The sequence below is a fragment of the Perissodus microlepis genome, chromosome 8 (assembly GCF_051167445.1).
Source record: "Perissodus microlepis isolate ML-2025 ecotype Zambia chromosome 8, ASM5116744v1, whole genome shotgun sequence".
NCBI classification, from domain to species: domain Eukaryota; kingdom Metazoa; phylum Chordata; class Actinopteri; order Cichliformes; family Cichlidae; genus Perissodus; species Perissodus microlepis.
In genome coordinates, this window is record NC_140468.1 from 23,255,678 (window position 1) to 23,368,610 (window position 112,933).

General features: G+C 40.6%; 4 protein-coding genes across 4 annotated transcripts; 2 read left to right on the forward strand and 2 right to left on the reverse strand.

Moving 5' to 3' along the window:
- The first annotated feature begins 2,731 nt into the window (after positions 1-2,731).
- On the forward strand, positions 2,732-6,566 carry tnfrsf13b (TNF receptor superfamily member 13B). The gene is made up of 5 exons (XM_084938304.1): positions 2,732-2,807; positions 3,770-3,900; positions 4,148-4,264; positions 4,459-4,710; positions 4,786-6,566. The coding sequence occupies exons 2-5, from the start codon at positions 3,789-3,791 to the stop codon at positions 5,046-5,048; spliced, it is 744 nt and encodes a 247-aa protein (XP_084794430.1). The 5' UTR covers positions 2,732-2,807; positions 3,770-3,788; the 3' UTR covers positions 5,049-6,566.
- A 1,840-nt stretch (positions 6,567-8,406) lies between these two features.
- On the reverse strand, positions 8,407-39,540 carry usp22 (ubiquitin specific peptidase 22). Its single transcript, XM_084938305.1, has 13 exons — positions 38,904-39,540; positions 23,511-23,643; positions 18,907-19,020; positions 18,124-18,225; positions 17,107-17,273; positions 16,864-17,011; positions 16,501-16,603; positions 13,749-13,907; positions 13,314-13,440; positions 13,139-13,230; positions 11,245-11,307; positions 10,229-10,378; positions 8,407-10,143 (listed from the first exon to the last, which is right to left on the reverse strand). Exons 1-13 carry the CDS (start codon positions 39,021-39,023, stop codon positions 10,101-10,103), a joined length of 1,521 nt encoding a protein of 506 aa, XP_084794431.1. The 5' UTR covers positions 39,024-39,540; the 3' UTR covers positions 8,407-10,100.
- Positions 39,541-39,725: 185 nt separating this feature from the next.
- On the reverse strand, positions 39,726-52,495 carry cops3 (COP9 signalosome subunit 3). The gene is made up of 12 exons (XM_084938306.1): positions 52,297-52,495; positions 51,185-51,314; positions 50,354-50,466; positions 50,027-50,076; positions 47,767-47,859; positions 47,490-47,669; positions 47,248-47,388; positions 46,112-46,285; positions 45,337-45,423; positions 44,983-45,096; positions 44,778-44,858; positions 39,726-40,609 (listed from the first exon to the last, which is right to left on the reverse strand). The coding sequence occupies exons 1-12, from the start codon at positions 52,349-52,351 to the stop codon at positions 40,556-40,558; spliced, it is 1,272 nt and encodes a 423-aa protein (XP_084794432.1). The 5' UTR covers positions 52,352-52,495; the 3' UTR covers positions 39,726-40,555.
- Positions 52,496-53,224: 729 nt separating this feature from the next.
- On the forward strand, positions 53,225-62,820 carry nt5m (5',3'-nucleotidase, mitochondrial). Its single transcript, XM_084938307.1, has 5 exons — positions 53,225-54,103; positions 55,248-55,348; positions 57,255-57,315; positions 57,428-57,542; positions 60,317-62,820. Exons 1-5 carry the CDS (start codon positions 53,831-53,833, stop codon positions 60,454-60,456), a joined length of 690 nt encoding a protein of 229 aa, XP_084794433.1. The 5' UTR covers positions 53,225-53,830; the 3' UTR covers positions 60,457-62,820.
- The last annotated feature ends 50,113 nt before the right edge of the window (positions 62,821-112,933 follow it).

Here is a 112,933-nt window from a genome sequence, read left to right on the forward strand (position 1 = left end):
CATACATATGGCAGGGGTGGGGAATGCTGGATGAATGAGACATGTTGTATAAAGTGCTTTATACACTCTTTTTCTGGTAGAACTGTGCAGGACTGGCTCTAGATTGGATTCTAGATTGTTGGATTTTTCTGCTACAGAACCTCAGGGTCAGAGACTGAGTCAGTTTCTCAGGCTTCGATGAGTGGGAAGCCAGTGTGGTACCGTGACCCTGTAAGTGCAATAAGCACTCCTACGGGCTGATGGCGTTCAAAGTTGTGGTTGTCATTTCTTGACTTTATTTATTTGATAGATGACCATGATATACAGCAGCGCCGCCCAAAGATGAAGGTCCTGGGTTTCACTGTGTGGCGTTTGAATGTTCTCCCTGTCCCTGTGTGGGGTTTCTCTGGGTGCTCTGACTTCCTCCCACAGATCAAACACATGCATGTTAGGCTGATCCGTGATTCTAAATCAGCAGTAGATCTGAATATGAGTGTGAAGGCTTGTTTGTCTCTCTGCGTGGTCTGACCAGGGGTGCACACTGGGATAAGCTCCTGCACCTGCAGTTGTTTTATCGGGGAGGGGGAGCAGTGGACTCTTTGTATTACTAACAGTGTCAGAAAGCAGAACTAAATGAGAGTGCTTTAAAACAAAACTAACACCTTTTAATGACATCTCGCCACATAATTTCCGTTATCTTCTTACAGCTGCTTAGCAGATCCTCCCTGAAAATCTCAGACTCATATCTGAAACCTTTTATTCCAGATCTCCCTCGGGGTTTGGGAGATTAATCATTGTCTTTCAAACTGACATTTTAGTTCCACACTCGTCCAAGTCGCCCTCTTTACTAATCTCAGTGTCAATCTAATGCCAGCAGTGACTTTTTAATAGTATATTGCAAGCAAACTTTTTTTGAGGGGATCTCAAATCACAAAAAGGACCTTTCAGTGACAAAGGAGCTGAGATAAAGTCGTGCAGGGCTTGAGAGATTTAAATCTCCATGTCAAAGGCACATTTTTACCAAGATCAGGTGTTCTCGCTTTGCTTAAAAATAGTTCATTGTATTCGGTCTCAGTTTTAGACAGACACAAATCTTTGTACGCAAATCCTTGTTCATATGAGAACTGAAGCAGAGATAAGACACTGCAGTCATGGTTTGTGCTCAGCGTAGTGTAAAACACATGGTGTGGAACTGCCCGGCAGTTTCACACTGATGTCGAGAAAGTTTACTCACATCTTCCCAACAAGTGTCAGGCACGCTCAGCAGTGCATTAATATCTGTCAACACTGAGTCACTGTAGGAGCTCCGTGTGCGAAGACTGGAACATGGAGCTGCACAAATCTTAATTCTTATTTAAAAAGTTTTTTTAGTATGATTAAATTGGCACATTTTTCTCTGATCTGTAGTAGCAGCATTTTAGCATTTTGCACAATGATCTAAAAACACACTAAAGGCCTAAAAGGCAAACTTTGCTGATATTCTAGTTCGAGGTGCCAGAATTGACCCTGTAAAGACTCCAATCTGGCACACTGGATGTTTTTATAAAATGTGAGTTAGGGCATAAGTTTTGTATTTTTAATTGTATTTTCTTTCTAAGTTTTACAGCTTGAAGACCTCTCCATGATCATGGTCACATCAGTTTGTTTTTATTACAATATGACAACATCAGCCTGTTATGGTGTCGTTGGTGGGTGCTAACAATGAGGTCACATGCGTAGCCAGCCTAGAAACTCATGTCTCCCAAGGCCCAGTATGTCGATGTCACTTCTGAAGACGATCCATAAAAAATTGTGGGTAACACAAAGTGTTGACTGATTTTCCCATTTAAACTCAACCTTGGTCCAATTTTCCCCCAAAATTAAATCAATTTTTTTCACTACAATAGAAATGTAAAAACACAGACATTTTCTGTGAATAAACAAGAAATTTCTGTTTATAATTTTACACATTTACCTCTTGCAGATTAAGCCCAGAGACTCGTGCTGACAGATTTCTTGCCTTTACTACAGCAGTGTTTCTTTATCATATAAAAAACATCCCCCTCCCCAAAAATTTATACATTTTGTCGAAATTGGACTTTTTTCAGGGATTAAACGTGGCCTGGCCCACTTAAGATCAAACTGGAATAAATGTGGCGTCTCAGCTCTAGGCCATATATCTTTTCTTTTTTAATGAATGTTTTATATTCTTTAAAAAAAGATGTAGAGCGTATTTCATATTCTGTGTAGTTCAAGTGTAATTAAGTGGAAAAGGACTAAAATAATAATGATGAGTTCTCCTAATAGCCTCTTGTAGCTCGCTCCAAAAGTGATTCAACTTCAGACACTTTATATACAGATTTAATTCTTCACGGCACAGATTCACCGAGGTGCTGGAAACATTCCTCAGATGTTTTAGTCCATATTGCCATGACAGCATCACACAGCTGCAGATTTGATCAGCTGCACATCCATGATGTGAATCTCCTGCTGCACCACATCCCAAGAGTGCTCCGGTCAGGTGACTGTGGAGGTCACTAGAGTGCAGTGAACTGTCTCACACTTCCATGTGCCAGACACTCAGTACCAGACATCGTGTTTACTATATGGACTACACTCAGTCTCAAAATACAGTCCAAGGGAAAGTGACTACAATATATAGGCACTTTTCTTGTCTGACCTCACTCTGTGTGTGTGTGTTTAAGTGGGAGGATCCTCCTCATGCATAGGGGGAAGTCCCCAGTCAGGCACTAAGTGTATATTTAAATTAGCCTCCACGCTGAAATACAGGACTGTGTCACTCTCATCTTCAAATCAAGGATTCTCCCTCCGCGTCTTCATCTCGCTTGGTAAGTGATCTCTGCCAACATCATTAACAGCCTATAGCAGCGACTCAAGTAAGATAAATGTGCTTCATTAGCATTTGAAACGCAGGTGGGAATCAAATCCATTTATCGAGTGCTGGTTAAGTTCCTATAGAGGACCTTCATAACAAACCAAGTGGCTCGTTGAGGCTTTTATAACGAGAAACAATGTTTTCTATCAGTTTGAACGCAGTTTACGTCCTTCTGTAGATTCCAAACATCAAAACAATAAGAAACGCCCTCCATAAATAAGCAAAGAAATGGCAAAGTGCATTTAAAAGGTACTCTGAATTCAGACGCTGGGGACTTTATATGTGTTTCTGAAAGTTAAAGAGAGAACATACTGTATATGAATCCTGAATTAGACACAGAGTGCTGCTCGCTGGGGTGTGACGGATATACCCGGGCATTAGTCTTAGCGCTCTATGTGAAAGCAGGGCGGAGGAGGTGTAGAGATCTGCATCTTTTTGCACTTGGATGACTCAGTGCTCACTGGACCAAAGAAAAATATGCTTAAGAAGAAAGTACATGATTTCTAAAAGGATGCTGGTTGTAGCTATGCTAAGTTTTGCTCCAAAAACGTGTGGAAAACACAAAAAGAGGACAAAAACTGAGATATTTCTCAGTAAAGCCTCGATTTCTAAAATAATACAGTTTCACTGGGTCAAGGATAGAGCTAGCAGTCTAATCCACTACACTGCATACATTACATATCACAGCTGCTTTGCTTTCATATATATATAAATACCAGAATAACACGCACATAAAATAACCAACATAACTTACACATGTGTAGTTAGCCAATGCCACAGCTGCTCGTTTACAGCCACCCATCTTTTTAAAGTTTCTTTATAAATAAACTTTTCATAGAGATCAAGTCACAAAGACAGAAAGAAAATAATAAAATCATTTGTTTTGGTCCCTTTGTGTGTGTGTGTGTGTTTCAGTGTGAGGGTTATCAGGCCGATGGGTGGAGGCTGTGCTGAAGGTCAGTATCGGGATGCTTTGGTGGGGTGTATGGACTGTCTGGGGACATGTCAGAAATCACTTGTAATCAGCAGATGCAGAAGTTTCTGTGGTGAGAGCACACACATGCATTCACAGACACATGCAGGGGCATTTTTTAATGCAACTTTTCCAAGATTGCAACTTCAAATCCAGCTAGAATTACACATAAACTTGAAGACATAGATGTAACATGTATTTTTGATATTTGACTTTCTTCCTGAAGGTAATAGCAACAGCAGAGATACTCTTAAACCCACACAGTTCAGTTTCTTACATGTCTTCTGCTTCTTCTCTCACGTTGTCTTCTTCTGCATCAGAGGCTGTAAATTGTAAGACTCAACCTGGCCACTACTACGATAAGCTGCTAAACAAATGTATAGAGTGTAAAGAGATCTGCGGCACACATCCTCCAGAATGCGCCCCACACTGCCAGAGTGAGTGCTGACCCCTCGGTGACCTTTGTCCTGATGGGGTTTTTCTGTGTTTTTAAACCTTAAAGAAGGAAGTATTGGAAAATATCAAAACTTTATCAAATTGTTCTGATTGACTAACATTGTTCAGAGCTTATATACCTGACATTTGAATCTAGAAGCATTCAGTCAAAAGATCTGTCCTCCTTCTTTCCTAGCTGAAGTTGTCGCAGGACCCTCCACACTGAAAGACTCTGATATCCTCATCTACTCCCTGCTGGCTGTGTGCCTGGCGCTGCTGTTTTCTAGCTTGTTTCTGGCCTTTGTAGCCTTTCTTAGAGGAGGCAAGGCCAAAACCTCTAACCCAGGATCCACACAGGGCAGTCAATCCAAGAAGAAGAAAGAGAGCGAGGCCAGGCCGGGACAGGAGACTGGTATTCCAGCTAGGCAACTCGGAAAAAGCTCCAAAGGTTAGTCTGGAATGAACCAAAAAACCACTGGAAACGCTGAGCAGTTTAACGAGGGTCTGCCTTCTTCACTTATAGATATTCTAATGTCTCCAAGCTGCCCCGTTAACCTCGAGCCATCAGACGACTCCCTACCAACAGAGACCTGCGTGTGTGTCCACTGCTTCCCCGACATGAACGTGCGAGGCCCGGCCCACAGCAGGACGCTCAGAGACCCTCCTGTGCTCTACCAGCAAGCTGTCCTCCAAAGAGCCCAGACCCAAAACGGAGGGGCTTGCTGGACAGAGCAGAGCTTCCGAACCTACGACATGAAGGTCCAGGAGGAGGCAGCAGTGGGATGAGTTTAGTGGTGCAAGTGAACTGGAATTAATTACTGTGTCTCCGATCCATCAGAGAAGGTTGTCGATATACTGGATATTTTTGGGGGGTAAACCCCCCCCAAAAAACAAAAAAACAAAACCAACAATAACAGCAAAAAAAACTAAAAACGAAATGCTACAAACACCATCACAATATGTGACAAAGTATGTGACAAATCAATCCGTCACTATAAATATAATATGGACATAGCGTCTAGGTTGAATTTACTGACCACCAGGGGGCGAAACCAAGCCCTCAGCCTTGACCTTAACTCTACTCTTTTAAGCACTTGTTTAACACTTTCCGGAAAATCCTATAGATCCATCACTCATTTCAGATCTTAAGAAATCAAATATTAACTCAATTTCATGTAAATTCGGTGATTCTGAGAGCCAGAAAAGAGACCCAGAGTGTTATGGCTGGTTAATGATCAGTCCCTCCCCCGATAACGTAGTCGCAAGACACAAAGATGGAGAGGGTGAAAATTCCTAGCTTTATAACGACAGTTCACAAACCGTTTTTTGACCTCTCAGTTCCTTCACTCATCATTTATACTGAAACCTTCACACTCACTTTTAATACAAAAACTGTAATTATATCTTTGCTGGAAAAATTGTCTGATTTTAAGGATTTTTATGAACTACATAAGTGTAAGTGTGTGTGTGTGTGTGTGTGTGTGTGTGTGTGTACAGGTATTAACATCTTTGTGGGGACCAAACATTGGATGTTTACTATACTTGTGGGGACCGACAGCCCTTGTGGGGACCGATCCCGGTCCCAATGAGTTTGAAGGCTTTTTTGAGACTCAAATTGTGGTTTTAGTGTCAGGGTTACAATTAGGTTATGGTTACGTTTAGGGTAAGGGTCAGGGTTAGGCATTCATTTTTGATGGTTAGGGTAAGGGGTTAGAGAAACCATTACGTCAATGAGATGTCCCCACAAGGATATAAATACACATGTGCGTGTGTGTTGAAATTTGTCGCCTTTAAATTTGTGTTTGTCTTTTTCCAGCATGTTTTAAACCCTCATAAAAAACCTTCATAAGTAAGCACATGAAACCAAATCAATTTTACCCAAAGTGCACTTTTTAAAGGGTCAAATGATATAACAAGTATGAAATTGATATGAAAGGTCTTATTATTATCTACATTTTGATAGTAGATAAGCCATCTTATCTACTAGTCATCTTTATGCTGTAAAAAACCAGCTGATTCTAAAGGGATCAGGTGGGAATGTTTTTTTTCTATATGTATCGACCCAATTGGGAAAACCGGGAATTAAAGGGAAGTAACAGCAGGATGTTCAGGTTTCCCTCGACTGCAGTGTGAAAATAACACACTTTAACATGAAATACAACATTATGCTTCACTTCATATTTCCGCATATGAAACATGCTTATAGGTTTTCTGTCATGTTGCTTTTGCTTAATGTCATTGTGAACGTGTAAATGTAAATCATCAGGCCGCATATTGCAATAGCTACAATGAATAAATATTGCCAGTAAAGCTTACAAGTGTGACTTTGTGACATCATGACTAGTTTTGAATATGACTGTGGATGTCAAGTGGCAACGTGAGTCAGCGTCCAAATTCAATTTTCTTTTTTTTTTGTTTTATTTATATGGTGCCAAATCGCAACAGTTGCCTCAAGGAACTTTCTATTGTAAGGTAAAGAACCTACAATAATACAAAGAAAACCCACCAATAATTTGACCCCCTGTGAGCAAGAGTTTTGGTGACAGTGGGAAGGAAAAACTCCCTTTTAGCAGGATGTAACCTCCAGCAGAACAAGGCTCAGGGAGGGGCGGCCATCTGCTGTAACCATTTATGGGTTACCGAAAAAAAAAACAAAAAACCCCACATGCTGTGCAAGAGAGCCAAAGATGAATAATAATGTGGTTATGGGTAGTGTCATAACGGCTATACAGACTATGCCTCAAACTTCCTAAGTGAAGCGAGTGACTATATGTCTGTAACGCTGTGTCTCAATGCAGTGTTGTTCTGTTGCACGGCAGAAAAGCACCCGCCTCGTCAGCATTTCAGAGGAGGATTTACTCTGCTCTGGGTCTTCTAATAAGAATCTGAAGCGCTTGCTGTACACCGCTCCTGCGTCTGACTTTCGGACACGGTGGTCCTGACTTGACTTTTGTGAAAAACGGATATGGAGCATATTTTTAGCAATGCAGAAAGAGACTTTGTGACTCTGCTTTCCCCCAGTGGGTTTGTTTGCAAAGTTTCATACTGTTTTGCTATGAATTGCTGTTACAGCCTTATACTAAAGGGTACAAATATAATCGACACTTTAAGATGTCAAGCAAGTGAAGGTCTTAGCTTGTAAACAGCAGATGCAAACGAGCTATACCAACACGTTACATACCAACGATATGTGACAATTCGTCTGTATGTTACGCATTCTGAGGCATGAGAGCAGGTTGGAATGAACCTATAGATGTAAGGTTATGGTTAAGGTTAGGTTAGGGCTGCAATAGAAAGCCACGAAGCGAATAAAAAGGGAAGTGCATTCGCTTCAATTAAGAATCTGGAGTGTTTCATAAGGATGCGGAAGGGTACCTTTCCCATTACTATGACACGCCTCGAGCCGTGACAAATCGATGGGATGTTACGCGCCGGGAATGAGAACGCTCTGATTTAATTTAGAAACATTAAAACAATGAGAGCTGGAAAAAGTATTTGTAATTTCATTGATTTAAAGATGTGTTTGTTTTGGTTTTTTTTTACTTGTCAGTTATATAATTTGTTTTCTCCAAAAGAAAATATTTTGTTGGTTTTCTATTAACATTTTTTAGACAATTTTATCGCCTTCTTGATACCATTGCAACACCTTGATTCTTCGCTTTTTCAGCCATTCTGTCACTTCCGTGTTGCATGACCCAATTTGGACATAGCTTTATCTGTTTTCACAGATGAGCTAACGTTTAAACTTACAGTTGACTCAGTGAATGCATAGTAGGGTCCTGTGGTTGCAAAGCTAGCCTAAATCATGACCACTCCAGCACCGTGCTTGCTTGGCAGTTGGCATGTTTGGGCTGATGTGGCCAAACATCTCCACTCTGGTCTCGTCTGTAAAAAACAGAGAATATTCAAGAAATTTCCTTTGTTCCGATGTAACTTTGTAATTCTAGTGTGTGCTTCTATGTTCGTTATCAAGAAAAGAAAAAACCTTTTTAATCTATTCCTAGTTGTCACCATGAATCTTTTACAGTAGTTTTCAAACCCTTCAATCAGCAATATAACATTACAATATATAGCAACACAAACACTAAAATAAACACATAAATATAATCTTACATAATTAGTGACAAAAAGCAACAAACAAGGATTTTACAGATATAGATTCTTCTTTATTTGAGTGTCTTTCCATCACTGTGTCCAGTTCTTGCAGCAGTTACATGTGTTTTTGTGGAATGACTGACTGGCTCAAGATATTTAATATTATTATTACCGTTCTTTTTTTTTTTCTGATTATGACCCCGTGGCTGGATCCAGCAATATAGAAGAACAAATCAACTTTGAGGTTTCACCATTTTGTTTCTACATACAAACTGTACATATATACTTTTACACACGTCATCAACATGTGGAACAAAAAAAAAAAAAATCCTATCAAACTGTGATACCCAGCTCAGACGGCATGCTAAATGCAAGTACTGATTCAGTACATGAACATACGCTACATACGCACGCGCACGACACACGTGCATACAAACAGGACACATACGCGCTCTTCTTTGTCTCTTTACACTCAATAACACATTTTATATAAACGCACCTAAGCTGAGGTTTTTTTTAATGGATTTCTTTTGCTTCTTTTTTTAATCCTCCTCTTTCTCGAGCATATTCACGTGCACACATTCACACACATATAAACACACTGAATTAGAGCAACATGCGGCCGACAGTTAACACTGCAGGACTGAGCCTGTGACCCACTGTACAGACTCTCCTCCTTTTTTCTTTACTTTCTTTCTTTTGCCATTTACCTGAAACAGCATCATTACAATGTTTCATTAATGTGGAGAACATGACTGAAATAATAATAAAAAAAAAAGAAGCAGCCTATAGCAGCAGTGTCATGAAAGTCATGGGTACAAAAAAAAAAAAAAAAAAGATATATATGAGATTGACAGCACAATGTAACGCAGATGAACAACGTGAGAGTTCAGGGAGAACGCAAAACCGCAAACAAATGTTTTTAAATTGCAGTATGTATAAAAATATATTTACTGTGTTGTCTATTTCCCCATTTTTGACGAGGAGACAGGCAGAAAATAACAGATCCTTCATGTCCTTCGCAGGGAAAATGGTTTCTGAGCGATAACTACAAGCTCAAAAGTAATAAAAATGGAATAAACTTCAGACACAATACTACGATTAACGTGTTTTTTCCCTTCCCCAGTAGCTGCACTCTGGAAAAAAAAGAAAAAGCATACGAAGACAACTTCCACCCTTGAAATATTTGGTCTTTTGGAGGAGCGTAGCTGTGTTAGACAAGTGCGCTTGTGTCCGGAAGGTTGCCTTGAAGAGAGGGGGGAAGAAAAATATCACAACAGAGCCTTGTAGCTCTGTGTAAAGCTGTTGCTCTGCTTCTTCCCCTACATATGCAGCTATGCAAGAAGCATGTAGCAAGACATTGGTGAAGGACAGCATTTGTGATCAAGTGAAGCTTCTCTTGCATTTGTGTCTGATAAGAGAACAAAAATGTAGAAGGACTCTGCACTCCTTTTCTTCTTTTTTTTTTAGCAGACTTGTACACGGACTTGCTGCTTTCTTCTTCATCCCCTGAATTCAAGTACATAAAGTTCCTTTAGGGCCCATCCAGTCAGATTTGTTGGATTTCTCCTGCACAGCAAACAGTGTCCTTCTTGCATGTCACACAGAGTAACTAGACTGGTGTGTAGTAAGGGTGGGACTTGCCAATGACAACGTGTTTCTTTGCCTTTCTCATCACTCTGTTACAAACAAATCCTTGCGTCGTCCCTCAGCTCATCCTGCAGGCCGTGCTGATGCAGGGACTTATTCGTACTCCAGGAACTGTTTGTGGTAAAACAGAAGGTACCTGAGGAGATGAAAGCACCACAAAGGTCAGTCAGCAGCAGAAACACAAAAGCAAAAATGTGTCTCAAGCTCTTTGACGTTCTCACCCTTCACTATCCAGGACATCCTTGATGCTAGCCTTGGTGATGATTGCATCGTCACATTTGAACCACTGGTCCTTGTGCTGTCGGATGAAAGTGGTGTAATGACCGCTCTCTAGTGTCCCCTGGTGGTTCACCACTGCAAACAAGCTGTACCTGCGACAGGAAGAGAGCAGAACAAGCTGCAGTTTGGCTTTTACTCAATTCATAATGACTTCCTTCCTACACACCATTTTCTTCAGCTGTTTTGTGAGTTTAGCCAGGACTACAACAGTGACTGCACAAACAAATTCATCTCGCTCTCACGTGATTAAAAATGTGCTCTCAATATTCATCAAGCTTCCTTTTCCTGTTGTTCAAAAAAAAAAATTCCGGTTTCACTTATAACTGGCTGGGAGAAAGCTGAAGCCTGCCTGTGGTGTTTTTTAGGACAGCAGCAGCATCAGCGTGTCGTTCTGTAGCTCCTGATTACCACATTACCAATTTTCCTCGACTATCCTAATACTTTGATCATTCACTGGAGGTAATGCTCTTCCTGTGTACTGGGACATTATACAATTATTGATTCAGTATGTTGTGCCTAGAAATCACTAAAGGTTATTGTTCCCAGTTCACCATGTTTTTGTACAAAGACTATTATTATACTGCAGCATTGTAAATGGCTTTTCCAGACACTGGAAGCTAACAGATAATCAGCTTAGCTGTTATGACAGGCAGTTTTGCAAATTCATAATTCCTATTTTGTTGGGCTAATTTCCATGCAAACAAATGAGGTAGTGGATTCTACCCAGTGAAATGAATGTAGCTGTGAGACCAGTGAAAAGAAGAAGCAGTCAAGCAGACAGGTTGTGATGATTAAAAACAGCACATTTCTATAAACATGCGCTTCATGAAGCCCTGCTGCACCTGTCAGGTGTGTTTCCACGAGGCTCACTGTGTCAGGTGACAGAAGGATGAGAATATACGTTTGGTCATTTTGGATTATTGTGGAATCGATGCTGCAAACGTGTCGCTTTGCTTACTTGTTGTCGTTGTTGAAGGGATCCACAGTCTGCTGGTACTGCCCATTCATCCGGCTTTCTTTACTGAAACACACGGCAGAGACTCAGTAACGACATACCAACTGTTGTTCTTTCAAGCAGAATAGTTTCCTCTGATGTATTACACAAATTAACATTCACTGCAAAGCGACTGTGACTGGTCAAAGAAATGAAAAGAACACTTTTCGATCAGATTATAGCATCAAGCCAGTGAAATATCTGGTCAGTTAAGTAGCAGAGGACATTGTTATTCAGTGTCAGCTGCTTTGTTGTTAATAAAATTAATGAAAGATGCACTTGAGTCCCCAAAACAAAAATAGTTCTACAGGCCTCTCACATTTCTGGCTTGTTTTTTTTCCCCCACTAGTTTTGGCTCGGATCAGTGTCACTATTGAGAGCATGAGGCGATACCTGGACCCTAAAGAGGTTGCACAGGTATTTAAACATCAATATGTGCTGTTGCCAGAAGGTTTGCGGTATCTTCCGGCACAGTCTCAGGAGCATGGAGGAGATTCCAGGAAGCAGGCAGTTACTGTAGGAGAGCCCAACAGTGCTGTAGAGCAGCGTTTCCCAACCTTTTGGAGCCACGGCACATATTTCACATTTTTGTCTAATGTCAAAAAAGTTTTCTCCAGGACAGAGGTCAGCATGACTATTATGTAACCACTTCTTCTATTTTACTGGCAGTTGGCAACCTATTTAATTAGAGTACGAAGTGGAAGAGAATGTAATTGTTCTGCTTGTTACTCAAGCCGGTCGCTGAGAGTACTAATCAGGTGGAACCAGATAATCTTCCACGGCACACCTGATCATTTCTCATGGCACACACAGTGGTTGGGAAACACTGCTGTAGAAGGTCCTTAACCCATTAGCAAGTCCGGTATCTGCTCCTTTTGTGGAAGGAGGAACAGGATGAGCACCTGCCAGAGCTCCAGCAGGACACTGGTGTGAATGTCTCTGACCAAACAGACTTCATGAAGGTGGCCTGAGTTCCCGACTGCCTGGCACTGTGGATCCTGACTGGAATTTGCCACAGAATACCAAAACTGGCAGGTCCACCACTGATGCTCTGTGCTTTTCACAGATGAGAGCAGGTTCCCTCTGAACACGTTACAGACGTGAAAGAGTTTGGAGAAGCCATGGAGAACATTATGCTGCCTGTAATGGTTTGGTGATGGATCTGTGGTGTCTGGGGAGGGACATCCATGAAAGGACTCACAGATCTCTAGAGACTAGGCAAAGACACCCTGATATTAGGTATCAGGATGAAATCCTTGGATCCACTCTCAGACTCTACCCTGGTACAGTGGGTCCTGGGTTCCTCCTGATTTTGGGGGTTTCTTTGAATTCACCCCATTGTAGGTTGATAATTTTCATTTCCATCAAGTGATGTGGTATCCTTTAGTTCCCAGCACACACACCAGTACAGATATCGAGCATGATTTTTTCCCCCCACAATGAGATCTGATGTGTTTTCAAAGTGTTCTTTTCATTTTTTTGAGTGTTATATATAGTACACATACACATTTGCACAGTAAGGATGTAAACATATTTAGATATGAGCACATAGTAATGTACTGTGAAATAAAACACGGCCACCATATTTTTCCAGCTGACTGATGAGTTAGGAAATGCAGGCGTCATCCAGACTCTGCTGCAATGATCAGTCTTTACGGTTGTGCTCATTAATGACAAAAATCAGTTTATGACCAAAAATCTATTTTTTTAAAAGAAAAGACACTGGACGCACACAAGTCCATATAAACACAGTTGTTACTGTGATTGAGGCCTAGCATGCACACAGCAGCTTCTAGTTTTTATGCACCTTACTGGGTTTTCTTTGACAGCTTCCAGCCTTCTTTTAGATTGTGCTCACCTAGAGGCCATGAACGGGGTCATGTCCAGCTCCAGAGGAAAGGAGACATAAGTAGTGATCTTCCGCCGCAGTTTGGCCGAATGCTCAAACCTCTGCGAGCACACGCACACATCCACGAGTTAGAACAGGTAATAAATATCCCCCTTCATTAGCCGTCAAATGTAACCTCTCTTACTTTGAGGTGAAAACACGCCACGATGGGCAGCTTCTTCATCGTCAGTTGCTTGGTAGACTCCTGGTAACTATGGCAGCCACTGCACTTGATCTTTGCGCTGCTCCCGAGGTGTTCTGGTCTGGTGAACCTGGGCAACAGAGGGTGAGATTTGGTACCAGGGACTAGTGCTGCTGCTTCCCCTGTCAGGAAGGGTAGGAACAGTTTTAGAGTATGTGACGCTCATGATGATTCTGGGATGAGGCTAAAGGGTGGGTCTCTGAGTTTGCAGAGCATGTAGGATTGTTATGATTAAAACGCTGAAATTATTCTTTTCATTTTACAACCACAAAACAGACAAAAACTCCCCACCTGTTTATCTTTTAATGCTGATGACTACAGCTCAATCCTGACGTTTCAGATCATGTCTCTCTGATCTATTCTTCATATGTCAGTTACCTGCGCAGACAGTCCGTCAGTGTTGTGGCTCCAGTGGTGTGACTCTCTCCGTTAAGTGCTGATCCATCTCCTCCGGGGCTGAGGGGCCAGAATGGTGTGGAAGAGCCTGGCAGGTCCAGGCTGATGTCCCAAAATGGGTCTATAGTTGTTGAAACACCACTGGGAACCGAACAGATGCCAGGATGTCACGTGACACGGTCAATTATAACTCCAAGTGTTACTCTTGAGAAGTCACAGCTCAAAATAATCATTATCATACCCAACGTACAATGATCCAGAAATGGTAAAACAGTACCATTTTACCTCAGAGTCATTTTATGACCAGCTATGAGAACTGGATGAACCCAGAATCTCACTTTCTTCCCCTTCTTTATTAGAAACATCAGCACAAGCTCATTATCACTTGATGTCAACTTCATTTTTTTCACAGTTTGCTTTAAAGGATAATTTCTTTTCTTGCAAAAATACAGGAGGTGCAAACAGCAGGTGGGCGGAGCCACTGTTACTGACAACCATATTAAGGTTATCTGTTCTTATTGACATCACACAGAGAAAAGGGTTATGAATTTTAAAAAAGTCTTTAACTCACATGAACACTATTTATGTGTAAATATGCAGTTTAAAAAAAAACAGTTGACTGGAAAAAGTACACCACTGTGTTGAAAGGAGGTGAATTTAAGATAAAAATTAAGCAACATTCAAACAAATGAAAGCCAAAGAATTCCACTGGTGGTCTATTTATCAGTTTTTTGCAGCTGAACATTAATTGGTAACACTGTGTGTTCATTCTTAAGGACATAAAGCAAATCGTACTGGTTCATGGTATATTTGTGACTGTGTTCGTATCTTCAGTCATTTGGAACAGCTGGATTACAACCCAGCAGTTTGTTGCTCAGAGCTGCAACACCAACACAAACACTGCTCAGTTAATATCTATTTTCCAAACTGCACCCCCCGTTATCTCTCTAACAGCTCCACTAAATCATCTATTGTTCTGCCTACTTTCTCTGTAATGCATAATGTTCTTGTTAAGCCAAGGGGCCATAGCACAATTACAAGATGTATCACTGCAGCGCCGGCTTTCTGTCAAATTTAGCTCCATCTCTTTGCTCTAATAATTCCACTTCCTGGTGCCATGAATCTCCACAAAGCCGCCCGTGTCATCAGAACAAGGGCTCTTTCAAAGCCATGTCACTGGTTCTGACATGAGCTTTAATCAAATTTGATGGCTGTTTAAGATGACTGCTACACCCAGGACCTCCACTGCACACTAGCCTAATCCAGCAGCCTTCCTCACCATGAAGATGAAAGCTCTGAATAGTGTCGCTGACTGGCAACAGTCTGGTTATGGTTGGTCAAAGCAGAAATTTCTGACTTTCTCCAGAGCTGCCACAAAAAGAAAAAGAGGGCCGCATTCCTCTACAGCATCTTTTAGTTAGTCAAATTTTATAGGGATGGATTTAAAATGGCAAAAGGCTTCCACTTTAGTGGATCTCATCTCTGATCTTTTCAGATGTGGTCCTGTTGACTTGGTCAGGTGATGGCCAGCTCACACTGGAGTGGGAAGCAGTGGGAATGAGAATCAGCAACTTCAAGTCTGAGGCCATAGTCCTAAGCTGGAAAAGGATCTCGCGGCCACTCCGGGTCAGGGATAAGTTGCTGCCCCATGCGGAGGCGATTAGGTATCTCAAGGTCTTGTTCATGAGTAATGGGGAGAGGGAAGCAGGAGACTGACAGACAGACTGGAGATGTCTGGAGTAGAACTGCCACTTACAACATCTAAAAGGAGCCAGTTAAGGTGGTTTAGACATCTTGCAAGGATGCCTCCTGGGTGAGGTGTCCTGGGCATGCACTACAGGGGACACAGGGCAGACCCAGGAGTGATTACAACTACACCAGCCCACCTGGAAAAACCCAGGTGTTCTCCTGGATGAGCTGCAGGGAGGTTAGGCATTCTCTGCTTAGGCAGCTGCCTCTGTGACCCGGCCCCAGATAAGTGGAAGAAAACGGATGGATGGAATCACAAAATTGTGGCTCACTGTATTTACTGCTGATTTCTTTTTTCCACTGGAGAGGCACCAGCTGTGTTCCTCAGCTAAGCATGACTTGACAATAAGCTTAAAACTTCTTCTGACAGTAACAAACAAACTGCTACACTTAGTGCAGTGACCCAGAAATGCCGCTGCCTGGGTTTAAAGTCTGACCCGTGGCCTCTGCAGCGTGTCCCCTGCTCTCTCCCGTCAACTCGTCACTTCAGCCACGCCAAATAAAGGCATTAATGCCCCAGTGTGTGAAAATATCTCTTATATGGAAATAGGAGCTAATCACATAACAGATCAGTTTAAAAAATAAATAAATAAAAAAGGCGGGCTAGTCCACTCAGAGCTTCAACTGCCTCCACAAACCACCAGGTGGAGCTAGAGATCAACTTTACATGCCATGAAAGCCTGTTCCTGTTGCTGCAGTGTAGCAGCTCACCAAGTGTGTGATTGATGGTGCAGTATGTGAATGATAGAGGAGAATGGAGGCATTAGGGAGGGAGGGGGAGGAGGGTCACCTCGAGGCAGGCCATTAGACATTCTTATGCAGACAAGTGAGGCCTGTTTTGTGGCTGTTTTGTGTCTTCATGATGGAACTGTACACTTTAATCTCTTTATACAGACTCTAGTGAGGCATCAGTGGGGTTTTAAGTTGCTTTTTCCCTGCACACACACTCACATTCTCACAGACACACACACACACACACACTTACTGGCAGGCTTGACAGGTGACGTCAGACTGCAGGCCCCCTGTGAAGATTTGGTCAATGATGCAGTTACAGTGGTTCGGGTTGTTTGCCTTCTTCCCGTTGTCATCTGTAGGGACACAAAGAAAACACACACACACACACACACCAAAAACATTAAAGCACACTGTCACTAAAAGCCTTACTGTGTAACTTCACAAATCCCCACTGTGCTTATAAACTGACAAGAGATCCAAAAGAATCAATACTGCGTCTCATGTGTTTTCAGCCTTTTAACTCTCCGTGTCAAACATGTCTGACTGAAAGTCACATGTCTCAGCTTTGATGGTCATTTCAGCTTGTTTATGATATCGTCTCTGTGCGTCTGACCTTTGCAGTGTCTGTGCAGGACGTCCAGCGCTGCGATGAGGAACTCGTGGGCATCCTGCTGCTCGTAGCCGGCCAGGTGACGGGCGTGGGTCCACACGAGGTGGAGGAGGCGGAACGGGATGTGAGGTGAGCGGTGGCCTGAGTAGAACTGCGGTAAGGGGGTGGGAGGAGTTTCAAATGACACTTTCTGAATCATCTCCTTGTCCTCTCTAAACTACTAAAATAAAATCAAAGACGCAGTACCTCCTGGAACAGTTGCGACATCTCGCACACCAAGCAGGAGTTGCTCTGCATCTCGCATTTGTGCCGGTCCGAGAGGAAGAAGTCTCGCAGCAGTGGGGTGTGCGTCAGCGCCTGGACGATGCAGTTCATAAAACACGTGTTGCCCAGATTTATCAGCCCGCGCAGGCCTGCGGGTGGAAGAGGGACAGCAAAGGAAAACAGACATAAACGCAGTTCAAGGAAACAAAAGTGTGTGGACAGGATAAACAGAAAAAGAGGCTTCGTGGCTGCTGCAGTGTGGCAGCTAGGCTGCAATGCTGTTATAGACACACACACACACACACACACACACACACACACACACACTGCAATGTGTGTGTAAGGCACTAGTGGACTGCATACAGGGAAACCATTGCCTGATTAAAGCAGAACCAACCACATATATTAAAAAAAAACAAAAGAGGTGGGAGAGAGAGAGAGAGAGAGAGAGAGAGAGAGAGAAGGAGGAAGAAGGAGAAAAGGTGGAAGGAAAGACAGGAAGCAGAAAAGAAAGAAGGCTGTAGTGTTTTTCATGGATGAGCAGCCAGCCCTGTAATTCCCCTCGTCTTAGACAGAGCCAGGGATGTTGCTGGCGCTGGAGCACGTCCCTGCAGGCTGCTGCAAGGTGTTAAACATATGCCAGCTCTCCTCACTCAGACATACTGAAGGTCCCACCACTGCCTCACTCCAATATTCATCATCACTACAACAACTAATATCTCCTCTCTGCATCACCCTGTGGCTGTGACTAGTAGCTTTTCATATTATTAAAGGAATGGGTCAAACAGAAAGTTAGCTCTGCAATTAGCACACGGGGCCAGCTGCCATCACACAGGGTTTGCAGTAAGAAGCTGGCAGGTTAAAGAGCGGCTGATGTCCGATCAAAGTGTGTCAGACATTCTCACAAGATCCGGGCTGCAGAGTACGTGTGAAAACATGATGGTGTTGCTTCATCTTTGATGTGATGTCAATGTGCGTGTGTGTGAGAGAGAGACTAACCAATTGTACAGTTGGAGGTGATCCTCCTTCTTTTGGGGTTGTGACGCAGCAGCTCCAGCTCCCTCTTCGTCGGCTCCCACGTCGAGTACTTTTCCCCGATACCTGGAACACATTTACACGGACACACAAACCTGTGTAGCCTGAACCATGAAATAATAATTTTGAAACTGGCGTGGTTACTGAAGCTTCTTACAAATGAGAAAAAAGACATTAAATATGCATTTGCATAGATCAGTTAAAATTTCTATCATTTTTGCTACTTTCTGCATTTTTGTGTTGTCTATTTGGGTTTTTCGGGGGGAAAAATAAATAAAAATCACACTGATTAATTCTCAAACACTCACAAAATACACTTGCCGTTAAAGGTTGAAGACTTGAATCTTTCTGTTCAAGCTTAGAGGGCTGCCATAAACACATTTGACCACTGCTACATATGCATGAACCCACTGCGGCTGCTCTATAAAAATCCACATTTACAGAGGATTAGAAACAATGTTGCAATACAGCATTATCATTCATATGAATATTAGCACATCAAAACTGAACTCTATAAAAACTTTAACTGCAAAATGCTAATTTATATCTAATCAGGTTAATAAGCTGGATAATGAAGACCAGGAGTTTAAAGAATTTGCAGCGCAGTGTGGATTTTAATATTGCATATGTGCTGCCATCTCAAAATGCAGTGATTGAGCACAGAAGGGTCATTGCTTGGTGAGCTCTGGTGTAGAAATGTCCCACTGAGGTCAAAGTCACTTGGTGCGTTGTTTAAAATTGCTGTACCTTGCATCTTCCAGGCCTTCCTTTGTTCCTCTTTGGCGATCTGTTCCATCTCTTTGTCGTAAATGTAGTCTTGGCACATAAAGCAGTAAATTCCCCCGTACAGCAGGTCAATAGCTGGACAGACACACAAAGAAAAGAAGAAGACGGCATTTTATTCAAATGCAGGGACACTCACGAGACTGTAAAGGGTTGCATGTTGCTGCAAACTGTGTAAAAGGCTAACTGCTTCACCTCTCAGTTTTATTCTATTTATGTCACGCTGCGACGGCAGGCAGCAGGGTTTATCTGCTGACAGATCAGCCATGTGTTCACAGCAGCCAGAAACGATAGAGAGAGCAATGGGAAGTCAAAAGGTGAGGACGCCGCCTTTCTGGGTAATTTCCCACCATCGCAGACTCACTTAAATGCTCATTCACGGCCCAAAACAGTGCTTCCACTCCGTCTTACCTCTCTCTCCTCACCTGCTCTGTACCCTGCGGCAACCTGTTTGCTGTTGCCATAACAACCTGCCTGACGGCCTCTCTCTTGGCTGTCATCTTCTGCAGGTATAGAGGAAAGAATGGAGGGAGGTGAGGAAAAGCAAAGGCAAATATGAAAGTGAAGGAAGAAAATTTGACAGACTGAAGGGGGGGGGGGGTGTTGTAACGGTGCCAAGTGAAATTAAATGAAATCCTCGAACAATTTGGAATATCGAAAGGGTCATCAGGTAACCATGGGAACAAGAAGAGGGCAGAAAGAGAAGAGGACAGTGGTGAGAGAGCGGGAGGAGTCCGACATGAGGAGGCAAAGAGAACGATGGACGTCTGTAAAATGAGCAGATGAAAGAGATGCAAAGGCAAAACAGGAGGTGGAACAGCAAGAAGGAGGGTGAGGAGGAGGGGCCGGGTTTAATGGAGGCTAATTCCACAGGGTGTATTAAAAACGACTTAATTACCTCCTCATCAGCCTGCTGAGAGCGTCTCTCTTTTTAAAAAAAAAAAAAACCCCAAAAAAACCTTACCCTCCCCTTCTATTGGACGATTTCTTACAATTTTTGCAGAATTTAATTCAGCAGCTAACAGTTTATGTGGGCCTCTCTCTCTCACACACACACACACACACACACACACACACACACACACCCCGCAGGGGGTCTTCCTGAGCCGAGTGATAAAGCAAAGCAGGCTTGATAAAAACCAAAGCACAGATTCTCCAACATCTGCCAAATCCAGCCTTTTGTCAGCGACACCCTCGGTGCCTCTGCTACGGCGGCGCTTTCCTGCACAACGCTGCAGTGTAACGCACTCCACTTGCAGCTCAAAACAGCCGTAATTCCATTATGTGGAGAATAAAAAATGAAAGATACTGGGTGTCGAGCTGGCGTCGCCGCTTTCACACTAACAGGATGATGCCTTTTGGTGCAGATAATACGCCGTTTACAGTGTAATTAAATGTTGCCCCTTTTTTAATGCTTTCGGTAATATCAAAGGCAATAAAAAGGTTGTACAAATGTCTGTGTGATCGACTCTAGCAACACAATAATCCCGAGTCTCAAAGCTTTGTGCTCCTCCATAGTTTTGTCATTTAGCACAGCCTATTTTTGCTGGAGTGAGACGATTAATTGATGTCAACTGTATAAGTGTCAGAGAGCAGCAGATGAAGCTGGATTTCCAGTCTAGAAAAAACATTATTTAACCAGTAAAACTAGCAGGAGGCATCTTGGATCCTACAGCTCGAGGCAGGTTATGTTTTAAGACTTTTCTTAGCCAAACTATTTGGTATTGGTTGAGCAATTTAAACAAATGCAGATTGTTAGCATCCAAATCTGCTAATCTACCACCTAGTAGGCAGCATGTCTGCTGTGAGCATCTAGCTACAAAACTAAATAGGAGCAGTTATTTTCTGTCGTTTTGAACTGATGTTAACAATTATGGGCAGCACAGTGAAGGTCTTGGGTTTGAATCCACTGCTTACTGAGGCCTCTCTCTGTGGAATTTGCACGAGTTGGATAAGCAGAATAAAAAGGATGGATGTCAGCAATTATCCTGATTCTAACATGAACAGTGACAGCAGACATTACGCTGCTTTCCAAGCTCATTTTAACACTCTTGATAAAATGATTAAAGACATTTTCATAACAATGAATAGCGTCTTTTTAGATGACAGCACCCAGTGCTTTTTAAGACAAGGATATTCAGGAACCCGATGATGTGGTTGCACTGCTGTCAAGTAACCGTTTGGGGGGGGGGGAACAAAACAAAAAACACCAACCTTCCTCGTGCAACACAACTGTTCAATACTCATGATGACACAACTTACAATAAAATCTGCACACCTGCGATGAAAGTTACACTCCCTCAGCTTTAATAGTACACTGCTAACACCAGGTCCAGAGTTAGCATGCTCAGTGTGAATGTGTAAATAATTGATTGTACATAATGCACTGTTTCAGTCTTTTGTGAGGTTTTTATGGAGCATGTACTTGTCACTAGCTGAGATCAGTACTTCCATAGAGTAAAGAATCACTTCTGATCACTCAAACTTCTCATTTGTCATTTGCTTTAGAAACAACTTCATTAAGCCCAAATTCAAATACATGACTCCTGAATAAGTTATATTACACCCCTGTGTAACCCTGTAAACAGCATCGCAATGCTATGAACCCTGTGTGCAGGGTTATGGTGCACAAAAAAACCTCAACATGACGTCTAGCCTTCATGCACTTGTTCTAACACAGGGGTGTCCAACTCCAGGCCTCGAGGTCCGGTGTCCCTGCAGGTTTTAGATGTGTCCTTGAACCAACACAGCTGATTTAAATGGCTAAATTAGCTCCTAAACATGTCCTGAAGTTCTCCAGAGGCCTGGTAACGAACTAATCATTTGATTCAGGTGTGTTGACCCAAGGTGAGATCTAAAACCTGCAGGACATCAGCCCTCGAGGCCTGGAATTGCCCACCCCTGTTCTAACAGATGACGGACCCTCGTGGGAGTCTGCGAGTTTGTGAGTGTCAGAGAGCTGGTGAAGAATCAACGTAGAAATAGACTGAATCAGTAACATGTGATGCAAATGTTTCTGGGTTTAATAACTTCGGGTTTGTTATTTAACTGGGGAAGGCACGTTTTCCCCCTTTCTTGTTATCATTTTTTGATAAATGTCACGGTCGGCGCTGACATGATATTCCTCAATCCACTGGGTTTAAATGAAGGCTCTGATCGTTAGTTACCCATTGCCATGGTGACTCTTGGTATCAGAGCTCCATCGACGATGGCGTTCTTTCATTACTCTGAGTGACTAAACTAACTCTGATCATCCTTTCTGGAACTTAGAGTTTGTTAAATCTGATTTCTGGAACAGGGCCCCAATCGCCACTTAACTCAAGCACCAATGGGAGTTTCAGAACATATCAAACTTTCACAGAAAGTCTCAGGCCTGCTGCGAGACACAGTTCAGGGAGGAAGGATAGTGCACTCAGTGGTGTTTCTTTTTATTTTTCACCCATTTAGATGTGAATAGCAGCGATTTCTGCACACAGCAGAATTCTTTAGCAGCTGTTTATACTATCTGAGTATATGAGTTCAGGTACTACCAGCAGCTTTCTCAATATATTGATATTGACCAGTTTGGTCAATATCACTGACCAAATAGCTACATTTTTGAGCAATGTTTTGATTATCACAGGCTGTGTTCCCAGTGGGAGTCGAAGCACTGGGCGAAAACAACCAACTGTTCACCAAACACCCACGTCTTTCTTCAGATCTGGAGCTGTCCAGATCGCGTCTGTTTCCTGTAAATATATAACTCATTGAACTGAAATACAACTTTCCCGTTTTCTTACTGTGTGTGCCCAGGCCAACTAAGCAGCCTCCGTGCGAGCTGTGGTGAGAAATACAGTGCGCTTGCTTTGGCTCCTCAAAATAAAAGCCTGCTCAGTCATTTTAAAAGGAGAAAAATATACAGATTATCACTGAAAACAATGGCTCGTGATATTTTGTGTTACCTTCACTGACCTGCAATATTAATCCTGTCTACAACAAGGCTGAGAGAGATCTCATTGTTCTTGCTTATAAATACCCACACTGCTGAATGATTGCAGGGATTTTGAGAGAAGCTTTGGAGAGCAGGGAGGTGTACCCAATAAAATGGAAATGTGCTTAATATTAAATCAGCCACCAAGACAGACCTCAGTGCTCATTCATTAGCAAGTTCAATACTGCATGCTTTCCCTCTAATAGGCTGCGTGAGGCCAAAATACACAGGTGACTTTCCAAAGCCCCTTGAGATGAAGCCTTTTAGGCAGTATTGCATTTATGTTGCACTCGCTTGCGTAACAGCTCACACCCCTGTGGCTCTGAATGCCTCACAAAAACCACAGATGCGTCACAGCTGAAATAGAAGCATTAATATAAGTAATATAAGAAAGCCAAAGCTGCTTATAAATATAGTCTCAAACACACAAATGCATGGTGTTTACAATGCAGTGGCACTAGCCTATACCTCCATTAGCCGCTGGCTGTATAATTAGCCCCGATGGTGTTGTGCTGGGGTGTGCATTTGTGTGGATATTGTCCATGTTTGTTACAATGAGGAAGCTTAGTATGGGACCGTGAGTTTGTGTGTGTCATACCTAGGTTATGCCTTTTGCTCTTGGCATGTTCGTGGATGTGTTTTTTGGCAAAGCAGGCGAAGAAGACGCAGTAGAGGCAGGAGTGGAGTCTGTTGAGGTGGGCGCCGCACATGTGGCAGATACATGACTTGGCCTGAAAGAGACGGGGGAGGGGTGGTGGGCGGGAGGAGGAACAGCAGGGAGAGAGGGAGACAGAAATAGAGAGAAGATGAAACGATTGTATGAATCTTCTCAAACTTGTACTCCACACTTAAAAAAAAATCATAAAAATTGAAACAGCTTCAAGGATGAATCTTTGTAGAACCCGTGACATAACCTACGTAAGTGGCCGATCTCATTCATGTGTGTTCTGGTGTGTTACATGTTAATCATCTTGTGGATGAGTCCCTGTGTTTTACATGCCGATAGAAAAAAATGAATTGCTGGGACTTTTCCCCCACCTGGGTCTCCACTCTTTGTGGTGGTCAGTTGTTTACAGGTGTAAACATATTACTCCTTTGTGCCTTCCCTCACATCCAGTCTGACAGTTTCTGCAATCTCCCTCCAGGAATTTGTTACATTTGTGACTCCTTATTTTGCTGCTCTGATGATTATTCATTGTCCTGAGATGATGATTGTTACTTTCTAAAACTTCAAAAATTCAAAAACTTGATGGAGCTGAACTGGCCAATCACGATACTTGTGGGCTGCGCCAACCCGTGTAGCTACATTTTTCGTGATGTGCATCCCATGTTACGGCGTAGGGTTCAGAGGGGTTTGTAGTTATGCCGTAGGTTACAATGCAGATTTCCCGTACTATGGCAATTTTGCTTTTATCGCATCTTATGTTGAAAATTTCAGTGACAAAATAAAAGCATGTGTTTATATATTTATTTGTTACAGATGTGCTCAGATCAAAACCTGAAATCTCTTATTTACAAAAGCATTCACATTTTTTGCTTTACGCTGCACTATGAGACAGACCTTGAATTTCCTGGAGTCCACACGTTGCCACTTGAACACATCAGAAACAACATAGAAACATGAATATGCTTCAGCCTCTGTAGCTCACTGCTCTCTTTACTTCCACCTGAAGTCAGCAAAACCGAAAAAAGAGTCATGTTTAGTGGACAAGAGTAGACGTGAGGTAAGTGACGGAAGTGACGGACAAGGTAAGCGACTCATGTTGTAACTGACGTCAGACGCCGGAGATTTTGGCGGAAAATTAAAGCAAATGGTAGTTTAGATTTGAACAAATTCATTTAAGCTTCAGTATTACCAAATATACTTATCAATTGTCTTATAACTAACAATATTTATCTAAATAATCTCCAACACCCTGGAGAACAACGGGGAGAGTTTAGAGACTCTCCAAGATTATATTGATCAGTGCTTTCAGGATCTCGTGATGAAGAAGGCCCAGTGTGCAGCTTCCCCGGCCAAACCTGAGACGCCGTCGTCGAAAAGACAACGCCCGGCAGATTCCCCCGGCTCAACATCGCCAGCCGGCAAAGATATTGCCGACATACTGGAGTCAATCGACAAGCGATTGTCCAGTTTCGACGCAAGGCTGTCCTTGACCGAGAATTTAAATGCTTGCGAGAATCCCTGGAGTTCAGCCAGCAGCAGGTGGAAACGCTTGCTGCTGAAAATGCCACGCTAAGGGAGTTGGTGAAATGTCTCACAGAAAATGTTACCCAGCTCAATAGAGAAAATAAAAAAATAAAAGAAACAGTTATTGATCTACAAGCTCGTAGCATGCGTGATAATCTGGTATTTTCTGGTATTCCAGAAGCCGCTGGAGAGGACGCGGAGACCATGGTAAAAAGCTTCATCAAAACCCACCTGAAGCTGCTGGAGGACACGGTGAAGAACATCGTCTTCGATCGGGTGCATCGCCTCGGCCCCATTCGGGCTACGGCCGGGAGACCACGTCCTATCGTGGCCAAATTCGGCCACTTCAAACAAAAGCAACATGTGAAAAGCCGCGGCAGGGAATTAAAAGGAACGGACTTCAGCGTGAACGACCAGTTCCCCAAAGAGATCTTGGAACGACGCAGGGTCCTCTTCCCAATCCGACGCGGCTTCATCCAGAAGGGCTCCCGCGCTGTCATCGCTGTGGACCGGCTGTACGTGGACGGACAGCTCCACCGCGACCCCAACATCACTCCGTGGCTGTATTAACCTCACACCAGATAAGAATCAGCTACACCCTTTCCCTATCCACTCACACTAACTTGCATTAACATCTGTTTAACTTACCGGTATCGAATCGCATCTTAAAGTGTGATTTCATAGCAGAATTAACACCGTCACTCTCCGTCAGTGATTTAATTGGAATGTTTACGTTTTGTTTTTTGTTTTTTTCTTCTCGTTTTTTTTTCTCTCTCTTTTCCCCCTCTTGGTTTTATGCTGCTCACCCCTGTCCTTGGTTTCTTTCTTTATTCCTTTCACTGCCTCGATCACCTGCTTCGACACTCATCCACAAACAACATCCTTTATTTCGACACATACGCACCATGCGCTCAACGGCAGCACATTTACTTCAGTCAGACAGCGCACACAGTCGTATAGGATACACACACTTAAGCCAAGCCTACTCATATTAGTAAATATGCAAACACATAGTCAGACTCAGGGAGCATCTCGCCACACATTTTTTCTCTCTCTCCCTCTCTTTAATTATGAACAAGTGACGTATTCTCTCCACCTGTCTAAGCGACGCACACAGCATACATCCCTAGTTATACACAAACATCTATGGGTACACTGAGGTTCATTACATGGAATATAAATGGAGCTGGCTCCAGAGAAAAGAGGTTAAAAATATTTAACCAACTCAAAAAACTACAGGCAGATGTTGTCCTTTTACAAGAGACCCACAGACCTCTTAGAGGTTCGAATGAACTTAAAACACCTGAGTTTCCTAATGTGTTCTCAGCTTGTTATAATTCTAGACAAAGGGGAGTAGCAATTTTAATACATAAAAATATTAATTTCACAGTACTCGATACAGTTATAGATCCAGAGGTCAGATTCTTAATCATTAAACTATCTATACTTGATAAAAAAGCTATGTATTGCAAGTGTATATGGTCCAAATGTTGATGATCCCTCATTCTTTCACGGTTTTTTCAGTGCACTCTCTGAACACTTAGATGGACACTTGTTCTTGGAGGCGACCTCAACCTTGGACTAAATGAAGACATGGATAGGCTCAATACAGCAGGAACTCAGCGTAATTGGCAGTCCACAAATATAATCAAACAGTATATGAGTGACTTTGGTCTTTGCGATGCATGGCGCTCCCTTCACCCCACCAGTAAGGAATATACTTTTTTCTCACATGTCCATCACTCTTACTCTCGTCTGGATTATTTTTTGGTCAGCAGCTCACTGCTGAGCGACACTTCAGACACTGAGATTCACCCTATAGCTGTCAGCGATCATGGTCCTGTATCTTTAACACTAATGCACAAGAATAATACTACGCCAAGAAAAAACTGGAGATTTAATATATCACTACTTAAAGATGAAGACTTTATTAAATATTTAAAAAAAAGAGTGGACTTCATATTTAGACTATAATGACACTCCCGAAACATCAGCTTCTGTTCTATGGGAAGCAGGGAAAGCTGTGATGAGAGGTAAAATAATTTCTTTCTCATCACATAAAAAGAAAAAAGAAAACAAAAATATTCAGGAATTAGAAAAAAACATCAAATCACTAGAAGAAGCCTACGCGTCCCACCAAGATCAGGAAACATTGAACAAAATACGCAAAACAAAACTAGAATTAAATGAGATAATTGATAAAAAAAACAAAATTCTTAGTACAAAGACTACGCTTACAAAATTATGAACATGGTAATAAATCCGGTCAATTTCTAGCAAACCAGCTAAAAATAAATAAAGAAAAAACAACTATATGTGCTGTTCAAGATTCATCTGGGAACACAATATATGAACCGATACAAATAAACAACATTTTCAGGGATTTCTATAAAACGTTGTATTCACCACAAATAAACCCATCTAAAAAAGAAATTGATCAGTTTTTGGACAACATAACTCTTCCAAAATTATTAGACACTCAAGCAATGGCGCTGGATTCACCACTGACACCAGGTGAACTCCAGGAAGCCCTGATAAGTATGCCCAATAATAAGGCTCCAGGTCCAGACGGCTTTCCTGCAGAATTCTACAAAGAATTCTGGTCGATTCTAGCACCAGTTTTCTACAGAACGTTGTTGGAAATCAAAGAAAAGGGCAGACTTCCATCAAATATGAATTCTGCAAACATTAATCTCCTGCTAAAACCAGGCAAAGACCCTGTATATCCCTCAAGCTATCGTCCAATATCCCTTATAAATGTAGACCTTAAAATAATCTGCAAAGCTCTCTCAAAGAGACTGGAGAAAATAACCCCCCTCTTAATTAATCCTGACCAAACTGGTTTCATAAAAGGTAGGCACTCATCAACAAATACACGTAGATTACTTAATTTGATAGACTACTCATACAGTAAAAACCTAGAAACTACAATATTCTCTTTAGACGCAGAAAAAGCATTTGACAGAGTTAACTGGAAATTTCTATTTGCAACTTTACACAAATTTTGTTTTGGATCCTCTTTCATAAACTGGTTAAAAATATTATATAATTCCCCAACAGCTTGTGTCAGAACAAATGACCAGACATCCTCCAGCTTCTGTCTCTTGAGGGGCACCAGGCAGGGATGCTCTCCCCTTCACTGTTTGCAATTTTTATTGAACCACTAGCAGCAGCAATTAGACAGAATTCAGTAATTAAGGGCATAAAATGCAAGAACGTGGAACATAAAATCAGCCTTTATGCGGATGATGTGTTACTCTTTCTCCAAAATTCACAAACCAATATCTCTGGGGTGATTGAATTGATAAACTCTTTTGCAAGAATATCAGATTACTCAATTAACTGGTCAAAATCTACAGTCCTACCGATTAATTGCTCCCTCCATAATTCCTCTTCTACACCACTGCAATCGGGAAATATAAAATATTTAGGTATTAATGTTTCTCCCAAGCTTGCAGATCTAACTAAATTAAACCATATCCCACTTTTAAAGGAGGTAGAAGGTGATCTGGGTAGGTGGAAATGTCTACCCATATCACTCATGGGAAGGGTTGCCGCTATAAAAATGATGGTCTTACCAAAAATAAATTATTTATTCTCAATGATCCCAACTAAACCGCCACAAGATTGGTTCAGATCTCTAGATTCATGTATGTCCAAATTCCTTTGGAAAAATAAACCCCCACGTATAAGCTTAAAAACACTACAAAAGACCAAGGATAAAGGAGGATTAGAACTACCTAACTTTCAGCACTACTTCTTAGCCAACAGGCTTCAGTTTATCTCAGGATGGCTAAAACATACCCTCTTAGATGAACCTTGGCTAGATGTAGAACAGGCACTTTGCAATAATCTAGAGATTTCAGATCTACCATTTATCAGCTCAAACATCCAACGACATGAATGCTTTAAAAGCATCAACATCAGCTCTTCTCTGACAGCATGGTGGGAGTTTCTAAAATTGACGGAGTCTTCATTAATCCCATGCAAACGTACACCTATCTGGAACAACCCTGACATATTACAAAACAATAATATGATAAACTTTTCAGATTGGAGTGGTAAAGGAATCAAATATTTAGAACATATACTAGAAGGAACAGAATTTATTTCATTTGACGGACTAGTTACACAATATGGGATCAACAAGAAAAGATTTTTAGAATATCAACAAATTAAATCCATAGTAAAAAAGAAATTTAAACCGGGTCAAGTTGAACTACAAACACCACCAAGTGTGGTTCAATTTCTTACTCTTAAAACCCCCAAATTACTATCCAAAATATACAGAATGTTTTCTAAAACAGATGAATCAATATCACTTCCTATTGCAAAATGGGAAGCGGATTTATCAGTTAACTTAGACCTAAACTTCTGGTCTCAGACTTGCTTAAAAACCTTTCATCTAATCAGAAATCCCAGTCTTCAATTAATTCAATACAAAATATTACATAGAATGCACTATACAGGTCATCGGATGTTCAAGATGGGCTTTACGTCTACCAACAACTGCTCACACTGCCAAACCAATTCACCGGACAATTATATCCACGCTCTTTGGTTCTGTCCACCAGTTCAGAAGTTTTGGCGCGAGATATGTGAAGACTTATCAAAGTGTCTGAAATGTAACATTCCAACTTCCCCCTTAGTGTGTTTGTTGGGCAGCTTAGATAATGTCACTTCAGAAAAGAATATAGCCCATATGGTTTTCACTGCCCTATGCATAGCCAAGAAAACAGTCCTCATGAACTGGAAAAATAAAAATAATCTTAATTCTAACCAATATAGAAATTATCTATTAGATTACATTAGTCTTGATACAGCCTCTGCCACCACATCAGATCAATTGCTCTGGGCTCCTTTGATCAGCTCCATCACCTAGTGGGGGTGGGGGGGTCATAGTTTGGTCCCGCCTTCACTGTTGTGATTGGTGTGGGGGTAGGGACAGGCTTAGGGCGTCGGGGGGTTCCCCGGAGGCATCTTTCTTGGGGGGCTCAACCCGGGGTAGCGGTCATGTCCAATTAGGGGCTCTGTTGGCTCTCAGGTGACGGTTTCCTCGTGGCTGCGTGCAGCGGGGCTAGGGGAGGGTCTGTGCTGACGGACGTGGGTTACTGACCTGGTAGCCTGGCTGCCCCTGGGTCGGTCCGGGATGGCCGTGAGGTTCTGGGGGCGCTCCGTTTCTGGGCTGGGGCCCTGGCCGGGCCTCGGGGGCTTGGGTCCTGGTTGGTGTGTTGCTGGGGTTGTGGGCGGGTGGGTGCATGGGGGCCCGGCCCTGGCGCAGGGTGCCGCCGGTGCGTTGAGCCACCTGGGGGGCTCTTCAACTGGTGAGGGAGGTTGTCACATCTTGCAGGAGCTTTCCTCTCTTCAGGAACTCTCTCTGCAGGAGGGGGAGATACAGGAGAGGTGGAGGAAGATCTCAGCCTGGGCGTCTATTGTCTTATGTAGTCTGGAAGATGAGTGGATGGTGGGGTGGGTGCAGTTTTCTCTGTGGTGGGGTTGGGTGGACTGTCCCGGGCTCTGTGGGGCCGGGCGGCGCTGCTGCACTGGGCCCCGGTCTGGATGGGCCTGGGTCCCCTTTCCCTGGCGGGTCGCGGAGTATGGGGGTGCCTACTGGGGTCAGCGGGGGAGCTGGCCCCAGGGAGGGGTCACTTGCCCCTCCCTTCCTTCCCTCCCCATCTCCAGCTGCCTCCCTCTTCCCGCTCCACCACAACCACCCACACATGCAGGGCCTTGGAGTAGGGGTGTGTCACCAGGGTGCAGAGGAGGCTACCCCCCCCGTCCCCTTCTGGCTGCCTCTGCCTCAATTTTATCCCACAACTTAGACATTCACATTACTCACACTCTCATTACACATACATATAGGATCTTGGGGGTGGGCACGCTACACGGATTCCAAAAGACCATCAGGGTGTACACCTCACCCCTGGCGTCGTTGCCCACCTCTCAATTTTAAATACACGTAGACATTGAGGGCTAGCAGGAGGGACTATGCGCTTACCTGCTGCTCTCTGGCAGGTAGCTCCATGCCCTCCTGGGTTTTAAATGCACCTTAGAACACACATGCATCAACACTACAATGAGCGGGTGGAGGGAGGTTTGGAGTCTTCTCTCACCCCCGTTCTCTGCGGCCTGCTGGAGCGGGGGGGCTAGAAGGAGGAGTTGGCCGTCCGACTGCGGTCTGGAGTGTGGGGCCTCCCTGCTGCTGTGGAGTCGGGGTGGTCTGCCTCTCCCCACCGCAGGGAAAAGGGTTACACCACCTGGGTCTGGGTGCAGTTCCCCCCTCCAGGGGCAAGGGTACCTAGACCCGGTTCGTAGAGTACGCTTGGGGAGTGTGATCGTGTGTACAGCGTCTCTTTATGTTTGTCTCCACGTTGGTTGAGTGTGGAGTAAGTGCATATGAGAGCATGAGGGTGGGAATGGATGTTTGTATCTGTGTGTGATTGTATGTCTGTGTCTATATGTCAGGTCGGGTATCAGACGCCACCTCTCTGGGGACATCTCAGGCCCTCCAAGGTTTGGAGGCCTATCTCCCCCCACCACCACTTCCCCTGCCAGTGGCGGACTCCCTCAGACATCGGTGCGTTGGTGGTTCTTTGTGTCTGGGGATGGGCGTCCAGGTACACACCGGCTCACTCCTTGGCGGCCACTTATCGGGGCCTGGAGCCTGGGGCTCGCTCGGGCCACTTCGGAGGTGGGGTGCATGTGTGTTCTCGGTCACTCAGGCACAGCTGGCTGCCGGCGGAGCTCACGGGCGCGTCACTGCAACCCCCCCCCGGCTTCTGCTCCGCGGCTGCTGAGTGAGCCCTCATCTGGGACTCTCCTCAGCTCTTTCTGGGACAGTGGCGCGGCTGCCCCTCTGTTGGTCTTCCTTGGTCTCTTGTGTTCTGGGGGCCTCTGGATGTCTGGAGTTTTGATCTCCTCCATACCTGCTTCATGCCCTGGAGGACGGGGCAGTGGCTCCCCACACCCTCTAGCAGATCATTACATGAAGGAACCTTTTAAAAAACACAAGCGCGTCCATGCTCACAGGTGTACACACGGGTGATCACACCCACAAACTACACCCTTTTTGGCTCCTACCTCAAAGCACACTGTGTTCTGTTGATCTTATGTGCTGCACAATAATGTTTAATATTTAGTATTTACTGTCATATTCCCATATATCATTGTGATGTTGTTTATTCTATTACTCTTGTTCTCTTCTGCTTGTTTTCTTTTTTCTTTCTCAACAGGTGATCCAGGTGATCGATAGATGCATTTTTTTTTTTTTTCTGCCCATTCTGTTGGTTTTTGTTTTTTGCCCTTGTCCCTCTTCTCAGCTGTTTCTCTTTCCCTCTTTCTTTCTCCCCTTCTTTCCCCCAGTCAAGTCTGTCCCGTATTCAGCAAGTGAAAATAAAATAAACAATAAAAGGTGAATCAAATGGACCATTACGGCAAGGCTGGGATGGTCAATTTGGTAAAGTAAATCCGTTGGGCATCTTTCTTTGCCTTTAGACAATAATTCTGATGGCAAAAGAGCCAAACGGGACAGGCAAAAAAAAAAAAAAAGAAAAAAAAAAAAAAGAGGAAAAAAAAAAAAAAGAAAAACCTAATACACTCTGCAAAGACGCGCTAGTATTAGATTGTGAATACAGTGTAGCATTAGCATCTAAGGAACTTCTGTAGACAACAGATACAAACAAACAAGCTTAAAACATACGACAAACTGAAAGAACTGCATAGATAGGCAATGTTTTGTGTTGCTAACACAGAAAAACAGCTATGATAATATAAACCATCTACTCCAAAATGCATGATTGGTGTCTTGTTTGTACAAACCAGCAGCTGGACAACTTAACTTTGCAAAACAATGGATCTTGTATTCATCACGTGATGTCCTGTAGTGTTTATCAACATTAATTAAAACAATAGAAATGAAAAGAAATCTGTTGCAAAGAGGGTGCTACAAACCAACAACCTGCTGGGGATGGTTTTGGCCACAAGCAGATTTGCATAGTATCCATGAGAGAGGTCTAATTGTAAACTGCAAAATCCTGCTAACTAACCACAGAGAGAGTGAAACTTGAAAGAGGGTGATGCAATACCGAAACAGAGGCATCTTAATGGCTGACTTTTCTCCATTTTTACACTTTTCATAGTTTCATTACGACTCAGCAAGCACTTGGTGAGTGTTTGTAAACAAGTCAGCATTTTCCATGCAAGCTATGGACAACTGTGGGAATCTGCGAGTGGCAAAAAGGCAATCACAAAGAATTTTTTGGTGCAGCACTGTACAATGCTTTGCAGCCAATTTACCTTGCAACCTCCAGCAACCACTTTTCCCTAGTGGGGTCATCAACTAGTCTCTCAGCTTCTGACTGGGGCCTAAGACTGCCTGGTCATTGCAAACAGAAAAACTGAACACCAAGTAGTGTGAGCAGCATCACTGTAAGACTTTATCTAAGACAAAACAACGAAAAGTCTTTAAGAGCTCATTTAAATGCACCACGTCATCGTGCCAAGGTCATCTACTGTACATGACGTCAAGCCTGGCATGTCTAAGCAGCTGCAGTGAACACATCATTTTACACTTCTGGATGTCAAAAGCTATTTTTCCCATCTACTGTGTGTTTTCTATGAAGTAAACGGAACATTTCTTTAATGCAGGTCTATGTAAGACTTCAACATTAAGTGCATGAACACTGCTCAAAAACCTACAAGGCATTAATGTAGCTACAAAGCATGATGCATTCTGCTTTTTAATGTGATATGGCTTAAAGTACAGAATCAGGATAAAATTCACCTAAGCCTAAAATGCACCTCTTAAATATGAGTTGTGTTTCTTATTCGTTATTTTCGGCAGTCATGGAAAGAAAAAAAGAAGGGCGGCGTGACTGTGGATGGAGGGTAGATAGCAACAGTTCAAAAGCATGCAGATGACAAGCTGGCATGCCAATGAGCTAGCATGAATATAAGGAGGCGAGAAGAAATGAGCAATGCCTAAGAAGAGCAGTGCAGGGAAAATAAGAAAAGACAGGAGAGAAAGGAAAGCGGGTAGAGGATGATATATGGGAGAGCATCAGACACAAAGACAAGAGGAGGAAATGTAGAAGACAATTAGAGCTGGAATCATGAGACAGGTTGATATCAGTGGCATTTTATGGAAACTCTACCTTAGAGATCTTGACTGGTAAGCTAATATACATAAAATGGAAAGGCAGAGTGACAGTACAGTTTGGTGCCCAATTTAGAAGATGTAAGGATTGTGGCAAATGATGCCGTCTTTACCTGACGTGTATGACCAAGAAGTCTAAAACCCTAAATTACCAATGTCAACAGAAGTAAAAAATAAATAAATAAAACAATACAACCAATATGAAGAGAAGTTAAAACTGCATGTAGATTTTATTTAAAGGAAATTTTCACATTATAGGAAATAAACCTTTTCCTTCACAAAACTCATAACTATTGTGTTCCTCCTCTATAATCAGGTTAGCTTAGCTTTGCATAAAGATCAGAAGAAACAACTAGACTGGCTTTGCAAAAAGGAAAAAAAGGAGTAAACACTAACATCTCTAAAGGCAGAGATTCTCATGGCATCTGGCATCATATTGTTCATAGTGCTGTAGGTAAGCTAGCTGCCCAATTCTAGTTTATTTTACCATCACTATCTCCTGTCACCTCCAACCAGACAGCTACTCCTCCCTGAGCCTGGTTCTGCTGGAGGTTTCATGCTGTTTAAAAGCCAGTTTTTCCTTCCCACTGTTGCCAAGCGCTTGCTGATATGGGGTCGTCTCATTGTTGGGAGTTTTCCCTCCATTATTGTGGGGGCTTTACCTTACAATACAGGTAACTGTAATTTGGCACTGTATGAATAAAACGGAATTGAATCAAAAAGTTGAACAATTTAAGAAAAATTACAATATGTGTGAAACACAGTCACAAGCCTCTTTATTAGACACAACTAAAATACTTGTTATCGTTACCTAATTAGCCATTTGCTTGATAGCAACTCAGTGCTCTGAACATTTCTACATGCCTAAAGATGTCTCTCTGAAGTTGCTGAACAAAGCTTCAGAATGGGGAAGAAAGTAAGAAGTAGTAAGTAGTAGCCTTGGAGTTTTGTGCCGTTTCTATCCACATCAATATACAGTTGTGTAGACTGACGACAGTCCCAGTGTGCAACTAAATTTAAAATACTGGCAGCGTTTGTACAGAACTTTACATCATTTGAAGTTGACTTATTAGACATTGTAGACAGTGTATGAAATCTAAGTGTTTGAAATCTATTTAAACCACAGAGTACACACTGTGATTTAAATAGATTTCATAAATATAAATCGTCCTTTAGTTTAAGTCAATATATGTGCCATGTAAAACAAGCTTCTTGCCAGGTTTTCCGGAACTACTGTGATCACACGGATGAGAGAGAGGTCACACAGTTACCTCCCACCCATTTCAGTTTACACTGTACAGCTAAGCAGTAGCTTCATAGTTGTTACCATAGGTTACTAACCTTGTCTTACTAAACAGATGAGGGTTCTGACAAATGTCACACATTTGCTTGATTCATGCAGTGTTTTTTTGAGATCCATATTACCAAAATAAAAGCCTAAAACCCTCTAGATTAAAAACTTTTCATCTGGGCTTATTCCTCATTGAGTACCACCTCTGCTGTTCATGATTTAAAAACATGCTTCTCTTGTGAGTCTAAATGTGGGACACAGATACAAAAAAAAAGACATTCTTATTCCAGTCATACACACACACACACACACACACCCCTCCTTGCAAAACTGCTCGGACAGCACATGAATTATGAAAATACCCATCAATATGCAACAATCTTTCGTCACTCATTCTTTTGGCTGTCATTGTTACAGTGTGCATGTCTGTTTAGCTAGTCCCCCAAGGACGCTGTATTCATGTAGGATTTGTGTCATCTTCTCTGCTCTACATCTCCACATCCCAAACTGTCAGTAAGACCCTGAGCACATATACACTGCGCAGTAGTTATGGTTTAGAACACTGTGTACTGTGTATTAAGAGGCCTTGTGGTTCTTCTAACACCCGAAGAACAGCCAAGCTCCAACTGTGTCATATTCCTCCAAATGCTGCGATGTCAGAGACGAGCTACCAGTAGGCGGGGAGAACTGGAGAGGGTAATGGGATGTAAAGTTGCTGGTTAGAAAAGTGTAAAGTGAGAAGATTATTACACTGTGCGCCCATGCAGCGACACCTGTCTCATTCATTTAGGGAAAAGTTGTGGTAGCCTGCCATCCCAAACAACAGACTGATATTTCTTTATGAAGATTAATCAATTATTTCCTCCTTTGTCCCAGGCAAACGAAGAAATAACGGACCCGTTTTACAGTCATCACTCTATTTTGCAACATTTAGTCTTGCGGCAGAAATATCAGCTGTGCCACTGAAAACACCCAGGTAAATCTGATTTGTTGATATGTCTGATACTAAGATTTGGTTGTTGTTGGAGTGTGTGCCCTTGAAACTAGTGGAAAGTGTAAATGTTCAACACAGAAAAAACAAAACAAAACAGAGGGCTAAAAAATGAAGCTGAACTTAAATTTAAAGCAACAGCTGTCACTGTCGTAATGGCAAATACTTTGTTGACCTTGTTTATTTTTGCCACCAGCTCCGGGTTTCATACTCAGAGGGCCTCTTTCACTTTAAATCTACTTTGTGTTGCAGTGGCACAAGCTAGTAGAAGACAGCCTTAGGAGGACAGAAAATACTGCTAAATCTGCTAAGCTCTGACGTTTAGTAGTGACTCACCAATTTTAAAACATGGTCTTATTTTATGGTCCCTTGAGCAGCCTATGCTGGCTGTTAAAAAGGACTATGTCCAGGTCCTTATTGTCAATCCTGTGCTCTACTAATGGGTCTGCATTTTTCACAGTTCAAAAATAATCCTTTTTTAAAAAATCTTACTGGGCCTAAGTGCAGCTGTTGAGTTCTTCCACTGTTTGAAATTATCCGTTTTAGTTCCCTATCCTCCCGCTCCCAAGCACTGTTATTTGACTGGCTGCGCCTCATAAACAGATGAGCTGAAGAGTAGGTGGGTGGAGCTTCTGTGCTAACAACCAGAGCCGTGTGCCTGACCATATTAGGAATATCTGCTCTTACTGACATCATACAGACAAGTGTAGGGGAAAAAAAAACCTGCCTGAAGCCTCTGACACACAAGATCTACCAGAGGATATGCTGACCTCATTGTTTGAAACTTTGGCTATGTTTAATATACAGAAAATAAAATGTTTTATTACAATGTAAAAAGATCACATTAGGATTGCGGTAAGAAAATGCACTTTTACTCTGCAGTAGACTGATAAAATTCAATGTTGGCGCAATTCAGATGAGATAAAACACTTGTGTGATTGTCAGTGAAGTGAGTGGAAGAACTGAGCCTTTGAATTCTAAAGGTGAACCAATACTTGGCATTCAATCTACATCTGAAGGTCAGCGGACTGTCTGATGTACACAGTGCTGAGGCTGACGCCAGAGGTAATGGACGACACAGAGTGGCAAGCGGGTGATTAAGGAGTTGTCAGACCTGTATTTTTCACAGGTAACACTTTCAAGTGTTGCTGCTTGACTGTCAAAATGTATGCAATTTGTTTGCCATTGTTGTTTTGAATGGCCCTGGAATCACAATACTTGTCCTTTCCCTTTGTTGCATCCCTGCAGCAACCCAGTGTAGGTGCAGAGTGTGAGTAGCAAGCCAAAATACCTGGATACACCAATGCTCGCTGAAGAACAATAATGTATGGATAAACTTTGTGGTTGAAATATTGTTCAGGGTCAAATTAAAGACTGTCTTGGACCTGAAACTAGACTGGAAAATCTAATCTATGACTGTCAACAGACTTCTCCAGCTGGATAAAAAGAAAACAAGTGCATGACAGGTGGAGCAGAACTGCCTGGTGTAACAGTTTCCCCATAAGAAGCATGTGTCTGATTGGAGAGGTGTCCCACATATTTCATGATAAGAAGGGATTTTGGCCCTCCAGGGGCACAGGAAGAGACCATACAGTACATATACCATCTGCATACGCACCATTTATTTCTGTATACATGTCTCCTGGACTTAAGCCAGTGCAGTATACACACAGATAATGCAAACACAACATGCTATATGTCTAAGTAATGGCATGATTATTAAAAAAAATAAAAATAAACAAAGAAGAAGAAAAATAATATTCCCTCTTGCAGCGTAACTGAAGACACATTCTGTTGCTTTACCTGTTAAACCTCGTTGATCCTGTAATGCTGAACAAACATGGCCATGCTGCATATCTGTTATCATAGGTTTATGAGGACAAGAGATATGAAGTACTTGGCTGATTTCAGAGCCATCAGTGCCCCAATAAGCGAGGAAACACCACTGTGTAACACTGGCCTGCGGTCTGCTGGTGGGAGGAAGTGGAGCCACAGCAGGCGCAGTGCCAGTGCAAACACATGCACATCATCAGCTTGCTGATCCATCATGCGGACTCTAGCTTTGATCTAAGCTAACGTTCAGCGGCGAGGGGGTTAACTGGGTGACATGCTAGTAGTTTGCATCAGTTTGAGGACACTGCAGCTGTGGTGAGGTGCTCAGAGTGGCATTTAAGCGCCACACTGAGACTAAAACAAGTCTCTGAGCTTGGATAGTATTTGGCTGAGTGGGAAAGCGGTACTTTGGCATTCACCGTCTGTTGTTGTGGAAGGGCGGAGAACTATCTACGCACACGACGGCAGCTCAGCACACAAACACACGCATACACTGTCGTACATTAAGGGTCCCTACTAAACACTCGTTACCTTGCGTTTTCTGGTCTCAGCTGAACCACTCCACACGAAACACTGATAAATGACCCTCAGGTTCTGCTTCCAGTTGTCCACTTTGAAGCCGTTGACATGGGGGCAGCCCGCGGGACTCATGGTAGTCACAGCATCCGGCTTCACTGTCCACTGAGCGACGAAACCTGTTCAAATCCCTCAAAGCAGACCCAGTCCAAGCGGGCTGACTGGCTAGCTCTGCCAGGGTTCGTTATCCACCGAGTGCTGCGTTCTGGCTAACTGGACATGTCCTGGTTGCAGTAGCAGAGACACGCGCAGTAGCAAGCATGAAGACGAATTTTACAATATACCTCTTTTGGAGATATGTATCATTTATGTATTTAAATCCAGCTATACCGCTTTACATGTAGTTCTTCACAGTCGCTCAGTTACACGTTAGCAAGCTGGCTAAAGTTGGTTAGCATTGGAATTTCAAGTAGCTTACACGGCGAGTGTCGTTAAGACCCACCTCATTCATAGCGACGGACCAATCACGACCGAGTGCTGCATGTGATTGACATGTGCCAAATTTCGTTCAGAGGGTAAAGTCCTGCCTCTAAAAAGAAGGGCGCTTCGTCTTGATTGGTGGAATTCTCCAGCTAACCACATCCGCTTGCATACGTACGTTCATTGGCTGAAGCGAAAATTAGCTTCAGCGTAACAATTACAAAAAAAAAGAAAGAAAAAAAAAAAAAAAAAAAAAAAAAAAGTGACAGTCCATGAATGGATGAGAATTGAAACAGACCGTAAAGACGAGGGCCCGTGTCGAAGAGAATCTTTCCATAAAGGCATGAAACCCAGAACTATATTCTTAAACAATTTATTATTAACAGATCCACAATCGCCAAGCTCAAGCTCCCAAAATTACATGACAGTTTGGTTTCATCTGTTGACTTCACCTCTTGTAATAACAAGCTGTCAAATCGGTTTTCTGTACAGTGCTCTAGCGACCTCTAGTGGATCCGACCTAAAAAAAACAAAACAACAACAAAAACAAAAAAACCCTAAACAAAAGAAAAACAAAACAAAAGAAAAACAAAACAGTGCACCAGATTGTGAACGACTCCTCCATTGTGCCGAGTTTTGGTCAAGGGCATGTCCATGTGTACAGATTCACTATTGATGATATCTACATTCTAACCGGCAGGAGTGAGAGGGAAACGATCGCTTGCAGTCTTTACAAATGCAGAATTTTATCAGATTAATTCTTCATCAATTTTAGATGTTTGACCTTGTACGTAATGCCCTCAAAGTCACGGCCATCATGCAGCAGAACCAAAACAAACAGTGAGATTTTTCACATACGTTTGGAACAAATAAGTCCAGTTTTTATTATTGTGATTTCTGTTAATGTAGCAGTGGCGCTTCAACCTGAACATTGATAAATAAAACACTGACGAAATTGTAATTTTTTTTCTTTTTTTCCTCCTTTTTCTGTAAGGATCTCATGTTATCCTTAAGACACTGTGAAGTAAGAATAACCAAATTTATCATCATTCCACACAATTAGATTTTCCTTGACCAATGTCCTTATGTGAGATAGAATGTTTGTTTTTCCTCTTTTAAAAAAATCCAACTCATCCTGGGAAGAACGTGTTGGGTGGCTGCAGCGTTCTCTCCCCATCCAAGGCCCCTCAGGAATAACTAGACGTTTTGCTACCGACATCATCCTCCTGCGATCCCATACTCTGAAGGGGAAACAAAAAACAAAAAAAACAACACAAAACATCAAAGCTGTTATCTGAACACATCAGGCCGAGCCACTGCTGCAAACCAGTTTCTGCTGCACTTCCACCAACAATGACTGATTGTTTTGTTCAGGTCTCAATGCCCAATATTACTTGATGGTAGGGCGTATTGCCATTCTGGGAACTAACTCCTTAGACTTTTTCCCCAGTTTGTGTTGATATATACCAGTGGTTCCCAAACTTTTTTTGCTGGGCCCCCTTTGTTTTACAAGAAAAATGTTTGCGCGCCCCCCCCCCTCCGGCGCATGCACGCACAAACACATCCTCCAACCACACACACCCTTATTTTGCTCCGGTTTATTTCACACCTCAAACATTTAGTAAACAATTAAGCAAATACAAGTAATCTGCAATAAATTACAGGTAGTAATAAAATAAACTACTAACTCTTTTATGCTACATCCACACCTACACGAGTATTTTTGACAACGCAGCTGTTTCGTCCACACGTAAACGGCGTTTCGAATCACCGAAAACTGAGATTTTTTAAAACTCCTTTTTTGCATTTACCTGTGGACGAGGAATACAGAGTTCGCACAACGTCAAAGGTATGTGCCTTCCACGTCACGCTGTGCGCCACGTTATTGTTTACATGAGATGAATTGCAGAATGGCAGATAGATTAACAGTATTTTGTCTCTGACTATCTGCAGGTTTTTACAGGCTTACATACACACACTCAGTTACTGTCCCTCTATTTAGAAAGGCAGAGGCGTCACGGTGTGATTATTTTACGTGTAGTTGTTTTTTTCCCCCCCTTGTAATAATATTCAACATTGCTATCAATACATTATCAAAAAATGCCTCTCTGTGCAAAATGGGTTGAAAAACATAAACAACTGTGAGATACTGTTAGTCCATGATTTAGACAGGGGGAACAAATCGTGGCAGGATCAGCCTGATGTTATTTGTATCCCGCTGTAACTTTACTGTATAAAGAGCTAACATCGCCAAAATGTCAGGAGTAGTTAGTCATTACAGCAAGTGTTTGAACTAAAAATCAAGAATGTGGGATACTGTTTGTCCGTGATTTGAAGAGCCCAGCGAAAACCAATTATGCAGGGGAGACCTAGCTTGGCACTTGTGCAGGTGAAACCAAAGGGCAGATATGCTTCACCATATTTTCTAGTCTTTGGCTTAGAATGAAGTTGGTTTGGAAACATATTCAGCTATGCTTCATCTCCTGCTTTGTGTTTCTGTGGGCGCCCCGTGCTAGCAGTGTCCAAGCGTTTTGTTTTTTTCTCCCCCTTTTCATACCGCGCCCCCCCTGCAATGGCTCTGCGCCCCCCCTAGGGGGCGGGCCCCACACTTTGGGAAGGTCTGATATATACAATAAGGAAGTGTGCAGCTAGTTGACTGGACGTTTAAAAGTTGCTGTCCTTGTTTTTTGGCACTGAAAATCCAAGTCAGTTAACTTTGTTTTTTATCATCGAGCTGCCAGCGGGCCCATTTTACAAGCACTCTTTAAATGTCCGTAGCTCCATCACCGTTTGTTCTTGAGACAAAATTTAAAACTGTTTTGGAAGGAAGGGAAGACGAGCTTTACAGCAGTATCTGGTGTATTGTGGTACCACAAAGTATTCACAAGGTACTACTGTCTGAACAGACCGATGTTACCATGTGCACTTCACATTATTGTTGGTCCTCAACCATTGTGGACCAGAGAGAAAATTCAAATAGTTCTTGAAAGCTGAGAATTATTTAATAAATTTACAGCCAAAATGAGTCACAATGTACGACTAGCCCAGGCAGCGCCTCTCAATGATGGAAAGGTGTAAACAAACGAGGTGAACTATAAGCAAGACGACAGCTGTGCAAACCATTTAGCTTCTGTAGAAAATAAGCGTTTGTATGTCATATGTAAGATTAAACTGATATAAAACCACGCAGGCCTGCAAGGAAGGCAGGTTGCTGCTAACTTTAGCCAGATTCGACAAATTAATTTGTGTTTTATGAGCACAATGGTTCACAATTTGATAGAAAGTGAGCCTGACTGCTGCTATTAAAGTGGTTAATGACATCGTTGATTCAATGGACTGCAAAAAATACTGTGCTGCTCTTTTTCTTGACTTGTCAAAGGCTTTTGATACAGTTGACCATGCTATTTTATTAACTAGACTAAACAATATTGGTCTATCAGCAAGAAAACAGTGTGTCCATGCTGCTGGGTCTTCTTCCTCTTTTCTCCCAGTATCCAAAGGAGTTCCGCAGGGCTCCATATTAGGGCCATTGCTATTTTCTCTTTACATAAACAACCTTTGTGATAATTTGTCAAATGCAGCATTTCATCTTTATGCAGATGATACAATTATTTATTGTTCATCCCCTTCAGTAGCACAAACCCTGCAATTTCTGCAGTCTGCCTTTGATGTAGTTCAGTCCCATTTAACTCAACTTAAGTTGGTGTTAAATCCAGAGAAATCCAAGTTCATGTTATTCTCAAATGGCAGAGTTGTTAGCTACGTCTCCTAAGATTAAAACAATTCAAGGAACTGAAATTTAAATGGTCACATCTTACAAGTATCTAGGGATCATCATAGATCAGAATTTGTCATTTAAAACTCACATTCAAAGGCTTGTGTCGAAGTTAAAACTAAAACTAGGTTACTTTTTTAGAAATCAATCCTGTTTCTCCCTCCAAGTGAGAAAACACTTGATTCATGCAACTTTTTTACCTTTATTGGATTATGGTGACCTGCTTTTTATGAATGCACCTGCCCACTACCTAAAGAGGTTGGATACTGTGTACCATTGTGCTTTACGTTTTATTACTGGCTATGGAAATCGTGTACATCATTGTTCTTTGTATGCTGCTGCTAAATGTCCATCTTTGCATATTCGCAGACTCTCCCATTGGTTGATCTTTATCTATAAATCTCTTATGTGTTTATATGTGTAAAAACCACAACCAATACAGCCTTTGTTCTCACAATATCATACAATTGATTGTCCCAAATATCAGAACAGAATTGATCAGAATCAATCAGAATTGGTTACCTTGGGAGAGTTTAAGTCTGTCTTAAAGGAGCGAGAGAATAACTCTTTTACTCAGTGTGATTGTTTTTAATGTACTCTTAATTTGATCTGTTATTGTATATTTTACACATGTTGGTATGGGATATTGTATTTGTTTTAAATGTTATATACTTATGTGGTATGTGTATTTTGACTTTTGTTGCCATGATGCCAGGTCTCTCTTGAAAATGAGATTTTTAATCTCAATGAGATTTTTTACCTGGATAAATAAAGGACTAATAAATATTTGGTTAAGAAAAATAATTCTCATGCTGTGATAGCTGGGAAAGCCTCCTACACCTGAGTTTAGGGTGAACGACCCCACAAACGGCCCAAAAAACTAAAAGTGAAAGCATTCTTGTGGTCACATTCCCGACCTGATAAGCTTGGATCAGATTCTTCATCCAAAACAGCGTCTTGGTTTTTGTCTACAGCCAAAGGCTCGCCACCCTCCATAAGGAAGGTTGGGTTAGTTTGAAACGGAAGCCAATGTGCAAATTTGTGCAAGTTTTAGCACCATAGTGTAAATGTAGACACACAAGGGCAAGCGGTCAAAACAGGACGTCCAGGGGGCAATCTTTAAAAAGGGAAAAAGAAGCACCAGGCTAGGACCGTTTTCTGACTTGCACAGTTGGAAATGTTCTTGAAGGGGGAGATCTATAATTTGAATCAGGTGTAGTTTTTGGTTTTTATGGATGGAAATACAAAACAGTGATCACACTGTTTCTAAACCTCTAAGCATCTTATCCTCTGCTTCAATAAAAAGTTTAAAATTTGAACTTTTTGGACAACATACACGCCGACAGGAGAACATCTTTAGTCTGGCTCATTCTACCAAAAATACACACATAAGCCAAAACATTAAAACAACCACCGATTGTTTTTATTAAATAAACATTTTACTGGGAAAACTTGCTTCCTGATATTCTTGTGGATTTTACTTTGCCAGCTGTGTCCAAGCTCTCTTGGCAGCATGGACTTTCACAATATTGGACAGGTGGTTTTAATGTTGTGGCTTACTGGTGTAGGTGCCATTAAACTTAACACTCCTAATAAGAAAAAGCAACTCCAGTGCTGCTGGAGCCCCCCCTCACCTTCTGCACAAATTGTGGGTTTACTGTGATTTCCTGATCCATAGACTTTAGTTTCTCATCCAGCTGTATACATTTCAACATCTGAAAAGAGAGGAAAAAAAGACACGTGCTCATTTTCAAAAATTCATGCAGGATATGTGTATTGCAACTGCAAACAATCCATGCAAAGCACAAGAACAGTGAACACAGATCTGAGCCTCCACACCTCTTGGTCAATTTTGTGGAGCATTGCTGGGTTGTTGTATTTTTCAGGGTTGTCATGGAAGCAGACCATACCATCTTTTTGGTTAATGCTAGCATAGATCTCACCATCTTCAATCTGCAAAGAAGAAAACAAGAGGGAATGCAGAAAATCCAGCGTAAAGACTATTGTTATATGGTCGTTAAGGCCTTCAAGTCCAAAACGGTCCAACACAACAGATAAAAGACTTGTGTAATACATCTACAGCTAAAAAAAAATATCAAACCATTTCACAAACACGTAAAGTTGGATATCGTGATTTCTATCAGCATCAACTGGATTGTATTTTTTGTGCTTTGGTCTCTCTGGAGAACTCACCATGTGTAAGACGTATTTCTCTGCTTCCTGCGGGCCTGAAAGCTGCACTCGACTCGCCATGTCTTGCAAAGACAGTGTCAGGAAGGTCTGTGGGGTTCGCACAGAGGAAAAACCGATATCAGATCTAGTGAATAGGCAAAAACCCGCCATCTAAACTCCAGTTTGTTTCAAATAAATCCCTTGACAACTCAACGAACGTCTCTTTAACCTCAGTAAAGAAGCTCTCAGTACTCTGGATTGTCTGGCTAGCTGGTGCTTTGGATTTGTGCCTGTCTGTTTGAGCTGGCATGTGCAACATGAACCTAAAAGATAACCTAAAGTGATATCCAGACAGCACTGGGCCTGGATTTAACCTATAGGCTGTATGGAGTGTGAAACTCAAGTTTTATGTGTCCCACAGCCCCTCTAACTTCAGTCTTCTTGGTAATGTGAACAAGATGACCCAACAGGTGGAAACTGAAAGCTCAAGAGTCATTGTTGTTAGTCGTTTTAGCAAAGATGAGCCAACAGCCAGTTATCAGATGTCAGCATCTGTCTTGGCACACCCATGTTTTGGCTGCGTTTCCTTTCATTTTGATTATCGTGACCTCTAATGAACTGCGCCACAGATGATTCGAGACGACAGAGACATTTCTACGTTCTTGACATCTCTCTTCCTACAACTGAATATTTCCTAAAGTAAAGTCGCACAAGCTACCCAGTGAAGCTTATCTCTTGAAGGCATCGGGAGTGTGTTAATATCACACATCACATAGAAAACACACACACAGCTCACCTTTGTTAGCCTCTGGATATTCTTCTTGTAGAGAGAGGAGAGGCACTGTTTGACCAGGCCCGTGTTGTTGTCTCGTGTGAAGGTCTCGCTGTGTTTGTTGACCAGGCTGCGCAGCTCGGCCGGGTTGTTGGTGGTGTAAACCTGAGCCAACTCGTGGTATGCGTTGCTCAGGGGCTGAGGCACAAAAAAAGCAAATGCAATTATAGACGGATAGCTCAGTAGCAGCAAAATAAATAAGTGGCTTTTCCTGATGGGCTCACACTACGACTGCACATAAATATTCAACTGTTCCCAATATTAGTTGTTGTTGAAACTTAGAAACTTTGTGAGCAGATTTTGCTGCTTTTCACAGCCCACAGTGAATTTCTGATTTACAAAAAAATAAATAAAAAAAAAAAAAATTGCTACTGCGTGACACTGACATCTTGATCTGCTTGCTTTTACTGACTCTCTGTTCTGCTGCGTTCAGTTAAGTGAGTGAGCTCTTCAGTTATCGAGTGAGCCGTGAGGCTACAAAGCAGCGCTGCACAGCGTGGGAGAAGAAAAAAACAACAAACAACTTTCTGTGTGAGCAGCTGTCTGATACATAAAAGGCAAAATGACAGGTGAGCCTTTGTGTTCACCTCGTGTGTGATGGTATTTTTATCAAATCTGATTGAAATCAGTGCTTTTGACTCTGTCCAAGTAACGATTCATCTTTGAGTCTTTTAGGTGCTCAGAGGCATTTACTTTCCAATTAGTGTAAACCAATAATTGAAGTGCATTCACATCCTACCCCTGACGCCTACACCAATGCTGATGCTCTTATCATAACTTTAAAGAAAAATGTTGGTGAGTTCTTCCTTTGCCCGAGCTCCACTTTTCTATAACGTTTCATCAAATTCAGCTTAATAACTTTTCCACATTCTAGCTAACAGAATGAATGGCTCACCCTCCCACTGAGACTCAGCCTAGCAGGCAAAAAAACGACATCTGTATCACTGATTCTTCATGCATGAATCTAAATGTTAATCTATACATTACTGAGCATCAATACACTATTATTATTACTACTTTTTGGTGATTTTAGAAAATAACACTTCTTGGCTACACCTCTAAAAAGAAAAAAATATCACCCACACGTCATGCATCCTTACCTTGATGAACCTCCCTACTATTTGTGAAGTGTATTTGGGCAACTGCTGCACTTTGCCGTGGAGAATGAGTGACACCAGGATGTATTTTTTATAGGCTTCCAACATGATGTGGCTCACTGCCATGGCTGGAGTGGTTATTGCCTGTCACAGAAAATTAAAAACAAAATCATGTGCAGTGATGCCGCAAAGAACATTCAAATTCAGGAGAATTACTGGCAACAAAAAGACTGTAAAGACAGTACCTGTTCATAAAAATACAGTGCTCTTTCAAAATTTTTGAGGCCCGTGTAGATCATGCCACCATAGTAGTAGTAACATAAAAAGTGCTTTGCGTCGTAGGCTCCGTTCTCCTTGCAGATGTCCATCATGTCCACCTCCAAAAAGGGCAGGGCTGGCTTGAAGCACTTTGCTAACAAACACAGCTGCAGAAGAACATATAAGAGGTGAACAAGTGGCTTAGACTGCATACGGAAAAGGAGATGTGCTGGGATTACAACTGGGGTGATGCTAAGAACTTACCTGACACAGGTCTGCGTGAACTGAGGTAAGTTGGTTTGTGTTCATCTGCATTTTGTCTATTGCCTGTTTTAGGACCACGACACCCCTCAATGGCTGTCAGAAGAGGAGAAATTGTGAGTTACTAAGCTGAAAGTCGTCCTGAGACACCCAAATGTGCTGGAAACAGTCAGGGCCTGAAGAACACGCTAAAATATTTAGATCAAGAAGGCGAAGGAAAACATGCTCCACTGTGGTGCTGAAACTCAGCGCTGTCTTAGTGATGAAATGACTCATGTGAGCCCTGTGATGAAAAATGATTGTGACTGACTCATTTCATTCTGACCAAAGGGGGGAAATTGGTTTTAGCTGCAAGGTAAATGCAACACACACACACTATGTAGGCCACGTTTAGGAGATAAACACTAATATGATCATTCAGGTGGAAGGAAGTTTAGGGGTTGGGGGGTTGGGTGCTGTATTAGACAGCAGGGTCATGTGACTCTCCTGCTGCTTGTGAGAGCGCGGATAAATACACTTGCAGTGTTTCCCCACGCACAGACTTGATTTGGCCATCCAGATATATCAACACCCAAGTATACATTTGTCTGCTGGCAGTCTCCTCGCCATTATTTTGAGTGTGCAGTGGCTGCAACCTGGCTTACTGTTGTGGCACTCCTTAATATTACTCTCCAGAGTCTCTCATCCACCCTCATGAACTGTAGCTGGTGGTGGTAATTCTTGTAGGTTATAGTTAGCACCAGCAACAGGTTGCTTGTTCATTGAAGCTAAGAACCAAAACAAGGACTACTGTTATTGCATTCGCTTCACGCCCATCCGAGCAATGATAAACAACTAGAAAGGATTACTCTTATACCAACTCCTTAAGAAAGCACCCGATCCCACAAACACAATCTAATTCAGTAGGAAATGCTGACGAGGGTATGGCAATGGTGGCGCGTCGGGTGAGTGATATCAAATGAACTGCTGACAGGAAAGGCCCTAACCCCTTTAGCTTCAAGAGCTACAATTGTGTGGATGTCACTACATCAGCAGCCTGCAGATAAATACACACTGTTTAAAAACATGTGGCCTCTGACAGAAGACAAAAGTTCTGAAGCCACAAACTAGTCAGACTCATGAAGTGTAAAACCAAGAATTACAGAAGCACCAGGAAATATAGAAAGCCTGCCTGCCTTCTGTTCTTTCCGCTGATATTAAAGCTTCTTGATCTTCATTAGCAGCCACAACGGTGCAGCCGCCTGCACAGGCTGAATGAAAACAAACTGCTTGGCACAAGTGCAACAGGATTACATACTACATAATCTACAGAGGGACAGAGAATGCAGAAGGCATTTTCTTCTAGGGAGATGTATCATGAACAAATCTTAACAGTTCTCTTACAAAAAATAAAATTTAAAAATGCAATTGTGTTCTTTTTTTTTTTGTTAAGCATTCACTTTTACAACAAAGCGCTGCTTTTGTCAAGCCTAAACTACATCACTATTTAGGCTATGTTCACACTGCAGGCAAAAGCGCATCAAATCCAACCTTTTTTTACCCTATGCGACCCATTTCCGATCATGGTATGACAGTGTGAACAGCACAAATCCGATATTTTCAAACCCGACCTGGGTCACTTTCGTATGTGGTACTGAATCCGATACATATCTGATGTTTTAGAAAGTGACTGCTGTTTAAATGGTCAAGTCGCATTAAATCCGTCTTTTACGTCACTGACACAAGACAGACGCCTATTATCAGCGCCCGAGAAGACATCGTGAGCACTTCCTGGCCATCCAGTGTAGATGTTAGTGAAACTGTTGGGAAGACAACGTTGGAGAAACGGGAATATTTTATTTGTACTGTATAATCTGCACATTCTGACAGAAATCTGCAACTATCCTTTGAAGCACCGCTCCTCTCTAAAACAGCAATAAGGATAATTATTAGGCCATATGTAAATAACTTTATAACTTAAAAAAAAATTGAGAAACATAAAGTCCGAATAAAGTCTTTATATTAAGGGCCATCAGTCAAACAATATTGTTTGGTCTGGGTCTAAACAGAGCGCGTTGTGTGTGATGTCTTCTTTTGCGCATGCGGGCCGCTTTGAGGGTTCACACTAGAGCGCGTTGGCTGTCACATTTTTTTTGTAGTGTGAACAAGCAGACAAAAAAAAAATTGGATTTGATCAAAAAATCGGAATTGAGCATTAAGACCTGCAGTGTGAACGTAGCCTTAGTTGGATTAGGCTCAGAATGATAGAAAGAGACATTCTTACCTGTTTCCGCTCTACAAGTGCGTTTGTCAACTGGTGGCAGAGACCAGCAACTGTGGCAGGAAAACAGAGGAGTTATGATTAACCATGTGGATTCTGCCAGATCCCACAAATCCACATAACAGATTTCAAACCACTGATACAAAGCTGTGACTGATACCAACAACATTTATATAACCTTGTGTAAAATATATGAACACAAGTAGCGATTCATGACAGCTCAGCTAGAAACACACACACAAAATGCTTCTGTCTTAACAATCACAAAAACAAATTAAAAAAAAAAAAAAAACTTGACACAAAACAAGTTCACTGAACAATGAGACTCACAAGTGTCTGTTGCATATCTAATGTGCTCTCCATTGCAGGTACTGATGAAGAGCTGGACTTGGGAGAAGAGCGTCTCAAAGTCAGGGATGTTTGGCATGGAGAACTTCACAAATCTGGAGCAAAAGCAGAAGGAAGGAAGGAAGGGGGGTTAGCCAAAACTTTGCATTAGTTTGCCGATTTTTAAAAATCATTTAGAGCTAAAGGGCTGAGTTTTGAGTAAGGAGGGAAATGTATCAATCAGACGCAATGTTGGGTAAGCAGAAGCGAGATTAATTTTGTAAACAGGAAATAATAGCTTTCATTTCTGTGTTATTTATTATCAGTTGTAAATGCAACAGAAAACCTTTAGCAGTGTCATGTCTGTGCAGGATTTGCTATAGTGCAGAGAATGTGTGGAAATTTTAAACAAAGGAAACAATTTGAAGAAGTGAGAGAGATTATTCCCTTTCAATAGAACATCATATGCAGGAACTTATTATCTGTCAACTTTTCCTCTCATTTTCCTCTAAATCCTGAGCTGGCTCCAACCTTCTGTCATTTTTCCAAGAGACTTCCCCTAAAGAACTACCGCCTCTTCCTCAACCAACACAAAAAGTACAACATGACCTTCAATAGACACAACATTAGGAGAATATCTTGGCCAAGAACAGCAGAATGAAAGCAGAGTGCAGTGAAACACCAAAATGTAAACTAATAAATTTATTTTTAAATATTAATATTAATAATAATGATAATAATAATAGACCAGTTAGAGGGGAAAAAAAAACTTTATGAGAAAAATTTCTTGTCATGTGGTAACTGAGACAGAAGAAAGTTATAGTGGAAACTTACAGCACAGCCAGCACACCTAGGGAGTGCTCCTGGATGTCCAGGGCCCCCAGCACCGTGTCCAGGTGGGACAGATTTTTGGCCAGCAGCTCCCCACTTTTGTTGATCAACTCACATAGCTGAGTCATCTGGCCTGGAGGGATGAAGGGAAATTGAGGTCAACATTGAGAAATTTAACCACACTTAACTTTTTGTACCGACCTTTTAAATCTATGGGAAGTCCAAACTAGGGTGTCTTTCTAAAGGCTTAAGGTAGCTTGTTTTGCAGGTCTAGGTGCAGATTAAATTTTTGACACCAGCCCACCAGATGTAGAATAAAATCAGGTTGTTATGCTGAGATTTAATGTCATCAGGTTTCTATTTCACAAGGTTGTTATTACATTGCAAAGCACACAAGGAGGGCACATGGACAAAAACTTAGCTGGAAACGCTACAAAGACTAGACACAATCAGTATGACCACAACCCCACTACAACTATTATCAGTAAAGTTGTTGTATCAACATAGGAGAAATAATGCACAGTGATACATTTTCTTTGTTGTTTAATTGGTCAAATTATGGATAAAATAGGAATTTTCTTGTTTACGAATCCAAAGAGGCTATTCTTTATAAACCTAGAGGACACACGGACTCATAAAACTGTGTATAACCGCCGCGCTGCGGATGGGCATTTCAATTGAAATCGGCTGGCCAAGTGTCCTGTCAAGGCCTTGCAACAGAGGTAATGCGAGCAGGATTGACAGATGACTTCGAGCCAATAATATTTGCCAATTCAGTCCGCTAGCCAATCATATGAGGCTAGGGCGGGACTACCGGTAGGCAGTCCCCAGAAATTATTTTCTAGATCAAAAACAAAAAGTATAATTTTCACATCTAGTTTGATGACATGCACGTTATGCAGTTATCCTTCAGGTCCTTGTGTAATACCGCATCTTCTCGTGGTAGTTTACATAGGAACTACAGCGACATAAGGTCGTTTTAGCGATGTGTTTACATGATAAAGCAAAAAGAAGCCTCTGACCAGTTTGACTGCCTAGCTATCGGCAAGGCATTGGATAGCATATGCTAGCTAACTAGCTAATACTTCAGAGTCTAATGAGTTTATCAACCATACCTTGAGCGGAGAGCTGCCGCACATTGTTCACAAACTGCTCCAAGGCTGAAGCCATTATTTCCTGGGTCCAACGTGGAGGTAATTTGCACTGTATTTCATTCAAACGTCAGAAACAACTCCGTCCGGACTAAGACAGGGGGCCACACAGCCGCCACTGAGGTGAGGCTATCGCGAGATCGTAAGAACAGAACAGACCGCAAGGAGGTTTAGAGAACCGACCGTTGAATTCTTAAAGGGCCAGCTACCAGAGTTGCTGGTAGTATTGAAGCACACTTGCTTTTATATCTATCTATCTATATATCTCTATAGATATATATATCTATAGATATTTATATATCTATAGATATATATTGCGCGAGTGTGTGTTTATTTAAAAATGGACTTCTACTTCTCTCTTTGAGGACTAGGAAATAAAGGAAGTGACGTGCATACCGGGGTTAACGTAGATGTTTTATGGTGAGACCTCTTGTCTAACTACTTTTACAGGACCACTATAGTGCTGCTCCTTTGGGAAAACGAAAATATGATGACATTGATACATTGATAAATATGATTACATTTATATATGATTTGAATCAAGTTTTTGTTTAAAATTGAATAAATTTGATATCTTTAAAATACCAGTTACTCTAAGTTTTGGTCTTAGACTTAGATGGTCTGCCTTAGATGGAAGCATCTTCTTCTGTCTGTCTGTCTGTCTGTCTGTCTCTCTCTCTCTCTCTCTCTCTCTCTCACACACACAAACGTATTTCATGTACAAGTGATGGATCTCTGGAAGCTCCCCTGTCTGATGCTAAATGTTTTGCCCCTCTACCGATCCATCATTCAGAATAAGCTGTCACATTTGGGCATAAAGAGATGACTGTGCATAAATTGCAATGAACCTAACTAACGACGGTTCTTTAGCCAATAAATAATCACACACGTTGCGTGTTTGATTATTGTTGTGGTAAAACCTTCGTATTGTTGTAAAATTTTATATTTTTCACTGTACATGGCTCCTGAAAACAGCTGAGGAGTGAACCATCTTGGTGATGTGAGATCTTTGTTGCGCACGGGCTCGTAGTACAGTTTGTTCTTACAGCTGAGCGCTTCTCCCTTTGGTGCAGCAGCTCCAGTTGTTTACTTCTCGTTTCACCTCAGACAGCTCTAACAGCATATGTTGTTTATCTCTTATGCTGTGGAATTTTAGAAAGGCATGCCTTGGATGCCGGCCGGCTAATACACACTGACAAACGATACAAAGAGCTCCCGGCAACTGTGACCGCCACAGGCAGGTCACAGTTGAACTGCCCGCTGCGGCTGCTGTGGTGCTAGCCTGTCAGCTAGCCAGCGTCTGTTAGCTCAACTGCCGCTCAGAATGTGAAAAGTTGGACAAAAATTCACAAGGGGCAAATAACAGTGTCGAAAACGAGTACTGAAAGGGGTTTAGCTCCAGTTCTTGGAATTATTTTTGTTTGTGTAAGTCCCATGCCGACTTTACAAGCTGTTTCTGCTGACTGTTTGGAGAGGGCAGAGACCGAGGGCGTGAAAAATGTTGCTGCTTAGTGCAACACGCCTACTAGGAAGAGGGAAAACTTTGCTCCGAGATCCCATTAAGAGGATTTGCGCAAACATGTCGTTCATCTCTCGTTCCGGGAAGAGACTGCGGGTCCTGGTGGACATGGACGGAGTCCTGGCGGACTTCGAGGGGGGGTTCCTGAAGAAGTATCGGGCCAGGTACCCGACGGAGCCCTACATCACCCTGGAGGACAGGAGAGGGTTTTGGGTGTCAACGCAGTACGGGCAGCTGAGGAGTGACCTTTGTGTGAGTGACAGCAGCACTAAATATAGTGGCTGAAATTCAACTTAGGCTTTCTCGATTTGGGTTTTTTATTTTTATTTTTTACAAGTTTTAATTCAAAAGATTGTCTGTCTCATTTACATATGGTTAACAGTCAAGTTTCTGACTGCTCTGGACTGGGACCTTTTCAATAGGGTGGTACAGGAGTATTTATGGAAGAGGATTTTGGCCACTGGGAAAAAATTTATTTTTTTTGTCAGAATTCTGAAAAACAAAAAACAAAAGATGGCCCCACTTTTTCAGTACCTTCTAATCTTCTTAGTAAGTATTGGACTATTGCATGGTCGAACAATATTTTCATCCAGAATACAGTGAAAATTAGAAGAAAGTAGCATAATATGAATGGACATTAAATGCTGGAATTTTTACAGTGGAAGCAGAATAATCACATGTACTACATTACAGTCTACTACTGGTCTCATGCATGATTTAGACTTCTGCGGCAAATCTACATCATAGTATAACTGAAACTGGAAATACCTTTAAATGTTTCTGGTTAAAAAAAAACAATAAATAGTTTAATCGTACTCCACAACCTTCCACGTAACCCGAGAAATGTAACTACATGTCGGGTCAGACTATATGGCGTGGAAGGTTACGGCATAGGAGTTTACAGTTACAGTGTAGATTTCCCGCAGAAGTCTAAATCAGGCATTATCCTTGCTCTCATCCCATGGCTCTGGGGATTGTGAGATTAACAGCGCTCTAGCTCAGTAGCATTAATCAGGATTGGGGGACTTTTAAGGGGCTGGTGTCACCCCCGCTTCATGTGTAGACACAGCCATGGATGCACATTCTTGAATTGGTTTGTGTGGATGAATGACTCAACCTCGATTTCCTTGTGGTTCACTGTAATGTGAAGTGTTGAGCAGTTCACTCACTACTCCATTTGATTATGTGTTTCCTTCAGTGTCTTAATTCACCTACTCCAAGCAAGAAGCAAAGTGCTACCTTGTAATCATGTCCACAGAAGTTGGCCTTTTGGACTTACTTCTTCAGGGCTCATGAACACTCACGTGGATACACATACTGTACATGCACCTGATTAATTTACACGGTTGCAGATAAGCTGTATGCATGTGTTTTGTTTCCTTTTTTTATACTCCAGGAAAAAGCTATCAGCATCTGGGAGTCCAAAGGTTTCTTCATAGACTTGGACCCGCTGCCAGGAGGAGTGGAGGCGGTCAAGGAGATGGCCGAGATGAATGAGTAGGTCTTGGAAGTTGCAGTGCATTTATCTCACATAAACAAAAGAGACTGAGAGGAGTTCTTGTTGTATCACAAGTGGCTTAAATCACCATAATGGGAGAAAAATGTGCATGATTAGATATTTGCATGTAGCATTTTGATCAGAAGGGAGGTGGGGGAAATGGTGTTCTGAGTTAATATGTATTTAACTTTGCAAAATAATGCCAGGCTCTGTGGTTTGTTTATCATTTTCCACACAGTTTCACCCTGTTTAGTTCACTTTATCTGACTTCCTCCAAAGTCTCTTCATTTAGCTGGCTGCATTTTAAGGCTCTGTTTTCATACAAAAGCCCCGCAAACCAGCAATGGCCTGCTCAGCCCAGTTTACAAGAAAAGCTGGGAGGTGGGAAGCCTGAAATGAGTGACTATGCTCCTAAACACATCAGCAAAGTGTTTACCGGGGACAGGTCAGAGGGCTGTTTTCCCATAGACTTTTATAAGACCAGGTTTTCTTTACACAATGACACAATTTCTGACAAGGCTTTATCGAACAGTAGATCAACTCAAGATACGTCTCTCTGATCTGTTTTCAGCTCTTTGCTTGATTCTTTTTTTCCCTAGTTCTTAAAGATATGATTTTCAGATACTGTTCATCTCCTGTTCTTCTTTTGTCATTCACCTGTTCAATTTCCTCAAATTCTTAAGGACACACTCCATACCATGCTGAAATACGGCAAGTTTTTGGCTAATAGCTCTTTGTCAATCACCTTTTGGTGACAAAAAATTATGTTTTATGCTTGTTAAGCTGAGCAATCTTTGACATTTTTCTAAGATTCAACTGACTTTACTGCACTTTTTTTTAGCTTCCACAGAAGCAAAATACTAATTAGGATTGGCTCAAGACTTTTGCACAATACTGTACATCCATCTTTTATTCTGTCTGGGATTTTTGAGACAGATTGTGAACGCCTCCTTTTGATGGAGGTTTTTTCTGTTTTGTCTGAACCTGACCAAATGAATCAAGTCTGAAAGCCCCTGTTGCTCATTCCAGTCACTCACAAAAGCCAGCAAGACTAGATTCTATAACATACACGTAAATTTGATATTTATGTTTGGAGCACATTTTATATATTTTTTACACACATTAAAACAGTGATTGCGTATTGGGTCCTCAACGCTGCCAAAACAGAGACAATTTGCCACTTAGGGCTGTGCCTGAAGGCATCAAGTGTCGAGGCTGCCGTAAAGCCTCCTAGGCCTGGCATCAGTAGTGAATGTGATGGTCTGTTTGTCTGTCTTCTCTGTATGAGCTATTTGTGCTCTGCAGTCAGTGACAGCAGCAGGCCATAGGGACAATTACAGACACCTGGCCTCCATGTTGTGTCAACACACAGCCTGTCTTTGTGCACGCCAGCACCACGCTGTTCTCCCATTCACTCAGCCTCACGACTCAGATGGCCCCATGCTGTGATATTTTCAGTATTTTTTTTCCCCCTCTTTCTAATAAATGATTTAAAACACATCACCCCGAGTCTTACTCAGGGACGGTCGCGTGTAGTTTTGATGATATTTTAATAAGTGTGATCTGAATCAGCGTGACACAGACTGTGACTTTTTTATTTTTTCTGGGATTATTCTCAGAGGAGAATGCACATGAATAACATCTAAAAATATCAAAAGTTATGAACTTCGCTTACATTTCTTCTGCTGCTAAAAATGAATGGCTTTCTTTAGCCACCAGTGCCTGAATGTGCACGTTCTCCCATCAGGGTAATGCACCATACACATGATTTCATGTTTACTGGGAACCTTCCTCACATGAATTCCTGTCATAAAAGTTCAGGCCTAAGCAGCTGGAAGGTAAACATAATACTGTGTGATTGTAACTTTTCCAGTCTGGTCTGTTTGTTTCCCTTTGTTTCTGCAGCACAGATGTCTTTATTTGCACCAGCCCTATAAAACATTACAAACACTGTCCACATGAGAAGGTAGGCCTGCTGCAAATCAATAACAAATATCCATTTCTCTGTGGAAATGATTAATGTGTTCCACTCTTTGCTGATGAGATCTCATCTGCTGTGTGTGTGTGTTTTTGTCTAGTATGCCTGGGTGGAGAAGCATCTGGGCCGTGACTTCCTGGAACAAGTCATTCTGACCCGAGACAAGACGTTAATCACCGGCGACCTCCTGATAGACGACAAACCCGACATTCTAGGTGAGGCCTCCGTGGAACTTTGTGTGGGTGCACTTTTGTGTGTATCATGATTCTTTTATTTTAATATTAATGCTCTAACAATCTTTTTAGGTTATTTTTGGTCTGTGAAGTGATCTGCTCCTGTTCAGCCTCTATGGCTTTCATGAAATAAAACCAACATTTTTGAACAATAAGTTTAGCTAAACAAAAACAAAAAGCATTCAAACTACTTATTTTTAGCTTGCTTCATTTCATTTTGCAAATTTCAGTAGAGCGCTGCAATCGCAGTGCATTCTGGGTAGTCAAGGCCATGTTGTCGTTCATAAAAATAAAGATAGATGCTAACAAATAATGAGGGGAAAACGCACTAATGCCCACTGAAAAAGCACCTAAATGACCTATGAGAAGATCAGCAGCACAATAGGTTACAACAAGATGCTAAACAACAAGGTAAAGGAGTGTCATTTGATCCATCCATCCATCTTCCTCCACTTGTCCAGTTCAAGGTCTCAGGGAAGTCTATCCCTGCTGCCATAGGATAAGAAACACAGTACGCACTGGACAGGTCGCCAGTCCGATTCAGGGCTAACATAGAGAGACAACATTTGTACTCACATTCATACCTATGGGCAACTAAGAATCCCCAATTAGTCTGAAGCTGAAGTACCTGGAGAGAATCCACGCAAGCATGAGTGATGGTGGATTTGGATCCAGGATAATCTTCCTGGACTTGAATATGGGAACACAAAGAATGGTAGTCCTGAGAGCTGAAAAGAAGCCAACTAGACTTCTTTAGGTTTTGAAGACATTTCACGTCTCATCCAAGCAGCGTCTTCAGTTCTAGAATAATTGGTAGTGAACTCTTCCAGTAAAGGTGGTCTTGATGATTGCTAACCCACTCTTAGTTATGTGAGATATTATATGAGCCAACAGATGACAGAGGAAACCTCTGTGAGACGTTATCCCACCGTCATGTGAGCGATTGAGGTCACCTAAGGCAAGGTGTGAGTGGTTGAAACACTTGGGAAAAGAACTCGGGACCGTATGTGGCTGATAGCTGGTGCCATAAGCCACCGCCTCTGTTCAATGACAGCTGTTTACAGCGGGTCTAGATGGCCTCCTTTATTCCTCTCTTAAACCCTTTCTTCGTCCAAAATGTGAACATTGATGTCCTCAAAAGACAGTCCTTCCTTGTTTTCCTAGTCCTAAAATCCTTTCCCAGGTGTTTTCATGCGCTGACTTTTACAGGTGAGCCGAGACTATACCACTGAAGGTCACTGATAATGCTAGCTGGGTTTCCACACAAAGCGCAGATCATAACTGATCTCCGAGCCGTGAAAGCAGTGCCTGCAGCTTACCTCACATACTGGTCTCTCATCAGTTTACCGTGAAAAAATTTGTACTTACCCATCTAGATTTTGTTGGGACTTAAAATCCGGGGCTAAGCCAAGTTGGTTGGCCAACATAGGCAGTTGTCTGTAGCCTTTTGGAAGATATTTCATAAAGGTGACAGATAATGATGGTTGCGTGCAACAGATCATCCAAGAAGTTTGTATTCCAGGTCCAGTAAAATTCAAGCATTTTATTAGTCTGTGTTGTAGTGTTTAAATTAGCAGGTGTCGGAGGATGCAGCTTGGTAAAGAAACCAGTGTTAGCTGAGTCTAAATCTAAGCCAAAAACATGCCAACACTGGTGCTATAAAATGCAGACTCCAAAACGAAGTCATGAATGAACATTATGTTGCCATTGTTCATTTTCTATGCACAGTTTATACTTTGCCCCCTGTCATGCTAAAGGTAGCAGCAGTAATATTGCATTAGATTGCTAGAATGAAATGTTTTCACACCTGATTACATTTGTATTCAAATTGTAACCATCATGCTAAAACAGCTGCAGCTTTTCAAATGTGCACATGCTTTGGTGTGACGGTCAGCTTTTCATTACTGTTTTTTATAATCAAAAGAACACATTTGTACATTAGTAATTTTTTCAAACAGAGTTCCAGAGTGCAAAGATTTTTTTTACGTAATAATGTGCAGATACACACTAATGTCTGATGCTGGCTGTGAGTGCGGATTTGCCTAAATAAATAAAAAAACCCTCTTGAAATGCTGAGTATTTAACTTATGAGTAGATCTCAAAGTTAGTCGGCTTGAGTTGTGTAAATTATTGCTGCTGCAGTTAATTCAGTAGGAAAGTACAGTAGTTCTCTGATCTGAGCAGATCAGGGATGATAACTATTTTTTTTAAATCACTGAAAGAACAAGAACCAATGAAGAACAAAGCAAAATCTTTAAAGAGGACTGTTACACAGTGAGGGGCGGTGAGGGAAACATCAGACTTCACTCTATCTTAATTAAAGTAATTGTTTTATTGTCTCTTGCCAACATCATGCACATGCAGACAGCAACTTCTCAAAATGGCTCCCAATCCATTTCCTGCTCCCTTTAAATACTCTAAAGACACGCCTTCTTAATACAGACTGGCCTATAAAAGAGCTGCAATTGAGGCAGGCTTCCTCTTTACTGGGAAAACAAGATGGCCACCACAGAGGCAACCTGCAAAACACTTTGTTACATAAATGCTTCCCAACAAGGACTTTTGCATAATAATGTTTGTGAAACTCGGTGTGGGTGTTATAATTATTTGCATCCATTTTCAATACTTTGATTGCCACCTCATGAGGCAGCTGCTGCAGCGTTCCTACGGTCTGTCAGGACAATTTATATCCTTCACACACTTAAATACAGGGAGCTGCTACTTAAATAATGTTTATATTTCTGTGACTTGGACAGGTGTGGAGCCAAATCCAGCGTGGGAGCACATCCTGTTCACTGCCTGCCACAACAAGCACCTGCCCCTCAGCCTCCCCCAGAGACGACTCCTGTCATGGTCAGATGATTGGAGGGCCATCCTGGACAGCAAAAGGCAGTGAGGAGCTCCTGCACAGCTCAGCCCCTAAGCAGCCTGGCATGAGGGTTAGTGGAAGTTCTGGGGTTCGCTGCTATGGCCTTGGCATCCTTGTTCTCCACTAAGTGGGGTGTGGAGGCTTAAGAGGGATGAGCAGTTTACGTTTCAGGTTGAATGGAAGTGAAGTACAAGCAGACTGTTGATCCAGTCTGTTGGAAGAGGATGTTCACTTGCTCGACCACAAGGGGGCACTCTGACACTGTGTATGAATTTGTGTTGGCAACCAGATTTTGAACAATCTCACTGAATGAGAACAACAAAAGGAGTTCATAAAAAGATACATGGTAAGTGGAAAGGACAGATTGTGTTGAGTGACCTTGACGGTTATGGACTCAGTTTGCATTCTGGATGTTTCTCAGATTCAGACAAAATGGATTTCTGAGCCACTGCGTGGTCTATCTGTGGCCTTCATCGCAAAAGGCTTATCAATATTTAACTGCACCGTGTTGCACTCGTGAGTCAGTGTGATGTGATTCACAACAGGGCACTCCACTGCACCCAAAAAAGCTCAAAAATACACCCTGAGTCGTGGGCACTGGTGAACACAGAAACACAGGACAGTGACTTGGAGTCAAAATTACTGTTTTATTAGGTTGTCATTATTTTGCATGTATTGTGTAGGTATGTGCCATGCCACTGTTATGTAAATGCAAAAGTACTGTGAAATCCACTCTGGTTTTTAAAAAGGTTAAAAGCCTACATGGGTGCTCTTTTTTTACAATATGTAATTGTTCAATATTTCACTGATACACAAATGAGAAAAGTAGCTGCACACGTGCATCTTGCCAAACATTGCTAGTGTAGATTGTTGTAGGCACTGAAGACGGAGTAACATTGGTTCAGTGTTGGTTAATAATGAACCAATATTCAATATTAATATATCACTGACAAGTCCATATGTTATTCAAAATTGTGGTAGGGTAGCTTTGCATGATTCAGTTCATAATAATCATTATTTCGTTTACATTGGACCCTTCTGCCACCTCGCAAGTTCATCGTTGGTCATAGACAAGCCATACCCCCCCCCCTCCCAAAGCTAACTTTGGTCTGATTGGCTATCCCTCACAAACAGGAGTTTGCATCAGGTGTATGGAGAATTCTGTAGGGGCTACTTGTGCACACATTGGCCTCATTATTTGAAACTTTGCCCATGTTTAATATAAACATCCACAATTGCAACAGCATGGATATGACAGAATGCAGAATAAGGAAAAGTGGAAATCTATAGGAGCGGCAACAGTAATCACGATGTTTTATAAGTGGTATGTCACCATTCTGTTCATATTTTTAGAGCTGGGGTGTCCAACTCCAGTCCTTCAGAGCTACTGTCCTGCAGCTTTTACATGCAACCCTACTCAAACACAGCTGAATCAAATGACTGGATTACCTCTTCAGCACACTATCAAGTTTGGCAAATGCCTGATAACAAGCCATTTATTTGATTCAGGTGTGTCAGAACAAGGATGCATCTAAAAGCTGCAGGACAGTACCTTTTGAGGACTGGCGTTGGACACCCCTGTTTTAGAGCTTGTTTTCAGAAGCATGTCATGCAAGATTTAAGTTGTAGAAAATGTTTTAATAATCCAAAAATAAACTGTTTTTATTTCAGCTTGTCATTAATTACTTGAAAACTTGTATTAATTTTTAGAAATTATATTTTTATTATATTTTTTAGCATTTATAAAATGTATAAAATCACCACTTTCTCAGTGTCACTGTCCTGCTTCACTCATTTAAAGGGGACCTTTGTATACTCGTTTACAGTTTTATTCACCAACTCTACTAGAATATGTCTGAATATGATTCACAGTTAAAAATACCTAACCTTGGTGCGGCACCTAATTTCATACGTTCTCTGAGGGAAACGAGCCAACTTCCTGTGTGCCTGCAATATTTGTACTCTCTGACATCATACAGAGCAAAGAGTTGGGAAAAAAGTACTTGAAATGGAGTGTTTAGTGCATTCTCGCTTTTCCTTACTTGCACCGATGCTAACCTCATTGGAAACTTGATGCTTTTAACATGAACACCCACCAGAGTAACAGCACCTGTAGCTAGCAAAGCAGTAATAGGTCCCCTTTAGGATACACAGATGATATGTAGATGCTGGGATAAAATGCTTTTTAATTTCTTCTGGTATATTTTTCAGAGAACTACGCAGTAGATGCTAATTATGTGTAATGAAAGATGTATGTAGTGCTGAGTGCTTGTCTTTTTGTGACTAGCTTATACATATTCAAATGTCAGTTCAATCCAAATGCAAATGTTTGTTTCTGCCAGTGAAATGTTTAGATCCACCTCTATTAAAACCCATGCAAAAAAACAATAACTTGATGACCTGGGCATCTTCTTTCATTTAACAGTGCCATTAAAAGTTTCATTGGCTTTGGTTGTTTTTATATTTTTTTTCATTAAAATGCATGCTGCTTAGTCACATGAAATCATAGATAACTTCCTGCCAAAGTCTGGAAACATGCCCACACTCGTGGTTTGACATTCTGGCACTTTTGGGGGGAGGTTTAACTAAACATGAAGAACACTCCTCTTTGTGCTCTTTGTTGTAGTTGCTCTCTGCACTGATCATATCAGTTGAGGAAAAAACCTCAAGAAGCTGATGAAATGATTTGCACAGATGGAAGCGTTTAATTTTCTTGAGCTCAAAAAGAAGGCAGCTGGACTTCTTTAGATTTTTGAAGATGTTACGCCTCTCATCTAAGAGGTTTCTGCAGTTCTTGCCCAGACTGTCATGACCTGGATGACAAAGAACCTACACAGACAGCTGTTAATTTGATTAAACTCACTGCTACGAAGCCCAACAATTCATTTAACTTTTGTTCACATAGCACCAATTCAGTCGCCTCACTTTATATTGAAAGATAAAGACTCTTCAAAATTAGGGAGAAAACACCCACAATAAGATGATTTCACATGAGTGAGCACTTGGTGACAGTGGAAAGGAAGAACTCCCTTTTAACAGGCAGAACTTTGGACATCTCTGTTGGCATCTCAGATGTTGGGATCACATTTCACTAAAGAAAGCATATGTAATGACATTCTGTTCACAGATTTAGATGTGAACAGGTTATGTAAATTTACTTAGACTCTGCTCACCAGAAAATCTATTGCCCTGAAGCCAGTGTGCAGACTAGAAGGGAGCTTGGGCGAGCGTTGCTGCTCAAGAGCATAATTTGCAATGGTTTTTGTTTTCATGCATCATGCTCAAATCATCAGTAAAGCATTCTGCTGTAAAGACAAAAAGTGGCTGCCTCACCGTCTCTGTTCAGTGCATACTTTATATCAGATTTGTCATTATGATTTTTCATGTTCTTTCAATAAATCCACAGCGAATGGAGCACATTAGGGTCAGCAGATGACATGAGCGTCATGAGCAGTTGGCTTTTCCACAAAACGTCACGGTTGGAGGAAGATTATCAACAAAAGCAGCTTTTATGTCAGGATTGTACTCATTGTGGTCCTCAATAAACACTGCCTGCTTTCAGAACGTATCTTCTCTGATTGATGTGAGATCAAGGGAAACGAAAAAGACACTTGAGTAAGAAAATCAAGCTAAGAAAGAAGTGTTTTGGTCAGAAAATGGTACAAAGAAACGGTGTAAAAGCCTGAAGAGAAGAAAGACTTCTTTAAAAAAAAACTGGGCTTAATGGCATGAGTCCTCTGTTCTTGTATAATATTATTGATATAGGTTGTTTCTATTCCTGCATCAACTTATTTTATTCAACTTAACTTTTAATTTTGCTCTGTCATTCATGGGTTAAGAGGAAACTGACTTATTATTTATATTGGGCCTAAAAATGAGGGCTGGGATTGATTTAAAGGTTATTTTTCCAAGACTATATTTTTTGGGGGAAATAGCAGTGTCAGCATAAAATCATTGACCCCAGCCTGTTTGTGTTTCCTGTCAATACTTCCGTCTACAGTCAAGTAGGTCAGCTGTCTCCCAGCTCCTGGAGGAACCTTTCTGTGCTTTTCGTTCCATGCGATTGCCTTCATGGCCAAGTTGCTGTTAAAACAAACGTGTGTGACAGCAAAAAGCCTTTGCATACATGCTTTGTGTGTGTTGGATCCGTGCCAGCTTCTTTTTTCTTAATTGTGAATGAATATTTCATGTTTGTGGAGCTAAACATTTTTCCCCATTGGCAGGCTCATAATTTCATGGGAGTAGGAAAAAAATCCCTGTGACTCCATTGACATTTCTATAATTTTGTTGTTCTATAGTATTATTTTGTTTTTATTTCTGGTTTTATTTTCAAGCACTTTTTTATCTGTCAAAAGTGTACTAGAAATAAATCTTATATTTTACTTCTTCTGTTTCAGTTTTATCGTAGTTGGTCTCAAAGGTGATGTTTAACCACTTGTGTTGATGTTTCAATCAGACAGTGACTGATGCTGTATTTTTCAGTTTTTTCAGTATAATATTTGATCATTTTTGTCACAATTCAATTTAATTTTCCACATTGCCTCTAAACAAATGTTTTCTTGTATTTCAGATATGGACTGGATGAATATATCCCTTTGCAAAGAACTGTTTTCGCTGCATTTTCCTACATAAGGGGACTGTTTTTATTGCCAGTATTTGATGAACATTTTGAGCTTTCCAAAACTAGAGCTTATGTAATATAATCGGATAATGATGGCAGTTCATTTTAAAATCTGGCTGGTGATTAACCATAATTTTGTTTTTGGCAGAGCTTGCAAACGTAGTTGTCTTTCTGGCCGAGGTATAAAATTTTTTTTAAAAATCACACACATTTCGGTGACTTTTCCCCCCCTCAATTATCCAGTCTGCCTCACTGTGGTGTGTAAGGACACAAGGTCATAGATGACTCACAGAAACCAGAAATCCGAATGACATATTGCTATAAAGCTTCTGTCATTTCCTAACTTCATTTAATGCTTGTTGCATTAGCGCTGGTTCCACAGGAAACTCATCCTGTTGTGTGGATTTATGCTGCATAAAACCAAATTTCATTCCACTAAGGTTCTCAGGCTTTTCATGTAAATCTCATTTTATAGCCACTCATCACTTTTTACTGTTATTATTATTTTTTTTAGCTTTTCATTCAGTCAGATTGATGCTGTTTGTCCTTTGCTGAGTGAGGCTGTAAATGTGAGTGCACTGTAAGTGTAGGAACAGTGGAGGTGTTTAGAGTGTTTGTGGAGGGGGTGGAAGTGAATTGGAAGTCTTTTGGGAACATTTCTGGTTTATTTCATGTCAGCAAGATGCTATAAAACAACAGAAAAACCAGCAAAATACAAAATACAAGGTGAACACAGACTGGTGAAGTTTAGCGTTTTAGCATACTGTGTGTAAAATCATTGGCAATCTAAAATGTTATTGAGTGACATATCTGTGTGATTACAAAACAAGCGTGCGTCCGTTGGCGTCATCACACCAAAAATATATCAGGCCTCACATGTAACTTCTCACTCAGTAATGATATGGTAGGCCTTCAAATGCAATGAAACGTCAGTGAAAAAAAGACAAACAACAGTGGAAATCAGTCACGATTAGATTCTCTGGATTTGGGTCTACATGGAAACTGAAAGGTTGTCAGTCAGCACACAGTGACTAACTTTCATCCATAATATCAGCTCACGGGACAACAGTGTTTGCTCTCTGGCTTAACAACAAGGTCCACTGACAGCCATATTTCTTCTGAATGTGTCATTTTACCTGGAGGCAAAACAGTGTGTTGATCTAGGTTTCACGACGATTGGCTTTGGCCCACATTTCCTTTGCAGTTACCACAATATTGTCTGTCTTTTTTTTTTATATCATAAAAAGTTTACGTACCTTGCACTCCAAGTATGACAGGGCATTTTTTAAAACATAGATGAGTTATTAAGGAGGGCAAAATTTGCCAGTGATGTCCAATGTGCTCTTTATCTTGGTAAATAAAAAAAAAAAACCTTGCTGACATTGCTCTACCTGATACTAAGTAGATGCATAAAGATACTCTGCAGGAGGCTGGCTCGCGCTGTCATATAATCTACTGGCTGCTGCTTTTTACAGCTGATTTCCCCACACTGCTTTATAATCACATTGCTTATGTTCTACACAAACAGTGTAATATGATCTACACTGGAATTGGTAGTTTGTGATAATTTATGCAGGTGTTTTCACAACCTCTGCCATGTTGTAGTCACTGAGTTAGTGGGTTTAACAATGTTTTTAATGTATGATTATTAAATAATGGTAATGCAATGTAAAATAAATGACATAGATTAGGCCCTTAGAGCTACAGTGAAAAGGAGGATAATTTGGGGAGGACTCAGACTACAGCTTGCTATTCCTCCACATTGAAATTGGAGCATCTGACTAGGATGCATCGGGCATGTCCCTGGGGCAGATCCAGGATACAATGAAGAGATTATGCCTCCTGGCTGGCTGTCTTCTCAGAATAGCTGGAAGAGGTGGCCAAAGTGTGGGAGGGAATCTCTGATGTCAATGCTGCTTCTGCAACCTGGACCTGAATGCTCAGAGGATGGATGGATAGACGGATGGGATGTGGTATCTTTGAAGTTTAATGAACAGGAGCTGGAATAATGTTATTAGAGTGAAGTTGTGTTACATTTATTTTCCTAAGGAGGATTAAAAAAAGAATAATTTTGAAAAGGGATAACTTAAAACAATGCTGGTGTGGTTTACCTCCTAACTGGTTTGACGACTCTTCATCCTTATGACATATTTTTGTTTAAAATCCAATTAATTAATGTAGAATTCAGTCATTCACAATAATTAGAAATTAAAGAGAAATTAAAGTTACAAATGGGAGCGAAATGCTGCCAAAAGTATTCGCTCCTCTGCCTTCCCACTTATGAACTTGAGTGACATCCCATTCTTAATCCATAGGGTTTAATATGATGTCGGCCCACCCTTTCCAGCTTCAACTCTTCTGAGAAGTCTTTCCACAAGGTTTGGGATTGTGTTAATGGGAATTTTTTATCCTTCTTCCAGCAGCAAATTTGTGAGGTTAGACACTGATGTTGGACAAGAAGGCCTGGCTCACAGTTTCTGTTCTAATTCATCCACAGGGTTTCTGTCAGGTTGAGGTCAGGAGTCTGTGCAGGCCAGTCAAGTTCTTCCAGACCAAACTCACTCATCCATGTTTTAATGGAGCTTGCTTTGTGCACTGCTGTCAAGTTGGAACAGGAAGGAGCCCTCCCCAAACTGTTCCTACAAAGTTGGGAACATGAAACTGTCCAAAATGTCTTGGTATGCTGAAGCTTTAAGGGTTCCTTTCACTGGAACTAAGGGGCCAAGTCCAACTCTTGAAAAACAACCCCACACCATAATCCCCTCTCCACCAAACTTTACACATGGCACAATGCAGTCAGACAAGTACTGTTCTTTTGGCAACAACCAAACATAGACTGATCCATCAGACTGCCAGATAGAGAAGCTATCTTTATTGCTGCACCTGATGCTTTGCATTGCACTCAATGATGTAAGACTTGCAGCTGCATGCAGCTGCCCAGGAATGGAACCCATGTCATGAAAATCTCTACACACTGTTCTTGTTCTAATCTGAAGGCCACATGAAGTTTTGAGGTCTGTAGGGATTGACTCTGCAGAAAGTTTGCGACCTCTGCGCACTATGCGGCTCAGCATAACCCCGCTTTGTGGGCTACCACTTTGTGGCTGTGTTGCTGTCATTCCCAGTTGCTTATAGTTTGTTATAATGCCACTAACAGCTGACTATAGAATATTTAGTAGCAAGGAAATTTCACAAGGGTACTGGTTGCACAGGTGACATCCTATCTTATCACCATGCTGGAATTCACTGAGCTGCTGAGAGCAACAGATTTTATAAATCTGTTGCCATGGAAGTGATTGAAACAATGAGTTAAATTATTTGGATGGGAGCTTGAATACTTTTGGCGATGTATTTGTATCATGGTTCTCAAAGTCAGGATCACTTGATGATGTGGACAGATTCAAATATTTCTCCATAGCTTGGCAGGAATGGTTTGCCGCACCTTGACTTAAGTGAATGATTTTATGATATATAAGAAAATAAGAATCTACAGGATGTAGGTAATGACTGGTGAATTTCTGATGGTAGCCTCTTCCATAGCTTTAGACTTCAGCTTTCAGTTCCTACTCTTGTCACAGCATTAAAAGCAGGTGTACTTTCTTTGTCACATGACTGTACATCAACTTATATGATAAAAAAAATAACTGAGTCTGAAAGACTGAAAATCATTCTGCTGTTACCACTACATTGTTCATCCTAATCAAGAACACAATAAAAGGTTGTTTTTTTTTAAACCCCATCTGATCACTTATCAGAAGCAGCAATAAAAAGAAAATCCAATGAATCTCTATGTCTGGGCTGCCCTACACTGTGCAGACGTTTGTCCTTACTGGGAAAATGTGTCACAGTTCGAAAGAAATCCCAACAGAGTCATAACGCTGGGGCATATCAAGAATTTCTCTTTAACATTAAGACAGGAAGTTTATGGGAGTACACTCATATTGGACATCCCAAGGAAATGCCCTTTATAGTGCTGTTTGTGCAGAGGAGATATATTACAAAACATGTTTTTGCCACAACTCTACTCAGTGTAGAGTTATGGTCAACCACGTGATGCTGTATGTGAAAGTTATTATTGTTGCGGTGACATATCATCCGTGGAAGCATCCATGGTGGCTAAAAGGAACATGTATCTGAACTGTGTTTGTTTAGGGATGTGCCAGTGATTTATACAATGTACACTCTGAGAGGAACGGCAAGAATGCGAGACCGGGAAAAACTGTGAGAACGAGTGATAAAGCTCATAGATCACAATAGGTGAGGTGGAGCTTTCATTTGCTGATGTGTTTCTTTTTCCGTTTCTTTCATCACAGCTCCAGGACCACTTCCCCCTCAAGTCCTCAAACATTTACTGCCTGCTACTTCCCCTTTTTTTAACAGTACAGTACAGCGCTCTCATAATAATCTTCCCCTTTGTTTACTAAAATGAACATTAAAGTGATGCATTAGTAGTTGTGCAAGAACCCTTCATGTTACCTTTTCAGCCCATCAGGAAATTGTGGAAATTATTAACATGATGACATAACTTACTTCAAGAAATATGACAATATTCTAAGAGGTTAATCTAAAGGTACAAACAGTTGTTTTTGAGATTGTATAATAGAAATGAAGAATATTGTGCTCACAAATACACTCTAATTAGTGTGTACTTACATCTTCCAATAAATCGATGTATTCTGATACATTTATAATTAATCCATTGAAAATACATAGATGCATGCCCCAATTTCTGGAAGTCACCATGTTACCCCACCACCTTGAATACATTGGCTGCCCAGTTGGCTTTTAAGTAGGTGGTGAGATACCTTTAGCCTTATCTCCTAAAGTCATGGCTCTAACACACAGAAACAGCAGCGCTTATCAACAGAAAAGTTCAGGATACCGTCAACAACTCACATCAAGCTCACGACTGTCATTCGACAGTAGTGAGCTTCACTGACTCATCGGCTTGTATCTGAGTCCTTTTAAGAAGTTATACAGCCTGACTATGTGACAGGGTTGCCGCAATACTAAAATGTCCAAATCCATACCAATAACCAGGAAAATACTCAATATTTGATACCATTTTTCATACCACAGAGAAGATTTTAACTTCATCCTGCAACAAGAGAAGTAAGGGTTCAATACTTGCAGTCTGCTAGCTACTATGCTAATGATAACAGGTGGCTAATGCTAGTGATTGGTAATTGCTACTAGCAAAACAGCTAATGTCAGCTAATGTTAACATGTGTGCATGTTAACATTAGCTGCATTTAGGATAGCTGTTGTTGAAACAGGAGCTTTAGATGACCTCTTTGACTTCCTCCTAAAGTTTTCAGTGTTATGAACGTTAACCATACTTTAGTTGTTAGTGAGGAGATGAGGTGTGCCTTTCTGTCTGCAGTGAATTTATGTGAAATTCGATCCAGCTGGAGGAGGCAAAGACAGTAATGTTTGTTTTGATGTTGTTGCAAATGATGATTGTAATTAAATATTAAATTTAGTACTGATTAAAATCTAAGGATTGTTTTTTTATTTAATTTTTTTGGAAACCCTAGTTGTGAAAGAAGTCGAATATGTAACAGTTGGTCCCCTGTTTCTACTAAGTTCCTTTATAGTACGTTGAGGCCAAAATCAAAGATAAAAGTGTGGATTGTATGGTTTGTAAACATGATTGTATATGCAGCATTTACTGGTTCTGTAAAGTGAAATCAGTGCTCTTGGTCGTCCTATTTAGAGTAAAATATATAGTAAAGCAGGGTATGCATGTTTGCATATTTAAATTGTACATCTGTGTGTTCTCTGGTTATGTACTGGTATGTGTGTTTCACGTGCTAAAGAACCTCGTGCATGTGAAATGTCTCAGATGTAATTTTTGAGTCAGAAGTTGGCACGGTTTTGCTAGAGTCAAACTAAGTGATTCATCCACAGGCAGCATTTGGTCAGTTTGTTGTTGTTGGCCTATTGTCATCTGTTTTTCTGTTTGTCTGTCTATCTGTGTGGCTGAGGGAACGGTACACTGTGTTTTGCTGAGCTGGTGTTATGGGTGGAAGTCAAACACAGCAGTAATTACTGAAACACACACACCACTCACTCACAATACAGTAACAGTGATAAGCTCACTTGATGATTATGTCTCAGTTTTTGCTGTGGTGAAACACAAAGATTTGGGAACAATAGTTTAATGTATTCAAATTCATAAACCCATATTTAGCCTAAAACCTATTTTTCCATGTGTGATGAAGTCAACCCTGAGGGTAAAAGCCTGCCCCTGGGTTTATGTAAGCCCACTCCTGTTTGAAGAGGACGAGGGTGAGACCTGAGGCACAGATGTTTCATCTGTCATCAGATAAACAAAGTGTAGGTGTTTGAGTTGCAGCTTTCATGCAGCCTGCAGAGACACACAGCTGAATAGACGGTGATTTATGACCAGTGCTAAAACAGCATTATGAGGTTGTATATAATACTTTCAATGCATAAAATATTTAGGAGATTGAATCATATTTTACAAGCAATACAAACAAGAAATGTGACAACTTTGTTCTTCATTCACTGATGCTTTTGGGTCAGTGCAACCAAACTATGAATACAAATCATCAAATGTGTTGCCCAACCTTAACAATATAAAAATACCAGTTTCTGCTAGAGCCTGACTGATACATGGTATTTTATAACTGAAAAATCTGATACCCCCATATATCGCCTGATATTTCATATTATATTATAACAATATAATCAGTGCTGTTCACTTGTTGGTTATTTTAACAATGTGGCTAATTAGTTTATGTTTAATACTTCTAAACAGAGACACAAATCTCCTTTGGGGCTTGTGTGAGGAAGGACATCTGGCATAAAAACCTGCCAAATGGAGTAACCCGGTGTGGCGATCCCAGTTTTTTTTAGCTTTTCAAGGATACAAGGCTCCTTAGCTGCACATGTCTGACTGCATTTACCAGCTAACTGCTAACTATGTTTGTCTCAGAGTAATACTGATGAGAGCGGAGAGTGTGAAACCAATCAGCACAAAATTTCACTTTAAATAAAAACAGGGTTTAAAAATATTCATATTAAAAATACATTATTTTACCTGAAATAGGCTCCACTACACTCAACAACACGCTAAGAAAATTAAGAAAATGAAAAAATTCTAGGATAGCACATTAAATTCTGTGGATAATGAACAGCATATCATTCTAACTTGTTTCCAGATTGCACTAATTGAAAGCAAATTTACAGGTGCTCACTAAGGTTAATGGGATCTTCAAGCCAAATCAGTGACAGCATGCTTCTCCTCCTGCAAGTGTCTCTCTCGCTCAGCCCTGGTTCATAAGATTTTCTGTGAAAAGCTGCTGGTAAGGAACTGTTAATGTATGTCAGGCTTTAGAAAAAGTGAGACTTCACGTTATTTGAGAGGAAGACAATGAAACTGCCATTAATCTCTAAGTGGAACATGCTGTTAAATAAGTACAAAACTGGATTCGAAGCACTTCGTTCCATACTCCTCGCATGTCACTAATTGCGAATAAGATGTGTTCCAGGGTGCATCACTTGAAATGTAATTCACTTCCAAGGAAGCCTTGACAAGTTCTGCAGAAAGAAGAAAAATCATTTAAGGGAAATAGATTGGTATGTGGGTGAGAAGCAAGTTCAGTAAAGTACAGTTGGAATTTTTCTTTCGTGCACGCTGCCAATTAAAAGAGAAAGCTGAATTTCTTCTGGAGTGGATCAGGTTTGTGTGGTGTTCTGATTGTCATTTGTTCCCCACATGCCTCTGGGTAGAACATTGGCATGCTTGCTGTTTACGCCTTCGTGTACTATGAATGAATTATGGGAAAAGGAAATAAAAAACAGGTAAATTTCCACAGCAGTGCTGGACCACGCCACCACTTTGCTCTGCCACCTGTCTTCGCCAAGGAGCACAGATTGCGTTTGCTGACTGTGGGGGCAGCCTTTCTTTATAGAGTGTCTTCATTTCCAGGCACAGGACTGAGTTGGAAACATTTCACATTAGTCTGCTGACGTCACATGTGGACACAAGCTCGTGTTCATTTCATTTCCCATTCCCATTGTTAATTAAGTTTTGGCACTAAATGGCCTCTCTGTGGTAACATGTTAATCTTATTAAAGCTGACACTTACAACCAGTACGCACGTATTTGCATAACCACAAAGCAAATCAAAAACACCAGCGTTTATGTACTACTGTGTTTCCCATGAAAGCCCCAGCTTCCTGTCATAACAACAGAGTCTACATGAGTATTTCTCTCAAATAAGAGAGGAGCTTTTAAAAATAGCACACACGCTGCTGACTGGGAAAAACGATTGGCCAGACTCGTACTTGTATATATTGAATAAACAGCTGTAATGTCTTACTGTGTAACAGCAACTTGAGAAGCTTAATTGGAAAGCTGTAATACAGAAGCAGAGGACAATAGCTCTTTAGCAGAGAAATGCCTAAACTTACAATGAATAAATGTTTATAAATGCCTAAACGTACAACTGCTTTCAAGATCTTAATCTCATGATATCACATGGGCATGCAAGGTGCTATAAGGTGTTCTCCATCATATTAAGACTATCTCTCCACTTCATTACATACTACATGTGCACGCAGTGGCGCAGTGTCTGAGCCTTTGGGCGGGATCCATTCCCCCATCTGCTGAAAGGCCCATGCTTCAGGAGCCCCTCCGATGCCCCTGCCCACAGGCAGGATGTTATAGTCCAGGTGAGTGGCTGTGTTTTTCCATTGAACTGGAGTTTCCACCTCTGGGCGGAGCTACCGCTTTCTACCCACAATCTGCACCTGCTGGTAATTTGGGCTGCCAGTATTTAAGACTGTCAACGAGTTTTTGCCAGCTCTTCTGCTAACCTGCGTTAGTGTGAAGCCACCAAGTCTTTAGCGTTTATTCATGGTTTCTGCTTATGCTTACCTAGTATTTTCTCCCTGTGGTTCCCAGGAATCCTCTGGCACGGCAATACTCACCCACTTCAGGACGCTGGTCTTCAGGATCTACTCTATCATTTGCTGCAAGGCCAGGCACATCCTTCAGCAGCCCCTCCCTCAGCTATCAGCTATGTTTTTTTATTTAATAAATTATTCTTTTATCTTTTATGGCAATGCCTATGATGTAGAAGTTATCCTTACCTTACCTATCTTTACAATTTTACAGCTTTTCTTTGTCCCCCCCATTCTGTTGTGATCTGGGGATGTGTTTCAGTAAATGCCTATTGGGATTGTGTCAGATGGAATTATAAACACAGAAAAGTACAATTAGGTCTTAATCCACCATGCAATACCATCTGCAATCATATGATTGGCAGTGGCTTAATTTGTCAACATGACAATGGTGCCAAATACATTTCCAGTGCTATAATCTATCCAGGCAAAGCATACCTGGACAGCAAAACACACTGTCAACCTCAATATTATTTAAGCAGCAGATAGCAGCTCTCTTGACAGAACAAAAGACAGCCAGTATCCTAAGAAAGAGCTTTGAATGTCCTTCACGAAGCCTGAGGAAGTATTCCTGAAGACTACTTAAAAGGATCTACAAGAAAGCTTGCTCAGGAGAGTTCAGGCTGCAACTGTTTTTTTTCTTCATATATTATATTTTTATGTATGTTTGCACATGTTTCACAAAGTCAATTTTCCTTTTTCGCATTTTCCTACATATATTAAAAAGTAAATATATAATGAGTGCTTTAAGACTTTTGCACAGTATATTGTTTATTGTGCATCGATTCTGTTAAAATAACAGTAGGGAGTAGAGATTTAAATTTCAAAGGCCAAGTAAAAAGCCAGCATCGCCTTGTCCAGTTTAAACTGCAGTATGGTGTGGAATAGAAATATGAATGGATACTGCTTTTCAATTATTAAAGCATATTCTGAAATAATAAAAAAGCAGATTTTGGTTGTACAATATACAATGCAGATTTGTTTCATTGATGGAGTTTTTTACCATATGGCATTCTGAAAGCTAGTCATGTGGATGCATACACATTTAACTTTGTGATCCTCCTATGGGGAGGCCAGGTTCCATTTACAAAGTAATTTGTATGTATATTTTAAATTTTGGAAGCAAGGCTTGATGATTGTGCTGTCGAGCGCTTGATTCATCTCATACATTACTGACTTACTGACTTGTGCATTTTTAATATTAGTTTGTTTCCCTCATCTGGTCATTTCCCCAAAGCCGGGTTCAAGGCAGTGAACTTCTGCACTGAATACAAGCGAACAAATAATTCAGTGCGCTCAGAGGCAAAAGGAGACTCAGCGTACATCAGAGCGGCAGCAGTGGAAAATAGAAGATGACGCAAACAACACAGCGCGCATCTATAGCTCAGTGTGTATGTGTGTGTGTCCTGAGAGCTGCAAGGATAAAGAAGGAACACTCGATGCTCGCACAGATTGACTCACAACGTCTCTCTCCAGTGTGATGTGTGTGTGTTTGTGTGAGGGAGGAAAAGCTGCCACCACTTATCCTGACTCACTCAGCCCTGAAGTGAGGAAAAAAGTGCTAAAATTAGAGTGAGAGAGGAAAAAAAAACAAAGGCTTGATTACAAAAATAGCTTATTCTTTTCCTTTTGAGGAAGATGATTCAACTTTGGTGTGAAAATATGAAAGGATGCGGAAGAAGCTGGTAATGAGGGGGTTGATTTTCACAGGGGTGTCCTGTGGATTTTGAATCCCAGGACAGGAGGTGTGAGACCGAAATAGCAGCTTTTGCTAATTGCTGGTTAGCAGTGTTTGTGTTGGTTTAGTTTGTAAGTTGTCTACTGCTGTTGTGGTTTGACAGCGTCTGTGGGACCATTTCACCAGGTCAATATTACACTACACTGCTACGAGTTCACATTGTATTTTCATGTTTATGTCATATGATGGCTTTTTCAGTCTATGATGTACCTTTATTTGTTTTTATATTACGCAGTAGTTTCTTATTATAATGAGGAAATGTTAGTTTAAATAAATACTTTGACATATATGTAAATGTATTTATTATCATTAAAATGATGAAATCTCATAATAAAAATAGAAATAAAGGGTATATAACACCCCTTCCATTCCATTATCTGTCTGCATTTTCCATATTAGTGTACTGTGATGTCGTGTGTGTGTGAGAGAGTGATGAGCATCCTCAGTGCTGGCACGATCTTTAGTGCCAGGAAACTTCACACATTGACGTCTTTGCTTAACAGATTGAGGCTGCTACGCTGAGGAGAGCTCACAGTATGATGCTGGCAGACGATGCCAAGTTGTCACTCACAAATGCACGTGTATGTGTGTGTGTGTGTTTGTGTGTATGAGCGTCTCATCGGAGCCATTATGTTAATCCTTACATAGCCATCCTAGGTGCTTTGTTGTTTTTAGATACAGACTGACGCTGTGTGTCGTCATCAGGCTGTGGGAAATGGGTGAAGCCACAACAAAAGTGTGTGGATGTGGATGAATTACATACGTACCAGAAAGGGAGCCTTTACTTACTAACTAGCTGGCATTAGTTTTATAAAGACATTTGTAGCATTTGTTGATGTGCCGGAGTTAATTTCAAGCATAAACTAACAGACATTTGAAAAGTACATATCTGACTTGACTTCACTACATTCACAATTTCTCTGGAGACTCCGCACTGACCTTTCTGTCTGCTGGACATGGCCTTATCTCTCTTGAGGTTTAAATATTGCCTGGAAATATCTTTAAGTATCGTTATTCAACATTTCCAGTTATTTATCAGCTTTGTACTGATTGGCATGGAAACAAATTATCTGTTTTCTTCAGCTTATCCAAATCAGGGTTTGGGGAGGGCTGGAGCCCATCCCAGCTCCCATAGGGTGAGAGGGTACACCCTGGACAGGTCACCAGCTAGGCTGACACAGAGAAGCAGATAGCCATTCACATCTGTGGACAATTTAGAATCGCCAACTAACCGAAGTCCACTAACTGCATGTCTTTGATCTGTGAGAGCAAGCTGGAGTACCCATGGAGGACATGCAGACTCCACACAGAAAGGCCCCAGCCAGATGGTGGATTCAAACCCCAGGACCTTCTGGCTGTGAGGCAGCAGTGCTTCCCACTGTTCCACCATGCGGTCCAAGAAACAAACAAACAGAAACAAATCCATTGTGTTTTATTGTGTTTGTCTTACAGTTGCAGGAAAAAGTTTGACAGATTTTCTAGTATATTTTTTAAAGCTTTCTCAGGCAATTCTTTTCCAGCTTTTGTGGCAGTTTTTCCAATATTTTTCATTGGCTGATTTTTCACTCATTTTCAGTCCATTCCTGGTCCCTGACAATTTTCAGTTTGTTTGTTAAGCCACATAATTCACTGATCTATGAATCAGTGATTTATAATCAATCATAGGCACCTAACTCAAAGGATGAACCAATGTCTACACATAATGGACAGCGTGGCGAGGACATGGTGGAGAGAGTATATTTTTTGGGCAGAACTGGGGACACCATTGGTGTCCTCCTGGATGAGCTGGTGGAAGTGGATATCAGGTCTATGTTTTATTTATTATCAAAATAAGAACATGATTCACTGCACAAACACAGGTAAGGTTCAACGTGGACTTTGCAAACTAGGACAAATTGGGTTTCTGGTATGGATCAGGCAGTGACCGAACTGGTAGCATGACTGTAGATGCTTAATGCAGCTATTACATGCACTACTTTGAAAGTTACTTTAATCAGCTTTCTGATTTTAGCATTTGTCTTGTAAGCTTTAAACATTTGTGTTTAATAGTTTTTCTTTCTCCTACAATCCCTTGTCTATGTGTCCCCTGACCTGGATTGTTAGCTGGATAAAAAGGCATTTAAAGCTGTATTGAATTAAATTGCCATTTAGATGAACACTTGGGACATCAAATTCATGTTAGCACTGCCAAGCCTCCCACTCAACTGCTGTCTTTAGATAAGAAACACAACATGCAGAGGAAATAGCAGTAATACATGGACATCATACTGTTAAGCATCAGGGCTTCATCATATTATTCCTTTATGTTATTTCTTGGGTTAAATGTTTGTGGAGAATTTATACCAAACCCTTCTTTGCATGATTTCTTCCATTTATTAAGGTTTACGGGAATTTGTTTATGCATAGGTCTCTTATTACCTCATTGCAGCATTTCAGTCAGGTTGAGATCAGGACTTTAAATGAGCCAGTGCACCATCTATAAGGGAATCAGAGAATTGTCTTATAGTGATCATTTTCCTCTTGCATGATTCAATATAGGTCAGGCTTAAGAGTTTAGACAGATATATCCTCAAACTTAACTGTAGCACACTTCTATTGATGACTCAGTGATTGCAAGGCGCCCAGGTTCTGTGGCTGAAGCAGTGCATCAACTGAGAATATCAGTGAACTTGACCTCAAGACCTCAAGTTTTCTGAAGTTTAAAGCAATAATCTAAGAAGGAGCACACCTTGGATTTTCAGATTTAGTCTGCTCTGATTAAATATGTTTCTTGCACTCGTGTCTCTAAGAAATAAACTACATTCTACCTAGCTCTTACACGTTCTTGCAAATCCTCCCAAGTAGCCCCCCCCCCCCCCCCCCCCCCAAAAAAAATTCCCAAATAATTCCAAGTAACTGTAACTCCATTAAATTGGCTCCATTTACAAGACAGAGGACACAACAAAGAGTTAAGAGACACAGGAAATGCGTAATGAATATCTGTTTAGTTTTTTTTGCTTGGTTATAATGTCGTGTAGGCCGTTGTGAATGTTGTGAAGACACAATTATCTTACCTCATCTTATCTGTCTGCTGGGTGAACCTTAGGACAGCATAAAAAGACACAAATTTAGGATCTAGGAAAGCAAGAGCAAACAACAATCACATACTTTGATTTATATACTTATGAGAATTGCGTTAGCCTTTGACAAACTAAAGCCAAACATCTTGTGAAAGATCTTTATCCAACCAGTAACATCAAATCAAATGTTCTTTGACTGAAATTTAATTAAGTTCAAAGAGCAATAATCAGATGCATGAGGTTTTCCATTTCATTGACTTTATGTTTAAACAACATTTGGATGACATTCAAAAGCAAGCCTCACAAACAAGGCCTTTATTGTTTGGTGCTTAATCTCCAGATGCATTATAAAACCAGTGTTTGTTTCCTTTTGAGTAAGGTATGAAAACCGCCTTGATGCCAGTGTGATGTGTGTGTGACTGCATTGCTTCGTACTGTGCTGATGTAAGGCCTGTCTTCTCAAACAACGCAGTGGCAGTAGGTGCTCTAGTCAAATGGATGGCTGAATCTAGGTTACCACTGCGTCTGGCATCTCAATCACTCGCCTCCGTGCTCGACTAACAAGGGAAATTTCCTCAAGTGTTAATGCTACTTCAAACACTAGCCTGATTTTTCATCTCTTGTAAACAATGTGTTTGGCTTACTCTGTGGCAGATGTATGACTAGTTTCATACTTTTATTCTTTTTAACTCCTAAACACACAAACAGAAAAAATAACTACTGTTAGTCATCTAGGAATGAACACTAATAGCTGAAAGTCAGTTAACAGCTGTTATATAAAATCATGCATGAGCTGCAGGACCACTGCTAAATAAATTCAGCACTGTTAAAGGAAGCACTAGGCACCTTTAAGTCCAAGTCCATGTTGGATATCTATATTAACCAAGTTACCCAAGCTCCAGTCAAACAAAATCACCAATAAACAACGACTCATGTTTAGATTCTGTTTAGGACATTTGCACTGAAAGTCTGGATCTAAGTTCGATACCTGTTTGACAACTAATATAAGTGGACTTTTCTAGTTTGACCATCCACACACACACACACACACACACGCACACACACATTCATGCAGCCCATATTTTATGCATAGAGCACCTCTATCTATCACATCAGTGAAAATTTGGGTTTCAGTGTTTTGTCCAACAACACTTTGACATGTGAACTTCGAGGGCTCGAGATCGAATCATCATCGAAGTCCTATTGAGAATCCCTGAGTCAAGGATGCTACCTTGAAATATAACACTGACCTATTGCATATCAGTGACATTTCCATAGCAATGGCATTGTCAGATGGAAATAGCCTGGATGTATTATTTGAAATAGACAGATTTCCTAAAATCACCTACAGATTTTTTTCTCCCTATAGTCTCAGTTTCAGTGCTGTACCCACCTATGAGATTCAGCACACACTTAAAATAGCAAAATCCTTATAACACTTCCTGCTATCTGATCATTAAAATATGCAACTGCCACTGAAGCTTTTTGTTTTTATATAGTTTAAACACCTAACAATAGTGTATGTACAGTTAACTTTTTCCCAGCTTTATGCTAAGCTAAGCTAAGCTAATTGCTTGTTGACACTAACTGCAGACATGACACATGAAAATCTATTCTCATTTAATACTATGGAAATAAACAAACAAATTAAATCTAGAACTACCTTAAAGATATCAACCTGAATATTTTATACCCATTCTGAGGCTTTTGGTGCATAAAATCACATCGGCAATCATGAAAAATAACTCATAATGCTACACAGTCACTGTCCATGTTTACTTCCTGCCACCTGCCTCTGTTGTGAACTAACACTTGGTTTTACAAGAAAAGGGAAATGCATAGACATTATTTCTTATTGCATATTGACTGCTACAGTTAACTGATCCTGTGAGAAATCATGAGGATTTCTCCTACACTATAGTAAGCTGTCTAAATCCCAATTCCCTGAGGCACATTTCATTGCTCTGACCGGTTTAATGTCACATTTATGGCTGTAACCAGCTTAGTAATTTTATATATACAAGTTGCTTCTGCAAAAGAGGAAGGTGCAACAAAATACAGTCCTTTACAGTTTTCAAAATTTCTGTTTTTGATTGTATTTCAACTCTCGTGTTTTTTTTAAAGGTCACTGGGGCACAAGCACATCTTTATTATCAAACATTAAGAGGAAAAAATTCTGGACCTCACTGATTTCTAAACCCCGGTCATGTCCCTGGCCAGCCTACTTTGTAATCAAAGACAGGACAAATACATGCTGGTGAAAAGACGTTGAGATTAATAATAACAAATAACTAAATGCAAAGAGGTGTATAAGCACTTAGTGAGTGAAAAGGGTGACTGAAGAAGCACTCAGTGCATCATGGGAATCCCCCAGCAGTCTAAACTTTTTGTTGCATGACTAAGGGAAGAAAAGGATTGTTTTAAGCCTAATCTTAAAAGTAGAGATAGTGTCTGTCTCCTGGATCCAAACTGGAAGCTGGTTCCATAGAAGAGGGGCCTGAAAACTGAAGGCTCCTCTTCACTGCAAGTAAGCCTGCAGTGCAAGAGCGAAGCGCTCTAATGAGGTGATATGGTACTATAATGGTCATTAAGATAAGATGGAGTCTGATTACTCAAGATCTTGTATGTGAGGAGAAGGATTTTGAATTTAATTCTGGATTTAACAGGGAGCCAATGAAGAGAAGCCAATATAGGAGAGATATGCTCTCTCTTTCTAGTCCCTGTCAGGACTCTTGCTGCAGAAATTTGGATTAACTGAAGGCTTTTCAGGGAGGACAGCCTCATAATAACAAACTATAGTAGTCCAGCCTAGAAGTAATAAATGCATTAACTAGTTTTTCAGCGTCATTCTCAGACAGGATGTTTCTAATTTTGGACATATTAGTTTAATATGTGTATTGAAGAACAAATTCTAGTCAAAAACAACTCCAAGTTTCCCCACAGTGTTACTGGAGGCCAAGATAATGCCATCCAGAGTAAGCATCTAGATACCATATTTCTAAGATTTTCAGGGCCGAGTACAACAACCACAGTTTCATCAGAATTTAGTAGCAGAAAATTAGAGGCCATCCAGGTCTTTATGTCTTTAAGACATTCCTGCAGTTAAGCTAATTGGTGTGTGTTATCTGGCTTGATGGATAGATAAAGTTGGGTGTCATCTGCATAGCAGTAAAATGTATGCAAGGCCTTCTAATGATAGGGAAGCATGTATAATGTAAACAGAATTGGTCCCAGCACGGAACCCTGTGGAACTCCATAATTAACCTCAGTGTGTGAATTTACATGAACAAATTGGAGTTTTTAAGATAGATATGATTCAAACTATTGCAGCGTAGGACCTGTAATACATTTATTACAGCAATGTTCTAATTGCTGTAATAAAATGTTATGGTCAACAGAATTGAAGACTGCACTGAGGCAGCAAGACAAACACAGAAATGAGTCCACTGTCAGAGGCCATAAGAAGATCCTTTGTAACCTTACCTAAAGCTGTTTCTGTACCATAATAAGCTCTGAAACCTACTGAAACAAATAAGCCATTCGTCTGCGGCTGATCAGTTAGCTAGTTTACAACTACTCTTTCAAGAATTTTTGAGATAAGGAATCAAAAAGGATCATATTTAATTTTGACATATTAATTAAAGGTAGGACTTATTTGAGCAGTCTTGTAGGAATGGGGTCTAAAAGACAGACTGATGATTTGCAGGAGGTAAGAACTGAAGCTAACTGAGAAGGTGCAACTGGAGACAAAAGAGTCTAAATAAATATCAACAGTACTGAAAGTAGCTGTACATAATAATTTTAAAGTAAACTTCTGTGGCTCCATTTTAGGTCATGGAGTGAGCAGGCGACCACATGCCGCATGTCTAGAAAGCTGTGGACTGGGTTCAAGTCTGACCCGTGGCCCATCTCCCCTCTCTCGCCACTTTGGCAAAATGCCCCAAAAAATAATGTTAAAAAAAAAAAGAAATACTAAACTGATCAGTTAACTGGCACCAAACCAGTCTTTGCTATATCATCCTTGCAGTGTTAAAATTCTCCTTCTGATATCTGTTGTTTTCAGATGAAATGCCAGCTATTTACAATGCAAAATAGGAAAGAACATCCAAATTCCAGTAGTTATTGCACTTGCATCATTGGTTTATTCACTGTGTGCATTGAGACTGCCATTTTCAATGAAAGTAGGAATAAATGACAACACAAAACCCAGTGTCTATGTCCCTACCCATGAAAAGGGTCATAAGCTAGGCGTGTAAAAGGACAATCATTACCTCTTGTCTCTGTTCATGAGTTTACACAGTGGCTGTGAATACAAATACTGTGTGTTTAGGATGTTGTGAGCTGTAATATAATTGATCTTGCCATATGGGATGCAGCAAAAAAACAAAACAAAACAAAGATTTGTCATGTTAGAATTAGGTTATAGTAAAGATTGAGGTGCAGATAGGAAATCCATTTTGCCCATTACTGTCCTCACAAGCATACAATTGCAAATGTGTGTGAGAAGCACAGCTGTGAGAAGCTGAGACGCTGAACACTGTGGGAAGGTCACAGTGATGAGAGAGAATGTTGGGAGGGATCATCCTGTGCTTGGATGAGCAAGGTTACACAGATAAAGACTGTGACCTTTAATCACTAATGTACCGTCATTCACATGCACGCACTCATGAGCGTGCATGCACATGCATAAACGATTAATTACTTAAGCACACACACAGCTCTAAGTTACTTCAGCACAATGATAATTCTTCTGTGTTGCTAAGCAAAGATTGTTTATTTTGTTGAATGCAATGACCTGCAAATCTCATAGACCCACATTTTATACACAATAGAGCATAGAAAACATATCAAATGTTTAAACTCAGGCATGTTAATATCACATGAAAAATATTAGTTAATGTTGAATTTGAGGGCAGCACATCCCAAAAATAAGTTGGAAAAGTAACTGGTACTAAAAAGAAACAGCTGGAGAAACGTTGTGCAACTAATAAAGTTGACTGACAATAGGTCAGTAATATGATTGGGTATAAAAAAACTTCTCAGAAGATGAGCAGAGGTACGCCAATCTGCAAAAAAACTGCAATAATAATTTCAGAATAATATTCCCAAGACTTTGAAAATCTCAAATGATTCTGAGAATTTGGAGAAATCCAATCAGGGACAAAGCTAAAAATAAATATTGGTTGCTTGTCATCTTCAGCCCTTGAGATAACACTGCATTAAAAACAGGAATGCTAGGCATCAGTTTAGCACCAGTGGGTGAGTAGGTGGCCCATGGCCAGAAGGCAGCAGCCGGGTTTGAATCTGACCTGTGGCCCAATGCTGCCTGTCTTCCCCATTCTCTCTTTCTCCGCCTTCCTGTCTGTCTCTACTATCACTATTAAATAAAGGCAAATGCCAAAAAATAATATTGAAAAAAACAAAACAAACAGGAATGGGTTTTTTTTTCAGGCTGGCTGCAGCTCAGGAGGTAGAGCAGGTCATCTACTGATCAGAAGGTCGGTGGTTCGATCCCTGGCTCCCGCTATTCTGCATGCCAAACATCCTTGGGCTAGATATTAACCCTAAGTTGCTCTCCGATGCATCCATCGGAGTATGAATGTTAGTTAGTAAGCACTTAAAATCATAGAAGAAAGTGAATGTGGCATGTTGTAGAGCTTGGAGTACTCTGGGAGAGTAGAAAAGCGCTATATAAGAACTTACTTTTTACGAGTAAAGTAAGGCATTACTATTGCAAAAAAGGTAATTAGATTACTGTTACTTTCCCGTAAGCACGCTGCGTTACTGCGTTACTAAAACCGTGATTTTTTTGCGAGAGTGTCTCATGACAGTGACGTAAGCGAGTGCGACGTTCGTGGCAACAGCTGTGTGCAGATCAACAATGTATAATATATCGAGTGCGGGAGAGAGTATAAGCGTGCAGCGTTTAAAGCGTGGAAGTACTGACCTTACTTTGAGTTAGATTCCGTAAAAAGTGACAAAAACATTAGTGTCCACTGTTCACTGTGTGGGAAGAAAACTTCTTTTTACAGCGAAAAAAACCCCTAAACTTCCGAGCAAGCACCGAGTACACTCTGCTGGAATGTGAAATTCACAGCGAAACTCACGGCTTCTTCCACGACCGCTGCTGCACACCTGCACCAGGGCAAACATCCGCCTGCCCCACTCCTGCTAAACAGGTGAAAATGGAGCAACAGGACCGCTAGTCTTTGACTTTATTTATTTTCTGCTGTGTTTTACTTGCATCTATTTGAAAAAGTCAGTGTAAACACAAAAACCTATTTTATTTCATGTGCTGGAATGTGCAGAAAATAGGTTTAAATGTTAAACAAATTTGAGAAATTTGGGAATGTTGCTTATAATTTAATGTTTGCTTGATGCATGAAGTTAAAAGATTAAAACTAATAAAACAAGTTTTAAAAAGAGACTTTTTCATTTGATTACATTTTATATGATGGAAAAAGTAGAATTGGGCTGAAAGATCTATTGCTTTATTACCTATTCAGGGTGTAAATCATGCTATAAAAAGTAACTAAGTAACTAATTACTTTTGAAAATAAGTAATCAGTAAAGTAACAGGATTACTTCCTTCGGGAAGTAATCAGTAATTAGTTACTGATTACTTTTTCAGGTAACTTGACTAACACTGGAAATGACTGCATGGCCTCAGGAACACTTTCAGAAATCACTGTATGTGAACACAGTTCAATCTGCCATCCACAAATGCAGGTATATACGGGTGTTAGGGCAACATATAATGTCATCCAGATGATGTCATTTTCAGGGAAGGTTTTGCATATTTCAGCAAGACAATGCAAAACCACATACTGCAATTATGCACGCCTCCATGATGGACCATCAGAGCACATGCAGCAAAAGACTAATCGTCCCGAAATGCAGAACTGACCGCCACAGGAAATCCTTTGTGCCGGTGGCAATAAGACTGTACAACTCTTCCTCGCTCTGTAGGTGATTTTCCTGAGGATTAATAACAAAGCTATTCTGTTGCCATTCAGACCGTGCAATATCACCAAACAGTTTTTCATCGAATGTTTGCTTCATCTCCACATCATAATGCTGCTACTCTCTTTTATTCATTTTCACAATACTATGCCACTTTTAGAATCACCTGCACTGATAGCTAAGCTATTTATTTTTCAGGATATAGTTATATTGTTACTTGTTAGAGTTATTGATATTATATTTTGCACTATCCTACTGGATATTACTGTATTACTAGTATTGTATTGTAAATCTTATTCCTCTGTTCCTCTGTCTCTCTTGCTGCATTGAGCATGTGTATGACAAAAGAATTTCCCTCGGGATAAATAAAGTTCTTCTCTTATCTTATCTTATTAGATAAGCTAAGATAATCGATCGTGGCTCAAGAGTTGGGAGTTCGCCTTGTAATCGGAAGGTTGCTGGTTTGTGCCCCGGCTTGGACAGACTCGTTGTGTCTTTGGGCAAGACACTTCACCCGTTGCCTACTGGTGGTGGTCAGAGGGCCCGGTGGCCATTTATTACAACAGCACAGTTTTGTAGCAGAAGAGTCCAGGTGCTAAAATGTCCTGCCGTAGTCCAGACCTTTCACTAACTGAAAACATTTTAAGGATCATGAAATCAAAATAAAATGACAAGGAAGAACCAAGACTGTTAGTCTTCTTTGTCTTCCTTTTCAGGATCATATGACTATAGAATTTTCTATCAGACAATAAAGGAACATGTAACATTCCTTTGGCTAAAGTTCAGTAACTGTAACTCTTCAGTTATCTTATGTTTGAAGACTAGACTGAAAGTAGAGGGGTGGCTACCTGTCCCAACTTTTCTGACACGTGTTGCTGCCATGAGATTGATTACAGATTGCATTTTTTCTATAAACTACACAGAATCACAACATTTTTAGATTTGGAGTTGATGTATATAAATATATTGTGGCAAGCTGCGAAATTTTTGCAACAAAGGACTCACACAAAGATTGAGAATGCTGTTATACCCCAAGCAGACAGGGCGCACTCTTTGTTAAACAGTTCAATGTACTACACTGTGCTTCAGAGGGTCAATAACCCCGCACATAAACTCACTCATGGTATAACATCTCTTTCCATCAAACAACAATTGTTAGAGAACTTAACAGTATCTTTCAAAACACCATGAAATACAGTTTCTGAACCACAGAATTCTGCTGTTAGCATTGTTATAGCTACTTTTTTTTTAACCCATTCAATGTTTTCTATATCACGGATGCTTAATTTGATATGGTAAAATGATCGTGGGACAGACATACTTAGAATTGGAACAAATTTAGTAACTGTTGAGTAAAAGACTCTCATGGAAATAAATAAATAAATTGAGCTCTTATTTCTCTTCCGTCTGCTTTCATTTCCCTTGTTGCTGACCCTCTGACTGGGATGGCTGGTTTACTGTGACAAAAGTTACTTAGATCTGCTGATGAAGTCGTCCTTAGATCCTCGCTTCTTAGAAATTTGGAATTTTTGAAGAAGTAATACAATCAAAGTCATTATTGAAACAGTCTTGCTACTTGGGGGCCATCATATTACATAAACCTGCATATGTAGAATCACCAGAAACACATGTTTTTGACATTGTCCCAAAGGTTTAAAATTGTTTTAAATGTCACAGATTTCCTTCTACTATGTAACATTACACCACCTATAGCTTTAATCCAGACATGATCAAGGGTTTTGGCTCATTCCACCAGAACACTGGACAAATTCGTGTTATAGATATAAAAAAAAAACCCTACCTGCAGGAACTACACTACAATTCTTAGAGGAGCAATAGTATACTGTGGCAGTTAAATAACTAAACAGATAAAAATGAGACAGTTCTGTGGGATATGTGTTAGAAAAGGAAAATATCATTTCCTTCCAGGCAAATGGCAAATAAACTTCCTTTCTTACAATACATACAGAGAAGAGCTCCACGAAGCTCCAACTGAGCATTAAAATAACAGTTGGCAGTTTATTTTGTAACAGACCGATGAAATGACACATGATGTTCAGGCAATCTTTCGATAATAACACACTTGTTGGAAAATCTTGTGTTTTTCTCCTATAAACACATGACACCAACGGCTTCAGAAGCTGTTGTGAAAATTTGCTTTAAAGCCAGTTTTGTTTTCTGTTTTTCTTACATTTTTTCCCAAAATCTTTCTTAAATTTCTTTATATTGTAATCAGTTCCTACCCTGTAAAAGAATACTTAAAACAACAAAACTAAGAAATAAACTAAACTGAATTATTATCTTTGTGGCACATTTCGACTGAAAGCATTCTTCAAAGACTTTGTTTCATATTGGTGCAGTTGCTCCACATCCATGATATGAATCTCCCACTCCATCACATCCCCAAGGTACTTTTATTGAATTAGGATCTGGAGACTGTGGAGACCATTTGAACAGCCCACACAGCAGCATAGTGTCACCAATATCTGATCTAGCTTTTTGTGTCAGGATTGGTATGATAGCTGATCAAGTATTAGAGTGGTCCATCCCTAGTTCCCAACATGCAACAACCAATAACCAGTGTTGATGAAGAGACTGTCGATGTAACATTCTGCCTTTCTTGGTCAGGCAGCCTCTGAGGAGCCCAGTGGTGTGTTCGTTGGCTCATCGTCCTGTTGTTGTTGCTCTACGCACAAACAAGATAAGATGGGATGTTGGGATAGACGTGATGACCCCTTTTCCTCTCCTTTACAAAAAACAAACCTCACACACACACATATACACAGTCACAGGAAATCACACATGCCTTCACCTTTTCTGAGTCTCCCAAACACAAAGCGAGCAGATGAAGAATGTGGTTATGAAACCAGAGTTCAGGTTTCTATTTGTCTGATTTCTTCTGATTCACAGCCTGAGCCACTCTCTTCTTATTGATCTTCCAGCAGTTGTGATTATGAAGCCGTGATTCCTACACTTTCTTCACAATAGCTGATGTTGATATATATAAAATGAAAAAAACAAACAAACCCAAAACATTACATTGGCTTTAATCTGAGGTGGTGTTACTTTATGATTTCAGAAGCTGGTAAAGCTAATGAACATAAACTGGTGCCATCTTAATTCAGCCCAGTCTCAGATGCTTGATAGGCTTATAGAAACATATGACATGGTAAACATGCTCTTCCATTACCCTCCAGCCTGTCACAGCAGATGGCTTCACCTCCCGCATTCATGCTGCCTCTTCCTGTTAAAAGTGAGTTCTTCTTCCCCACTGTTGCCAAGTGCTTGCTCACAGAAGTCCTCTCAAATATTTTAGGGCCTCTGACTTGCGATGATTATTGCTGTCAGCTGACACTGTATAAATAAAAAAAGGTAAATAGAGAAAACAACAAAAAGAAACAAGTGTTCATAACTATGGCAACTGTGGTAACAAAAATTTTGAATAAGCTTGTTGGTAGTTGAAGACATTAGTCATCTAACTTCAAGTTAACAGGACTTTGCTTCTTTACCTAGACTGTGACTGTGCACTAAACCCAAACAAATAGTTTCAGTCTCTAATCGTAAGCAAACAAATGACAGTAAAACAAATAGAGAAGATCCCAGATAGCACTCAGACTTCTGTCTTTTCAGTGGAAGCAGTATAATTCTGCCACCTCCCAAAACACTCCCTCCTTCTCATGAAGAATTCACAACTCCCAGGCTATGTTTTGTAGTCTGTCACAGTGGTACAGACTCTAAAGTAGGAAAGCTTTTTCCCCTCATCATATCCTTTTATTTCTGTTGTGTTAAGTGTTCAGTTCATATACAGAAAGAAAATAGTAACAGTAACAAGGTAGATATGTCCACAACACTAGTAAACTGGTGCTGTAGTGTGTTATTTGACCAGTTACTATAGAACTTGCCAGAGTCATCGTGACGTATAGTGTAAAGCATCTCGGCTTATGCTGTCAATTTCTAAACTGAAAGCTGAGAACACAATGTGAAACATGTCACGTCAAGCCTGATGACTGTTGATGTGAGAGACTGTCGACAGTAAACAGTAACCAAGAAGAGAAACAAGACAGCTCGGTGGCAAACTGTGGAAATATTTCTAGCACTTTTGGCAACCAGCTTTTAATATCTGACCGTTTGATCAGTCAGATATCAGTTCACGACAGAAAAAAACACATTATGCAGTATCCTATATACTCAAAACTGTAGGTAATTTATAGGTTTGATTAAGACTTCACAAACTGTTCTGTTGTTACTTATTCCCTGCCTGGTGACATTTACAAAGACATTTAAACAGACTTATAAATCAAAGGGCCACTTTAAGCATTCCAGGCCCAGAAAGGGTATGTTTTTCATGCTGTGAATAAAAAAGACTCTTATAGGAGATATGTACCACAATTACAGGAAGCCATGACATGAATAGATTAGAGAAAAGCTATTAAAACAGTCTCAAGTTCTTAAAGCCAAATTATAGAGAATAACATTATGACGTTATACTGTTCCTGTGTATTTACTCTGTTTGTACAGTACACAATGACCTCAGTTTGGATTATAAACCACACAAATATCTGTTTGTGACACATCAACACAACAGTCCTTACTACAACACAACAACAAGGAAGGATATTGGAGTTAATGAAAGTTAACTTTGCTTTCAAAAATGCGTTTTTATTGTAATACCTGCACTGATTTACTGAACTCTGTCCACTTAGATATATGCCCTCCATACAATCGTAAGTAAAAAGGCTGAAGCTAACACTGAAACAATATTTGATGCTTTTTAAGGCATACATATTTTTGACTTTATAATAAAAATGTATGTTGTGTATACTATTTCCAGTTGAGTAATGGATAATTTGCTTGTTTGTTTGGTGACGTCACTCTGTTTTCATAATAACAAGACAGTATGCTGGACGTGCTAACATGCAGGTCTGCACCGATGAGCAGCAACATCAACCGAGGTAAGCCAGCGTTTTAAATGTCGTGCTGACTAAAACTGAAACTGTTATGGAAATTAGGTGATTTCAACTATAATTTTAATCCAAAAGTAGAAAAATCAGAGCCAAAAAGGAACCTGTATTTCAGTGTTTTTTTTCCATTGCTTGTTATGTAGCTATGTAGACAAATACTGCATTAATAATTTAAGAAATCTCTGTATGTTGGTCCATGTGTTGCCTACAGCCTTCCTGTTCTGCACAGCTATGTTTTAAAGAGGCTCATACAAAGAAACAGATAGTGTGTCTTTACAGCTGTCCTCTTTTCCACATATCCTCTTGAAAGCCTGCATGTGATGCATTTAAGGCACATTGTTGGGTAAGTTTGAGTAAGTTTTTAGTAACAAAAAAAGATATTTCAAATTATTTTAACTATTCCAAAATAACTAAAATTAAAATTTGCATGGATTTAACAGCATTACGTATGTTTACATAATAGATGAAAAAAAATGTAGTGATCATCTTCTGTTTTGACCTCTTGGAGTTTCACAAAATGTACCAAACCAGACCAAACCAGGTCTGACCAGCGAGGTTCAACACTGGTCTGATTGTACAGCACTTCTAAGAAACCTGCCATAAACACTGCCCTTTCAGCAGAGCTGCAATCCTCCGTTGTCCAGTCTCAAAGCTGATTTCTTTGAAAGTACAAGGCTCTCATAAGAGATTGTTTCAATCTTAACTCTACTTGCATACATTTCTCAATCTGTTTTGCAGCGTGTAAGTCACGATAATGACTGCAAGATAACTTGTACGTGATGATAACGATGGATGCTGGCGTCACAGCTCCAGATGCACACGATAAAATCATTCAACACATGGTACATGTTTGTCATGCTTAAGGACAAAGCAATAGATAATGAACACTCCTATGCAATTAGGCAAAGACCAAACATGAACACACCCACATGCTGGACTGGCCTCGTGCTTGCTGCATCACATTCTCAGGCAGCTCCCTTAATTGCTGTAAAAGTGACAACGATGTGCAGCTGTTTTACAATAGCTTATTGCAGCAATGATGGCTGTAAGGCTGAAATGCACGTTCACACAAATGAACAAAAATATAGCCTCTTACATTCTCCATGCAAGCAGTTCTTTTTTGTAGTTTTCTAATTTTTGTTATATTTTGTTATTTGCCACAGTGTAACATAACCCTGCCTGTGTTCAGCACATAAATGCTCAGATTTTTACCCAGTAATTGCATCACTTGCACAATTTATGACAATTTAAAATGAATCTGTGATACACTGTGCTCTATCAAAAGGCTTTCATAACCTTAAATTGAAATAAACAAAATGAGTGCAATCCAAGTCTAAAAAGAACAATAACCACAACAACAGACCTTTAGGGAAAAAAAGAAAAAGAGCATTAATATTAATAAAGCAGTTTTATCGCACTGTAGTCACCAATGATTTGTTCAATTTTGTTTTCGATTTGATGTCATAACTTTTGCTTCTATTCTATGACAATGGCTCCTTTGGAACTATTTCCCCTTTTTCACATCTCTCTTTCATTCTCTTTCATTTCTGTGTTGCTCTCCTCATCTCGTGCTCTCTTTTCCTGATTGCATCTTCTGTCTCTTGATCTGCTCATGAAAAGTTGAATTTCAATTGTTTTTCAGCTGATCAGTAACCATATTCACATTATTTATTGATTTTTTTTTTTTATTTCCGCAGACTAAAAATGACCATATTATTCCCATGCTGCTGTAATGTTCAGGGAGCAAAAGGCCACAGTTACAATGCTATTTAACTGTCTGAAAGGTCTTCTTGGTCAAAGCTTTGTTTCCATCTATATTAAAGGTTGATGGACCAATCCAAATATTGATACTGGTAGTGGTATTTGATCAATACTAGAGCAATATGTTTGATCCCATGTAGCCCACAGAATTGTGTTAAATTAATATTTATTAATTTTTTTAGAAATGAAAAAATACACCCCAAACATGCACTATAAAAAATGTCTGAACCTTTTTATGTTGACTGTCATGTCTGTTGTAATTATAGTAAATAAAAGCTGAACAAAAGCCCTTTAGAGACAGGCATATTTCTCCAAAATAAATAAAATAGTTAAAAAACAGTTTCAAAATGCATGAGCTGTAAAATGTGTTTGTTGTGTTAACTAATTGTATTGGAAAGTAAAAAATCACAGTCATTTAGTGGTCATCAAAATCTGTTCAGAATTCAGAATTTACAAAGTGATGATGATTAATCTCATAAGTCATATAATCAAACATATCGGTATCGTGAACTTGTGATCTCCTTGCCTTTGAAATCATTGCTTCAAAGATGTGAACCAGGTCTGCGACCACTCAGGGTCAGTAGGTCTCATAGTGACTTTGGTAAATCAAGACAGCAATAAAACGGCAATAAGAAGGCATCAGCCAATTATCGGAGTCAAGTTGGCTATGACAAGCAATCTCTTTGTGATAATACAGTGATTAGCTGAGATAAACTGGCAAAAATCCCAAACCTGTTACCATCTAAAAGCCCAGAAATGTACAAAAAACAAAACAAAATTACAAATATCTGCATTCAGAATCCAACTAGAACCTCATGGATCTGAAACAAAAACACTTCCACAAATGAGGACTTATAAGTCATCATTCATCATTCTGCAGCAACTATAGTTGCTGCAGAATGATGACTTTACTTTTATATAAACATTTAACTACAGTACAACAACATGACAACCCAGTCAGCAACCAGTTTGCAACTAAGTGACTTGAGTTCCCTACTGCAAATATCTTTTAACTAGTTTTAAGTAACAAATTAATAAAATAACAGAATTTCACTCGCTGAAACTAAACCACAAAATTATTGGATAGTGTTGATCTCACAACAAGCCCTAAAAGGAATCACATGATCTATTAACAATGCTCCAAAAGGCACCAATCCGGTCGTTAAGTCTGACGTCACTAGCCGTGTCTGGGCCTAAACTCCGCTGCAGGTCCATATATCAAATGATCACTATGGCATTACTGAGAGTTGAAAAACTGTCTAACGTCTTTCATCTTTAATAAAATGATCAGCGTTCTGCTCTACCAGGTGTAACAATTGAGTTTAACATCCAGGCATCCATTAAAACGGAATTTATGACATTTAACGGAGTTAGACGTTAGCAGGAAGTTAGCTCGCTAGCTTCTATCTAAATACAATATAGCATGTCCTGACTGCGGGGTTTTGGAAACAAATTAAAACGTACAGCTCTGTTATCACTTCCAACATAAATGAAGACAGAAAACTAAACAGCAGTGACGTTTGTAGGGTTACTGAAGTTGGGCTAGCTGGTATATAATAATGTGTTATGTCAGCGGTCCCCAACCTTTTTTGCGCCACGGACCGGTTTGTGCCCGACAATATTTTCACGGACCGGCCTTTAAGGTGTCGCGGATAAATACAACAAAATAAAACTAGTACCGGTACCGAAAAAAAGAAGATTTATTCATAACACACGTGAAAAGACCCAGGAAAACCGAGTTAACGGAAAAAAAACGATAACAAAATAACGCTAAAAACCGATAAAAACCCTGAAAACCATACATTTCACACCCGAGTCTCAACTCTCGTGGCCCGGTACCATATGACTCACGGACCGGTACCGGTCCGTGGCCCGGGGGTTGGGGACCGCTGTGTTACGTGACCGCTAGCGACACAGCTATGTTAGCATAATATAAACAAGCTAACTATTTTTCCACTCGATAAAAGTTAACGTGAGTGTTCTCGGTGGTCAGGAACAAATGTAATCGCATGGCAGGATGCTGTAAAAGGACCAAACTTCAGCCAGGAGAACAACTGAGATAATCCATCCACAATACGAGGTTAATCATTCATATACTGCTGCATGGGCTGGGCTGTAGTTACATCCTAAGGTTTTAAAAACTGAGCTTAAATAAATGATTAGTGGTAATAAAAGCCGAGGGAGGTCAACAGTGATCACTGACTGTTTTAGGAGCTTTTTGAGATTAAATAGAAGAAAATACATAACATTAAACATGTTAACAACACAAAAGCCATATTAAACGCAGACTACTTTAGGCCCGAAAGTAGGATTCGTCACGTCATCACTTAACGACCGGATAACTAAAATCTAGTAATGACGTTCAGTTTAATAACTTGAAGTAGCAAAGTTGAGGCCCAGCAGGTGCCACGTGGCTCCAGCTTCCTGTATCTGGACACCTGTCAGTCAACATTACAACAAGTCATTGATTCAATTACTGTATATGAGATGGGTTGCAAAGTGACTTGTAGACATGCAGCAACTACAGGCAGGTTATAGTAACTCAGATTGACAGTTACATGCTAGCTTGTATTTTGTGGCACTCCCCAAAGTCAGGTTTGTTGCCACAACTACTGATTAATTAATGGTTAAAAAGTTGTCAAAAACTGATCTTTTGGCAGCTCTAAGTGTTATAAAATGGATATTAATATAGACGCAAGAGGACCCATTAAAACTTGTTTAAGGACACTGGGGAAAGCTATATTTCTTCCACTCAGTTCACACTGTTATTTCATTCTCATTAACAGTTGGAAAGTCCAAAGTAACAAACATGAATGTCAGAAATGTATCATTTAAATCCATAAAAAACAAAATAACTAAAACCAAGCTTTTTAGCTTTTCAGATATTTTCTGAGGAAAATGCTTTTAACATGTTTGTTTTGAAAGTAGCTGCAGAGTAAGCTTGGAGGCTTTTCTGTGGCGTCATTTACATCTTCATAAATTATTTCATAATTATTTCAGGGAAATCAAAGTAATTTTGACTTTTTATTATTTTCCTTTGTAGTATAAATCTTTTATATATGTTGTATAAATAATTGCTGTACCCCAGATGTTCTCCAGATGTCAAATAAAAGCCACAAGGATTCTTATTCTCTTTTTGTGTCATATCCTGGTCAGTGCATCCTGTCTCCAGGTTTTCCATCTACAAGGGAGGAGATTTGTTTGCCAGTTGGCTGTTTTTATTGATGATTCACAGGTTAAACCTGAACTCTGTCAACAAAGAAATCATAGCACCTCAGCGATTCCATTGTAAGTAGTTAAGCTGGATATTTTATTAGCCTCTAAATCAGGGATGTCAGACTCATTTTATATTGTGGGCCACATACAGCCCACTTTGATCTTAAGTGGGCCTGACAAGTGAAACTGCCCTCATTGAACTAAACGTGTATATTTTAATATGAAACAAACAAGTTCAGTTTCATGAGTTTGTCTCAGTTTCTTTACATAATTAATGTGTAAAAAGACAGAAAAATGTCTGGTAGTACAAACTGTCCTCCATTTATGAAAGACAAGTTTTTTTTTAACAAAGAAACTGTACACCCACTATCATAAAAACACGATTTTCTAGTGTAAAACAGGAACTTTTCTGTCATTTAATTGTTTATCTATTGCTTAACTACTTTGGTGTAGTGTGAATGGCAATGCAGATGGACTCTTTATCAACAGAAAAAGCTGCAAAACACATGAAACAGGAGTTAAAAGTTCAGAAAGTACAAAATCTAGGTACATTTTCCAAAGCCTTCCAGCAGGTTGGTCTTTGTCCGGCCAGATCTGGTCTTAACTGCATTCAGGATATTATTTTCCAAGAACTTTTCTCCCTATTTTACTTCACAGAATTCAGCGTGCTTCCATTTCTCTGCAGCCTGTTTCAGTGCACCATTAAAGTGGACTGCTGACGAGGTCGCTGATGCATGCAGTGACAGGAGCAGGTAGAACCGAAGCATTAGCACGAACACGTTAATGTGAAATGCTGAACATTTGATTAATTTCACACATTTCTCCGCACTCACACTCTCAGAACTGCTGTGAAACATCATTAAACTTGCACCTGAAAGACACACTTCTGTACAGCTGTAATGGTTTTCCACTGAGAATGATAAAGATTAGCTTAGAGAAAACTTTGCAGAAAAAAAAACAAACTTGCTTTCAGTTTATAGTGGCTACAGAGCTGATGCTTGTTATTGGTCTATTCAGTGTTATCTCTGCATTGTGGGTGAAAACATTGCATTCAGATACAGATTTCAATATCACAAGAGATCCTTATAAGATATATCTCCTTATATATATCTAATCTGTACTTGATGCATATTTAAATGTGAGTATCTGCACTAAATCTCTAAGTTAGTTTCATTGCAGAAGAAGCCGGTGCAGAATTAGTCAAACCTCAAAGCATTGTAAAATTATGTGGACCATCCTTAAAATTCAGACACTTAAAAATCCCCCTTTTCACAGACCACTTATTCATGTTAAGCAGGCAACATTATTTCATTGGTATCTTGTGACTTGCATAAGTGAACAGAGCATATGACGGAAAGTAGATGCATAGAGATTAGAGAAACAGGCTTGAGGTCTGATTTGAAGGGTCAATCAAAGGCCCGGCTGAAGTACTGTTTCTAATAAGAAAAGGAACAGTTTGTTAACTTGTTAGCTGTATTTTATCAGATGATATGGACATGTAACATAAACTCACAACACAATACAACTCACCTGATAGGGATTCAAAATGCACAATACAAAATAAGCAAAAGAATAATGCAAAAAAAAAAAAAAAAAAACCCTAACAGAAGAAGTACACTAATTACCAATACTCAACTTTAAAAGACCCTCAGAAAACTTGAAGACATAATCCACAAGATCAAGAAAGTCTGGCTCAAGAAGTGAGGGGTGGCTCAAGATGAGGTAGCAAACTGGATTAAAGCAATGATAGATTATGGGGAAGGAAAATAATTAAACGTTTAATGATCTGCATGGTGTAAAACTGCCGTCGGCAAAAGGACGCCATTTTCAAAATAGCAATCTTGTTACAGTTTCAATTTCAGGATTAAAAACCAGAGACAAGCTAAAGTAAAGAGCACTTTAGAGAGTCTATATTATAATACCCCAGTGTAACAGGGAGCACTCGAGCTATTATAATACAGTACTTCAAATAATACCTATGCAACACAAAGCCTGCCTTGCAAAGTATAATCACTGAACTGAAGCTTATGTAAGTTCTGTAGTGTCTCTTTTCTGGTTGCCTCTGGCAGCAGCAAGCAGAGGAGTGTGTCTATTCAAGGACAGCAGCTTTTATAGTTAATAACTGTCAAGTCACTAACAACAGCCGAGAGTGGATACTGAAGAGACGCTCAGTCATCGTGAAAGCCAGCGCGCTGAAAGAAGACAAGGCTGGAGCTGTCAGGAGGAGAGGTGACACTTCAAGACCACGTGTCGGTGTCAGCCTGACCTGTTGTAAACTTCAATGATTGTGTATTTTTATTACCAGTGATGCACAGCATGGCAATATGCTGATTTACACAAGAATGTGCTACAACAGTCACGGTCCACCTTTCTCTGCACATGTAAACATGCAGCATGTGGGTTGTAGGATATCCTGGCCCCGCCTGCGAAACACTCCGTCTGCAGGTATTTACTGAAGGCTGAGTGCCAAACTAAAAGTTACTGATTAATCACAAACAATCGTTTAGTTACGATGGAATATTCCAGAATTACCAAAACATGCAGAGAGAACCAGAAAAACAAACAGGTGGAGACTTGACCTAGTGAACTGAATACTTGTTGTTTTTTAAGCTGTTACACGTGCTGCCAGCTAATCCCATAACATTGCAGATATTGCATTTAAGAAGAATGCATTTATGTGTATCATTCAGTTTTTTATTATTATTTAGAAACAGGTAATATGAAAATGTGAGCATTCTCCATTATAAGTAAAACTACTTTTCTAACAAGAATTAAACTCCTCCCGGAGGTTAAGGGCGATACTGAAACGTCATGTTTAGCACGATGACATGAGCAGTTTTCATAGGTCATGTGAGCTGATGTTATCCTGATGAAATCAGCAGTCAGCTGACGTCGGCAATGATAGTATGGAAATCCCCAACAATGACATCAGCATTGTTTTCATAGATAATTTTTGCTGATGTCAGCATTATATCTGTGAAGGTTCTCAGTCGTCCAGGTCATCGTAGTCAAAGGAGCTTGGAAAGAAAAGCGTCTGGACTTCTTTAAGTTTCCTTGAAGACGTTTCACTTCTCATCAGAGAAGCTTCTTCAGTTCTAAGAGCAACTGGTGGGGAGTCCCATCAAGGTGGCTCTTCTATGTTGTGTCATGCGTTTATAAAGTGGTTGTTTGGTCTCTCAAGACAAGACTCGGCTGTCCATCTGCATCTAAAGGATAAAGGTCACTCTTTCGAGGATGCCAATGTTCACATTTTGGAGAGTGAAGACAGATGGTTTGAAAGAGGAGTGAAAGAAGCAATTTATGTCCACTGTGAGCGACCATCTTTGAACAGAGGCGGTGGGTGACGACACCAACTGTCTGCCATCTATAATCCAATTTTGAGATCCCTTCCCAGACGCCTTAATGCCCACTCACATCCTGGGCCTTCTGACCTCAGGAAATCACATGATAGGGTGGGGCCAGGTTTCACAATGAGCTCACCTGAAACCTTGGCTGGTTGTGACCTACACCCGTTTTCACACCTTGGCTCTTGTGATCAATAGGGGGTCCATGACCGTCTTGGGGACACTCCAATAGGACTTAAAACCTGGGGCTCTTCACTAGTTGCTCTTAGAGCTGAAGAAGCTTCTTGGATGGTGAAACAACTTCAAGATACCTAAAGAAGAGAAGAAGCTTTTCTTTTACTTTTAATAATTATAATTCATTTTAGTGTTATAATTCCCTCGAAGCACAGGCAGAGTGGTTTTCAGTCACTGGTTTATTTGAAGACTTCTCTCCAAAGCCACCACAGCATTAACAAAATAAAACTCAACGTAAGACACAGCACCAAAAATAACACTGTACAACAAAACACGATAAATCAATAAATACCTTCTTGGCTGCATGCTGCAAAAAGGGAATTAATGCCGTTCTTCTAAGGTTTCCTTTAACTGTGTGTAGTTAAAGTCCATCCCACTTAACATGACTTTCTTTTTTTTTTCTTTCTTTTTTTTGTGTCCCGTTTGGATCTTTAGCCATCAGAATTGTTGTCTTAAGGCCAAGAAAGATGCCAAGCGGATTTATTTTACCAAGTGCATCATCATGGCCTTGCCATATTGGTCTATTTGATTGACCTTTATTATAATTATGTATTTATTTTATTTTCGGTTGCTACAAACGGGACAGACATGACTGGGGGATAGGACAGGGAGAAAGAATGAAAGAAAGAGAGGGAGAGAAAGAAAACCAGAGGGGAGAAGAGACGGTGAGAAGGGGGGGAAGAAAGAAAGAAAAACAAACAAAACGCCTGGATCACCTGTATGGAGAAAAAAAAACAGAAGAGAAAGCAAACAAAAAAAGAGCAACATAATGAATACAACACCATCACAATAAACTAGCTAGCAGTAGATAACAGTAGATACTGAATATTAAACGATATTGTGCAGCACGCAAGATAGACAGCGCACAATGTGCTTTGAGGCAGCAGCCAAGAAAGGTGTAGTCCGCGTCTGTGAACACCCGTGTGTACACCTGTGTGAACACCTGTGTGGATCAGCATGCTTGTATTCCAAAGGTTTCTCCATGTAACGATCTGCTAGGGAGTGTGGGGAGCCATAGCCCCGTCCCCCAGGGCATGAAGCAGGTATGGAGGAGATCCAGGCCCCAGACATCCAGAGGCCCCAGAGTACGAGGACCCGAGGAGGACCACCAAAAGGGGGGGGAACCGTGCCACCCTCCTGGGAAGAGCTGAGTAGAGCCCCAAACGAGAGGTCACCCAGCAGCTACGGAGCAGAGGCCAGAGGGGGTTGCAGTGGCGTGCCCGCGGGCTCTGCCGGCAGCCAGCTGTGCCAGAGAGGACCGAGCTTCAGGCCCAGAGGCCAGAGGCCTGAGGGCACCCCACCCCCCGGAAGGGGCCCGGCCGGGCCACAGGCGCCAGGCCCCGCCAATCGGCCACCAGGAGTGAGCCCGTACATACATGAGCGCCCAGCCCCAGTCGACAAGGACCACCAACACACCAACGTCTGAGGGCATACTTGGCACTCACCCAACGTGTAGACAGACACAAATAGACACTGCACAGACAGTCACACTCCCCAAACATACTCTATATCCCAGGTCCAGGTACCCCCGCCCCCAGAGGGACAAACCGCACCTAGACCCAGGAGATGTAACCCTTCTCTCTGGGGTGGAGGCAAGCGGACCACCTCCTTATCTGCAGTAGCAGGGAGGCCCCGCATCCCAGATCCCAATCTGACGGCCAGCACCTCCTCCCAGCCCCCCAGCCCTGACGGCTAACAGAACCGGGGTGAGTGAAGACCCCAAACCTCCCTACGCCCGCTCATATGTAGTGTTGCTGTGTGCTGTTCTAAAGTGCATTTAAAACACAGGAGAGCATGGTTCTTAACATAACATGACTTTCAATAAAGACCATTCTTGCATTCTTACAGGTGTTTCCCCCTTTTTTCTCCTTTTCTTTTTCCCAAAAAGGAAACTAGCGTGACTTGTAAGCATGCTTGGCTTTCAAAATAAAAGCACCGAAACTTTAACTACATAAAATAACATAACATAAAATAATGTACAGCTTAAACAATTTACAATGATGACATGGACCTTGGACAAGATAAAGAAATAATCCAAATTATATAAACAATGTCATCATGCCAACAGCTACAAGTGTTTATACTCTGTTAGAGCACAGCCTAAATAAATATATAAAGATTAGAAACTAGGTACTGATTCTTTTACTGCTCAAGCTAATTTTCATAGTTAAGCTAAGACTAACGTTTAGCATTGTGACACAGGGTAATGCCACAAGTAATGCCAGCAGAATTATTAAAAGATGAAGTTGCACTCGCTCACAGCACTAATGATATCAGTGGGTTTTCTGGAAAAAAAAATACATGTGCTGTTAAAGTAAACCATGGCTGTTCCAAACATGACCTAAGGCTTCGAGGTTAGGCTGCGTAACTAATGGCATGCTAAACAAAATGACAGCTTTTCCATTTAGTGGGTTTTTCCATTACAACTAAGTGAAATACCCGTTTAAACCCAACAGTGCTTAGGCATATACTATATTTTATATAGGCTGCTTAATTGAATTAAAATACCGCTTTACTGGCATTACACCCTTATCTTGAATTTTGGTATGTCACAAATGTAACAGTGCTTCATTGTGCTTTGAACTCATGTGAACCTTTTATATCCCATGAATTTAGCAGAAAATTATATCATATTGTGGTAGCGCATGATGTCAAGCTTATCAAAGCATCTTTAGCATTACATAACTGTGTTGCAATTGCAATTAATCAGGAATCAACCAAACAAGCAGATATTTGTTTTTGTCTGTATTAATAGCTAAAGGGTTGGTTTGTCCCAGATAACAGGTATATAGGGGACATTAAACACGGAGGTGACCACATTGGTATGCAACATGTGACTTAAACATCTGTTTTAGGTCAAAGCTAATTTATCATGCAATGCATGTTTATTTTCTGGCAGAAAAGTGCTAGCTGCAGCATTCTTTACAACTTTAGCATCACTTTATCTATCTGTTGTTAATCTGCACAATCCTTTATATTGACCTCCTTCCAGCATGTAAAACAGACTTTGACCTAATCATAGATATGACCAGAGGGTAAAAAATATAACAGGTCAACAACAGTCCCCCCTCCAGCCCCTCCACCACCACAACACCAGGTCGTCAGCTCATGCGTAACATAAGTAAACTTGTGACTCTGGTTGTAGCTAACGTGACCTAGTTTTTTAACTGCAACTGACTGCAAGCTATTATAAAAATGCAATTCTGCAGAGGAAAAAAGGTCTCTTAAGTTTAATTACAGTACAATTGCGCATGTATTTGTCTTCTTTGGTTTATAATACAGTAAATCAGCCTAGATTTTAAATACAAAAGAAAAAAAGCATTTTGCAAAAAAAAAGAAAAAAGAAAAAACAAACAAACAAAATATTGCGCAGGAAATAATTACCAAAGCTGTCCCAGCTCATGAAAGTCAAAGACTACATTTCTAATCTGCTCACACAAGCTCTATATTTGCTTTATCATCATATTGTCAAAGCGGCTCTCTAAAAAATAGACAAATCAGTCTCATTGTGAAGTAAAGCTCCTTATTATTGAACTGACGATTGTAAAAAGCTGCGAGCATTAGCAGAGCTGCAGAGTGAATAACCACTGCAACATGCAGTCAGCACATGCACCACCACCGAGGTAATTAAGTCCTCCAAACCCTTGAGTCATCGCCCACCTGTGGTACAACTGATCCATCATCAGACTTGTGCGATTTAGGCGGCCACAAGATGCCTGTTATATTGTTTCTGTTTGAATTATGTGCGTCACAGGATCTGTTACCACCCCATCTAAAGACACACATACACACTCACATCAGAAGGACCTTTGATGAAAGCGCCTTATGTCTTTGGTAATTCAATACTCACTCCTGTGTCTCATCTTCTTCAATCCAAAGCCTTTGTAGAAGGCAAGACACACAAATAATCTGTTTCTCCTTACTATGCGTAGATTCATTTTGTCATCCCTGCTGTTCTGCTGCTATTTATCCAAGAAGTTCTGAAGAGAAATTTACCCTGTCAGGGTCCTTGCAGCACTTAACAGTCATTAGCATGGCATGAAGCCTGGCAGCTAGTAGGAATAAAGCTAACCACTTGGTAATTGCTCCAATTTACATAATATGTGTAAATTATTGTCGTTAAAAGAGCATTAGCGATTAACGCAGACTACTCAAACTACAGGGGGACCACTGAGTCTTTAGAGCAGGTTGGCAGGGCAGGAGATGAATCCTGAAATCATTATAAGTCGTCACATTTGAGCAAGCTTTTGTTGCATGCAGGTAAACTGTCTGAGTTGAGAGCAAAGAGGAACTACATCTGTTGAAGTGCTCTCTTAACACCACTGGCTATCTTTTAATTATGTCTTGGGTACTTTACTCTCATTTCACCACGTATATGTATCATAGGCTGGATGTATAAGATGGATGTAGTCACCCTGGTGTCACCATATAGTTTTGAACTCATCATTTGTTGCCTTAGCATTCATGTCTTGGCCGTCACCACTTTTCTTTCTTTATCTTTTCTTTTTTTTTTCTGAGCTAGAAATGACCATCTTTGGATGTTTAGTAATCTGCATTCATAAACTGTATGCAAAGACAAATCTGTTTCAGTTAGCTAGTATGATAATAATAATAATAATAATACATTTTATTTGAAAGCGCCTTTCAAAACACTCAAGGTCACTGTACATAGTAGAATAAAAGCAACATAAAAGCAACATAATAGCAAGCAGTTTACAGAATCATAAAAGCATAAGACATAAATAAAATAGCAGAGTGGAGAGGTTATGTGGGATAAGCTATTTTGTACAAGTGGGTTTTGAGTTTGGACTTAAAGAGAGAGAAGGAAGAGAAATTTCTTAAATCAGGAGGTAGGGAATTCCAGAGTCGTGGAGCAGAGCAGCTGAAAGCCCTGCTCTCCATGGTGGCAAGACGGGGGGAAGGGACGGAGAGGGAAGAAGAAGATCTGAGACAACGAGATGGGGCGGTGATCTTAACCAGGTCAGAGAGATATGGAGGGGAGAGATGATGAATAGCCTTAAATGTGTACAAGAGTATTTTGAAATTGATGCGATATTTGACCGGGAGCCAATGAACCTGCTGCAAGGCAGGAGTGATGTGGTGGACAGAAGGGGTCCTGGTGATGATGCGGGCAGCAGAGTTCTGGACGCGTTGGAGCTTGTGGATTTTTGAGTAAGACCAAAAAGAAGTGAATTACAATAATCAATCCGGGAAGTAACAAGGCTGTGGACAAGAATGGCAGTGGCATGTGGGGTGAGAAAAGGACGGAGACGATTAATGTTGCGCAATTGAAAATATGCAGACCGAGTAACATTATTAATGTGTGAATTGAAAGATAGAGTACTGTCGAGGATGACACCCAAACTTTTCACAGAGGAGGAAATGAAGACCGGTGAGTTATCGATAGCAATAGAGAAACTGTTGGTTCTGGATAATGTTGATTTAGTGCCTACCAAGAGGAGCTCGGATTTATTACTATTGAGTTTGAGAAAATTAGAAGAGAACCATGAATTTAGTTCAGCTAAACAGAGGGTAAGGGAGGATGGGGGAAGAGCAGAATCAGGTTTAGTGGACAGATAAAGCTGGGTGTCATCGGCATAACAGTGAAACTGGATATTATATTTACGGAAAATATGTCCAAGCGGTAGAAGGTAGATAATGAAAAGAAGGGGCCCCAGGACAGATCCCTGGGGCACGCCAGTGGTCAGAGGAAAGGGCTAAGAAGTAAAGGATTTGAGTTGAATGAACTGAGTGCGATCAGACAGGTATGATTTAAACCAGGCTAGTGGAGTATGGGAGAGACCGATAGAGGCTAGCCTACTGAGAAGAATGGAGTGAGAAATAGTGTTGAAAGCAGCACTCAGATCGAGGAGAATAAGAATGGAAACTAAACCGGAGTCAGCTGCCATAAGAAGATCATTGGTTATTTTTATAAGTGCTGTTTCAGTGCTATGGGAGGGGCGAAAACCAGACTGGAACTGTTCATACAGATTATTATTAGTTAAATGTGAGTGGAGTTGTGTGGCAACTATTTTCTCAAGAATTTTTGAAAGGAATAGTAGATTGGAAATAGGCCGAAAATTCTCAAAATTATTGGGATCTAGACCAGTTTTTTTCAATATTGGGGTGATGGCGGCAATTTTGAGGGAAGCAGGAACAGTTCCAGTGGTAAGTGAAGAGCAGATGATAGCAGATATGAGGGGAAGCAAAGAAGGTAGACATGCCTTAACCAAAACTGTACGAATGGGGTCTAGCTGACAAGTAGAAGGTTTTGACTTACAGATGAAATCTGAAATATCAGTAACCGAGGGGAGCTGGAAAGCAGAAAAACAGTGTGATGGGAGATGAATTACACAGGAAGAGCTAAATGGAACCTCGGAAACCAGTTCTTGGTGTATTTTGTGAATTTTCTCAATGAAAAATAACATTAAAGAATCACAAAAGGAGGACGAGTAAAGATGAGCAGGTAAAGAATCTGGTGACCTGAAAGAAGAGTTGAACAGTGAAAACAGCATCTTGGTTGAGTCATCTTTTGAACAGATACTGGTGGAGTAGTAAGCAGATGTTGTTTGATTAATACACTCCTTATAATACATAATATGATTATTAAACATTTCCTTGTGGATATTCAGACCAGTTTTCTTATACAGGCGTTCAAGTCGTCGTCCTTTTGCTTTCAGGAGCCTGAGTTCAGCTGTAAACCAGGGTGCTGACTGAGAGAATGATACAGATTTGGTTTTGAGTGGGGCAACAGAGTTTAGAATACTATTGACACTAGAGTTATAATAGGAAACTAACTGTGAATAACTGTACAACTGTCATCATGGTCACAGTAACCAACTAACTGACACTCAGTTGGTCACTCTGGTGCACATCATGGTTGTTATCAGGCTGTCAGACAGAATACCACTAAAAAACATTGTGGTCATAGTAGAGGAAGTGGAGGAGGTAAAAAAGCTCAACTACATGTCTGGGAAAGCTGCGGGAACAACAGAACCTGTTACCAGACGTGATGGATCAGAACAGAACATGGAATAACACCCCATACGAGTTCTGTGGGTTAAAAAAAGACCCTCCAACAACACACAAAATTAACCCCCTGAACCCCCCTCCCTCGCCCTGACCAAAGGAAACAGCTTCCAGATCAGAACTACTAACTCGGCTCTCACTCAAGTCTGGAAAATATACTTGAAACCTTAATCAAGAATGAAGAGTGACTTCCCTCTAGACAAAAAGAGAAGAAAAACAAAAGAAAACAAAACAAAGGGTAAGACTGACAGTGCGCTCTGTTAGTGTAAAGAGCACAGCAGAAAGGTACGGAAAATGTATGGAAGAGAAACCCCAAAGCAAAAACAAATAAAGATACTAGCAAACACACACCCAGAAAAAAACAGAGGGAAAAAAGGGGGGATATAGTTACATAGACAGTGGTAATGAAGGCAACGCAAGTGAATGAATTAAATAAAAATAAAATAAATATATAAACGCTTCTACATCTGAGTTCAGATGAAACAGGAGGGTATAGAATTAAAACGCTACGTCACCTGACCGTATCTCAGTGAGTCCAGGCCCTTTGAAGAGGTTGTAAGAAAAAAGGATAGGGGGTTTATCATCTGAGTAAAGGTGCTGTGTTGATCAGAAAGGCAGCCTGTCTCAGTTACTGTGCGGGCGGCACAGTGGGGTGGTTGTCGATGCACCAGACGTAATAAATCAGATCAAAAATCTACAGCAAGAAAATACTGAAAAGGAGGGAAAGACAACCACAGTGGAGTGGAAATAAAAAATGTGCATGATACACCAGGACAAACAGAGATAACCCCATTAAAAAAATAATTAGACAAAAAAGACTAAATGCAATTTCTTGTCATTTGGTCAAAATTATATCAATTATGGAGTGCCTTCAAAATAACACTGGTGAGTAAAACAATAATAATAATATGCCTTTGCTGGGAGTCAAGTTTGTATTTATAGTTCTTGATTCCTGGTCTGTTCATGTCTGTCCTTGTCTCATCATTGTGTTTTGTTATTCCTTCAGTCTCCCTGCTCATGTCTCCATGTCTGTTTCTTCCTGGTCCCAGTGTTGTGTGTTACTTCCTGTTTTACTTTGATAATCTCTTGCTTGCTTCCTTTGTCTCATTTGTCTGATTAATGTCAGCTGTGTTCCCCCCATGGCCTGTTCTCTCGCTATCCTCTGTGTCTAATGTATGTGTTCATTATTATCAGCAAATTTAAGGAAACCCCAATATACGATATATAGAAATCGTTCAACATACACCATAAGAACGTTTTGAGAAATAATATTGAATTTAAATTTGTTGAGGTGAAAATAAACAATAAACCGTACTGGCATACTGTAAAAAATTTAATGTGTTGCAATACACACTGTCATGTCCTATCATATAGATAATATATGAAATATTATGTAGTATTATGGGGAAGCACACACAAAACCATTATTTAAACAATATATGTACTGCAAAAAATAAGAATAATTAAAAACAGTAACTTCAATCAATCATCTAATTCACTCTTCATCAAATCAAAAACACAAAAAATACAAATTGTTTACTGAGTGAGACAACCTGCAGTACCCACAAAGTGTTGGTCAAGTTACTTGAAAAAAGTAATCAGTAACTAATTACTGATTACTTCCCCAAAAAAGTAATCCCGTTACTTTACTGATTACTTATTTTCAAAAGTAATTAATTACTTAGTTACTTAGTTACTTTTTAAAAACACGATTTACAACCTGAATAGGTAATAAAGCGATAGATCTTTCAGCCCAATTCTACTTGCATAATCCATCATACAAAATGTAATCAAATGGAAAAGTCTATTTTTAAAACTTGTTTTATTAGTTTTAACCTTTTAACTTTACGCATGAAGCAAAAATTTAATTATATGCAACATTCTCTGACTTGAAGAAATTAGTTTAACATTTAAACCTATTTTCTGCACATTCCAGCACATAAAATAATTTTTTTTTGTGTGTTTACACTCACTCTTTCAAGATGCAAGTAAAACACAGCAGAAAATAAATAAAGTCAAAGACTAGCGGTCCTTTTGCTCTATTTTCACCTGTAAAGCAGGAGCAGGGTAGGCGGAGGTTTGCCCTGGTGCAGGTGAGCCGCAGCGGTCAGTGGAAGAATCCGCAAGTTTCTCTGTGAATTTCCCATTACGTTGTAGTGCACTCGGTGCTTGCTCGGAAGTTTAGGGGGGTTTTTTTGCTGTAAAAAGAAGTTTTCTTCCCACGCACAACGGACACTAATGTTTTTGTCACTTTTTATGGAATCAAACTCAAAGTAAGGTCAGTATTTCCACGCTTTAAATGCTGCACGCTCATATCTCTCCGTACTCGATATATTATCCATTGTTGATCTGCACACAGCTGTTGTCACGAACGTCGCACTTGCTTACGTCACTGTCATGAGACATTCTCGCAAAAAAATCATGGTTTTAGTAACGCAGTAACGCAGCGTTCCTACGGGAAAGTAACGGTAATCTAATTACTGTTTTTGCAATAGTAATCCCTTACTTTACTCGTTACTTGAAAAAAGTAATCGGATTACGCGTTACTGCCCATCTCTGCCCACAAATATTCATAACTTGTTAAAGTCAGAGAAAAACATCATGCACTACATGGCCAAAAAAACAGCTTTAAGAACCAGTGATAAATATAACCACATCATCAGCATTACAGTCAAGGAAGCAACACTGTGGAGTAACTGCACAGAGGAAATGAAAACCTGTTTGTCACTACATAAGTTCACACAATTATATAAAATCAAAAATTGTACAGTTTTATTTTATTAATCTAACTCACCATCAGTTAAAAGTAGGAATGGGTATCGTTTAGGTTTTATCCGATACTGGTGCCAAACCGGTACTTTTGAAACGGTGCCGGTGCTTAAACGGTGCTCGAACCGATGCTTAAAGAATGGAGAACACAAACTTGGTCCAAAAACCTCTCATGTTCAGCTGTTTTTTTGTAAAAAGATAACAATGTTAGCCTTTTCTGCAGCCATGGGGCATATATGGTATCACTCTTGGCTGGAAGCAGTGCTTAAACAATGGAAAAAACTTTGTCCAAAAACCTCTCATGTTTAACTGTTTTCCACTTTTTCTTTGGTCATTTTAGCCTTTTTGGCCAGGGTGAAGGGAGTATCTGCCATCAAACAAGAAGACAGCCGCATGTAACTACGACGGTGTTTGCTAGTTCACCTTACATGCATTAATGTAATAACGTGGTTAGCCTACTCAACGTAAATTACACACGAACAACATTAAGCTACTCACGCAGAGAAGAACGGCTGCTGCTGCCATCATCATCTGTCATCATTTCTGCTACACTGGCAGGGCTAGGGGCCAGGACTCTACTCTTCGGGTTTTTGGGGGATGTTGCTAACTCCAGGACCGATAACAGGCACCACACCCGCAGTAGATGTGCACGGTGTGAGGTCTCGCAGCAAGCTATCAAATACGGCGCATTTTTCGGCTTTTTAAAAAAAACGCTATGCGTCGCCAGGTGTTTCATCAGATTTGAGGTGTTACCTCCTTTGACAGTATCACAGTATCACCTTAAAGCACTTGTTGCAGGCTGCTGAGTTTCCATATTTTGCTGTGAAGTACAGCCAGACTTTTGACCGCTTCTATGGGCTCAAAATGTGGTCATAAATATTTTGTACTTGTAAATCGGTTTTGTATGTGTAAAAAAAATTTGTGTGTGTGTAAAAAAGATTTGTATGTGTAAAAAAAATTTGTGTGTGTGTAAAAAAGATTTGTATGTGTAAAAAAGATTTGTGCGTGCGTAAAAAAGATTTGTATGTGTAAAAAAGATTTGTGCGTGCATAAAAAAGATTTGTATGTGTAAAAAAGATTTGTGTGTGCGTAAAAAAGATTTGTATGTGTAAAAAAGATTTGTGCGTGCGTAAAAAAGATTTGTATGTGTAAAAAAGATTTGTGTGTGGACTTAGCCAAAAAAAAACCCTGCAAGTTACAAGTACGAATTTTGACCCCTACTAACAGATAGGTTTGGCTGTCGGAGGGGAGCTTTTTTTGAACTGCAGGTCTTTGAAGGGAATAAATGCCCTTTTACATGCCAACCCAGCGTTTTCCTTCATCACCACAAAGGAAAACAGTCTGTGGTCGTCTGAGTTTGGTGATTTTTATGTCACAGGTCGACGTGTTTAATATAGGGACTTCCACAGCCTTTTCAACAGCACTGCGGACCACGGGGTGGGGGCGGGCAGTGTTTTGGAAATGACAGTCTTCATTACAAAGCTTTCTTCGTTATGAATTAGCATAGATGTTTTTATTGAACATTTGAAGAACTAGCAAAAAAAACAGAAACTGTTGTAGAGGACATAAAGTCAGAGATAGAAAAGACAAGGAGCAGGTGCATCTAGTACAGGTAGAGCTGCTGCAAAAACCCACAGAGCTCAGCAGCCAGCGCAACAAATTCTGGATCCTTTGCTTTTAGTTAGCAGTTAGCATTAGCAGCACATCCTGCGTCCCATGTGAAAGGACTTTTATGCTGCGCACTGTGACTCACAGCAATGGTCCCAGGTCAGCCCTGACTTTGTGTTAAACTAATCCTAAAGTAATAATGGTATTTCTAACCACTGATATAGCACAACTTTATCCTTTCAACAGCTGCTGAAAGTTAGGGGACCTAACTGCTATCGGATATTTATATAGAGATCCTCCAGCTTCAAACTGTATTACCCTTCAAGGACCTGCAGTTCAAAAAAGTGCCCCTCCAACAGCCAAACCCATCTGTTCTCTGATTGGATTGTTACATTTGTGATTGACATGACATTGACCAATCAGATGAAAGGAAGAAAAATAGGGTCAAAATTCGTACTTGTAACTTGCAGGGTTTTTTTTTGGCTAAGTCCACACACAAATCTTTTTTACACATACAAATCTTTTTTACGCACACACAAATCTTTTTTACACATACAAATCTTTTTTACGCACGCACAAATCTTTTTTACACATACAAATCTTTTTTACGCACACACAAATTTTTTTTACACATACAAATCTTTTTTACGCACACACAATTTTTTTTTACACATACAAATCCTGATTTACAAGTACAAAACCGATTTACAAGTACAAAATATTTATGACCACATTTTGAGCCCATACGCTTCGCCTTGGGCATTTTTAATCTGTAGCTCTGCTCTAAAAGAACGTACGTACCTGGGCCCGCCTACTATCCTCGGAAACGTAAGATGATTGGCTAGAATCTAAAGTGTATCACAGCTCAGGAAAAAAAAGCACCGAAATGTGCGCTGCTTTTCGGTCTGGTTACTATCGTTTATGTCAGAACCGGTGCCATCATGGCACCGGATACCGGTACCCATCCCTAGTTAAAAGGGTAACTCTCCTCTAACAAGGGCTGCTGAGAGGCCTCTTTACGAGGCCCTGTGAGGATGTTAAATGTTCAGAGCCTTGACACAGTTTTCTCTTGTTTGCTTAAATCGAAGCTGCCAGCTTAGATGACAGTCATTGACTCAAGTACAAGACAGAAAGAGAGGGGAGTAGTCATCTGGACACAGACAGCGCAGCTGCAGATGGCACTAAAATTAGATGTGTGAGCAATTTTCACGTGTGTGTTTGGGTGTTGGCATACATCTGCTGCTTCTGCTCTGTGTTTGGCTGCTTTGCTCTATTGTGTGTCTTCAATTGTCTAGATTTTCTCTGTGCAAGTGAGAGAGACTTAAAACAGGGGAAAAAACATAAATCAGAGTTCACATTGTTGTTTTTTTTAGCTTAGACATACCCCAAGCATTTTTCGATTCATCCTTTATGCTGTTCACTAAAACATTTTCCCCTTGAAAGCAAGTTTTTCAGCCTACTAGAACCTCACTGAGCTGGAGCTGTGGCTGCTGTTTTAGCTTAAAAAGAAAAACACAATAACAAGAAAAGTCGCTGAACAGGAGCCAAGAACAGCAGCGGCTTCACCCTTTAATCTGAGCTCTTTAATTATCTTCGAGCAACAAAAGGTCAGTTTCTCAAGAGTATAATGTAATAAATGGATTATCTTGACAAAATGACTTTATTGTTTGGAAAGCAATCCGCTCCATTTATATATAAAAAACCAAAACACAGTAACGAGATGATGAACTTAATTAACTAAAACCCAGTTATGCTCATTTGTGGCTTTAAATGTGACAGTCAAATGAAATCATTTCTGAGTGTGATTTCGAGTCCTTTGATCCAAGAATTGGATGAAATGTGAAAGAAAAGTCATTTCTATTGGAATGAGCTGTGTATTATTATCCCTGTGGAGGTGTTTTATTAAGAGCAAACAAATGGCAGGTAGCTTTTTCTGAAGGCACAAGAAGCTGATACTGTCAACTCTACTATTCCATTAGTGATTGTGTAATTCACAGTATAAAAAAAATCCACAAAGCACGCATGAAAGGCAGACCTCTGTTACTGTATAACTGCAGATGACTTCCTGTGGCTTAGTTATAATTAGTCGACCGTGTACTGCTGATGTGGATGTGGGCGGCTGCTTTTGGAAGCCGACCAACCAAAAAATCAATCAGTGCACGTTCAGCAGACGCAAATCAACAGTCACACAGCGCTCCGATAAAAACTCACATGCAGAAAAGTGTTAAACCTGATTTATTAAGTAACCGGGCCTGTATTACTCATAG

Excerpts from the sequence above, each read along its gene's own strand:
- usp22 (XM_084938305.1), bottom strand. The coding sequence starts at position 39,023 with ATGAGTCCCGCGGGCTGCCCCCATGTCAACGGCTTCAAAGTGGACAAC. Across the intron at positions 18,226-18,906 it reads GAAGGCCTGGAAGATGCAAG|GTATCGGGGAAAAGTACTCG; the intron begins GTACAGCAATTT and ends AATGTGTTCCAG. Across the intron at positions 10,379-11,244 it reads CCCTTCAACAACGACAACAA|GTACAGCTTGTTTGCAGTGG; the intron begins GTAAGCAAAGCG and ends TTCCTGTCGCAG.
- tnfrsf13b (XM_084938304.1), top strand. The coding sequence starts at position 3,789 with ATGGGTGGAGGCTGTGCTGAAGGTCAGTATCGGGATGCTTTGGTGGGG. Across the intron at positions 4,265-4,458 it reads ATGCGCCCCACACTGCCAGA|CTGAAGTTGTCGCAGGACCC; the intron begins GTGAGTGCTGAC and ends CTTCTTTCCTAG. Across the intron at positions 4,711-4,785 it reads ACTCGGAAAAAGCTCCAAAG|ATATTCTAATGTCTCCAAGC; the intron begins GTTAGTCTGGAA and ends CTTCACTTATAG.
- cops3 (XM_084938306.1), bottom strand. The coding sequence starts at position 52,351 with ATGGCTTCAGCCTTGGAGCAGTTTGTGAACAATGTGCGGCAGCTCTCC. Across the intron at positions 47,389-47,489 it reads CACTGTATTTTTATGAACAG|GCAATAACCACTCCAGCCAT; the intron begins GTACTGTCTTTA and ends TTTCTGTGACAG. Across the intron at positions 44,859-44,982 it reads TCCACAAAATTGACCAAGAG|ATGTTGAAATGTATACAGCT; the intron begins GTGTGGAGGCTC and ends CTCTCTTTTCAG.
- nt5m (XM_084938307.1), top strand. The coding sequence starts at position 53,831 with ATGTTGCTGCTTAGTGCAACACGCCTACTAGGAAGAGGGAAAACTTTG. Across the intron at positions 55,349-57,254 it reads GAGATGGCCGAGATGAATGA|CACAGATGTCTTTATTTGCA; the intron begins GTAGGTCTTGGA and ends TTGTTTCTGCAG. Across the intron at positions 57,316-57,427 it reads AACACTGTCCACATGAGAAG|TATGCCTGGGTGGAGAAGCA; the intron begins GTAGGCCTGCTG and ends GTTTTTGTCTAG.